General features: G+C 34.9%; 10 protein-coding genes and 1 long non-coding RNA gene across 15 annotated transcripts; 8 read left to right on the top strand and 3 right to left on the bottom strand.

The window, feature by feature from the left end:
• The first annotated feature begins 3,440 nt into the window (after nucleotides 1–3,440).
• LOC113763993 (serine carboxypeptidase-like 27) lies at nucleotides 3,441–7,810 on the top strand. Its single transcript, XM_027308009.1, has 9 exons — nucleotides 3,441–4,236; nucleotides 4,324–4,419; nucleotides 4,583–4,675; nucleotides 4,762–4,847; nucleotides 4,959–5,219; nucleotides 6,225–6,352; nucleotides 6,434–6,529; nucleotides 6,881–6,986; nucleotides 7,325–7,810. Exons 1-9 carry the CDS (start codon nucleotides 3,861–3,863, stop codon nucleotides 7,466–7,468), a joined length of 1,386 nt encoding a protein of 461 aa, XP_027163810.1. The 5' UTR covers nucleotides 3,441–3,860; the 3' UTR covers nucleotides 7,469–7,810.
• Nucleotides 7,811–9,708: 1,898 nt separating this feature from the next.
• Nucleotides 9,709–15,123, top strand: LOC113761642 (zinc finger protein 830). Of its 2 annotated transcripts, none has more exons than XM_027304715.1 (9): nucleotides 9,709–9,830; nucleotides 10,103–10,203; nucleotides 10,595–10,694; nucleotides 11,268–11,484; nucleotides 12,534–12,777; nucleotides 13,797–13,872; nucleotides 13,979–14,025; nucleotides 14,252–14,454; nucleotides 14,603–15,123. In XM_027304715.1, exons 2-8 carry the CDS (start codon nucleotides 10,115–10,117, stop codon nucleotides 14,430–14,432), a joined length of 954 nt encoding a protein of 317 aa, XP_027160516.1. In that variant the 5' UTR covers nucleotides 9,709–9,830; nucleotides 10,103–10,114; the 3' UTR covers nucleotides 14,433–14,454; nucleotides 14,603–15,123. The 2 variants fall into 2 exon arrangements, with proteins under 2 accessions (XP_027160516.1, XP_027160517.1); XM_027304716.1 differs by having other exon boundaries at nucleotides 12,543–12,777.
• A 1,754-nt stretch (nucleotides 15,124–16,877) lies between these two features.
• Nucleotides 16,878–19,665, top strand: LOC113756202 (serine carboxypeptidase-like 27). The gene is made up of 9 exons (XM_027299971.1): nucleotides 16,878–17,295; nucleotides 17,636–17,728; nucleotides 17,815–17,907; nucleotides 18,024–18,109; nucleotides 18,206–18,466; nucleotides 18,657–18,784; nucleotides 19,004–19,099; nucleotides 19,274–19,379; nucleotides 19,507–19,665. The coding sequence occupies exons 1-9, from the start codon at nucleotides 16,878–16,880 to the stop codon at nucleotides 19,663–19,665; spliced, it is 1,440 nt and encodes a 479-aa protein (XP_027155772.1).
• Nucleotides 19,666–21,464: 1,799 nt separating this feature from the next.
• LOC113761844 (tetraspanin-6) lies at nucleotides 21,465–23,570 on the top strand. The gene is made up of 3 exons (XM_027304999.1): nucleotides 21,465–22,201; nucleotides 22,829–23,142; nucleotides 23,304–23,570. Exons 1-3 carry the CDS (start codon nucleotides 21,710–21,712, stop codon nucleotides 23,341–23,343), a joined length of 846 nt encoding a protein of 281 aa, XP_027160800.1. The 5' UTR covers nucleotides 21,465–21,709; the 3' UTR covers nucleotides 23,344–23,570.
• A 3,611-nt stretch (nucleotides 23,571–27,181) lies between these two features.
• Nucleotides 27,182–31,409, top strand: LOC113753806 (MLO-like protein 12). Of its 2 annotated transcripts, XM_027298052.1 has the most exons (15): nucleotides 27,182–27,523; nucleotides 27,609–27,666; nucleotides 27,764–27,921; nucleotides 28,130–28,246; nucleotides 28,347–28,407; nucleotides 28,795–28,883; nucleotides 29,039–29,113; nucleotides 29,213–29,307; nucleotides 29,416–29,465; nucleotides 29,762–29,802; nucleotides 29,903–30,076; nucleotides 30,191–30,226; nucleotides 30,522–30,589; nucleotides 30,700–30,760; nucleotides 30,868–31,409. In XM_027298052.1, exons 1-15 carry the CDS (start codon nucleotides 27,401–27,403, stop codon nucleotides 31,294–31,296), a joined length of 1,635 nt encoding a protein of 544 aa, XP_027153853.1. In that variant the 5' UTR covers nucleotides 27,182–27,400; the 3' UTR covers nucleotides 31,297–31,409. The 2 variants fall into 2 exon arrangements, with proteins under 2 accessions (XP_027153853.1, XP_027153863.1); XM_027298062.1 differs by lacking the exons at nucleotides 30,700–30,760; nucleotides 30,868–31,409 and having other exon boundaries at nucleotides 30,522–30,593.
• A 3,019-nt stretch (nucleotides 31,410–34,428) lies between these two features.
• On the bottom strand, nucleotides 34,429–37,084 carry LOC113753819 (beta-glucosidase 47-like). Its single transcript, XM_027298073.1, has 9 exons — nucleotides 37,009–37,084; nucleotides 36,745–36,819; nucleotides 36,571–36,658; nucleotides 35,959–36,211; nucleotides 35,721–35,836; nucleotides 35,226–35,481; nucleotides 35,042–35,144; nucleotides 34,845–34,953; nucleotides 34,429–34,680 (listed from the first exon to the last, which is right to left on the bottom strand). Exons 1-9 carry the CDS (start codon nucleotides 37,067–37,069, stop codon nucleotides 34,491–34,493), a joined length of 1,251 nt encoding a protein of 416 aa, XP_027153874.1. The 5' UTR covers nucleotides 37,070–37,084; the 3' UTR covers nucleotides 34,429–34,490.
• Nucleotides 37,085–59,393: 22,309 nt separating this feature from the next.
• LOC113761249 (vacuolar protein sorting-associated protein 28 homolog 2) lies at nucleotides 59,394–62,557 on the top strand. The gene is made up of 2 exons (XM_027304144.1): nucleotides 59,394–59,689; nucleotides 61,120–62,557. The coding sequence occupies exon 2, from the start codon at nucleotides 61,212–61,214 to the stop codon at nucleotides 61,845–61,847; it is 636 nt and encodes a 211-aa protein (XP_027159945.1). The 5' UTR covers nucleotides 59,394–59,689; nucleotides 61,120–61,211; the 3' UTR covers nucleotides 61,848–62,557.
• A 1,491-nt stretch (nucleotides 62,558–64,048) lies between these two features.
• Nucleotides 64,049–72,730, top strand: LOC113762031 (polyadenylation and cleavage factor homolog 4). 2 transcript variants are annotated; one of them, XM_027305267.1, is made up of 7 exons: nucleotides 64,049–64,596; nucleotides 65,823–65,924; nucleotides 66,011–66,274; nucleotides 68,773–69,498; nucleotides 70,003–70,995; nucleotides 71,099–71,644; nucleotides 72,051–72,730. In XM_027305267.1, exons 1-7 carry the CDS (start codon nucleotides 64,237–64,239, stop codon nucleotides 72,081–72,083), a joined length of 3,024 nt encoding a protein of 1,007 aa, XP_027161068.1. In that variant the 5' UTR covers nucleotides 64,049–64,236; the 3' UTR covers nucleotides 72,084–72,730. The 2 variants fall into 2 exon arrangements, with proteins under 2 accessions (XP_027161068.1, XP_027161069.1); XM_027305268.1 differs by having other exon boundaries at nucleotides 70,006–70,995.
• A 1,984-nt stretch (nucleotides 72,731–74,714) lies between these two features.
• Nucleotides 74,715–78,175, bottom strand: LOC113760637 (tryptophan synthase beta chain 1-like). Its single transcript, XM_027303292.1, has 5 exons — nucleotides 77,395–78,175; nucleotides 76,926–77,282; nucleotides 75,659–76,092; nucleotides 75,462–75,556; nucleotides 74,715–75,143 (listed from the first exon to the last, which is right to left on the bottom strand). The coding sequence occupies exons 1-5, from the start codon at nucleotides 77,785–77,787 to the stop codon at nucleotides 74,962–74,964; spliced, it is 1,461 nt and encodes a 486-aa protein (XP_027159093.1). The 5' UTR covers nucleotides 77,788–78,175; the 3' UTR covers nucleotides 74,715–74,961.
• Nucleotides 78,176–88,441: 10,266 nt separating this feature from the next.
• LOC113763975 lies at nucleotides 88,442–89,873 on the top strand. The gene is made up of 3 exons (XR_003467430.1): nucleotides 88,442–89,074; nucleotides 89,491–89,636; nucleotides 89,725–89,873. It is a non-coding gene; the product is annotated as an uncharacterized LOC113763975 (long non-coding RNA).
• A 3,327-nt stretch (nucleotides 89,874–93,200) lies between these two features.
• Nucleotides 93,201–99,307, bottom strand: LOC113761123 (homeobox-leucine zipper protein MERISTEM L1-like). 2 transcript variants are annotated; one of them, XM_027303975.1, is made up of 13 exons: nucleotides 98,950–99,307; nucleotides 98,097–98,194; nucleotides 97,469–97,727; nucleotides 97,240–97,357; nucleotides 96,631–96,819; nucleotides 96,087–96,524; nucleotides 95,901–96,002; nucleotides 95,581–95,781; nucleotides 95,322–95,496; nucleotides 94,950–95,221; nucleotides 94,304–94,399; nucleotides 93,804–94,195; nucleotides 93,201–93,561 (listed from the first exon to the last, which is right to left on the bottom strand). In XM_027303975.1, exons 3-12 carry the CDS (start codon nucleotides 97,687–97,689, stop codon nucleotides 93,824–93,826), a joined length of 2,184 nt encoding a protein of 727 aa, XP_027159776.1. In that variant the 5' UTR covers nucleotides 97,690–97,727; nucleotides 98,097–98,194; nucleotides 98,950–99,307; the 3' UTR covers nucleotides 93,201–93,561; nucleotides 93,804–93,823. The 2 variants fall into 2 exon arrangements, with proteins under 2 accessions (XP_027159776.1, XP_027159777.1); XM_027303976.1 differs by lacking the exon at nucleotides 98,097–98,194.
• Between the last annotated feature and the right edge of the window lie 11,006 nt (nucleotides 99,308–110,313).

Raw genomic sequence — 110,313 nt, forward strand, 5'->3', positions numbered from 1 at the left:
TCAGTTATTTCAGGAATATTCAATCCAAATACGATTACTAATTATTGGTAATTATGTAATCGAAACAAAAGCCCTAGTTGATACAGGGTCAGACCAAAACTATATTCCTGAAAACCTTATTCCAATCCAATTTTTAGAATTCCTCAGAAAGATCAATAATCCTAAAACAGAATTTGTTAGTTTTTTAGAAAGAGGCAGGAGGGCATTTGAATCAAGAAGTTGGGGTATTATGCCCTCGTTTGTAGTGAGATAAGGAACAAGTTTTTGAATAAAAGGTGTTCCAAGAATAACATTATTTGATAGTTTTTTGGCTAGAAGAAATGTATTTGGAATAGATAAGGAGGAGAATTGGATTTGAACATTTGTTAACTTGAAGTTATGAAATAAGCTTTAACTGGAGAAGTCATTAAAATAAGAAAATAAATAAAATAAACAAATACTTAAATGATTTTGAAAACTTATAATCCTCTTCCCTTTGACACAGAATCCTTTGACCCTTGTTTGGATGGTGGGGTAGAGAAGGATTATTCTATTTTGGCTATCCGTTTTTCTAATTGGGTTAAGGGTTTGTTTTGGAGCTCGTTCTGAAATTTGGTTGGTATTTCATGGGGCTTGAAAATTGGGTTTGATGAAGAAGTGGTTGTAGAAGGATTTTGTGCCAAAGGGAAGAGGATAAACCATTTTTCTTAATCAGATTATAAAGGATAGTGTGAAACCTACAAGAAAAGATCTAACCTTTTGAGAAGAATTAACTATGCATGACGACCATATTTCCATCATATTAAAGATAGTAAAAATAAACCTACGAGAATAGATCTAAATCTTTTGAGAAAGATTAACTATACATGACGACCATGCCCAGGAAAAAGAAACAGCAGGAAAAATCCCCAGACAAACCCGAATCTTTTTCTCAAAAAACCAAACCAGTCTCCTTGAGTTCGTCCAGTTCATCTCAAACAGAGAAGAATTTCCAGATTAGGTCAAAGTGCTTTCCACCATGCTACAAACCATGCTGGAAAATCGTATCTGTTTGTTTTCAAAAAATAAAAAAGATAAGAATGCTGGTTCAACTCATTCTGGAAAGTAAATGTATAGAACCAGGCTGCCTTATAAAGTTGGGATATTATCCCTTTATAGATAATTTGGAAAGGAGCCAATTGATTGAGAAATAATGCCCCTACGATGATATGGTTAATCAAATATTCTTACATGTATATATTATAATTATATGCACATATAATATACATTTATAAATATACATATACATTATAAATATATTATTATATAATATTAATAAATTTATAATATATATTATATAAATATAATTATATTTAAGTAAATAATTATAATATATATTTATATAATATACTAATATTATAATAAAATATTATAATTATAATATATTATATATATGTATATATTATAATATAAATATAAATATATAATAAATATAAATATTAATTATACTAAATATTATGTAATTATAAGATTTTGGAATCACACTTGGATTTTGGACAAAACCCACCATTTTACTAAGGAACGGAGGAATGTCAAATTTTTAGAAATCATTTCAAAATTTCAATTCTCGTACCAGTGAACCAAACACCAACCATGGAGTTTATTCCATTACTTCGTTCCGATACCCTTTTACCAAAAGCCCCTCAAGTACTTAATAAACTTGGAAACATGTGAAGTGAATGTCAACTCACAAGCACCGGTGCCTAGACAAACTCCCCCATGTGCAATGCTTTTCAATTCTTACCTGTTCAGACAAATGCAGTCCTGGAAACCTGCCGATGGAATCACCCATCACCCATCAGCGGTAAAGGCCCCCAAAATATAAAAACAAACATAATTAATTAATCAATCATTTTCCCATCACTAAGAAGTCTAATATAAATATGGTAGTGTTATCTTGTTTTTTTTTCCTTTTAAATTATGCGAGTTCAGGATAATTTAGATGAATTAGGGCTGCTATGTGCTAGTATGAACACAATCACATACTAAGTTTTTTTTTCTTTAATGTTGATTGAGTTGGTATGAACAGATCACATTTTTAAAGAAATTGAGAATTACGTGCCTTATCCTCTCTGTAGTGATCGAAATCGAAATCATTTCAATATTTTTTTTATCATAAAAAAAAGAAAAGAAATACTAAGAATTCACTCAATATGCTGCAAATATCCTGTTTGGAACCTAAGTTTTTTGTCATGTTTGTCTGCTACAAGTTTTTTAAAAACTTTAGCTACAGTAACCTCGAAAAACTTTTCAAAGTTTCTAAACTATACACTTCAAAATATTAAAAAATTTACATACTTCAAAATTTTTTAAAAAACTTCTATAGTAAAGTTTTAGACAAATATCCAAAAAACTCACTTGCCAAACAGGGCTGGCATATCAATTGTTAGTTAAAGTCTTAAAGATATAAAACCTAGTCAAAGATTGACTTGATTAACGTTTTTTAGAGATTGATTTCCGAACTAATAAAGCTATGATTGAATAGGTTTGTTGTTCGTCAACTTGTAAAGCTAATTAAAACAGATCTTTGAATTAAAACAGATCTTTGAATCTCGTACGGACAAGCAATAACCATGTGTAAAAGACTATCCGGCGGAATTTAAAGTCAACTTTTGTCGGACAATAAAGTAGTCAAGACATGTTAGTCAAAATCATACAGGTTGAATGGTCACTTAAATTTTTTTTTTCTTCTGCTGAAGTAAACTTTGGCTCTCGACGCAATCCACCACTCTGTCTCACCTAAATTTTCCAACGCTGAGGCACCTTAAGCAATGAATGTCCAACTACATTCTGCAAACGATAATAATTGCATTCACTGTTTTCTTTTTTTAGGCTAAAATAGGGAAATGATATCGAGGTACTCCTTAAAAAAAAAAAAAAAAAAAAATATCAAGCACTCGGTAAACTTCATCCAATGTGAAAAAAGGGGTAGAATGTCTGAATTTTTTTTTTGAGAAGTACTAATATCAAATGTGTTTGGATAGTAAATTATTTGAAATAATTTTTTAAAAATTATTATAATTTTGAAGTGACATATATAAAATAAAAAAAGCCGGCTGAAAAATGAATTTCTGATGGAAGCAAATAAAGCTTGCAAATAATTCATTTTCCAAACAAATTAATTCTCGTCTCCCTGCAAGAATTGACTAATAGTAACTTCTTACGGCGTGAGGGGCTGTGCTGAATCATTGCCAGTGAGGCATGCCAACACTCATTAAAGAAAGTCCAGAGACAAAATATTGTCAATGGTTGGTTCAGACACGTCCAATGATAGCCTGTCCCAATTGATCATTTGGCTCGGAAGATCTGAAAAAGCGCATGTAATAATTTTGCAAAAACGTGAATGAAAGTTCAGCACTTATTAAAATCCTCCGCTTCTTGAATCTCTCTAGTTGGATCGGAATCTTTAGACGAGTCACACTCAGGGCTAGAAAATTTGTAGCGGTATTTTAGTCCGTGGTTGAGTGGTTTACTTTTGCTGACTTGGTTGGGTCATTTTCATTCTACTGAATATTCTCGTGCGCTTGTCTTACTAGTTGGGCTTGTCTTGGGGCTTATATTATGTTGCACTATCTTGAAAACCTGATGAGTAATTTACTCGGAAATTCATGTTCATCAAAATTGTCTAGTTCTGCCTTTTAATATTCTACTGCTTATTCACAGGATCTTTAATAGTTCATTATCGTCACCGTTATAAAGGGTCCCAACTACTTTCACTGGTTCAATGCAAAACACATGAATTCTACATCCCCAAGAGAATTCCTTGGAAACCCAGAATTCTTTTGGGATTTGTGTTTCTGGGTTGGAGTTATTTTTTAGTAGCTTTTTTGATAGATTGCCTCATGGGACGCCATTACCTCACATTATTCTTTGTGGTAGTTTTACCATTATTTCTTCTTTTTGGAACTTGTTATTCTCGGATTAACCAAGATCAAGAAAGAGATAGGATTAAAACTTTACCTGGGCAGCCTGCAAATGTAGATTTCGATCAGTATTCAGGTTATGTTACTGTAAATAAGAAAGCAGGGAGGGCTCTGTTTTACTGGTTCATCGAGTCGCCAGCAAGCAGAGCACCTGAGTCGAGGCCGCTACTTCTGTGGCTGAATGGAGGGCCAGGCTGTTCCTCTGTAGCTTATGGAGCTGCCGAAGAGATTGGTCCTTTTCGCGTTAAGCCTGATGGAAAGACTCTTTTTTCCAACCCTTATTCTTGGAACAAATGTAAGCTGCATTTGTTTTGGTTTCCTGCAGTTAGTTACAAACATATTGATTTCTTGTTTTCAAGATTGTGACTTTCTTTTTGGGCAGTGGCGAATTTGCTTTTTGTTGAATCACCAGCTGGTGTCGGATTTTCATATTCAAACACATCATCCGATTTGTACACCGCAGGTGACCAGAGAACAGGTGAGACCAGCCAAAGCTCGTGAATTTGATTTGGATTACTGTGTTTTACTTATTGATTAATCTTCTGCGCAGAATTTTGACAGTACAAGTTTGCATTTTGTCCCATTTGGCTTAAACTTGTACACTTTTGACTGTTTTTAATCTTGTATATTAAATTTTGTAGCCGAAGATGCATATACCTTTCTAGTTCAGTGGTTTGAAAGGTTTCCTCAATACAAGCATAGGGAATTTTACATTGCTGGAGAAAGTTATGCAGGTCTAAGATTTCCTTATGATTTGCAGACACCATTAAATTTTCAGTTTGAGAAAATTACTAAAGCAAATTTTCATTTATTTATGCAGGACATTATGTTCCACAGCTGTCTCAGATTATCTATGAAAGAAACAAAGGAATTGAGAATCCAGTTATTAATTTCAAGGGCTTCATGGTATTACTGAAAATTAAAATTATGTTCGCATGCTTTTGGTTACTGGTCTTCAATTCTGATTTCTCTTTTGACTTTCTACTCATTCGCTTTATGTTGAAACTGTTCACGTAGGTGGGCAATGCTGTTACTGATGACTACCATGATTACATTGGAACATTTGAGTACTGGTGGACGCACGGTTTAATTTCGGATTCCACATACAAGGTTCTTCGTGAAACGTGTGATACGGGATCTTCTACACATCCGTCAGATGACTGTGTTAAGTCTCTTCTTCTGGCTGAAAAGGAGCAGGGGAACATTGACCCTTATAGCATATATACTCCTCCTTGCAATGCAAGTTCATCCCTGCGACGGAGATTTAGGGTTCACTTTGTGAGTTTCTATCTTGATTCTTCTAATATTTACTTTGTTCCTGTTAAAATTTAGTCTACACTAGCTTTCCTTTGCTGTGAAATTCGTCGAAGCAAGTTGTTAAGATTTTGTGTTTGTAAACATAATGCAAATAATAATAAAAAGAGCTGTAGGAATTGAAAATATGCCAATCTGGGGATAAATTTTTCATATCCTCTTGGTTGCCTATCATCTATTTATGCTTCACATCGCTATGCAGTTTGAGGCTGAAAGTTTTTTAAATTTCAGACAAAATGTGGACTTCAGATGGTGCGATGGATAGGTATTAGATGGGAATTTAGTCATGGCTTGAATCTGCCTGTTGCATCAATATAGCATTGATTTGAATGAACATAATGGAATCCTTTGTGCCTACTTGGTGAGTAGTTGTTTTTGGACACATCTTTGGTCAGCGGTCGCATACTGGACTATTCTCTTTTGTTGGCGTCAATACTTAGCAGCAGTTTTCTAACATCATTCCAACCTGGAAACGACAATCACCTGTTTGTACTTTGTCTTGTGGCCTGTGTTAGGATATGACTGGACAAACCTTAAATAGCCAAAACATTTGCGCAGTTATTCTAGTTTCTATAAGTGGTCTCTCTTCATCTCAAACCATTGCACCGCAGATATCAAATTATCAATTTTGTCCTCTCTTATATAAGATCTTGCCATGTATCTATTAGCCAATCTTTTCAAACATCTATCATCTGCTGTACTTCCTGATAATTATCTGATATCAACCAAGTAGAAATAGGAATTCCTACCCTCACTTTTTTGGTCAAAGATGTTGGACAAATTGAATATGGAAGGGACGCAACCTTGCCTGAGATAGTAAGATAGTTGTGCCCTATTAGGATTTGTTTTGCAGTATCACATACTAGCTCTGAATATAGAATTTTAGCAGTGCAGAAGTTGCTTGCCCGCTTAAAAGTTTGTAATCTGTTGTTCTTTTAAACAACTTACTCTTCTGCTCTTTTTACCTAGCCCTGGATGCCCAGAGCATACGACCCGTGCACGGAAAGGCATTCCACAGTTTACTTCAATCTCCCAGAAGTTCAAGAGGCATTCCACGCCAACACAAGTGGGATCCCTTACCCATGGAAAACATGCAGGTGAGTGGACAAAATTAACAAATCTTCTTGATAATAGTACCATTGATGTTTGTGTTGATAGGAAGAATTATTACTTTGCAGTGATACGGTTGGTATCTACTGGGCAGATGCTCCTCTATCGGTGCTTCCAATTTATCAAGAACTAATGGCAGCTGGTCTCAAGATATGGGTATTCAGGTTTGACCTAGTTGATTCCCTTCCTTCTGTTGCATTTTTCTGCCCATCGTGTAGCTCTTTGTTACTTCAGCGAACTGAAATCTTTGATTCCAAGACAGTAGAAGGAATTTCACTTCAATTATTTGCACTCAGGAGACACAACTAGTCCTGTTTGGAAAGAATTAGTGGTAGTTAGCTGCATGTTAGGTGTAGATCTGCGTGCCTAACTGTGCATCATTGCTACTATTTCATTTTGTTTTTTGCTTATCATAATTCTTGCCATGTCATTATCAAAATTCTGATCTTTCTTATTTTTGGTGGATCATTTTATAATTTGTATCTGAGAGAGCCTTGTATTCACTATCTTTCCAGTGGGGATACTGATTCAATAGTTCCGATAACTGCAACTCGATACTCAATCGATGCTCTGAAGCTTCCAACTATTACTAATTGGTATCCGTGGTATGACAACAAAAGGGTGAGTTATACAAGTGAAAACTATCTTAGACACACTGCAACTGGTTGTGATTAGCTTTCCATCTTTCTGGCAATGCTTGACTGTAGTTTGCCTGTTGCTCTGAACAATTCCTGGAAAACTGCAGCCATATCATGAAGTTGAATTAAGTTTGCTTTACACAGTGCCCTAGTTTCCTCTCCTCCGTCCCTCCAGATGAAAGAATATATGGTACTTGACTCAGATTACAATCGTAAATGTAATGAAAGATTAACTCCCAAAGCGAGACAAACTTCTAAGTTACAAGTTTAAGAAGAATCGTCTCGAGTTATGCCCAAAATAATATCCTTTTCTCATAATAGGTTGGTGGATGGAGTCAAGTGTACAAAGGGTTGATCTTTGTCACAGTGACTGGAGCAGGACATGAGGTGCCACTTCATCGCCCTCGGCTAGCTTATATTCTTTTCAGATCATTCTTGGAAAACGAGCCGATGCCCAGCTCTTGACTGGTTGGCTACTTCGCTACACAAGGCACAGATGAGAGCTTGTTGAAATCTTGATGTATTAGGCATAGAGAAAGGCAAAGGAATGAGAGAGAATTTCTTGAAACTCTCTATTCTTGCCTTCAGTCCAGAAGAGAGTAATTCTTTTGCTCATCATATTCTGGAGGAAATTCAAAAATTCATACAAATAAACATTAATTATGTGTTCCCCATTTTTAAGTCATATGTTGTATAGATGAAATGAAAGAAATACTCTTATCATGTACTGCAAGATGAACAATTAGTGCTCTCAACTGTAAACAGTTTTCTCTTGATTTCAATATTTACTACTCTGTTTCATGTGTAGCAGTTTCCATTGTACATTCTACCTTGCTGCAACTCACAGATAGAATTGTCACCGCCAGTTTGGCTGCATTTGACAAAAATATGATTTGACTGTAGTTTGCCTGGTGGTGTACTTGGTATTGTAGTCGGTGCATTTTGAGAATAATAATTAAACTGCACTGCACCCTATTGTGATCGGAGAGGATAATCTAAGGAGAACCATCGCATTCCAAATTTAATTGTGTTGACTGATGTGCCACGCGGGGTAAATAAAGGCACTGCTCTTTGTACAGTTGCTTTGTGTACGACGTTGTACAATAAAGAAGAGCTAGAATTTTTCATGTGGATGACGCATGACATGTTAGTAATTACGAACACTTTAAACCAAAAGCTATACGTGTCGTGGTTCATGCTTATGGCAAATAAACGTGTCCCTAAGCATTCATAATCCCACTAATTTGCTTGGTTCGTTATATTTCATTGACGTTAATACTATATATTCCACTAATTTGTTAATTATAATGCATTGTTTTTACTCTTAAAATTTGTCTTTGATACTGGTTAGTTCAAGAGGAAAAAACGATTGTTGTGTTTGGACTGAAGGTCATATTGAAAAACTTTTTATGAAAATAATATATATAGCATTCTAGGGATTTACTCACTGGTAGTGGTATAAACGAACATAATTAAATCGAATACCTTAATGTTTAAACTTGTTTGTTTATTTTAACGAGTTTGAAATTTTGTTCAAATTTGACTTGTTTATTTGTTGAATTGAATTTGAACAAACTTTTTATTGAATTCGAATGTTATCAAACATTGTTCAATCTTACCTTGAATGGTTGTTGAACCAAAGTTGAACCTTGACTAGTTGCTAAACCAAAGTTGAAAAAACTCTTATTAAGCCAAAATCAAATCGAGTATCAAGTATTTTGATTCATCTTTCAATCTTATCTATTGGGGTTGGTTCAATAGTCAGGGGAGGACTTTTATAGACCTCTTCACTATTAGATTCATGGTTCAAATGGGCAAGAAGGGTGTGGGAGCGGTGGATGGGTAAAAAAAGAAAAAAAACTAATTTAGCAAAACATATTGATAGAATAATAGAAAAGAAAATCCAAAAAGAATTTATTAACCTTGTGAGTTTGTGATTAGGGATGTAATTGAACCGAACTACTCGCGAGCAACTCGTGAGTAACTCGACCAAGAACTCAACTCGCACTCAACTTTGACCAAGTGCAAGTCGAGTTCGAGTGATTCGATTGTGTACTTCGATATGAGTATTATTTTTTTAGGCTTGAAAGCTCGTTGAGCCTTATCGAGCATCAAGTAATTAATTAAAATTATATATTTAATTATTACATTTTTACTCTTTTAGTCTCGGTAGTTGCATAAATTACTAGAATATTGGTTATAACTTTAAAATATTTATAGGTCATATAATCATTTCACATGCAAAAAAATAAATTGATAGGTAAAAAAAATTGAGTATTTTTTGAATAAGATAAGGATCTCGAGCTTGAGTACTTGACTCGTGTTCGATCATACTCATGAGAAAATCGTGCATAATCGAGTCGATCTGGAATATTCAAACAATTATTCAAACTCGACTTCGAGCACCGTTTCTGTTGCTTGCTTGAATTCGAGTTTGAGATCGAGTAGTGCCTTCCTAGTGTCGAATCGAGTTTGAGTATCACGATATTCGATCTCGATTACATCCCTAGCTGTGACCAAACGCATCCATAAACCTCACCAGTTTAAAAAAAAAAAAGAAAAAAAAAAAGAAAGAAAAACCTCACCCATTAAAGGCGTGCGTACACTCAACCCATATTTCACGCTTTGAAAAGCCTCGTACTAAAGGCGGAAACCCAAAAGTAGTTCTTCAACCTTTATAAAGCTTACCCATTTGAAACAACGGCTGTAACTGTAAGGTAGCTCAATTCAATAGGAAGTGGATGAATAGGTTCTGATAATTGATCGAAGAACAAAGAAAGACAAGCCAATCAATTGAGGCACCTTGTCTTAAAACTGCCAATTTCGGGTAATTTGTTTCAACTTTGAACCAATTAATATTCCTTCATTGTTTCAAACAATTAGGGCACCAGCAATCACAAACTTTCATATATTTATCATACATAAATCTAGGGTTTAATTATAAGCTTTTTGCTCTTCTATCTGTTGGATAAACTCAATTGTTTCTTCCTTTACGTAGAAGTGATTTTGTAGTCATCTTAATTTGTTGAGCTACCTCTGCGCAATAGAGTGTCGGAAGGGTTTTGATTTTATAGGTTAATATATGCAACTTATTTGCAGATTGGTGTTGCAATGGATGCACAAGCAAAGAAGAAAGCGCTGTATAGGGCGAAATTAAATGCGCAGAAGAAAGAGAAGCGTATTGATTCTCCCCTTGTTAGGTAATTCTAATCTTTAATGCCCTTAGAACTGAGATTTTGATTAACTGACGTCAAAATCTTTGCTTTGAATGTGATAACTAACACTTAAAAGTTGCTAAATATGGTAGACTAGATGTAAAATGATGAAAGAAAAATAGCAGGGAATAATGTATGGAGTTCTTTGAAAGCCTTTTAGTTTGAGCTAATCTCATAACAATGATTGACTGAGTATAGTGAATTCGTGGTTTATTGGGCTAGGTGTGAGGAAAACGGGGAGGGTGTAATTGAGAATTTGGGATCTCTACTGATTCAAACTTGTTTTATGGCATAGTGAAGAATGAGACACTTGAAGCAAATAATGGTTAATGAACTCTCTAACTTCAATTTTGGTCTAATTGGTTCTCTTTTGCAGGTACAATGAACATGATCAACCAGTATGTAAAGTTTGTGATGTTGTCTTGAAATCTGAGTCTCTTTGGCCTGCTCATCAAGCTTCTCGTAAACATCATGAAGTAAGAGTCACTGTTAGCCATGAACTTGGATGCTAGTAAACAGTGTACAATTTGTCTTTATGTACCTGGCATGCTTTGGAAGTCCACACCATTTACTTGGTACCATCTCATAGTCACACCATTGTAAAGGAACATAGTTTTCTATTCATTCTAACATAAAATGCTTCCTCAGGAACTTAATCTGGTAGTGTGGTGTCTTTTCTTCTACTTTGAGTTGTATGCTTTAGTTACAAAATTTGACATTCAACCAAGAACCAGTCTTTTGCAGTTGTCATATATTACTGATCATTTCATCAATCCCAAATACTTGGGGATGTTAGTTTTGTGTACTTACACCATTTCCAACAGTAGGTTTTCTGATTACAAATCCCAGAATGGCTTGTTAATAATTACATTAAAGATTATAGTTATAGTAGCCTTGAGATCTGCTTTTATGGGTGCTTTGGTTTTCACACCTGTTGCTCTGTTCTTGTGAATCCGTTTACTTTTTATTTTCTCTTTGTTACGCATAATCAAGTTAATGGCGTCCGCACTTACCATAGCTTGTGTATTATATTGATGTGTCTGATTCAGGCAATTAACAATCTCAAGGCTAGTGCTGCTGCAGTAAATCGAGCTAATGGTGCAAAGCCTGATCCTTCTAAGGATATGGCGAGGCCAAAAACTGAACAGCGGGATGATTTACATAATCATAAGCCTGAACCTTCCAGTGGATTACCTAAACCTCGACCATCCTCTGTGCTTCCTTCTGATTTTTTTGACAATCATGAGGGAAAGAGGCAAAAGAAGGGTAAGGTTCTGATGTTGGAGAAAGGAGTTTAATTTTCATAAAATTCTTTCCATATCAAATCTTTATGATTTTTGTTAGATGAAGTTGCCTCCAAGTTTAGCTTTTCAATGTAGAAGTTTCAATGAAAAGGAGTGCATGAGGCAAGGTGCCATTTTTTCCCTAAAACTTCTAATAAGACATATGTGTACTCTCATGCAAGTATAATGTAATACTTTTGAATGCATTCAACTGTGCAACTGATTAACTTTAAGCTTTGGGTCGGTGCTGTCTTTTTTTGGCTTGAACTCCTGGTAAACTTTTTCAATGGGATTTCCTCATCTATTTGGATTTGTCCATTTTCTTTTAATGCTTATCATTAATGTAGATCTCTCTTTTCTCACTCAAAAGGGGAAAACTAGTTGGATTGAATTTTCTTCTTAACATTTTGTACCTCTAGATAGAGGGCATTTGTTGTTTCTTCTTCTTTGTGGTGTTATTGAGAAATTTGTTTTGGAGGACAGGTAAATTGGGTTCTACATTCATGGACATGATGATTTTGGTATCTATAACATGATTCTGAGTGCCTTAAAATGGATTGAATTTTGAAAGACGATGTGCTTTTGTGATTTTTTCTGTGCATTGGAGGTGCAAGTGCAAATTGTATGCAATAGAGTACCTCATTTGCAAGTGTAATTGAAAATTTACTTTCAAATTGATGCCATTTTGCCGCAAAAAACTTCAGTGTCTTTTCTATGCAAGGTGTGATCCGATTCTCTTGAATTCTCCTATTCATATAATCTCTCACAATAGGCACAGAAGAAGCTCAGAAAGGAACACTTTGTTATACCATGTCTCTCGGAAATCACACAGAACTAGATGAGGATGCAATTTATCTGCACGACAAACCTTTTGGATAAAATTTTATAACTTCTACTTAGTGCATATATAGTGACAATGCAGGGGGTGGTTTACTGGACATTTTCATGAGTTTTCTAATTCATATTGTTGATGCCATTAATGAGTGGTGTCTGCTAAGATGGGAGATTCTGACTTAGGTTGAAATGCTCCAGTGGTTGCAGAAACTCAAGCGGTGGATCCCTTTGCCTCAAACAGTAAATTGGATGACTCTACTAAGAATAGAATTGCTGATACAAGTGTTGACATTCAGTTTTCCAAAGAAAAAGGCCTGACATCCAAAAAGACTGCTGTCCCTGAATCTAAGCAAGTCAAAGGAGCTCTTCCTGAGGGTTTTTTTGATGACAAAGATGCAGACCTTCGTGCACGTGGCATTACACCTGTTAAACTGGACGTCAAGTAAGTATTGTTGTTTACTTATGTGTCTTGGTCCTTATATAACTTTGTTTTTAAAGTTAGTTCACGGTGAAATAGTTATCGTGTAATTCACTAGAAAAGAGAGGCATTTGAGTATTCATTTAAGTGGTGTGATGTTTTCCCTGCTCTCCTGGTATCTTATGTCATCATGAGCCCCATTTTTGGACGTTATGTTTCTTTCTAAAAGTTAGGTAGTGAAAATATTTATTAGCTGCTGAAGGAAGAATACTTTTTAGACATGCTAGGTGCCATTTTTCTGTCGCTAGTGTGAAAGGTGGTTTACTAAATTTTGCAATTTTTGATGTTTGTCATGTTAGCTTTCTTGTTTGCATTTAGATGAATTAAGTAGAATTATGAATTGAAGTTTAGGTTTTTGAGTGTCATGGCATTTAGACGTAGCTCATTGTTTGTCCTTTCATCTTGAGAAACTGTGTCCTTTTACCATTTTGCTGGTCGTATTTAATCTTGATGACTAAATATGGATTTTCTTGCCTGGTGATTATGGAAATTAGAAAACTAGTATGGTTGCTGTTTAAAGCTTTTCCTGGCCATGTTTATTGAAAACTAACTGCCACTTTCCATCTTCGAATTGTTCTGTGATGTACTGATTGGTTTGTTGGGTTTCCTGGCCATGTTTATTGGCTGATTAGTATGGGTGTAAATTATGGTTTCTTGTATGGGCAGAAATTGATCCATTTTTATTCTGCAGTAAAACTGCATAAACCCAATTACCAGATAAGCCCAGTTGGGGCTTGAAAGTCATGCAACATTTTGGAGAAACTTGAGAATTATATTTGATGTTTTATTTTTGTTCTGGTTATTGGCTAATTTACTCTAATAATGAGAACGTCCGGGTGCCTTTGGGTTTATTACAAGGTAGGTGGCTTTTGGTTTTGGTCATGCACCGACTTAATTTACCGTTGTTGCGATTCTTTTTCCTCCAAACCCTCTCTTTTATCTCTGTTTCAATGATATTGACTTGATGGACAAATTCTGGACAGGGATGAGTACAAGGAATTTGAAAAGTTGATTCAGGAAGACTTGCAAGAAATCGATAATCGTTTGGAAGAAGAAGAGGTCATCTAGCTTTCAGTTTACAATTAAATGATGAATTCTATCATTCATGTACATTTGCTGCCTTGCATGCCTGCCATAAGCTTATCATTCTCTTTTTGATCTGCAGATTGATGCCGCTGAAATGATAGAAGAGGCTGAAACTGTGGAGCAAAGGTAAGCTTTTATTAGCTAGAAAGGAATAGACCAGTTCAAAACATCTTATGCTTCATCTTGATGTAGTCTGGTGACCAGTTTAAATATATAATTCTTGAGAATTTAAATTGTTTCGAAGTGAACTTACATATACTGGACTCCAGAAAGTTTTTATGTTTTCATTCAAATTCCTACTCTATCATTGTATTTTGGAATAATCCTGGATATTGTATTTCCGTGTTTTCAGGACCTATAGAGAGAGAGTGGAGATGTTGAGGAGGAAGAAAATGGAGCTTAAAGCTGCTAGGTCTTCTGTGGATGGTAATGGTATTCAAGATTTGGGCAAGAAATCTATCAACGAGGAGTCATCAAGTGATGATGACAGTGATGAGAATTTAACAGTCGATTGGCGAGCAAAGCATTTGTAAGCTCGAAAATTTTGTTTGGAAGGTAACTCTCTCTCTCTCTCTCTCACAAAACTAGACAGACACATGCACACATATTTATCTTGTTCTTTCTTTCTTTAACATGTTTTGGATAAAATGTTCCTTCAAAAGTTGTTGGTCAAGAATGCTGAATTTGGTATCTTCACTTGCAGATCAAAGGTTCTGATCATTTCACGAGTTCATGAAGTTCGGATAAGTGAAGATGACCGAGTGAGAATCATTTCATATTAGATAAGCTCCACTATTCCCAGGCAAAAGTTTAGGTGGCTCTCTGATCAGCTGGAATCCAACCTTGAGAAAATGCTAGTAGGCTAGCATTAACAAATTTAAAGGCCGAAATTGCAGGTTTTCACCAAGTGCCACAAAGTTGAACTTATGCGAGCCTTATAGATCATTTAGATGCCATGCTGAGAGCGCAGTTGTTTTGTAACTACAGCAATTACCTATTGTGAGATGGATATAGTTTTTGGAGCTTAGAGCTGTGATTGGTTGGAAATGCAGATATTGTAATTGGAATTCTGTATGAAGCTGGAATGATGCGAAGATATCTTTGCAAAGTGCTTATTGACTATAGGTATTAAATCGCCCAGTTTACTCGTTTCATCGAAACGAGGAAAAACTAAACTGCAACTTGCATAGTGGACCTTTATCTATACCACTCATGTTCCATGAATTCTATTTCCTTGTTAATCTCGGCTTTGAGAATGTATCTGACCGTCTCAGTAGAATCACAATCTACTGAATTTGTAAGTTTGGCCGTGATTTGTTCCCCCTGATAATAGATTCAACTGGGATGTCCAACAAAATAAACGCAAATGTATTTGTTAAACGGGTTTTTGCAGACCACGTTGAAGTTTATTCTAGCGTTGGAGTACATGGTTCAAAGACTCGGTCGAGTCGTCATCGGATCGGGGAGTCGTCATCGGATCGGGGATACTGGGATGAGATGACTTTGCGATAATAGATCACCAAGAACTCGGTCGACACGTTTTCGAACTAATAGAAATGGCTAAATCGTCCCGAGTCATCTTGTGTTAATTCGATTTTTTATTATTTTTTATTATTTTTGCTAATTTTTTATTATTTTTGTTTATCATAATTTTTTATAATTTTTAGAATATTAAATGTTTCAAAAATTTGCGTCTCGTCGAGACTACAACCGATATGTCAAGACCGATGTGAAGCTATTCGGATCACGACCGCAACCGCAGCTTTGAACCATGTTGGAGTATGAAATGAGATTCATTTACCAACATAAGCATTTGCCTTTTGTTTTATTTACTTTCAAGAGGAGTTTCAATGGCTTGGACCAGATACCTATTAGGGTCTGGTCCAAGCACCACTACTCCAGAAGCAGAAAGGAGTACCCTTTAACGTTTTCACTCCTATTAGGGTCACTCGTGTCAAACGGCTAAGCAGGTGGTCCTTGAGGGAGTATTGATGGCGCCATCAATGCCATCAAAGAGTCAAAAACTGCAAAAATATATATCTCAAATGTCGAAGAAGCTTGCGGATCTTGACACAGTACAGCTCAATTTCACCTTAAAATGTGCAAATCTCCATAGAGGTCCACAATGGAAGCCGAAGTTTATGTTAGAAGCCAACTGCCAACTGAAACACGGGAAAAAGAAATCTTGACACATTTATTGGAATACAGGGCTAGTTCTGTTTCCAATGAAGGCACAATAGGTGTTAGTCTCCAAGCAACAAAAAAAAAAAAACTCCTATGAGCAAAATTATATGCGTCTATTTACAGGTGAATCGATGATGTCCAATTTAGTCGTTCAGATCATAACTTTTACAGTAAACTTGAATTTTGAACCTCGAAGCCAAATTAGCACAAGAGATGAAAAAAGAAAATAATTGTTGACAAATAAGATGCATTTCTCGTTTAGTTGCTAAGTTGTTGAGGTCAAAGGACGTAGATGAAATCCCCCATTTCATTTCATATATTTGCTGCAAGGGTATGCTAGAATGAGTTAGTATATTTCAGGCAAGCCACGAAAACAAGTGTTCTATGAAACACGGTAAAAGATTTCAAGCGGATCCGCATATTGACTTTTGATTCTTCTCTAACTTAATTTCCCATAGTAAACACGTCCATAGCTAGAACAAACGAGTGCACAAAATATGCTAAAACCTCGCACGTTTGCCGCCCAAAAGCTACAATGAAGTAATTAATGACTTGATTAGTGAAGTATTTTTGCTGAACACGCCAGGCTAACATGCAACATGATTAATCAATGCAAAACCAGTTGGTATACAGCTCAAATTCACACCAGGCAAGGCATCCTAGTCCCTTATTGACTCTTCGTTATTTGTTAATGTTTCTTAGTTTTCACTCTTCAATAGCAATGAATGATCACCATATTACCCTTCAGATATGAAACTCCAAACTCCACAAACACTCGAGAAAAGCTAAGCCTGATGGCTTGGAAGTATTCAACGAAAACGAGTAAGAGCTCATCAAATGGCTCCCTCGTTCTGTATGTTTTGTGCTTTGGTACCCTGCATTTGGCTTCATCAATGTTTGTCGCCAATGCAAAACAAGGCAGGCACCAAGAGAGTGATAGGATCATCAGGTTGCCTGGTCAACCGGCAAACATTACTTTCTCTCAATACTCAGGCTATGTAACAGTTGATAAGATTGCTGGCAGGGCTTTATTCTACTGGTTGATTGAATCTCCAGCTAGTGAGAAGCCTGAGACAAAGCCACTTGTTTTGTGGCTCAATGGTGGACCTGGCTGCTCATCCATTGCTTATGGCGCATCGGAGGAGGTTGGCCCTTTTAGGGTCAGTCCTGATGGCAAGACACTCGGTCTGAGTCCATATGCTTGGAACAAAGGTAACGGTCAATGGATATGATTACATTCATAAGTGCATCACATATTTATCATACCAAAACAAAAAGTTAAAAGTGCTTCCACAGCTGACATCATGGTATGTACATCAACTGACTGTAATAGCTAGAGCACTTGTCAGTTTGAACTCTTGCGTTATTCTAATTTAATTTTTTCTCTTGCTTTGTCCCTTGTAGTAAGGTTTAGATTAGTTGGGCAGAACTTAGTTATTTCTGGTGCGTTTGTCATGAGTCATTAATCAAACAGTAGTAGAAGGAATCAGACAAAGAATAATGGAGATATGGCAAACAAAGAAAGCATGCCTAAAATTTACATTTGATGCAGTGGCCAACTTACTATTCCTGGATTCTCCTGCTGGTGTTGGATTCTCTTATTCGAATACTTCATTTGATATGGTGACTGGAGATAAAAGAACAGGTGTGTGGGCATGGGTTGTTTGGTCAATCGTACGGCATTGGTTTCTTTTTTTTCTTGGTCACTGACATAGTGGTTTAAAATTGCAGCTAAAGATGCTTATAACTTTCTGAAAAGATGGTTTGAAAGGTTCCCTCAATATAAAAACAGGCCATTTTACATTGCTGGAGAAAGTTATGCAGGTTTGATACTCCATCACCCCTTCCCCCTTGCTGATCTAGCCTTTGACTTCCCTCTTCATAATTAAGTCGATCCACTTCTTAACGCCTTTCATCTGATCAACTGCCTGGGTTTTCAGGTCACTACATTCCTGAGCTATCTCAGGTCATAGTCCGACACAACAAGGGTCTCAAGAATCCCATCATAAACTTTAGAGGATTTCTGGTAGGATTTAACACAATTTGGGAAAAAAAAAATCCCTTATAACATTTATGTAACTGAAGTTAGTTTTAATCTTTATTCCACTCAAAAATTTTGCAGCTAGGGAATCCGCTGATTGATGATTACTATGACAACATAGGAACATTTGAGTTCTGGTGGAATCATGGATTGATCTCGGATTCAACTTATGAGGCACTAAACAAATCCTGCCCATATGACTCGTTTTTGTTCCCAAGGATCCAGTGTTACCAAGCCCTTGAAAGTGCTTATTCGGAGTTTGGAGACATCAATCCCTATGCCATTTATGATAATCCTTGCAACGACCTCGGAACCCCCATCAATAACTTAAATATGCCCCTGGTGAGTCTTTGGCATCCTCACCTAAGACCAGACCACTCATTAATTTTATCCTGGCAAAGTCTACAACATATTCTAACAATCTCTTTAGATGCCTTTGAACAATCTCTTTTGTATTCTCGTATCTATTCGCATTTTGTTGATCTTGACATTGAACATGCTCTGAAGTGGACCTCATCTGTTGAATATACAGCCCTGGAAATTCAGAGGGAATGATCAGTGCATCGTGAAGTATACGAAAGTGTACATGAATAATCCGGATGTACAAAAGGCTCTGCATGCCAACATTACTCAACTTCCTCATCCTTGGATGACTTGCAGGTTTGGACTACAATTAACCTAAAGAGAACTGAGAGGTCTAGAAATGGATAAAATATAATTGAGAAAATAAAAAATGAAACAAAAAATAAATGTTGAAAAGCTTAAGCTGTCGCATAAATAACCTGTTTTACCTCAAAACACATCAAACTTCGCAAAAATAAATAAATAAATAAAGAACTGGTAGAGACCAATGTGACGTCTCAGCCTCTTGCATTGCAGTGAAGTTATAAGGAGCAGCTGGACTGATTCCCCGAAATCTATGCTCCCCATTTTCAAAGAACTTATAGCAGCAGGCCACCGACTATGGGTCTTTAGGTAAGTAAATTAATTAGACTGCATGTTTGATCTTCTTCCTTCGATTGACTTGGTTAATCCTACCTTAAAATGGATCCAAAAGTTTTTGACTTACGATTATTTTATAGTGAACCCAAAAAAAAAAAAAACCCACAAAAATTTGATGGTTAGTGAATCTGGAAATTGATTAAACAGCGGAGACACAGATGCAGTTTTGCCGCTCACAGCTACCCGCTATTCCTTGAAAGCTCTAAACCTCAAGAACATTACTGATTGGTATGCTTGGTATGACAAGCGAAAGGTTAGTGACATTATATAAGTGCGTATAGAACCACTTAGTCTTGAAATTATGTTTCATTTTGATTGAGCTATATATTTGTCATGAATTCCTCCTTTGGATATTTTACGCAAATTATCTGCCTATATAGGTTGGTGGTTGGAGCCAAGTATATGAAGGTTTGACATATGTGACGGTGAGAGGAGCTGGGCATGAAGTTCCATTGGGCCGCCCTAGGCTTGCTTTGACTCTTTTTCACCATTTCTTGAAAAACAAAAATCTGCCTTCATCACCAAGTAAACTTTTTTGAGTACCCAAAAGGATTAGGAAGCAAGTTCCCCAGCAATTTCAGAGCTCTATACATATGGGATTGTTTCACTGTTCATACTTGGGTAATGATTTGATTGTTGGCTGCCATTCTTTATTTTTATTTTATTTCAAGAAATAAGCGCATTAGAGCTTTTTGTTTTCTGTAAGGGTAAAAAAAAAAAAAAAAAAAAAGACTTTGCAGGATTAATGAATTGGTCAAGAGTCACTCTTAAAGGTGCTTTGGCTGCTGAAATGGGGTGTCATGAGACTGGTTAATATTTGTCCCATCACATGTAATTTGTTATTTCCATCCTTTTGTGTGGGTTATTTTTAATGTCAATTAGCTGTACTCTATTTGTATTGATCCTTATTTAGTTGTAAAAATTGATTTACTCGCAAAGGTTTAACTAGTGAAAATAACTAGTGAAAAATTGTATTGCCAATCCTTTTATCCGCCATCCTTATTATAGTTTATCACGAAATTAAATGCAACTAAATGATTAAGAGAGGATTGAGTATTTCACCTGAAATTAAAGCCAATTTTGAAACTTTAGGACTTAATTAATAAACACTTTTTAGAGTGAGGGATCAATTAAGATCTTGATTAGAAGTTGAGGGACGATTGAAATAAATATTATTTATCCTTAAAGGGCTTTTCCTGTGGTTCAACCACTTCTCTATTTATATACTACTTAATTTTTCTCCCTTCTCTGGAACCATAGTGTAGTGGCTTTAAAGGATTCTCTGGGCAGCACCATGTTTTAAAAAACTTAAAAAAAATTGGTGGCTATAAAGGATTAAAGGGTCGACAACTTTGTAAGATAACGGATCACGAATTATTGATAACTTTTAGCAATAAATGTATTTGTGGAATCTAAAAGCGAATCAAACTGGGAAATCAATTATTAAAAAAAAAAAAAGGAATAGAAGAAGGAGCCCAAGATGAGAAGATAAGAAAGAAACAATCAAAATATTCCACAGTCCTAATTCCATTCTGATCATCATGCTTTAAGAACAAGCAAAAAATTGATATCCATGCCTAAAAGCTATAAAGCCACTTTACATACATTGACTATATTGTCCCTTATGCTTTGCTTGCCTTCTACCCACGAGTTATGAATAATTCAGCTGATGCCTTAACCCTCCAGCACCGCCTGAAAACAGTAACTTGAACTTTTTCATCTGTGTCTTATGTCTCAATAGCCAAGTTTGCAAGAAAAGAGATTACTATTTTCTCGGCAAATTGTTGTGCACTAAAAAACGCTTGAACAAAATTAAACAACGTTGTGTCGAGTTTGATAACTACATCTAAACATGGCTTCTAAGTCCAATCAAGATTTTTTTTTTTTTTTTTGATTGAAGTCCAACCAAGATTCAAGACAAAATGAACCAGTAACTGCCAAAACAAATCAACTCGTCATTCATCATTAGCATTAAAAAAAAATCAAGACGGAAGCTCTTTGAGTAACAGGTCTTGCATGAAAATCTTACCAGTGTAATATATACTAGCCTTTTTTTCTGGTGCAAGTATATGCTTGCCTTAGGATAGGATTTTTAAGATCTTCTTCAGTGTTCAAATTCTGTGTTTAACAGTTGGGAACGAAAAAGGTGGAGAGGGATGAGAGAATTAAAAAAGAAAAAGAAAAAGAGAGAGTATGCAGTATGCACCTGCCTTTAGTGCGTGCAGTAAAGCATATAAAATCTAAGCTTGCAGCATGTACTGGTTTTTTAGAGAAATCCAACTAGAGTTTCCTTAATAGCTAAGAAGTGCATTATAGTCATTGTCACCAGTTGCAAATAAAGCTCTCTGATTAACTTATTATTCCTCAACCCGCAGCAAAAAGCAATGAAGCAAAGCTGGCTGATACACATTTTCACAATTCTTTAGTTCCCAACCATTGTCTCCCTCTCAAAAGCAAAAGCTGAACAAGACACCCCCCCAACACAAGAACCCACAAAACACCTACAATACGCACATAACAGTTGTACACTTCACTGAGCGATCAAATACTACAACTAGTAGCAGTAGTAAAAATTAGAAAAAAATGTACAGATTTAGCAATACAGTAATAGGTTTCTTGAACCTCTTCACACTTTTAGCCTCAATCCCGATCATCGGTGCAGGTTTATGGATGGCTAAGAGCAGCACCACCTGTGAAAGCTTTCTTCAAACACCCCTTCTGGTGATCGGCTTTGTGATTCTGATAATATCTCTGGCTGGTTTTATTGGGGCTTGTTTCAACGTTGCATGGGCTCTGTGGGTGTATTTGCTGGTCATGCTGTTTCTCATAGGAGCTTTGATGGCTCTGACAGTTTTCGGGTTCGTGGTGACGAGCCAAGGTGGAGGGCATCCGGTTGAGGGGAGGGTTTATAGAGAGTATCACCTTAATGATTATTCTCCATGGTTGAGGAAGAGAGTTGAGGATCCTCACTATTGGATGGCCATCCGGAATTGTATTTTGAGTTCTAAAACTTGTGCTAGCATTGTTATGTGGACTCCTTATGATTATCTCAACAGAGACTTGACTCCAATTCAGGTATCTATTGTCTTTTCTTTTTTTGTTCCCCCAAATAAGTAGAAGATTTTGATTGTTTAGAAATCAATTGGTGGGAGGACTCAGGTACAACATAATTCTTGAAGGCACGCTAAATACTGGAGGTAAAAACTAAAAAGGGCACTTAAATTTGTCATAGTACAGAGTTGCCAAGTCTCCTTTTCATGTGCTATTTCTGTTCGCTATTTTTGGGGGCCAGCAGGTGGGGTGAGGATGGACAGGCCTTATGGTGGTCAAGAAGCAACTGTACGTGTTCATGTTGGTGGTGGTTTGGTTTGCGAATGTTAACAATTCATCACTTTTCACCACCAATTTGAAAGAGAATCCATTCAGTTTGTCCCGCCTAAATTTAGAGGAATGTTAGTAGACTTCTTGTATGAGACCACTCGAAAAATCCCAATCTATTAGGCCTTTCTATATCTCCTTCTTGTATGGACTAGTGTACAATTTGATTCCAAACGTTAAGGTTTAGTCACCAATTAAAGTTCTACAAATTATAATTGTAGGTGGGTACATAGTAGACTTAATTCTGTTAGTATATATTCCTCTTTGATGCATATTGCTAATTAAATACGTATGTATAATGGTGCTTAAAAATATACATTGCAGTCTGGTTGCTGCAAGCCTCCAACTTCATGCAATTATGCAGCAACAACGATGGCTCAGGACCCGGACTGCTACCAATGGAACAACTCCCCGACCATGCTTTGTTACCAGTGCGATTCGTGCAAGGCCGGAGTGCTTGAAGATGTGAGGAGAGACTGGCACAAGCTCTCTGTACTTAACATTGTCATGGTTGTTTTACTCATAGGCATCTATTCCATTGGCTGCTGTGCTTTCCAAAACACCAAAAGAGCTGAAACAGATTATCCTTATGGCCGTAACAGGATGTCCAAGATCCACCCCAGATGGGATTTTCATTGGTAATTAACTGATCATCAAAACCCAATAACTCAATCATCTATCCATCCATCTCAATCCATGCAAAAATCTGGTCTTTCTTTTGCTTTTTGCTTTTTATTTTCATTTTTTTCTACTTTGTTCTTCTTCCATTCTTCCTTTTGACGTTTTGTTTCTTCGACAGGTGGAGATGGTTGAATGAAAGGAGACACCAACTTTACTAAACAAAGGACATGGAGGAAAGCTTTCACTTTTTCCTATGTATTTTACAGTTAATTGCAGTCTTTCACTGTGCAAAAGTTGGATATCCTTGTGCTGTTTTCAGATTCAGCTTATATATATATATCCCATTGGCGTGGTTGGCATTTGGATGTGGATGGATGCATGAGCCTCTCCTCTACTTTAACAAACCATTCTCTTTATTCACAAACACTAGCTACGTTCTGCTCTCTTGGTCCCTCTTTAACTTTTAAGCTTTTAACTTTGGAATGCCTCCCGCTTCATTTCAGACGTTTGTGTGGTTGCCTATTCACTATTGCCTGTTGGCACGTACCTTACAAATTTGTTGTTTCGTCCTATTGCTTGTCAAAGATTTATGGGGAAAATGAAAAGAGGGGCAGGCGTGACTTTATATATTTTCGTGCCTGCTGCTGCTAATGGATTGCTTGGATAATTGTGCATTTTATTTTCCCCAACTCACAACACATAAAAAATAACGATGGTACAAATAATATTTATGTAAAATAATTAAGTTTTATTTGGCATGACAGTATGGGCCAACCAAGTCCAAATTTAAGTGAAGAACTGTAACCAATTACATTGGTCCAATTTTTTTCACTTAGCAAAAACAAAAAAGAAGTAATAAAAGTTATGAATTCCTTATCTATCATTCAAAAACTCATCACTAATGGCAAAGCCTTTAGCGTTTTAGTTTTATTTTATTCTTCAATTATTCGTTAAAGTCTTTAATTAACATAAATTGTATGAGTCAATTCATTTACTCTAAAACCCTTCTAGAAGTTGATTTTACAAATTAAGCCTTTACTTTACTGCTATTTATCAACGTTGTTTGCCAAAACATAATGATGTTGATATTTGTGTGATAGAATTTAAGTTATAAATGAACCTCATAGTTTAGAAAAGTTTGAAAAATCTTTAATCTCTGACTTTTAAATAACTTGTTCTAAAAAAAATTGTCCAAAGCAAAATGAAATAATACAAATATTATATTATGATCATTATTGATGATCAAAATTTGACAGAAAAAATTTATTTCGAGTCAATATAATCAAGTGCAAAGCATATGAAGTATTACTAGTTCAATTAAAAGTAGGCAAAGTTCGTCAGAAATATATAGAATCAAGAGAACTTCTTTTTGACAGAATCCTTAAATCAAAGAAAGAATTGTATTCAACGTTGAAGTCAACAGCCGACTGACGTGTGGCCATTTCGAAAAATCGAACTAAGAATAAAAAAAAAAAAGCTTTTTGGTGGAATACTTCCAAAATAGGTAAAGCACACCCAAAGATCGGTAATGAAACCTCGATCAGCTCTATGGCAGCCGACTCCACTTTCGTGAGCACCCACTGTGAAAGCATAGGGGAACACAAACAGTTCCGGCATATGATGTTTTTATACGTTGAAAATGTCACAAGTTGACCATTTAAAAAACAAACACACACACGGAGACATATCCCATGATTAACATTTCAGGTCAAAAAAAGAAGCTTAGGACTTGGTTTGACGAGATTGTGGTCAACGTTGAATCTTGAAATCTAAAAATTAAGTGCTAAAGTATTAAGTTGCTGAGTTGGTTAAATTATATCTGTTTGATAACTAATTGAATTAAAGTGCTGAATTGAAATATAGCAAAAATATTATATTTTTATCTTTTAAAAAATTACCTTTATTTGTATATTTAGAAAGAAAGAAAGAAGGAAAAATGTGTATGTGTGTGTTTGAGAGAGAGAGCGAGAGAAAATAATAAAACAATTTAGGTGTGGTGTATAAATGTGCATATTTGTGTGTGAGATTGAGAGTGTATATTTGCATACGTGTGTGTGTGTGTGTGTTAACAGAAAAAGAACAAACGTGTATTTTGTGCAAGAGCATCTATAAAATTGTGGTATATCTATGAAGAGTTACACTACATGTAGTCAATTCAGATTTCACTAAAAAGTTTATTTCATTCAAAAGTTTGTACACAAATTAAGCAGTGCTTAATACATTAAGTTATTTCTGTTATCAAACATGCTGAATTTTCTGAATGAATTACTAATTTTCAACATCAAATAGAGTTATCAAATAAGCGGATGAGCCGATCAATTTTGGTTTGGTTTGCAGTCAAAGTCAACCCATAGCTTAACAGACCGAACACGTACGAACATCTGATCAAGAGCATCCGTGATACTAAATGACAATAACATATCTCGCATGTTTATGAATTAATTCAAGGGATAATATCAGAAACCTCCCTTGAGGTTTTTAACAATTTTATTTAGCTCCTTTGAGGTTTTAAAAATTATACATGCCTCCATTATCATTTAAAATGACAATATTACCCTTAAATATTTTAACGAAATTTCTTTGTTTGGTATGCTTATACTTATAATAACTTTTAAAATTTTTTTTTCATTCTTTATCCTTCTTATTCCTTTTTTTTTAAAATTTTTTTGTCAATAAAACTGTAGAACTGCCACTATTACATTTAGTTTCTATTGTAACCAAATGTCGAACTAGTGATTTTTTTGATGAGTTAACTTATATGTAATCCAATATTTTTGCTGATTTTTATTTTCTATTTTTTGGTATTAAAATTAACAATAAATCAAAAAGAAATGGCCCAAAATCACTACTAAATTATGATAATTTCACTAGTTGAAAAATTCATAAATTCTGAATGCGTTATTTCAATATTTTCTTTTCTATCTTATAAATCTAAATCGAAAATAAAATACTATCAAAAGTATCCTATCATAGTGATAAATTTATTACTATATTTTTTTTATCAAATAATAGGTATGAACATGAAAAATTTGGCATCTTTTCCTTATAATTGTATAGATAATCTTATAATTGAATAGAGAAATAAATTAAAACTCATTACATAAGGGCATTTTTGGATATTCATTTAAAAATTTGACCAAGTCAATATTATTTTAAGATTTTATTACTAAATCTATCGAATCAGGGGAGGTAGGTGTAATTTTTCAAACTTTGGAGGAGCTCAGTGAAATTTTTAGAAATCTCAGGGGAGGTTTCTGAAATTATCCCTTAATTCAATGACAAATAGGTTGCATGGATAATCTTTCAGTTTGCCAAGTGGCCTTTGACAAAATTAGAGTACATCCCAGGTATGAAAGTGCCTTTTAATTTGAGGGGTTATTCAATGTGCAGAGACGTTTAAGACGTGTCCTCGGATGGCCTGCTCTTCCACGTAAATTTGATAGCATCATGACTTTTAGCAGGCAAGCATGAGGATGAGGTCCAGCATAACGATAAACAAGACAAAGACACATTAACTCGGCACGGAAACCTTCCAGTCCAACATGAAAATGGTAGCATGCATTATACGACTTTTCAAGGTTGCGGTCGTTTCAGGGATAGCAACGGATTTCAATTCCCTCCAATATTTCTGGGCATGTGGCCATTCATATGCCTTCAACGACTATAGATGAAAAGGATAAATTTTTGACAATTTCATATGGCTTCTAAACATTTCCCACAAAAAAGCATTACGCAATTGCAAGCTGCTGCATACCGTAACTAGTCTAGTTCAGACCTTTTCTTTCTTCTGATACTTTTCCAAAAATTTTAATGGACCACGCAAGAATTGTGTCATCTGCTAATTCGATGGGTAGCTTCATCATCATCTTCGTCTTCTTCATCAGTCAATCTCAAATGCGCGGGAGCTCAAATACGTGGGACGAAGTCAGCAAGGATAATTGTCTAAGTGGAACAGTCATAAAACAGTGGTCTTCCCTCCCCTTCCATTTCTCCTCTTATGATAAGTCATATATATATATTTCACATATTCTAAACATGTAAGCCAAGATGTATATTTATGTTATCCAACTTCATGCTGCCACAGCATAATTTTCCATAAATCAGCATATATTAATAGTGTATATATCTTATCATAAAAGTGTGTGGCGGTATTCATTTGTACGCAACTACTTCAGTCTTAAATCCATCCTCATCTTAGTTTTTTTTCTTACATCTTCAAACTATCAAGTTGATTATACATTGGAGATCCAGGTAGCATAGGATAATTTGGAAATCATGGCCGGAGAAAGTAAAGAACTTTCATTGCAGGAGACACCTACGTGGGCTGTGGCAGTTATCTGCTTTATTCTCGTTGCTATCTCAATCATCGTCGAATTTCTCATTCATCTTCTCGCCTCGGTATGTACTAATTACTAGCAGTTTTCTTTCCAACATTTCGGTCATTTATGTGCTTGATTTAACTGGGCTAGTTGATTATACACAGTGGTTAAAGAAAAAGCGTAAACAAGCTCTCCACGATGCACTGGAGAAGATCAAAGCAGGTAAGAAAATCTTCGACTTCCACTTAGTTACGAGCATGTGAGCTTGGTAAGTTTATATGTACAAGATCACAGGACTAATGAACATTTTTTCTTTCAGAACTTATGCTTTTGGGGTTTATCTCATTGCTCCTTACTGTAGTGCAAGAACCCATTTCCAAAATATGCATACCCAAGAGTGCTGGCCGGACCTGGCATCCTTGTCGGGAAAATGATGAATTGGATGGTGAAAAATTTATAAATCCATGCAAAGCCAAGGTATGTATAATAATTGATGATTGATCATTATGTTGTTCAATTTCAATTTTCTTCCCTTTTTCTTTTTGTTACTCCTATTATTTAACTGTTGCAAAGTATTAATAATGTTTTGAACGATGTAAAAAAATGTAAAGGGCAGAACAGCATGGAACATGTAATCTGGCGAGTCTAATTGGTACCTAGTACGTAATGGGAATTTGTTTTGCAGGGTAAATCGCAATTGGTTTCAGAAAAGGGGTTACACGAACTCCATATCTTCATTTTCATGCTTGCCGCTTTTCACGTCCTCTATTGTATCACGACTTTGGGATTGGGTAGGCTAAAGGTGAAAATAGTGCTTGAAATATTAATACCCCCTCAAAAGTTCAGTACTTTTTTCTTGTGTATATTTGATACTAATTGCCGAGGATATGAAATTACTGCAGATGAGGGTATGGAAAGCATGGGAGGATGAGACCAAGACTCTGGAGTACATATACCATAACGGTAAGAAGTTCCCACTAGCCCAACCCAAGTGCGCACAAAGTCAATTTTTCTGCAGTGATAATCATGTTTTGGCCTGTCGATTTCTTGGAATTACACTACTGTTTTAATTAAGTGTTTATGATATAATCTCGTTTCAAGGATTGAAATCATGGTATGGTCGATGATTCTTAATGTCATTTCACTTGTCCACTCAAGTCCCAATTTTACCCACACATGCTTATCAGAGTGACAAGTGGCTGTTTCGAAATCTTTTTTTGTTTTTCAAATTTATAGTAGCCTTCCAACAATAATCATGCCGAGATAATTAGACTTCCTGAATTAATGTTCCATTTTTTTTTTTAACCAAAAGTTCATTTAACCGAATCTTGACATGTTTGTACGTCACAGATCCAGACAGATTCAGGTTTGCTAGGGATACTTCCTTTGGACGTAGACATCTGCACTTCTGGAGCAAGTCTCCAATCCTCCTTTGGATTGTAAGAGCAGCGACCTAACTTTTGGTCTATAATACTTCTGAAATACAGGATTTTTCAGGATACAGATAGAATCTGTTTATTTTGTTTTTCCCTCAAACTGAGTAGTGGTGCACAATTGATGCTTCCTGATCCTTTTCTTTATTTGCCTGGATCAGGTTTGTTTTTTCAGACAATTTTTTGCATCAGTTACAAAAGTTGACTATTTGGCTCTTAGACATGGCTTTATCATTGTAAGTTGTTGAAAGTCCCTTGGATAGATTATACACTATTGTATCCATACGAGCTTTAACAGATGAAGAGGTTACTTTATCTAATTACTTGCATATCAGGCACATTTAGCACCCCAGAACCACACAACATTTGATTTTCGGTCATACATCAAGAGATCCCTCGAGGAAGATTTTAAAGTCGTGGTTGGAATAAGGTAAGTTGATTCTGTAGTTTCTGCCCTTTTCTTCATGATCTGAGTTTATTCACAATTCTGAATGGAGAATTTAACTTAGACACTAATTCCTGTTTTATCTGTCTGCAGTCCTATCATATGGCTCTTTGCTGTGCTGTTTCTTTTGTCAAATACTCATGGTAAGGATTACTAAATGCTTTTTCACATCCTTGTAAGTCAGAAAATTAATCAAGCCATGATCTACTATACGATAAAAGATTTGTTCAGAACTTCAAATTGACAACCTGACTGCTGCTATTATATCTTGGAATAACTCTTTCTGACATGTTTACAAACTTGGATTGATATGCGGACTTATCCTTTTCCTTTTTTAGCCATTTGGGTGGTTCTATTGGCAAAATTGCAATTCGATTATGTCACTCTTGGGGACCTTGTACCCTTGTTGATTGACAAAGTTGAATTTTGTATTGTGCAGGATGGCATTCATACTTGTGGCTACCGTTTATTCCTCTTGCGGTACTGTAATAGTGCATGCGAAACAGATCACGTTAATACGTTATTAATCAGTATTTGCATAACTTCTATGAGAGAGTGCTTATACTTAAAAAACTTGCAGATAATCCTCTTGGTGGGTACAAAGCTACAGGTGATTATAACAAAGATGGGATTGAGGATTCAAGAAAGAGGTGATGTTATCAAGGGAACACCAGTAGTGGAGACAGGAGACCATCTATTCTGGTTCAATCGCCCTCGTTTGCTCCTTTACTTGGTTCAATTTGTTCTCTTTCAGGTATCTGTTGATTGAAAACATACTCATATATCAGGATCCGAAAGTTTCACATCTTTATTTGCTATATAAAAGCTATCATTTGAACCTAAATCTGGCACCCTCTCTGTGTTGCAGAATGCATTTCAGATGGCTTTCTTTGCTTTTACTTGGGTAAGGAATCTTCTTCCTATTTTTTAAAAACCAAGCTAAAGAAGCTTCAGGGAGATAAAATTTTTTGTTCTCGTGACCTTGACATCATGTCTGTCTGATCGATGCAACAATAAGAATTACTGTGAAGAAGACTCGAATATAGTGTGCTCGACCTCAATACACACTACTCCTTAGTGTCCAAACATAATGTTTTCGGAAATCAGAGATTTGTTTTTGTTATAAAGCCATTATGATCTCAAGAGTCTATTCATGCTACAACCTCACATAACACTCATCTTAACTTCTCTTTCTTCAGTATAAATATGGCGTGCCGTCTTGCTTCCACAAGGGGCCTAAAGACATAGCCATCAGACTTTCAGTGGGGTGAGTTTGAGACGATCTTTGGCACGTAGAATTCTGCGTCAATTTTCAATCATGCTTGAGCTGCATAATTAGAATCATATTAATAATCTTCTCTCTCTCTTTGGTCTTAGGATCGTCACACAAGTCCTCTGCAGCTATGTTACTCTTCCTTTGTACGCTCTAGTAACACAGGTAATGTGCTTTACTCGCTACATTCCTCTCGCGAAGAAGTAGTTAAGTTCCAACAAAAAATGTAGACTGATTATGTTAATCCAATACACATTGGTTCAAATTAACAGATGGGCACAACAATGAAACCGGTAATATTCAATGAGAAAGTGTCATCAGCACTCAAAAGCTGGCACAAGACTGCCAAAAAGCACATAAAAGAAGACAGGAAATCAGGAAGTACGACACCCTTCTCGAGTAGGCCTGGAACGCCCTTGCATGGAATGTCTCCAGTTCATCTGTTGCAGGGCTTCCGTTGCAGTACTGTGGATGATGATAGCCTGCAAGCAACCCCACGGGGATCCAATTCTGACAATGAAATTTGGGATCATGAAGTGCCTTCATCTTCCCTGCATAACGCTGATGATAATGCTGCTGATTCTGCTGGAAGAGTTACAGTAATGCATCATACATCCACGTCCCGAATTTCTCCAAAACAACGTTCGGTAAAAACTCAACATGAAGTTGATATCGGCTCCACTGATTTCTCATTCAAGTAATTGGATATATACTGGGCAAAATCGTGTAGTGATTCTTTTATTCTTTTAATGCGGAATTGCTTAGGCAATTTGAGATGGTTTGGTTTGGTACCGTTGCTTCTAATTGTTGTGCTGCTTGCAATATCTAGCATACATTTACAATAAATTATTGTATTTCTTACAATATTTTTAATTTACACAAACAAAATTTAAAATTTTGACGGACAAAAAAATATAAATTCACCTGTACGATGAGAAAAAAGTTACAACCTTGTGTATACGAAAAAAACCGTAACAAACCGAACAATTGTATACAATGTGCCCCCGATTCTTACGGATTGATTCTGCTGGGCTTAAAACCAGACTACTTTGGGCCTAAAACTAGAAGAGTTCGATAATTAGTTACAACCTGCATGAAGCCAAATCCAATACCGAGGTCTGATCTTCCTTCCCTGCCTCTGCTATTGGAAGAAAGGATTGATGAGAATATGTGGAATGTCAGAATCTTAGAACAATTGCTCCATCAATTACTGTTTATTCATTCACATTTTCTTACAGAAGTAAGAATTAACGCAAATAAATCTAATCCCCACAGAAACTTCAAAAACCGGCAACTTTTGAAGTCCTGTGAGGGACTTATCTACCCAAACTCCAAGCCGGCAATTCTTACTTTTGTAAGAAAATGTCAGAAAAAAAAAATTTATTGTTTATTCATGTCTTCCTCTAAACTAACTTGATTGTCGGAGATAAATTGAGAAATCTAGCGCCGATTCTTTCCCTCATGTTTGCAAGCTAACAGATTGGATCCCGTTACCAACCTTAGCCCGTACACGTTGCATGTGATCTAACTTTTTGATGTAAAGAAAACTCTCAATTTTTGAATTTACTGCTTCATTTGGACAAGCTTATTAATGCCTAGTTATTGTATTTTTATCCAATATGAAATGATACTTTTACAACTTATAATATTTTTTTTTTTGGCATAACGGCACATCTAACCTAACCTATCTTACTCCTACTCCTAAGGGGGGAAACTATTTTATGGGGTGGCCCAACTGAGTCGAAGGAACCTGACGGAGATTAGGGTTGCAAACGAGCCGAATCGAATCGAATTTTGGCTTAATCGAGTCGAGTTTTGATTTAATTTTATTGAACTCAAACTCAAGGTCGAGCTCGACGAGTTGACAATTTTGAAGCTCAAGTTTGTGCTCGAAACAATAAAAATAATTATTTTATTTTTTAAAAAATCAATAAAATAATATTTTTTTCTTAATAAATAATAAAATATTAAGGATATTTATATAATTTTACTATTAAAATAAAAAATATATATATATTCGAGCTCGCAAGCTAACAAGCTTAATATTTTGAACTCGAGTTCGAATTTGACTTTGACTCGACCAGTTCGAGCTCGACTCGAGCTCGATATTGATCGAACTTAAATCGAGTTTGCACCCCTAACGGGGACTGAATCACCATCAGACCAAACGGGTGCACCACACACCCGTATGGATTTAGAACAAACCTTATATTGAAGCACATTGATGGGAGACAAGATTTGAACCCTTGACCTCTCATCCCGCAATTAATGTGGTGGCTCTTCAATTACAACTTGTAATTGAAGTAAAACTTGAAAAAAAAAAATTTTGAAGGACCACTAATACTGTTCATTTTATTTGGGTTGGTAAACTTTTTGTTGAGTCTTTTCTGGTAGTATTAAACATGCTCGTGCCACTAACCTCCCCAGGAACCAGGAAGTGTCGCGAATAGGGATAGCAATGGGGGCGGGTGCCCGCGGGGGGCTCTCGGGGCGGGGGGTGGGGGAATTATTTCCCCCCGCTTAGAAACGGGGCGGGGGCGGGGGAGTATACCCCCGCCCCATCCCCCCGCCCCGCCACCCGCAAAACAAAAAAAAAAAATATAAATATATATAATATGTAAGTTAATTAGTTATAAATTTATGATAATGATATTATTAGTTAGATGTATTATATAATGTATATTAGTTTATGTAATATAATTGATATTATCAATTATATGAATAATTATGCATGTCTACTAATAGAATTTATTAATTAGTTATATTAAATTTACTAATACATTTATACTAAATTTCTAATTACACTTAATAGAATAACATTTTTTTCTCAAAAAAAAGCACAAACACAATAAAGAATTAGTGATTGCATTTGTACTAAAAGTGAAAACTTGACTATTTTAGTTATATTTATTTCATCATATTGGATTGTATTCAAATAACTTCTGTTTGATTGTTTTTATGAGTTTCAATTGTAAAATTACAATGAATAATAATTTGGTGTTGTGTTGATATTTTAGTACTTGATTATTTATTAAAATTTAATTATAATAAGATTATATAATAAAATTTTATTAACCCCGCGGGGGAAGCGGGGCAAGACGGGGCCGGGGCGGGGGGAGCAGGAAACGGGGGACGGAGGGAACTAATAGGCAACGGGGTGGGGGGCGGGGGAGGGGTCCCCCGCCGCCCCAAACCCCGCCCCGTTGCCATCCCTAGTCGCGAATGCGTAACGACGCTTATCTTATTGATGTTGGACCCACATGGATTTGGGGTAAATCAGGAATGGAATTGGAAAGCTGCAAGCGCATGAAGCTCAAGGACAAAATATTACGCCGAGTTAAACGCACAAACACGCACTAAATTAGTTCCTGACAACAGGGAGAACACATCCGAAATATGAGGCCCAGATGCAATCCAAGAAACCAATACAAGCTTGTTCCAAAGGTAATTGCAATTTTTATCTTTTATCTGCATTGTCATCTCTCATTGTTCAATATAGTCAACAGATTTATATATGGTCAGCGAAACATATAATATCATTTGTGTATTGTTCTAAGATAGAAGGTCCTTCACTTTCTTTAAGAAACACAGAATCTACAGCTAGCTCAATGAAGAATAGTCCACATTTTGATGGTTGGAAGTAGATAATGTACACCCTCATGTGGGAGGGGAGAAGTGGTTTACAGCTGCTGGGCTGATGGAACATGTAATCTCCTAGTGAAGTACGTTACAATGAAAGAAAGCTGGGGTAGCATCTCAAAGCTTTTTTTTCTTTTTTGGGGATGGGGTGGGGGGGGGGGGGGGGGAAGGGAGCCGGGGCGCAAATTGCAAAAACAGGGGAGAAGGGTTGCATCATAATGCCATAAGCTTACAGTCGATCTCATTGCATTGCCTCTCAGGCATTACTTGAAAGACTCCTGTGGTATGAAATCAACTGTTTGAACCAATCTGCAGATAGCTTAGGAGTTCTTTCAAGGGTTGCAAAGTCAACATGGTGAAGTCCAAATCTTATTGTATATCCAGATGTCCACTCAAAATTGTCAAGCAAAGACCAGGCAAAGTACCCTCTCACATTGGCTCCATTCCTGATCATGTGACCAATTTTACGAATGCATCAGAAAAGCAGTTTGTTTATCATTTGCTAAGCACCTTAAAAACTCTTCTTTAGGTCCGTAAGGACACACAGGGATGAAAGAAACTACAAACATAGAGATAGTGGGAACGTGTCAAGAATAACGAAGACATATACCGTATTGCTAGAGCCAATGAAGCCAAGTAGCTATTCATGTACTCCACCCTTCTGTAATCTTTAATGAAATCTTTGACAGATGAATTCAGTTTGTTCAGCTCTCCATAACCTGGACAAGTTTGTTTAGACTACATCAGACAAATTATAGTATGCTTCTAATCTATCCTAAAGACAGATGAGGCAAAATTTTCAATTACCATTTTCAGTGATGAACATTGGTGTGTTATTGTATCTATCTTTAATATACATCACAATTTTGTACATTCCCTGAGGATGTACATATAACCAGTCCACTGCAGTCTACTTGCATCAGAAAATACTTCAATTAGGATAACAGGAACCAAATAGTAATTTGAGGTAACATTGAATTGACATACATACAGTTTCACCAATGGGAACACCATCCTTAAATGCTGTCCTTAAGTAGTAACCCTCTGACCTTGACACTCCTGGCCCTTGTTCACATGTTGAGTATATGCAATCTTTAGCATAGAAACTAGTATAGTGGTTTATGCCGATAAAGTCTAATCCAAGTTTTATCTCACTGACTTCCTGCCTTTGAAAGTTTGGCAACTGTGATCCGAGTATTTGTTGCATCTCTGCAGGATATCTTCCACATATAATTGGATCCAAGAACCTGTATTAAAACCACTGAGTTACAAGACCACATAGGTCCTTTTCTTTTTCAGGTCATAAATGTGGAATTTGTAAGGTCATTTTATGCATAGTTACCGGAGGACTGCAAGCATCATAGTCATTTATACAAAGCCACGAGACATTATAACATTGACTTTCCTGAATCAGGAGTTTTAAGGTTTATTTTAAGACGTCACAATACATCAATCTTGTGATAGTGAAGAGTCAAGACTATCTTACCAATTCAGGAAGAAAGATTGAGCTCTCTCAGCTGCTAACTTATCCTCTGAGGAGTTAGTGAAGGGCTCAAACCATATAGCATTCATCACAATCCCGATACTTCCCCCTTGTTTTTCCTGAACGCTACCATGAAACGTACAAGTTATTGTTAATCAGGTCATTGGTTGCTGTTTATCATATCGATACCGTGGTAACCTATTTGGGAAGTTGAGTAAATAATGCAGTTGAAACTGAGCACCTTATATTTAGTTCGATAAGTCCTGACAGCAGCTGCATGGGACAGTATCATATTATGGGCAGCTATAAAAGGCTCCTCCTCTGAATTTCCAGTGCTACAATTTCCAAATGAAGCAGAACACCTAGATGGAGGGTAAATCCCGGACCTATATCCACGAATGGCTACAACATTGGGCTCATTGAAGGTAACCCAGTACTTCACTCTGTCCCCAAAGTATTTGAAACAGATATCTGCATAATATCTGAAATCTTCTCTGGAAAAAATGATTACAAAATGAGTTGCATCTTAATTGAATCTTATCCAGCAGCAAGTAGACACATCAATTTTGAGTTGAATGGCCTTCTCAGCAAACAAGGGGATTATAAAATTGTGGCACTTAACTATTCCATTTTACCTAAGCAAAGCTTCATTAAGCAGCAATTTCATTAGAACTAGATTCAAGAACACAGATTTACCAACTTTCATGGTCAAAATTATTCATACACATTATTGGTATCAATATTGAAAAGATGATTAATTCCAGTGCCAACTTCTGATATTCTTCAGGCATAGTTCTATACAATCTTGAAGCTAATACAACCTACAGTAGAAATAAGAGTTGCTGCAGCTTACTGTACTTTGGGACTTAGCCAAGCTCCATATCTCTCTTCAAGTTCTTGAGGGATGTCATAATGAGTCAATGATGCAAAGGGAGAAATTCCTGGAAATTCATATACATTATTCTTTCCCCCCTGTTACTAGCACTATTATCATGGCTTCAAGTAGCTGACGTAGAGTAGAAGTAACCTTTATCTAGGAGTGCATCAATAAGCTTGTTGTAGTGCTTAATTCCAGCCATATTCACATTTCCAAATCTCCCTTCTGATCCACAATGAATAAATAGCAGTCTTGTCACAGAAAAAAAGAATAACAATAACAATAATAATAAGATGAAATTGAAGGAAAAGCAGGAGTTCCTTGAAGTGCAAATCAGTTTCTCATCCAATTGCAAAATAGAGAGAGAGAAGAGAGAGAGAGAGAGAGAGAGCTACCATTTAAACTAAGACTTACTGGGAAGTACTCTAGCCCATGATATAGAGAAGCGATAGCTATTCACACCGAGATCTTCCATCAGATCAAGATCCTCCTGTATTTGTTGTCAGGACATTGAATTATTATCTGGTTCATTTCTTCTTTTCATATTTCTCTTTTGCAATGTTCAGCCCGTTATACAGATTATGAGCCATTTAGACTACATTTAGTTTTACTACTGTAAAACATCATTCTGCTGATGTCCTACAGGGATCAAAATAGCAATCTAGTCTGGTAATATTACTGAAACAGGCAAAATAGCAATTGCCCGTTTTGCTCTTGCTTAAGAAAAAAGAAAAAAAGACTGGCAGTCTGGTGTCTTTCTTTCATGCAATCCTACACAATCCTGATGATCTAAAAACTTAGGCTGTTGTATAGAAGTTATTTCTCACTGACATAGTTACTGTTGTTAGCTTAATCATCCATGAAACAGGTAAGAAGGCGTAGTTTGGTTACTAGGAGATTTGAGAATGTTTTTGCCGCAAAAAGGTTAAAGAGTGCACAAAACACTTTTGGCGGTACCAGACTATTCTGCAATTACCATGAGCTTTAACTCTTGCTTTCAACCAATAATCTATTGATTTCTTGAGGCAACTATTCCTTCTATATTCACTTGAAAGAGATGGCTATTTTGCGACAGCATCGGCATGATGCTACTTCTGTATCCAGTGGCTGATGCTTGGACAGAGAAACAAATTTCAGCCACCAGTGAAAAGAATGTAAATTATCCAATAATCATATTATCTGGTATGGCTACTTGTTTCCCTTCTCATAAGAATTGCATTATCAAAACTCTGACAACAATAGGTGTTTTCAGCTTACACATAATACCTTGCTATTGATCAAAATTCCTTTTTTACTGTGGGTTAAAAAATAGGTCCAGGTAGCATCTACCATTTTCTTATCAGAAAGATGCAGTGAAACACCAGGACATCATGTATTTACCTGAATACTCAAAATGTGGAGTATCACTGTTAGAAACCAAAAGACCAAGCTGCTTCTTGTAACCAAATCATCCCAACCACAATGACTATTTAAGCACAGCATAACTAAGTTTAGCTTAAAGACAAACGACAATGATTATTATCAGATTTCAAAACACTCGAGAGACTACATATTCCGATACACTGCAACAGAAAAGTTGCAGTGGGATCTACTCTATATGTCAAATGGTATGAAGACATAGAGCTTATATTTGCATGGGATCTACTCTATATGTCAAATGGTAAGTTCCATTAGAAAAACAATCATGAAATTAGTCCTTTTTTTTTTATTACTTTACTTCAATTGCAAGACATCAACTGAAATTTTGGTTCTCCAACTATAAATTGTTTTAGCTGTGATATTAACACAGGCTAGAATTGCATCAAGACATAGTTTGTAGCTTACCAGAACTGATATCAGCAGGCACATCCTAAGATGATATTCCTGCACTGTTCAAGCAGGTCACTAGACAGGAACGCCCAAATCCTTGTTTTATATCTATACTATTTTTTCTCCATCTACCATGATTCCATGACAGTCTTTGGCCAATTATGCGCCACAAGCATCAACAAGAAGCTTGTATTGGCATGCTGGGTCATTTTGTACGAGGGTGGTATATGCTTTGCTGATTTTCAAGGACTCTCGACATTTTTACCCCAACTTGTCCACCCTCCACGCATTAAATCATCATGTGTCAGTAACCAATCATGTTCTTGCTTTCATTTTTCTGTTGCTGTAACTTTTAGAACAGTTACATTTAGTACTACACATAGCACAAAGTATATTCAACAGGCATTAAAAAAATATGGAACAGCTGCAAAGGAAAGGTCCCTCGTAAGTGAACTAAAATTACCAAGTAACGATGGTAATGATCAACAGCAATGTCTCCATTACTTCCATCCAAGATGTTACCTACCAGTGGAATCGCCAAATCAAGTTTAGTTATGTATTATTTTCCTCCCGTATAATTTTTCCTAACTGAATCATTTTACCTGCTTCATGGGAAAAAATGTCCCAGTTACTGAGGCCTTTCCCATCACTTAAGAAAGCTCCTTCAAACTGCAAATTAAACAAATGAAGTATGCGAAAGCATATAAAATGACAAAGCATCTGGCTCTGAGAAAAATAGTAGCACCAAATTTTAAAAAAAAATTCTGAAAACAAGAAGATGAAAGCAACTCTGATAAACCTGGTACGAAGATGATGCAGTTCCATAAAGGAAGTTGCTCGGAAAATCTGCTACATGTAGACTGCTTTTCAGACCCCTCAAATAACTTGGATTACACGACACCATGATCATACATAGGCACATTGTAATCACAAGGAGAACATCTGAAAACAATGAGAGTTTCATGGTGGCAAACGAAATAATCTACAACTTCAAAGAAATAGAACTATACTACCCTGGACAGAAGGAATCTTGTGAAGCACATTCCAGGGAACAAGAGGAGGTAAAAACTAGGGGTGCCAATTGAGCTTTTGAGCTAAGTTTGGCAGGTCCAAACTCCCCTCACAAGTTATATGGATTTTCAAGGTTCAGCTCATATTAAAAAGGCTCAAACTCAGCTTATATTATTATATGAGTTTCGGGTTTAAATCGGATTTGGTCCAAACTCATAATTAAATATAAAACTTGTAATTCAAATTTACATATAAATTATTAACATTTTATGTTGTAATATGTACTAGTATTCAAGACACACACTATGTGTGTGCAACTAATAAAAATATTTGTGAGTATATTTATTGAAATCATTTTCAAAAAAATTGGTTTTACATTTTGAAAATACATATGTAAAAAATTTACCAAAATAAAAGTTATAAAAAGTAGTTATTTGGTAGTTATTCATAATCATAATTGGTAGTTGCTAATTAAAATTAATAAGTTAAATAATAGAATATGAAAATATATATATTACTTGGTAAAAAATCATGTTAGTAGTGGGTAGTTATTACAGATAGATAGATTTTTCTTTATACCAAAAGTTCTGTCATCATCAAGAGTAGTTTAAGTATATAAAATAACATATTTTTGTTTATCCCAAACACCCTCCTCACCCTTTATATATAATATAGATAATTATAAATTATAGATATTATTATATATATATTACATATATTGTTATACTCATATATGGGCCTGACTTCAATCTGGTCTCAAACCCAGCTCACATTTAGTTTAGACCTAATCTCTAGAGTCAAATTCTGTTTGGCCCAATTAAAGTTTAGATGCAGTAAGCTTTTTTGGGCCAAATTGACCAAATTCAGGCTGACCCGGTCCAGAATCCTATACACAACAAAGCATGGCAAGACTGCGGAGGATACATACACAGAAGAGTGAGGTTCATGTAATTTTCGTTATTGAAATAAGCCTATTTCTAATGGTAACAAAAAGTTGAACAAAAATATAGGTTTATTAAACTTAGAGCCCATCTTTTGGGCAGTCACCATCATAGATGAGTAATAATAAAAAATGACCTCAATTATCCTACAGGATCAATTTCTAACGTTCCCGAAAAGAAAAGAAAATAAAGTAAAAAAAAAGATCCTACAGGATCATGAATATGGGATGTAAACTTAAAAATAAAAATTGTTCTTACTTTTCAAATTGAAGAAATATCTTCCAAGTTACAGAGAAAGTTAAAAGAACCAATGAACAATGATGTGGGCAGTGGCCATGTAAAGATTGCTCAAAGTTTTAGCTTAGGAGCTAATAAGTTGAAGAAAATTTGCGGAAGAAGTTGTACTGGTTCTTAGCCTCTTTTCCCACCATTTTTTTCCAGAACTTAATTCTTACTGTAAATGCAATCAAAAGTAAAAATTATTATAGTTTTGCCTAAATTAAATAAAGGGATAATTTCATAAACCTCCCTTGAGGTTTTCCACGACTTTCCTAAGCCCCCTAAGGTTTGAAAAATTACACTTACCTCTCTTGATTTGATAGTTTTAATAACAAAATCTTAAAATAATATTGGCTTGATCAATTTTTTAAAGGAATATCCAAAAATGCCCTTGTGTAATGAGTTTTAATTTATTTTTCTATACAATTATAAGATTATTTAGTATAATCTTAAGGAAAAGATGCCAAAATTTTCATGTCCATATATACTATTTGATAAACAACTATAATAATAATTTTATTACTATGACATGATACTTTTGATGGTATTTTATTATGGATTTAGATTTATAAGATAGAAAAGAAAATGTTGAAATAATTCATTTAGAATTTATGAATTTTTGGAGTAGTAGGATTTTCATAATTTAGTAGTTTTTTATGTCATTCGTTTTTTATTTATTGTTAATTTTAATACCAATTGACAGGGTGTCAAACCTGTGCAATAATAATTATCTACTGAAGAAAAATACAAATTTTGTATATAGCGGTGAGTAGGGTCGAATCCATAGAGATTGGGGATAATTCGTTTATGCTAGAGTTCAGTGCATGGGGGATTTTTGAAAAATATAAAATAACTAATTGACTAACTAATGAAACAACTAATAGAAATAAACAACAATTAATCAATAACCAATACGATTCTAGCCAAAGGTGCAACTTTTCAGACACGGTCCATTTAACTGATCATCGATGCAAAGATAATTCGATTACTCATTACTAGATTGGTTATAGTTGTCATACACGCAATGAACAACCAGTTTTTTCTTAATTTCTCGATAGTTAAGGTACGATCGTTAACTATTTTTCTAACCAAGAAATAACCCTAGATACGACCATATGATTTAATTACTCGATTGCATTAATAATTAGAAAAGCCCAATCCTAACCAACAAACACGTTACGAGGGTTTGTTTAAATTAGATCATAAGTTTCCCTAACATGAAACCAATCACGCTAGTCGCCACTGGTATTAATTGATTGAACAATTACGGATTCAATCAATTAATTTGGCATTAGATCATTAGGTTATTTCGAATATCAGGTTCTTGACATTCAAATAACATAACAAGTATAAGCAATTAAATCAGAAAACGTACAAATACCAATGAACAAAAGAAATAAATAAAATAAATTCGATTTCACAGATATTTGGAACCGCGCCTTCAAGTTGGCATTCGACTAGATGACAGGCTTAGCCACACCGCATAAATAAATCTCTATGCAAATCAATTGATTGCAAAGGTATCAAGTTTTCCACTAGAAAGCGAGAAATAAGAGATATTTTTCCCGTTGAAAAATATTATCGAACAGTAGGCGTACGCCTGACAAAGAAAAAGAAAGAAAAGACTAAAACTATTCTAAAGACTCAGCCCCCCAAGCCTCTGCACGAAAGTCCTCTTTTAAAGCCAAAAGAAAGATGACTAATGCTATCCCTGTGGTCCCTGCCGAGATTCCCCAATCAAAGTATAAAAAGGTAAGGCCTCTTAATATTTCCTATTTTCTCGTTTCTCATTGCTCCTAGGACTCCTAGGATTCAAGACACTCCTCCTCAGCAAAAGAAATGCAGTCCGCCTATATCACCATGTGGGCCAGGTCTGTAGCTTGTTTGAAGTCTCAATTGTCTCCAAAAAAGTCCATCCTTTTTGTAGTTTTCTACTCCACTCCCTAAAATTGACTCCAATACCAAATATAAGTAAATATTGATAATTAAAAATAATATTTGGCAAGGACAAAAAGAAAAATTAACAATAAAATTACTAACAATTAATACCCTATCAAATCCCCTCACACCTAAATCATGCTTGCCCTCAAGCATTAGAACAGCAATTAAATACCAAAATTTGACAATGGTTATTGCTCCAACTACCGTATTGTCAAGATACCCAGGAAAATATATATCAAGTATCACAAGTTAAGATCCAAGAAAAATTACCCCGGTTAGCTTCCCAACCACCAACTCCTCCAATTTAAATCAAACTAATTGAAGAAAAAGGAATGGTTGCTGATAAAAAGGAATGGTTGCTCACATTTATCAGCAAATGGTCCAACTATTAACCAAAATCTCGACATTAAAATCACAAACCGGCAAGCTGACTTATTCACATACTAACACAATCTTTACTTTACTTCTTTTTTTTTTCTTTTTTCTATTTTTTTTTTTTGAGTAACAAAAAACTTAGTCTATAACCCTTAGAGTCTTTTGACGCGAACTCCAACATTTGCCAAATTAAGAAGCCCGATTATTTAGCTCTTATCGCTATACGACCACGTACTCATAGAAATCACTACCTTTTGACGTGAGAATCGACACTTTAGGTGAAGATCCCCAGTTATTCAGTAGTAACAACTAGCGGAGTACAGTCAATACTTATTTACAACCGTATAACACAATAACTAAAAATCACACAAAAGTAACAGCAGCCAGCCTCAAATTTTCAAACATTGAGAACTAAAATTAATAATTGAACCAATTCACATGAAAAATACCAACAATCATTCCCTATGTCTAGAAAAGTTAACAAAAAATTAGAAAAGTCAAGCAATTACTAATATTCACCAGAGAGATGTTCCTGAACTCAACCACATCTACTTGATACCCTTTTATTAATAAAACTTGACAATAGCAGAATTAGAGACAACAATCCAGTATCAAAACTTGGTATTCATATAAGAATTGATCACTAGAAAAAAAAAAGAAATGAAATGAAATGAAAGATAGGCAAAAACTAACTAAAAATAAAGGAAAAGCCTCTAGAACTCTAGAAACTAAAAACAAAAATACTAGCACCACAACGATCCCTCCCACACTTAATTCACACATTGCTCTCAATGTGATAATGTAAAAGCAGAAGGAATGAGAGGGGCAACGGTACTTCCCTGAAGTCATCAAAACAGGGGTGGTTCAGGTGGAAATTATGGATTAAGACCTCCATGGTACATAAATGCCGCCAAATTCTGAGCCATGTTATGCAGGTTGACGTTAATGTGGGTCATCTAAGTCTCTAGTCTCTCAACTCGCATCTGGAGCTGGTTTCATTCGTCAGCCCCTGGGGTAGGAAGAGGCTGAGAAGTGCTAGGTGTCCTAAACTTAGAGGAGGATCGTGACTTCACCATAGTAACTAGCAGGCAACCCAACAATAAAATGCACAACACAAAATCGCAGCAGGTGCTCCAATGAACTGAGTAATTGAAATGAACAAGACAAAATACCCCCACACAAGACAATTAAAGGTAACCCACTTCACTAAGCAAATGCAAAATCACATTCATATCCCAATTTAACAAACCAATGCAGAAAAGTACCCACAATACTAGAACACAGCTCCCAACAATGCACCCAAACAACAACTCGAACAACTAAGAGCGGTGTTAGTGGCCAATCAAAATAACAAATTCAGCAATTGGACACAATTCCACCCAAAATCTCAACAACTGTCTCCAATTAGACAGTCAAATACCCAATTAAACCTACCAAAATTAGCAAATGACCCAAGAAACCGTCAAAACCAGCAATAGTAGTTCAAAATTTGGACTACAACTAAATCAAACTGTTTGGCAGTTTTCAATTAAGTAGCCCACCAACTAGAACAAAGTATCAACAAATGTATTTATAATACCCCAACCAGTACCACTGGTGCATCCCACAGATAACGAAGCAACATAAACGGCCACCCCAAATCACCGATAAATCCAACAACACCAAGCAGAGCAGAAATAGAAGAAAAAAAATGGTAAACAATTTGCCAAGAAACCCCAAATCAACCCCAAAAATGGAGATGAAGCCCCAAACAAATCACAAGTGAAAAATCAAGTAAAGCATCTCCTGCGAAGGCTCAACAAGAAACCCAAAAAGAAGACACAACTGCATCAATTTAAGATCTAGAAAGAATGCTAATCAGGGGAGGAATTCAATACCTGCACCTGTCAAAAATTGACAGGTGGCGCGTGCTGTTGGCGGCGGACGCGAGAGGAGATGGAGGAAGAGTGGTGGTGGCGTCTGTGAGTTGGTGAAGCGCATAACCGCTATCGTGGAAGAGCTGGTGCAGGGACTAGCGTGCTCTGGAGCGGAGCTCGCGGCAAAGAGAGAGTGAGAGCGAGTTGGTGGCAGGCCGTGGGTTGCTAGGGGCGCGCGAGCTCAAGCGGCGGACGGTGAGGCACGCTGGAGTGGAGCTTGAGGTGAGGTGGAGGTGGCGGCGAAGTGGGTGGCGGCGGGTTAAGGAGCGGTGCAGACCAGCGGAAAATTTGCCGAAGAAGTTGTACTGGTTCTTAACCTCTTTTCCCACCATTTTTTTCCAGAACTTAATTCTTACTGTAAATGCAATCAAAAGTAAAAATTATTATAGTTTTGCCTAAATTAAATAAAGGGATAATTTCATAAACCTCCCTTGAGGTTTTCGACGATTTTCCTAAGCCCCTCTAAGATTTGAAAAATTACACTTACCTCTCTTGATTTGATAATTTTAGTAACAAAATTTTAAAATAATATTGGTTTGATCAATTTTTTAAAGGAATACCCAAAAAATGCCCTTGTGTAATGAGTTTTAATTTATTTTTCTATACAATTATAAGATTATTGAGTATAATCTTAAGGAAAAGATGCCAAAATTTTCATGTCCATATATATTATTTGATAAACAACTATAATAATAATTTTATTACTATGACATGATACTTTTGATGGTTTTTTATTATGGATTTAGATTTATAAGATAGAAAAGAAAATGTTGAAATAATTCATTTAGAATTTATGAATTTTTTGAATAATAGGATTATCATAATTTAGTAGTTTTTTATGTCATTCATTTTTTCTTTATTGTTAATTTTAATACCAATTGACAGGGTGTCGAGCCTATGCAATAATAATTACCTATTCAAGAAAAATACAAATTTTGTATATAGCGGTGAACAGGGTCGAATCCATAGGGATTGGGAATAATTTGTTTCTTCTAGAGTTCAGTGCATGAAGGATTTTTGAAAAATATAAAATAACTAATTGACTAACTAATGAAACAACTAATAGAAATAAACAATAATTAATCAATAACCAATACGATTTTAGCCAAAGGTGCAACTTTTCAGACACGATCCATTCAACTGATCATCGATGCAAAGATAATTCAATTACTCATTACTATATTGGTTATAGTTGTCATACACGCGATGAACAACCAGTTTTTCCTTAATTTCTCGATAGTTAAGGTACGACCGTTAACTATTTCTCTAGCCAAGAAATAACCCTAAATACGACCATAAAATTTAATTACTCGATTGCATTAATAATTAGAGAAGCCCAATCCTAATCAACAAACACGCTACGAGAATTTGTTTAAATTAGATCATACGTTTCCCTAATATGAAACCAATCACGCTAGTCGCCACTGGTATTAATCGATTGAACAATTACGGATTCAATCAATTAATTTGACATTAGATCATTAGGTTAATTCGAATATCAGACACTTGACATTCAAATAACTTAACAAGTATAAGCAATTAAATTAGGAAAAGTACAAATACCAATGAACAAAAGAAATAAATAAAATTAATTCAATTTCACAGATATTTGAAACCGCGCCTTCAAGTTGGCCTCCGACTAGATGACAGACTTGGCCACACCGCATACATAAATCTCTACGCAAATCAATTGATTGCAAAGGCATCAAGTTTTCCACTAGGAATCGAAAAATAAGAGATGTTTTTCCCGTTGGAAAATATTGTCGAACAGTAAGCGTGCGCCTGACAAAGAAAAAGAAAGAAAAGACTAAAAGACTAAAACTATTCTAAAGACTCAGCCTCCCAAGCCTCTGCATGATTGTCCCCTTTTAAAGTCAAAAGAAATATGACTAATGCTATCCCTGTGGTCCCTGCCGAGATTCCCCAATCAAAGTACAAAAAGGTAAGGCCTCTTAATATTTCCTATTTTCTCGTTTCTCATTGCTCCTAGGATTCCTAAGATTCAAGACACTCCTTCTCAGCAAAAGAAATGCAGTTTGTCTATATCACCATGTGGGCCAGGTTTGTGACTTGTTTGAAGTCTCAATTGTCTCCAGAAAGTCCATCTTTTTTTGTAGTTTTCTGCTCCACTCCCTGAAATTGAGTCCAATACCAAATATAAGTAAATATTGATAATTAAAAAAATATTTGGTAAGAACAAAAAGAAAATTAATAATAAAATTACTAACAATTAACACCTATCACCAAAAAATAGAAAACAAATATCAGTAAAAATATTGAATTACATATAAAATTAATTCGTCAAAAAAATCACTAGTTCGACATTTGGTTATAATAGAAACTAGAGGCAATAGTGATAGTACTACAGTTTTATTGGCGAAAATCTTTAAAAAAAGGAATGAGAATGAAAAAATAATTTTAAAACTAATTCTAAGTATAAGCATACCAAATAAGGGAATTTTATTAAAATATTTAAGGGTAAAATTGTTATTTAAAAGAATAATGGAGGTATGTGTAATTTTTCAAATTTCAAAGGAGCTCAGTGAAACTGTCCGAAGCTTTAGGGAGGTTTCTCAAATTATCCCTTAAATAAATTCTTGCTACATAATGACTGCAACAATATATTTGTTCCTTTTTTTTTTTTTGGTCTTTTTCACCTTTTTCGATGGTCTCTAAAAGCAAGATGTCATGTTAGGCCCGTCACAGTGGGAACTTGGTTGATAGAATGGTTGTCATATTTCAGAAGATTACTGAATTGGGATGTGATGCCATTCGTTAGTGGAAGATAATCACCATTAAATTAATGCTCGTAAGACTTCTCCATCAAAATAATTAGCTATGGATATTGACGTCCAATCAAGATAAAAGCATGTAAGCTTTGCAAGTTAACAGAGGAGCACTTCCAGAAAGAAATTTAAAAATATATATATATTCATGAACAGAAACAACATAAAATAGTAAACATCTATATATATATATATGTGTGTGTGTGTGTGTTTTACTTTCCAATTGTTAACAGAAGAATATAAGTGAAGGTATTAACAGGATAGGACGTTTTACAAAAATAGCTAGCATCTATAGGTGTGTTTTACTTTCCAATTGTAGAACCAATCACATCAATTAGATGTCATAATCATCATCTATGAAGTGCAGTCTGACTACAAAATCATTCAGAAACAAGAAGGTCTCCATACAATTATACCTTATTAATAAGAAACATGAGGAGGATCTCTTTTTCTTCTCGAACAAGAAGTTTCTTTTCTTTTTAACCTGCCGTGTTAAAATTGGTTTGTTTGGATAGAATATTATTTGAAATAATTATTATAATATTTTTATGATGTAATATATATAAAATAAATAAATAATTAAAAATATAAAAAATAAATTAAAAAATACGTTTATCATATGAGCGAAATATTATTATTTAGAAAATTGCATTTCAGGCTTCACTTTATGATAAGGAAAAAAAAAACTTTTGAATCCAGCAAAAATTCAAGGAAACGTGAAATGAAAACATTTGGTAAATTATAAGATGTGGTTAATAACACGCAGAGCAACAGTTGAAAACACATTATTAAACAGAGACAAGAAAATAAAACTTTTTGACAATAGAGATGTACGATTAGAATTGCTGTTGGTCTTTTTGGAGAAGGGGATGAGGCATTGGTTACAGATTGTTCATTGACCATTTAATCTTCTTGGAACCATCAAACAACATGATAAGGGAATCAAGTCCCATCAATTTCCCAGATGTTGTCAAACGTCATTCTTCTGGCACAGTAATTCATCACGAATAATTAACCAGAGAAAGCCACTTTACAGAGATAACTTCACTTTAAAATTTAAAAAAATGAAAAATAAAATAAAATTTCAACCAGTGATCACGATTCATGATGTTATTGTCTTGTAGTCTTCAACCAAGGCGTGCAAGGCCCAAGAACCCTTTTTTCTTCTCTTCTCGAAAAAATATAACCCACGCTTAAATTACCAAAAGTCGCAAACAATAAAATGAACATTTGCCATAGATATTCATAACTTTTCAAATTTACACCTGTCGACCCTTGTTAGTTTATTATTCTGATATGAATAATTCTGAGGGAGAGAATTTAACTCCCAACAAAAAATTAAAATCTATAACCAACTACAGAGTAACTTTTTGTTGATTCTGATTATTCTTTGTAATCACCTTTCATCATCAGATTAGCAAAATCTAAAACAAATGAGAACAAGGCTTATACGTGCATATAATTTAAATCCTTTTGAACCCAAAATCGGCATTAGCTCTATTTACATCCCAAAAGGACAAACCATTCATGTGCTGTCAATGAACAACAAAATGAAGGAAAGCTTTTGTTGTTCAATATATAACCAACATATGCTGGCGAATAGTTAGACAATGATCAATCTTGTTGAATATATACATATATATATATATATATATTGCTCTGCTTGATATTAATAACATGTACTAATCAGGGAGATTCTATCCCAAAGAGTCTCTTCCTGAATAGTCAGAACAAACCAGTTTTGGGATTGAGGGAGTAAAACAAATTCTGAGGAGTTGGGCCTTTGGGCGTGCATTTCTCAATGGACCACAGATGAGCTACATATAGGGCCACTTGGAATTGTGTTTGTGGGAATGCAAACGTTGCAGCGAATTCTGTCGAGGAAGATCTGGCCCAATTATGGTCGTCTTAAAAATATCCAATCCCAACTGAACCCAGGTCATTTATTTATTTATTGTCACAAAGAGGCATTGTAAGAAACGACTTCCCGAGAAGAAATTAAAAATATATGTAATGTGCGTGTTTTGCTGTTCTTGGGTGTGACTTCATTGCTACGATTGTTACCATGCAAAGTCAACTGTAACGCCATTTTGGCTTCACCCTCCTTCAGGGTGCATGCGTCGCCTTCCCGTAGAATCCCCTAGACAGAATTCAGGCAAATAAGAAATAAAAACAAAACGGATGCGGTGGTGTTTGGATTGTGGTTTCTTATTAAAAATTTTTTATGTTTTTTATGATTATATTTTTTAATCACATTTTTACCTCACATACATCAAATCATTGTAATGCATTTTTCTATAAAAGCTTTAGAAAATACCAAACCAAACGGAATATCGAAACTAGTTTGAATGTGTTTAGTTAGACCCTCCAATTTATACATATTGAGCATTTGTCTCTCCTCTCTCATTGTTATGAGTCAAACACTATAATGTTCAAACTTGATTTAATTTCTCGAAGGAGAACAATTGTGTATAAGCTCACCTTATTTATTTTGAGTTGAATTGAAACAAGTATTATGGATATTCTAAGAGATGGTACATTTCCTTTTTTTTTCCTACCATTCCATCATTTGATAAATTTACGTACAATTACATAAAACAAGTGGAACCAACTACTCCTCAAGTAGTTGGCCACCAGAAAGGGCTTCAAATCCTCTGTCCCCAAAATAGTCTATGTCCCATCTATCCCTTATTTGTACAGCTGTCACGTGTCCCTAGTATTTTGTTAACCCAAACTCAAATAAATCGATAATAATTGGTTTACAAGTTTTGTTAACTCAAACTCAAACAAACCGATAATAGTCGATTGACAGGTTTACTCAAAGGCTGATTTTACAGATAACTCAAAACTATTGAGTAATTAATTTTAAATCATCGCATTTACATAATTACAAGATGTTAAAAAATTCGAAAGAGCTAAACTTGTTTGTTAAAAATTATGATCAACAAGACACTTTTTTGTTAAAAAGAAAATAAAAAAAAGTTTTGAGTTATCGGTTTGTTGGAGTTTGGGTTAACAAAACTTGTAAACCGATTATTATCGTTTTATTTGAGTTTGAGTTAACAAAAGGCTAGGGACACGTGGCAGCTGTACAAATAAGGGACAGAGGGGACAGAGACTATTTTGGGGACAGAGAATTTGAAGCCACCAGAAAGAGTTTTAAAAGGCTCTTCCTTAAGTATAGGTTAAGGGATTTGATCTTTTAACTTGCATTCTTGTTTAGAATTTTTTGAAAATTTTACCAACGGGTGCAAAGGTACCCGTCTGGTTCAATATGGCAATTAGTCCTCTACTCCTCTCTGAGTTTTCCATTAACCTCCTTGAGTCCACCTCTTCCCCTTAGTATTTGGTTCGGTGGCGCTTCAGTTTCCTCCGAATTCTCCACTGACCCCTTTGAGTCCACCCCTTCCCCTTAGTGTAGAGTAGGAGTAAATGTAGAATAAAATTTATCTTGCCCGAAACAAAAACATAAAACAAGTGGACTTTTAAAAAAAGAATATCAATATATCACTTTTTTTTTTATTGAGATTCACAGATCAATTGTACATCTATGTGTCTGGATATAAAATTATTTTAAATTACCTACATTATAAATGCACTTTTCAATTCATTTTTTATATTTTTAATTATATTTTTATTTCACATACATTATATTATAAAAATATTATAGTAATTATTTTCAAATAATATATTTAGACAATATCCTAGCCAAAAGAGAGCAGTGCATTTCTTATAGTTCATTTTGTTCATTAGGATTTCAGTTACACCCTTGGTGCAATATTATACCCTCCGCCTCCATCATCCATTAGACTTGCATGCCAGAATGAGGAAAGCTACTTGGAACATTTTACTAGTCCACGGGACAAGAGAAGAATACTAAGGGCAAAAGAGATGCTCAGTCTATTGGAAAATTATAAGCTTGGAAGACAATCAAAAGTATGAAGCTTTCCAACTAAATTATTTGTAGTTAACATTTTGACATATTTGTCAAACATTTTTCATAATAATTAAGTTGAACTCAAACACAGTTCTCCAATAAAAATAAAATTCTCAAACTCAACTCACGCCAACCATTTTAACAGAACTAAACTTAAACAATAATAAAGTTAAACTTAAACATAATTTTAATTCACTTAAAAAATAAATGAAAATGTAAATTATTACTGGAGTTTGGTTTGGCTCCATATCTTGGGATTTGTAAATATCTTAAAAACAAATTCGTGTTATACTATGCTCTAAACATGTTATTTAATTGCTTAAACATATTATTGAATTATCATTTTTTTCATGTATATCTTTTTTTTTCTCATACGTGACTGAAAATATCAGATCATTCAGAAAGATATTTAAAAACAATAACGTGTTTGGATAGTGGATTATTTGTTCTTTTTTTTATTTGCTTACATTATCAACACATTTTTTAATATCATATATATCACATCAAAAAAGTATTACAGTATTTTTTTTTTAAATAATCTCAAATAATTTGCTATCCAAATAATATAACACTTTTGTGATGGATGTTCGTACGATAATAAGTTAGTTTAAAAAAATAAAAAAGAAAACTAAAAACACATTTATAATGTAAAGTAATACTAACATTATGCAGAAAAATTGGGCATCCAAATTGAATGAATAGAACTATAGAAGGGAAAAGCAGTCCAAATAATTTTCAGAGCTATACAGACCATGGCCATGATTCTTGCATGTGTCCATGATTCTTGTTGTTATATAGGGCCTGTTTGGAAGTGTAGTTTTTTAGCAAGTTTGTATAATACTAGTTTTTTAACAATTTTTGCTACAGAAATTTCAAAAAATTTTGAAATTTTTTACCTACACACTTCAAAAATCTAATACACAAAAAATTTCCCTTCAACTTTTCTTCTTTTTCCTCCCTCACCCAACCCACCACGCTAGCCACCACCTCCACCACCTCTCCCGGCGTCGGTCACCTTAAAAGTTTTTTTTTTCTGTCCCTCCCCTTTCCCTCCCCCGCCACCCTCCCCCTCTATAGTGGGTGAATGCATGCCTGGACAACATTAAAGCCATGGAACAAACTCTCATGACTACTCGAACGCATCTGATACGTTCCTCTCTCCCCTGCCACCGCCTGGTTCTACTACTAGTGCTACTACTTCTGCACCCATGTCACCGGAAACTTGCGGAGGCCGCCACCACGGGAGGCCAGTGGGCTCTACTCCAATCAAGCATTGGTATCACATCCATGCACATGCAACTCCTCAACAATGACAATGTGGTCATTTATGATAGGACAGATTTTGGCCCCTCCAATATTTCACTGGCCAATGGCAAATGCAGAGATGACCCCCAAAAGCAAGCCCTGAAAGTGGACTGCACTGCACATTCTGTTGAATACGACGTTGCTACAAACGCCTTTCGCCCCCTCACAGTCCTCACTGATGTCTGGTGCTCCTCCGGCTCCCTCATGCTCGACGGCACTTTCGTCCAGACCGGCGGCTTCAATTATGGGGACCACGTGGTTCAACTTCCTCTGGCGTCGGAGTGCGAGGGGGAGGGGAGAGGGGAGGAAAGGGGGTGGCGTGGAGGAAGAGAGAGGGGTGGCGGGGAAGATGGGAGGAAAGGGACGGTGGTCAGAGGGGGGGTGTCGGGGGAGGGAGTGGGAGGGGTGGCGGGCCGAGGGGGTGGCAGGGGAGTGGGGAGGAAAGGGGTGGCGGGGGAGGGAGAGGAGAAAAGCAAAAAAAAAAAAAAAAAAAGTTTGTATGTGTTTGCAGAGTTCGGGAGAGGGAATAGGGAAGGGAGAAGAAGCGGGAAGGGAGGAAGGAAAAGAAAAAGAAAGAAAGAAAAAAAGAAAGAAGGAAAAGTCTGAAGTAACGATCGTTATGGTAACGAAACTGTTTTTATCTGATATAACAGGTAAAAATACTTTTAGCGACCATTTGATTACCTGTTGTACTGGTCATCTAAATAAAATAGTACCTAAAATTTTGGTTAGTAAGTTTTACATTAAAAATAGTAAGTTAACTCAATAAATTAGTAACTTTTATGTCTCAAAAAGTAAATTTGAATAAATATGGAACTTACTTTTTTTTGAAGTAAATTACTACTCTATATCTAAAACTTAGTTTTTGGAGAGTAAGTTTTTATAGATTAATAGTAAGTTTTTATAGATTAATAGTAAATACTGTTCATAGAATAGTAAATTTGGTTAATCATCAAAACTTACTAGTTTGTGGCATAAATTTACTATTTTACTTAAAGAAACTTATGTGAAACAAGTATTAGGAAGTTTATTTGAAATAATGCTAAGATTTTTTTATTATGAAAATTTTTTTTTTGCATATGACCTTATAACATATGTAAGAATAATTTGTCATATTATAAATTTTGAATTACTTATGAATTTGTTAAAGGTTAGAAAGTTTGGATGACAGTAACAACAAATCTTTCGAGTTATATATAGAATTGCCCTTATCTATGCATCACAATTTCGATATATTGACACCTATGAATATAATAAAATGGTACACAAATTTTCATATATTAATGCCTATGAATTTAATAAAATGGTAAAATCTTAATAAATTTATCTTTTGGGTCACAAGTATAAAAATTAAAGTTGTATTGACATAGCATAATCTTTGAAAATTATAGTAAAATTACACATATGTTAAGTTCTGTGACTTTCAAACATACTTTGTATCATTTACATTATGGATTTGTCTATCAAACTCTTTTTTTATTGGCATATGGTATATAAATTATTATAAAATGTCATTTTATAATAATCATAATTTTTTATAGATGAATTTTATGTAAACTATTAAAATTATGAATTCACAAACGACTAAATCTGACTACTTTATGACATATATTAGTCTAAATGACTAAAAAATTATTGTAATCATGTGCACGTTGATTGTTGAATTGAAATTTCCTTTATTACTAGTACAAGTTCTTCTAATCAAAACAAAATAAAATCAAATATCTTTTCCTTTTGTATGCAGTAGTTATGCTTAATAGAAAATTATTAAACCATTTTTACAATTCATAATTTCTCCTAAAATTAGTAACATTTTCCATGACCTTAACCTTGTCAATAATACTAACCACCGACATGTAGATAATCTTAAAAGCAAAAGCCATCAATATGACAAAATAAAAATGTTTTCATGCTGAACGAAAAAAATTGCGATTCTATATAGAATCGCAATTTATTCATCATGAATGAGAATGAATTGCAAAGTTATCGCATTTCTAATTTTATATGCATTCAGAATTTCACGCAACATTAGTTTAGAAGAACTTTCCTTTTTCACACTAAGGAACCAATCCCAATCTCTACGTCTCTTTTATTTTTTCTTTAACCATTAAATGGGGTCAAAGTTGTTAGCAATAAAATAATAAATAAATTTAATTCCATTTCAATTTCTTTTTTTAAGTAGCTATTATTTATTTTATTACTTAGGTTAAATATTTACATATAAAATAATAGCAATAAAATGCCAATCCTCGGATCAATGGAACTTCAATTATTGTTAATAAAACTAATTTTGCATTGATAAAAATTAGTCTACAGAATGAAAGGTCAATGGTAACAATTGCTAAAATATAGCAATTTTTAATTATGGGAAAATAAACAACTAAGTTCCCAAAATATTTCACTTTTTTTGTTTAAAAAATCTCAACTTGTTGACTAAATTCAAAATAATTCTATTGTCAAAAATATTTTTTCTCAAATTAACTTTCATGATTAGATGCGAGATATAAATATGGTAAAACATCCCTCATACATATGTCATGGATATTTCAGACTTTTAGTAAAAAAAAATTTTGTTGTTAAAATAACATTGTATCATAGTGTACTAATTATTTTAGGACCATTTTATATGTGAACTAAATTTAATTTAAATTATACAATAGATTATATATGCATGTGATTTTTATTTATAATTATTGGATCCTATTCTTATGAACAATCTCCCAAGGAAAAAAATCAAGATCATACTGATTTTCTTACATTAATTGTTATACTAATTTTTTCATTTTCATTATTATATTATTTCTCATTTTGTTTAGTCTTTTACTCTTATTATTTCTTGTGTCTCAGATGTAAATTTATTAAAACTTTATCATCTTATTATATTCATAGGTGTTAAATTATAAAAATTTTGATATATAAACAAGTAATATTCTATATATAACTAGGAAGATTTGTTGTTATTGTTATCCAAACTTTCAAATTTTTCAAAAATTGAAAATGATTAAAAACTTATAATACGACAAAATTTTATTACATATTTTACAAGATTATGTGAAAGTCAAACTATTTTTCATAGTATTTTAAAATATATAAATAAATTTTTTTAAATTATACCTATAATCATGTATTATAAAGGTATATTATGAGTACTTACTAACTAAGGTACTAAGAATTAATTATTAATAAAACATCTTATCGTTATTTCAAATAAATTTTCTAATACTAGTATGAAATATGTTTTAAAGTAAAATAGTACATGTGTCCCATAAATCAGTAAGTTTTGATTATTAATCAATTTTACCATGTTATCAGTAAGAATTACTATTTATGTATATTCTTGAATTAAACTTACTCTCTAAAAAGTAAGTTTGGGATATAAAGTAGTAATTTATTTATTTAAAAAGTAATTTTAATATTTATTCCAATTTACCTTTTGAAGTATAAAAGTTACTAATTTATTACTGTTAACTTACTATTTTAGATGGGAAACTTACTTTCTTATTTTTAAGTATTATTCTATTTAGGTGGATAGGCCTATCAAATAATCAAATGGTTGCTAACAGTAAATCAAAAATGGTCACATAAGTGTTATCCTATTTATGCCTCAAAAAGTAAATCGAAATAAAAATGAAAGTTACTTTTTAAAAAAAATAAATTAGTACTCTGTATTCGAAACTTACTTTTTGGAGAGTAAGTTTAATTCAAGTAATAGTAAGTTTTTATAGATTAATAGTAAATCTTGTTGATAGAATAGTAAATTTGGTTAATCGTCAAACTTACTAGTTTGTGGCATAAATTTACTCTTTTATTTAAAGAAACTTATATGAAACAAGTATTAGGAAGTTTATTTAAAATAATGCTAAGATTTTTTTATTAATGATTGAAACTTAATATTATAGTTAGTAATTGTTGGTAACGTAAATGTATAATATATGATTGTATGTATCATTCATAAATGTTATGTGTTTTAAGCATTTTAACAAATGTATGTATCATTTATAAATGTTATGTGTTTTAATAAATTTATTTTCTAGGTCACAAGTATAAAAATTAAAGTTGTACTAATGTAGCATAATCTTTGAAAATTATAATAAATTTACCCATATATTAGGTTTTGAGTTTCAAATATATTTTGTATCATTTACAATATGGATTTATATGCACATTTTTTTATCAAACTTTCTTTTAATTGGCAAATAGTATGTAAATTACTATAAAATGTCATTTTATAATAATCATAATTTTTATAGGTGAATGGTATATAAACTGCTAAAATTGTCAATTTATAAATGATCAAATCTTACTACTTTATGGCATATATTAGTTTGATCAACTAAAAAATTACTGTAATTAAGTGTACGTTGGTTGTTGATTTGAAATTTGCATCCCCTGTCACTATTTTGTTATTACTACCACAAGTTTTTCTAATCAAAGTAAAACAAAGTCAAATATCTTTTCCTACACATGGCAGTATTTGTATTTAGTAAAAAATTAAAAGGGTGGTTTTCACTCCACTAAAAGGGTGTTTACCTACAATTGGAATCTAAGGGCACATCAGGAGTAAAAGTAGTACTCATGTACATCTAATTGTTTGCCTATTTCTTTTTGTTTCATACGGCTAATGGCACTTTGTACTTTCAACCATACTTAGATTGCTACTCTAATTTCTAAACTTAAAATAAGACACTTTAGTCTCTACATATAAAATTTACCCCTTTCGAGACGGTAGTGAGACAAGTTTTATACTTAGGTAGAAGAAATTTTGTACTTTCTAAAGTAAGACAGATTGTATATCTTAGGAACTAAGATGGGACCAGATTTATACTTTAGGAATTAAAGGGTCCTATCTTGAAATTCAAAAATCAAAGTGGAAATTTGGTTCATAGTTGAAGGATGCATCCATAGGTTTAAATAATTTATTTAATAGTTTTATCATCTGATTTTTTCTTTTAGTCTTGAAGAAATAGAAATTACCGAACAAATTAGTGCAATCAACTTGTCCTCTTAAATTATGCATAAAATCAAACTTTTGTATGCCTAATGAAAACACTGCATGGTTCGAAGTTAAAATACTTGTTGCATTTGACAAATAAATTACTTTGTTTGGGTCGGTGGATTTGAATTCAATAAATCATTCAGTTGAATGGATTTGGAATTATGATCAATTGAAATACATTGTTTGGCTGGTTTTTCAAACCAGGGAAATTCCAAAGTTCCCAAATATAGTTCACGCTCTAATTTATTGTATACTAATTTATTCTCACACATATACCAGATATTAAATTGATCAAAGGCAAAGCTTAATTGATGAAGCCTTCATCCTGTACAACGTTGCTTCTTTATGTACAGAATGGATTCAAGCAATAAAAATATGTCAGACATGTGATTTAACTACAAGAACATAACTTTCAAAAACCATTCCATTTAGGAACAGGTACAGGCAAAGAAAAGATTGAAACCACTTCAAATCATAGAAACTGCAGTTTCAAGAAGAGCAAAATAACATTTCCAACTGGTAAATAAGCTTCATAAGTAATCACCATGTAAAGAGAACTCCATAACATTTGATTATTTGGATTTATTCTTCCTGATCTAAATCATGCAAGCAAAAAGTTGCAGAGCACAAGACTGAAACTGAGTTATTAAAAAATAAAAAAATAAAAGAATAAAAAGAAGGAGCGGCTAATACTTTTGGGGTTTAATTACATTTACCTCCTTTATAGTTTAACCAAGCTTATTGTAAAATTAAAGTATCAATTCTTACCAATAAATGATGAAGTGCATTTGACATTTTTGTTTCCTAGTACAAGTTGGCCGGCGTAACTGAAATTCGTCAACTGTGGTTTTAATCAAGTTGTTCGGTGCTTTCTAACCCCGTACAAGCATCAATCGTATCATACAAATTTCTTTTGGACATTTCACCAAACATTTTATATGCATTCCCAAATTAACCACTTTTCACATTAACGACGACATACTACTACCATCATTTTGTTTGCAACTATACCTTGCTGGAAGGGCCATCAAACGGCATCCAGTGGGAGTCATTGCCAGATGATGTATAAAACTTAAATAAGAAGGAACAGAAGATGCACAAAATACGAAAGGGTACAATTTTCAATTCACCAGCAAAAGCCTCTCCTTCATTGTCATCTAAAACTACGATAAAATCAAAACAAAAACAAAAAGGAACAACGAATATGTAGAAGAATATTCAATTTTCAATGGAATAACAAAAACACAAATTAAGTTTTTTTATAACTTTTATAGTGATCTACAGTAAAATTTTATATAAATATCCAAAAAACTCACCTTCCAAACAGTTCCGCAGGTACACTCTGGGAGAAATACAACTTGTAGTAAATGGCAAATAAGTAACCCAGTGGACTTTGGGGAGGTAATAAATGGTAAATCGTACACGCAAACTATCTTATGGCCACAAGCATACAACAGCAATCTGGCTAGGAAGTACCCTCTATCTATCTGTCCGTCTATCTATCTTCTGTTCAGCAATCAGGCCCTTTTCTCTCTCTCTCTCTCTCTTCCCAAATCAAATCCAATTGTTTTGTTGAATAGAATACATCAGTAGTTCACCTGCAACACTCTTCCCATTATTCAAAGCCGCGTTTTTCAATTATTACCACTCACATACCCACGTCCGTAAGCTGCCCTCCAACCCACCCCTCTTCCTAACGCCCCCAATAGCCCACCCCTTTCCCGTTATACAAATACCCCGTACTATTCCTTGTTACTCTGACTTTTTTTCAGCTTCCTATATGTTCTTCGTCCTCTGAGGTATGCCCTTGGATCTATATATTTTTTTCCATTAGCCATTTTGAATGAAAGATTGGGGCTTTTTTAAGTTGCCTGATTGAATTTTTTTGTTTAAAAATTCCCTTTTGCTAGTGGGTTTTAGTTTTAACTGTCTGTTCTGGGCTAATTCTTGATTAAAATGTTGAGGGTTAGTAAATACGACGAATACAAACGGATTATAAATTGAGATGGGCTTTTCTTAATTGGGTGTAATTTGTTATAAAGATTGGATTTTTATTATATGGTTCTTGTTTTTCTTTCGTTGTTCTACTTTATGCGCTTACTTCACATATCTTCTTGATTTTGCATTGCAAATTTAGGGTTAATGGTCGAGCGTGTTTGCCGCATTTTACATCAGGAAGCAGATGTTCTAACGGTTCATGTTCACTTTACATGTTCGTGAAAAGTAGTAGTTCTGATTAAGGGCTTTTCCTCTTTGCTTAATATCAGCTAGTTTTTAGGTTCTTCCAAGCTAAAGAAGTTGTTTCAGTTGCTCTTGTTGGAAATTGACTTCTGTTTTTGAACTGATATAGCTTTTGGCATTTAAAATTTTGAAACGAAAGTTTGTTTTCCAAATCTAATTTGTTAGAAAGACTGAATTTTGATTGTATGGTTCTGATTTTGGCATTTAAAATTTTGAAATCAGAAAGGTTGTTTCCAAATCTAATTTGTTAGAAAGACTGAATTTTGATTGTATGGTTCTGATATCTGCCCCCTCAGGCATTGCTTTCTTCTGCCTTTCTCCTTACTGTATGCTATTGCTGTTAAGCACGCATTGACAAGTTGGGCTTAATTTTTTTTTTCTGGGGAGCAAATAGCTTGCATTGACAAGTTGGGGTGAATGGTCATGTATATGTGTAAATCTTACATTGAGGTGCAGACGCTGCAATGAAGCATTTGTTTTGCCCTGCTTCTTCTTCTACTTCTACTATTAAGGGGACTTTCTATTTTGCAGCTGATTGTTTTTTGTAACATAGGAATGGATGCATCCTCATCTGCATCTGGCTTATGCTTTTACCTTACCTTTAAGCTCGAGAAAACTGATTTGGAGAGGCTACTGTCGAGTTTGGTTCTGGAAATAGTTTTTGGCGTTTCAGAACCTTGAAAACGAGAATACGTTTCAAAATTTCAGAGTACTTCTTTCAAAGTCACTTTTCGTAATTAGTTTTACAACTGCTTAACTGATTGATTTTAGTCCCTAAATTTTGGTAAAGGAAGGATTTTGACTTTTTTTTTTTTGTATAGGATGGAAAATAAGAATCTTAATTACAGGGAATTTTAAACTGAGATATTAATACAGTAATTGCATACTAAAGAAAGAGCAAGCTGCTTGCTTTTTTATATGTACGCTTTGCGTGTATCGAATTGCATAGCTTTTTATCTGATATATTGTGGTTCTGATGGTTTTGCAGTAGCTTTACGTGTTCCTTTGCGCGTGTCCCGTCCTCTTCTCCAACCTGCCTTGAATTTGTCTAAAGTATAAAACCCACATACATATAAAAAGATGAACATGGAGGTCAAGCTATGGAATGACAAGCGTGAAAGGGAGATGTATGACAACTTTGCTGAGCTTTTTGCAATTATAAAGGCCACCGAGAAGCTTGAAAAAGCTTATGTTCGTGACATCATATCACCAATCGAGTATGAAACTGAATGCCAAAAACTGATTGCACATTTTAAAACCCTGTCTTCAACATTGAAAGATACTGTGCCCAACATTGAGCGATTTCATGACACATATAAAATGGACTGCCCTGCTGCCCTTAATCGGCTGGTTACCTCAGGAGTTCCTGCCACCATCGAGCATCGAGCTGCTGCTGCGATGTCAGCCACTACCTCTGCTGCTATAGTGGCAGAATGCGTGCAAAACTTCATTACTGCTATGGACTCCCTGAAGCTAAATATGGTTGCTGTTGATCAGGTACATCCACTTCTTTCAGATTTGTCTGCTTCCCTGAATAAACTTTCAATCCTGCCCCATGATTTTGAGGGCAAGACAAAGATGAGAGAGTGGATAGCCAGGCTGTCAAAGATGGGAGCTGCAGATGAGTTGACAGAGCAGCAGGCTCGACAACTTCACTTTGACCTGGAATCGTCTTATAATTCATTCATGGCAGCATTGCCTGCTGCTGGAACTTAGCTTAAGATTTGTGAATATCGCAAGTAAATGGGAACAACTGGCTTTTTGCTTACAATTTCTGTTGGGATTCAGCTTTGAAATGGCCCTGTTTTTAGGTTGTAGAGTCTTGAAGCCAAGTGTCTCTCAGTTTGTATTGGTTAAGAAGTGGAAGTAGTGGCGAGTTAGTTTGGATATGGTTCTCATGGGGATTTTGTTGTCGCTGGGCAGTCTAAATGTTCAAGGAAGGTGGTAGAGAAAGAACATTCAATTTGGGACCTGTTTAACATATGGTAAAAACCACAGGTTGTGGGAGCTATTCATATAATGATATCTTGCACATTCGTTGAGACTCTTTCGCTGCTTCCTTAAACAGGTCTTCGGTGTTATTTTTGGGCGAAAGTAGATGATGGTAATATGAGCGAACGTCGTTCCTTTAGCTTGTAAACAGATTTAATGGCATTCAGCATTGAGCGAGACCTTCTGTCAACAGATTGTTGCATTTTGACAACTTAAAGTGTGGTTTTTTTTTTCCTTTCTTTCTTGAAACAAAATATAATCATGACAAAATGTTTGTGCACGTAGCTCCCTCTGTAATTTGGCAAGGGACAATTTGTTAGCTTGCAAGTAACCACGATACAATTGTTGTGCTTTGCCTTGTATGTAATACAATTATTCATGTGTTCGAATTCAGTTTTTGGTTGTCTGTGGGAATGATTGAGACTCTTGCCGCACTTGAATGTGCCCCTATAACCTTTCATTTGCTAGTTCCTTCTTTCTGGTCTCTCTTGAGAAACGCATTGAATTGCTCTCTCATTTGCCTGTTACTCTTTCAGGTAAGAAACTCATAGCTATTTGAAACTGTAAAGTTGTGTTCTATCGTCTTTACAGGCGTTTTCCAATTTCAACTAGTACTAATCTTTTGATGGCCCAGAACGGTGTCAAAATAGACAATACAACATTCAAGGTTTAGTATAATTAATGAAGGTAATCAATGGTAACTTGATAGAGAATAGGATTGGGTAAGAAGACCCTGAAAAAAAAAAAAATCCGACACCATATACAATTGTGATTACAAGAAGAAGGATATTGATTTTACTTTTCAGATAATGTTTGAATTTTGTTATGCAGCAGGTTCTACGACTCGATGTAACACTGAAAAAATGTAATGTGAACGCTTCACGAATGAAGAAACTATACAAAATATGAAGAAGTCATTATTGTTTGTCTTGCGCTATACATATATTACACAATAACGGAAAGTATGAATAAGAAACTAAAAAAATGTGAACAGCTCATCGTTTATCTCGCGCTGTACATATATTACACAATAACGGAAAGTATGGCTAAACTTATTATTCCAAAAATAAGTTCGAGAAGATATCTATGTTTGGATAGCAAATTTTTTCAAAATATTTTTTCGCTTGCATTATAAATACATTTTTCAATCCATCTTTTTATATTTTCACATACATCACATCACAAAAGTATTACATTAATTATTTTAAATAATTATTTGTAATCATATCTGTGACTTTTTATTACGTTAATTAGACAGCAACACCATAATCCTTGATTAAATCTACAATCACCCCATTTTATGAAGTTGTAATTAAAATGAAGAGAGAGCATTTTTATACTTTTAGTATTTCAAGTGAGTAAAAAAGTCAAAGACAAGTGTGATTAACATACAAGGAAGTGCCATTAATATTTTCTAACTTTTAATACAAATTTCTCCTAGACGCACAAAATTAAAGGCTCACGTAATATCTATTACTGGCATTAAGCTCTGTAAAACTTGAATAAAAAATGGCTTTTTCAAACGAAAAGAAGAATAAAAAAAATGATGAAACCAAAATTCAACACAATTTTAAGCTTATCTAAAAATTTAAAAATGAAACTTAATTAGCATGATATCCGACTTCAATGGACTCATTTGCAGTTGCACCCCTAAAACGTAAAACCCCACTTAACAAAACTAACATAAAGAAAAAAAAAAAGAAAAAGAAAACCCTCCTTTTTCTTTTCACTTTTTTTTTTTTGAAAAGCAAAGCATATAAGAGTTTTACCACGTGGAGATTGGAGAAGGACAGATTCAGACAAGCATCACATCACAGCCGTTAATCTAAAATCAAATTATCCTTCCCCCTCCAGACTCTTGACACATCTCCCCAAAAAATATAAATCACGTACCACTGTACCAGTATTAAGTTATGGATGCAGCATACACAGTAAAATCGTCCCTGCAACTCTGCAACTTTTATGCTCCTATTTTCTTTTAAAAAATTCTCCAATTTCGCAAAACCCTTCTCCAATGGGCAGTAACGGCCGTTCGATTCTTCCCGGCACCGATGGTATAAAACCCTAGCCCTATCTCTATTCCTCTTTATTTTTTTCTACAATTCATTGATCGATGAATATTTCGACCGCGAATGGTGGTGGCGGCGGCGGCGGCGGAGGAGGAGCCGGAGGTGGAAGCTTTGGGAACTCGAACAGGACAATGGCAAACGATGTCGTTTCAAAGCCGGTTGCTACTTCAATTTTGGACAGGTTTAGGGATATGTTGAAGGAGAGGGAAGATGAACTTAGGGTTTCCGAGGGCGGCGACGTCGTTTTGTTGAGTAGTGATGACGTTGTCAGGCTTTATGAAGTGGTTTTGTCCGACCTGGTTTTTAATTCCAAGCCTGTTATTACTGACCTTACGATCATCGCCGGAGAACAGAGGCGGCACGGTCAAGGCATTGCGGATGCTATTTGTGCTCGGATTATTGAGGTAGGGTTTTGTAGGAGTAGTTTTGGAATATGTTGTAAAAGTGCTCTCTCTCTATCTCTTTTTTTTTTTTTCGTTTTCTTTGATTTGTACTGGAGTGTAATTGAAGTTATAGAAGCTATAGTGTTTCAGATTAGCGCTTGTATTGTAGAAAAGTTTCAAGATTTGCATTTTTTTCCCTTCTTCCCCCCCTCCCTCTCCTCTCTTTTCTCGCATTCAAGTTTGTGGTTGTGGGGTGTTTCAGACAAATGGAGCTCTCAGTTTTTTCCATAACCAGCGCATAGATTAATTAAACTATGATGAGAGAACATACTATGCAATAACTGTTCAATAACAACGGGTAATTGAAGTTTTGATGCCTTGACGGTTTTCAAAAGTCTGATGGACATTCTTGACCACAAACTCAACTAAGAATTAGAATCTAAGACCGACAAAATGAACCTTTTAGGGGAATTACTGATTTTAAACGTCAGAATGTGGATGACCCTAATACGTATCTAGTTTAACTTGCTTCTCGAATGATGGAAAGAATCACCCTTAGATTCTACAGAAAAAAAGATGTTTCTCTTTGCAATGCTTTGAGAATTAGCAAGAAATATTTATTTGGTTGGAAAGACACTACTTTTATGAAATCTCGTCCTTGTGGTACTTTTACTATGCATTTGATGCAGGCTAATACGTATAGTTAATGATGCTGTGTGCTTTCAGTTTGTTTTTCACTTGTATATGCTAAATATACATTTGTATTAATCTGTCCCAATGCCCCTCACATTTGCCGAGAGTTGGCATTATACTTGTTGAATTGATTTAGTGATGAATCTTTAGTTGCCAGCAGTTTGTAAACTGTCAGGTGCAATCTGTAAGTCGTGGCATCATATTGGCCGCTTGCATTTTCAGATCAAGAAATAGCCTGAATAGCAATTTAAGAACTTTAAAGCAAGATAAACCATGACTGGGACATGTCACTATTTTGTAAAGCATGTAGTCTTTCTATTTCTCCTATTTTATTCTGTTGATAAGACATTCTTTTGCTGTTTGCATTTTGCAGAATTAGTTTTTTGTGCTCAAAATTGAAGAAAACTTATATTCTCCTCCTTCCCCACCAGCAACAAAAAAAAATGAGAAAAGAAAAAAGAATTAAATTTGGTTGGTAACTTTTGTGTATAACATGCAGCTTTTTCATTTCAAAATATGTTTAATCTTCATGATGTGTAACCTGCTGTTTTCAGGCCCCAGTTGAACAAAAACTCCCGTTTTTGTATCTCCTGGATAGTATTGTAAAGAATATTGGAAGAGATTATGTGAGATACTTCTCTGCTCGTTTGCCAGAGGTAGGCAAATTAATTGGGTCTTTTAAACTTCAGGAAGACCTTAATTTTTTCTACTATCTGACGGGACCCTATTTATTTCTGCTAAGGTCTTCTGTGAGGCATATAATCAAGTGCACCCCAACATGTATCCTTCGATGAGACACCTCTTCAAAACCTGGTCGTCTGTGTTTCACTCGTCTGTACTCCGGAAGATTGAGGCTCTTTTGGAGTTTTCCCCCCCAATGAATGATCAACCCTCCAGCTTAACTTCAGGAAGAGCTTCTGAATCGCCGCGGCCAACTCATGGCATACATGTAAATCCAAAATATTTGGAAGCAAGACGTCAGTTGGGGCATGCTACTGCTGATGCTGTAAGATTTTATTTTACCTCTTTTTTGTCCTTTATGTTTTCTTGTCCTTATGCCTTCTATCTATTTCTGAGTTATGCACTAGATCTTGGCGTGCAGTTTTTGCTTCAACTACAATTTTGTCCCATTACTGAGTATAACATTCCAATTGCGCTATGAGTTGTGTCTTTCCATATTTTCCTCCTACCAACTTGCCATAGTTGTAGTTTCAGTCCTGGTTTTCATTTGTTGAAGGTGATACTGTGGAATTTATTATTGAATGCACTGTGAGACCAAGTCAGGTTTTCAAAGATTACTCCGTCCATACCATATTTTTTTCTCATGTTTAGATTTGTGTTTTTTATGCATGGTTGAGAGATAGTGGGGTATGGAGCTTGAGTTTCCCATTTTACGCACACAAAAGTGGGTTGGATAGTCAATTTTCATCGTAACAATAGGCAATGTGACCATCATTAATTTATGCGTGCTTAATTTTGTTGCTGCCATCCCCGAGTTGAGCCTGCTAGCTACTGACAAAACAATTTTCTGGTGTATCCCATGCGGCTTTAGAAGCTTTGCAAATAATGAATGCAAAAGTTGATTGCCCCGCAAACTTCAGAAAAAAATAGTTAAAGTAAGGCAGGAGTTGGAAGAATATTTGCTATTCTGGGTAAGTGACAATAAATCTGGGACCTAGCGAAAAGGAAAGGCTGACAGTTTTAATTGGATGGAGGGAGTACTTATAAATGCTGAAGTTGTTGATGATTTATAGAAAAATGCTGGTGTATCTGATGCATTAGTTAGTATGCGATTCCCAGAAGCCCATGCTCTATGTGTCTGGGTAAATAAGGCGCCCCAAGATTTATCTGATATGCGTGTCTAAAAATGGAAGCCCAGTGATCTCTGTTCTCTTGGGTTGGGCCACCTTAGAAGGGTAAATGCAAAAGCTGTGAACATCATGCTGGCTTACTTTGTGGGAGGTTGTGGTCTTTAGAATGCATAGAACTATGTCATGCTTAGGTTTTGATTGCCAGGAGAAGTACCTTTTCTTGCTTGTGTGTTTGGTTTACAAGAAATTTTTAGAATTGTCACATCTTCCTGTACTTCTTGCAATTTGTGTCCTGTAAAATTTGCACAATTCTGTATGAAAAAATTGGTTAGACAAAAATCTGGTAACTACTGCTAGTTTGAAAAATTTTTCTAGTTAAACAACCATGTAAGAAGGTCTAATTTCCTTTTCCTCACTTTCCCACACTCCACTTTTTCTTCTATTCAAGTAAGTGTCATGATGCTAATATAATTGGATATGCATTCCTTGCCAAATTCTAATAATTATTCTGTGGCATCATTTGGGAAGGAAAAAGGTGCCAGCAGTTTGCGCTTCAATTTTTTAAGCTACAAGTTATCTCTTCCTCAACCAACATGAGATTTTTGTTAGAATTTGGGAGTGTGAGCAGAAAGTTTATATGCGATGCATCAATTTGAGCATGGAGATTTGAATCTGCACTTTACCACTTAGAGTAGCATTTTCTGGGTAACTATGAGGATGGCGTCTGGTAATTTCTTTGGTTTGCCATTAGTTATCAATCTGTGGAAGTAACTAATTTATATATTTAGCAAACTTTTGGTTCTCTGCATAATTCTTTAACTTTAGAATCTGGAACCCATCTAGAGCTTGTTTTCTTCTTTCCCCTCCCCTTTGTCTGGTGAACATTGTCATCATGATTCTCTCTTGAGTTGTTCCATTTCAGGTTTCTTTTCTGATGTCACATTTCAGTTGTAAATATTTACCTAGTAATTGTGAGCAAGGCAACTAGTATTTTTCTTTGGTCCGCCAATAGTTATGAACATGTGGACCTCACTCGATTTATTTATTTATTTTTTACCAAAGTCTTCTATTACAATGGTGTTTTTACTTCCCCCTAATTCTACAAGTTTATGATTTGGAGTCCGTTTAGGGCCTTACTTCCCCCTTTGTCTGCAGACAGTGTGGTCCTGATTGTACCTTGAGTTGTTTCATTAAGGTTGCATCACTGATATCACATTTGAGTTGTAAAAAAAAAGCGGTAGCTGCATAGTATCTTGTACATCAACCATTTCTTAAATTCGAAATCATTCACTTGTTGACTTGCACTGGCACTCAAGAATGCTGATATGGACTGTGAAGTTGGAATTGAACCTGGTACTGTCGTGGCACCATATGTGTGTGTGTGTGTGTTTTTATTTTTATTTTTAAATAAGTCTTATAATGCTGATTGAGAAATAATTAATTCTGAGTGTCTGCTGAACAATATTTAGTGGTGTGGGGACATTTATGGTATCATGAGAGGGCTCTTTTTTCCTGTGTGGTTTTGTTATGTTCACGTTTATAAAGCATTCTTTGAAAGTACCATGTGTATCTTTTCACTTATTAAATATTTAACTGCCAGAGGAACTACCATAAAATCTGACATTTTGGCAAAAATCCTGCTAGTGGATATGGTGAATTTACTTTTTATAATGCACAGTTAATCTCTTGACAGGCTGTAACTGAGAGGTTGAGCTTGAGGGATCATACAGACAATACAGCCTCCGGCCTTGGTGCTGTAAAGATGATCCGGCCTTCGGCTGCCAGGCTTGCTGGGTCGTCTTCTCCATATGGAGTTAAGCATGGCAGGTCATTATCTCCTTCACTAGATAATATTGCAGTAGATGGTTCTCCCAGAAGAGCAGCTGAAAAGGCTTCTCCATCTCAGTCTGGATTTGAGTATGGCTTTGCTAGAACTTCTGGCAGACATGAAGAGGCAAGTGATTGGCAAAGGAATACTTTGACCAATGGTACCAGTGTGAAATTCGAAACTCCTGCATACAGATATAACAATGGTATCGACCTCGATAGGCCAAGGGCTTTGATTGATGCATATGGAATTGATGAGAGGGAGAAGCCACCAAGTCATAAACATCTTAAGGTTGATCACTCCATTGTAAATGGTATCAATAAAAGTGCATCTTTGAAGACATGGCAAAATACCGAGGAGGAAGAATTCAATTGGGAGGATATGAGCCCAACTTTAGGGGATAGTAGTCGGAATAATGATCTATTTTCATCATCCATCCCACCGTCTGCAAATTTTAGGACAAGACCTGGCTTTAGAACGCATCCTGATCCGCATTTGGCGACTTCAGACTTCAGAAACAACTTTTCTAAGCAGGCCCAACTCCCTATATTTAGTGACTCGTCACCGTCTGAGAATGTTTCTGCAGTCAGTGTATGGCCATGCTTTGTGTTTCTAATATTCCTTTTTATGGATTTCTGTGCTATGTTCTATATTGTTGATCACAGTTTGTAAAATCAGTTGACTTGCATTATCAATTTTAGTGTTTGCCAACCACTTTATTGAGTCTACAAATGTTTATTATTCATCTGACTTGAGAGAGCATTGTCCTCTTTATTTATCCTTTACTTTGAGCTTTGTTGACTCTGTATTGCATTACACGCCTTTGGAACTTATTGAGAAGACTCTTTTGGTGATCATAATAATTTGATGTTGTGGTAGATGTAGATCAATGTAGCAGTTAAGATGAAACTTCATGATGAGGAATGCTTCCTTCAATGAGTCAGAGGTTGACCATTAATAAGGAATACTTACTATTAGGAGACACACTGATATTTAAGGGGAATTTCTCATAGATTAATTTTATAGACTGATTTCTTTTTGGTTACATAATTTGAAAATTGAGACACAACTTGAATTGTATTTGATTCTTTTTAGCAGTCCGTTCGTGGAGTGATTAAGAAGGTTGCTGGATTCCGCGATGAGAATAAGCACGTTTCTAGTTCTCATTTTCCAAAGGATGGTTTTAGTATGCCTCAGTCTCATGTTCGGTCATCTCAGCAACATTTAAGCATCAAAGGGAGTGGAAGGAATCATCAAATGTCCTTTTCAGGCATGGGAATAGCACCTTCATCTGAATATAAGCCTCCTTCAGTCAGCAATTTTCCAAATGCAGATCCTCGAATTCGAGGGCCCTCTGCTGTTGTATCAAGAATTGGTTCTTCTGGTTTTGCTTCATTAACTCCTGAAATGCAGTCAATTGCAACACCTGCTTCAATGGGAGTGCCACCTTCTGTAAATATCCGTGCTTCTTATCATCAAGCTTTGCTTGCTAGTCCTCCAATGCATGAACAAATCGGTTATCAGCCAGATGCAGTTGGCCATCAGGGTATGACTATGCCTAATTTCCCTGGTCAGCAATTAGGTTCTGTTGAAAACAATCCAGTCAGCATGCCTCAACCTTCAAGTCAACCTCGTGGGCTTATTCCTCCAAATCTGCAAGTTGGACCACATGTAAATCTATCATATTCGCAACCACAACCACTGCCATCCCAGGAAGCACGTCAGAATATGGTTCCACCTGTTCCTTATCTACCACCTTCTAATTTAGTTAGACCACCTCTGGATTATGGATATGTTCCTCAAGCACATGGTGTTCATGCTATCATGGGTGCAGGCTTGCAGAATGTAATTCCTAATGTCCAGTCGTCTATGCCTGTTCCCAGTATTGTTAATGCATCATTGAGTTTACCAGGGGTATCCATGCCTCCTTTACAAGGTTCCCGTCCTGTGTCTTCCACAATGATACATATCACTCAAAATCCTGGGCCAGTAGGACCTAATCCTCCAGCTGGTGGTCCACTTTCTGGTCTGTTTAATACACTAATGGCCCAAGGGTTGATCTCTTTAACAAAAGAAGCTCCCATGCAGGTATATCTTGCTCTGCAGTATCATCAAAGGAGTTGATTTTGTTTTCAATTTTCCAATCTTGTTGAACTGTCTGTCATTCTAAATCGTGTCATTTGATGTACAGGATTCGATGGTCCTTGACTTCAATCAAGATACTCTTAGGGTGCGTCATGAATCAGCAATAAAAGCTCTATATGCTGACCTTCCCAGACAATGCACAGCTTGTGGTGTTCGCTTCAAATGCCAAGAGGCTCATAGCAGTCACATGGATTGGCATGTTAAAAGGAACCGCAAGTCTAAAAACAAGCAGAAGCCCTCTCGTAACTGGTTTGTGAGGGTTGACATGTGGCTTAGGAATGCAGAGGCATTGGGAACCGATGCAGTTCCTAGCTTTTTACCCATTGAGGATGCTGTGGAGAAGAATGATGATGAAGAATTGGCTGTTCCTGCTGATGATGACCAGAAATTTTGTGCATTATGTGGAGAGCCCTTTGATGATTTTTATAGTGATGAGACTGAGGAATGGATGTATAGGGGCGCTGTCTACATGAATGCACCAACTGGTTCAACAGCTGGAATGAACAGGTCCCAGTTAGGTCCCATAATACATTCTAAATGCAGGTCAGAGACCAGTGGTGCTTCTGCTGAAGTTTTGTCAAAAGATAGAGGGGTATACATCTTTTACCTTCTTTTCTGAATATGAAAGACATCTGTTTGTTGCTTGGTCAATATCATTGTCTAATGGGTTCTTTGATATTGGAAATGCTTAAAATCATGCGTGGGGCTCTCTGCTGGTCGTGGGGTGAGTAATTATGAATTTAAAGCAGTAACGTCTTGACAACTATGTACTCTACATCAACTTAATTTTTTGGGGTTTGCAAGGACTCCCTAGTTTAGGAGAGATTAACTGAAGTCAATGATAGGTAGCTTGCTTCCTGTATTTTCACATTAATCAATTTAAGGCTGTTGGAACTTATAGTGAGTGCCTTGTATTCTGGGTAGATTTTTGGTGGTATGCTTGTTGCTGCAATGTGAGTTATGGTTCTTAATTATGTCTTGCCTTTTGTCTTATGCAGGGTTATACTGAAGAGGGTAGTGAAAAGAAATGAATGTGGAGTTAGCCTTATTACATCACCATCTAGGTTTGCTGTAACATCATATAGAGTTGCTTCATCTTAATAATCTTCTCTTCCGCTTTTTATGTACTGTGCCAGAATTATGTAAATGTATAGTTGGATCTGTACCATCCACATTTTTTGCAGAAAAAGGTGACATGATTTTGTGATGCATTCTTTCTGGTATTCTTCTTTTCTTGTCTAGAATTTAGACGTCTTTAGCTTTTCTTGCATTTTGTCGTCTTTGGAGAACACACGATATTAAGTGCTTTCTAACGACTCAGATGTACCGAACTTTGGGAATGTAAAATTTTCTTGGCTCAGCTGTTTAATTGGCTTGAGGGGGAGGGTGGGGGATATAATCCAGTACTTCGTGCTGTTCAATTGGAGTTTTGCAGGGGGATGAACTGGAGAATTTCCGTGTATGTCTTGGAGGTGGCTTCTCATTGTACTAAGCAAATCGATTTGCTGGAGGCAAACGAACAGTACTACCGTGGCTGCATCTTTCGTTCAAGTTATGGTGTCCTCCATTTAGCGATGTTCATTCTGATGTTAATTCAATGTAATACTTTATATCGACTCAGTGACCCCAAGTTGGGATCTTTAGTCTTATTATATGCTTAATGCAGCTAATTAGCAAAGATATCCCTTATTTTTGTTCAGGATGTGCACACACTTATGTTATGGCAAGCGGAGCTTTGACTGTGAAGTCTTTTTAAGTGTTCGATTATTTACATCTCCTGGAGACTTTCTGATTTTGGGTTTCATTCTGCTTTATGATTTATTCCTATGGGACTAAGTGGCCTGCCTCCCCGCATATTTCCATTCTGTTGTCCTCTTGTCCTGTAGCCTGCATGTGCTGCTTGCTGAGGAGGTTGGGGGAGCCCTCAAACTCCTCTAGGCTGTTGCAGTAGAAGCGGGATTGGATGGAGGATACCAAAGCCATTCTTGTGTTTGTCTTGCCAGAATGTATGATACTTGGTCTCTGCCTTGTTTCTTTTTTAATTTGGCACAATATTGGCGTAGATAGGGTTATTTGAAGGTTTAACCAAAATATAACAGGTATAAAAAGATCTGACTTAATGGCAAGAGGTAAACAAAATGTTTACAGTAATACTAGCTTGAAAAAAGAACAAAAAGACTAATGTGATAGAAAACTGATTGCCGGCCGCGTTCTCTAGGAAAGATTTATGGCACTCGTCTAATTATGTCACACTGGTAGTCTTCCATTAAATGGCTCTGGTCACCCCATTTAACCAGTTAGCATGGCTTTGCCTGTTTTGAAAAGGACATTCAAATGGATGGAAAGTTGCTTTTCATTTATATGACTCATAAACTTAAAATGATTTGTGTTTGGATAGTACATTATTTGAGATTTTTTTTTGTTGTTATAACGATCCATAATCTATCTTATTCTACAAAGAGGGGGAGTCTAAAGAAATTGTACAAGGGGCTAGTAGGTTTACGGGCCCAACTAGATCAAAGGAGTGTTCAGTCACTTTCTTTAGATTTTTTTTACTGCAGGACAGGTGGGGTTCAAACCCTCGATTTATAGTCTAAAGAGGGACTTAATCCCCTTTTTGGTGGCCACTATAACTTTCTAAAAAACTTCTATAGCACATTTTTAATGTGATGTATATGATATAAAAAGGTAGTTGAAAAATTTGTTGACGATGCAAGTAAATAAAATTTGGTAAATAATCAAAATTTAAATAAAAAGTAGGAATTTGTAAGATAGGTATGAAAGAAATAAAAGGCAATGACGTAGAAAATATGATAGAGAGCAAAAACATTATTAGGGGGGAGAGAGAGGATTGTGACAAAGCAATAAATGTTTTATCTAATCAGTGGGGGCAATCATGCATTCTGATTATCAAGAATTAAATGTAGCATGTCATTTAATGAGATTAGTTAGCAAAATTTGCAAGATTTTGTGTTGAATTAGAGTTAAATATGACCCGAACGAATCATTGCAGCTGACCCGATTGAAATTTCAATCAAAATGGAGAACTGTTCTTCTGCTTCCATTGGGTTTGAGGGCTTTGCCTGGACTAGAAATAAAACTGGTCGGTCCCAATCCGGGTTGGGTTTTAGTAAAACATTGCTTACAAGTTACAACCATGTCGATGGGTTGGATGGTTGGAGCTTTGTCCATGAAGCAGCCCATCTTCTCCACTCTCATCTAAGTAACCACCACCAACTTTTATTCGAAGCTATGACTTCAATTATTCTAATTATTTTCATCTTTGTTTGGATAGTCCTCAAATTTGTCTTTAAAGACTTAAAACTAGATTTTTGTAGGTTAGACATTTCTAGATTAAAAAAAAAAAAAAATTACCATTTACTAATTATTCCCATTCCCCCCTTTACTTTGCAATTTGCTGATTGTTTCTGTGGCCATTAGCTTTGTGAAAATGTCAAACAGTTGCTCGCTCTCATGAACCTTTGAAATTGCTATATAAAAATGGAAAAAAATGGAAAAAGAAACACTAGTATAAAGGAGGCAAGAGTGAGGAGGAAGAAGGAGGGAGGAGAGAAGAAGGAAAAGGGTGGTGGTGGGTGGCTATAAGGTTTTATAAAATTTTAAAAGTATTCATTAAAATTTTAAATCATAATATATTTCAAAAACACTCCCAAAACACAGCTAATCCAAGCGAAGCCTAAGTTATTGGGTTAATGGCATCAATAGTTCACAAAGATTTTGCTCAATGCCATTTTGTATCCGTACTTTTTTTTTTTTCTATCTATTGAACCGGTCAACTAACTTTCCACGTATGATCTGCATATATTTTGACATATTTTGTCAAGTATTTGATCACGAAGATTTCTGTTTTGGATTTAAACTAGAGAAATTGAGCCATATATTTGTGGCTCACACCCGTTCTTCGTTATGCTTATAGACTGTTGCAGCATCTTTGTCTCCACGGCCGCTGCAATTAACGACCACCTTGGCTCCGTCTTCTAAACCGGGACAAAGTTTTTCGAGATAAGCAAGTGCATGAGAAGCTTCCAAGGCGGGGAATATTCCTTCTAATTGACAAAGTCTTCGATAAGCTGCAAACCAGTCAATTCGACACGCAAGTGATTGATCAGTTCTGTAATCAAATATAAATGCATAACGAAACGTAAAAAAAAATTAATGTTCTAATCTATATACTAACTAACGGTGTATATATATATATGTGTGTGTGTATTATCATCGTTGGATGCACGATAATTTGTTTGAATTAAAATTTGAAATTGAACACTTTTTTTACCGTGTATCGTATATATTTAACCGTGATACTGTATATAATATTAACTCAAATGTAAATAGATAGATATAAAATCATAATCCGAATTATTGCTACTCTATAATAAGATCGATATTACCATCTAAAGCTTCATCATCCGTGACTGCGTAAAATTCAGCACGTCCATTGTCCTTGAGAAAGCTCAATTCTGGGCTGACTCCTGGATATTCCAAGCTGCAAATTCGAATTTTGACAATTGGATCAGCACTTGAATATGAACCGCACATAAAGTCAGCGCAACAAATATGAAATATCAAGTGTTGTGAGGAATCTTACCCTACTCCAATGGAATGTGGTCCAATAATTTGGCCTTCCTCATCTTGCAACAAGTAGCTCATGCTCCCGTGGTAAACACCTACATCTCCTCTAGCCAAGGTTGCTGAATGTGCACCTGAATCTAATCCAACCCCAGCTGCCTCAACTCCAATCAATCTCACATCTTCATCTCTAATAAATTCATGGAACATCCCCAGTGCATTTGATCCACTCCCTACACAGGCCACCAGCACATCTGGCTTGCCACCCCACTTTTCTTCTGCCTGTTTTCTGGTTTCTTTTCCAATTACAGATTGGAATTCGCGAACGATGGTTGGACAGGGGTGAGGCCCTACGGCAGTGCCCGACAAGAAATAGCTCGTCTCCAGATCTCCTACCCAATCCCGGATTGCTTCAGACATTGCTTCCTTGAAGCTTCCATCCACAACTTTAACCTGTAGGTTTATGCACATGGATATATCAGGTTTGGCTTGCTGTCCTATTATGAGAACTGGCAGTTCGTGCTAAAAATCTTTCACCCTCAAGTACAAACAAGTCAAATTAATTCTGAAAAGGTATGTGTTTATTTGTTCCATTTTTCACAAATCGATGAATAAAAAAAAAATTACTAGTAAGAACATTTGGTTTGTTTGTTTGAGGACAATTACAATGCAGTTTTTAGTTAAAAGGTCTAGGTTGCTAATTAAAAAGAGAAATTGAAGCTAAGGATGAAATCATGAAAGAGTACAGCTGATGCTTTATAATTTTTTTTTTTTTACTACTTGCATCAAAGACATGTTTTTTATTCACATTTTTATCATCTCATCTACCCTTTTGATCTCAATATGTCACATCAAAAAAAGTACTAAAATGTTATTTAAAAAAAAAATGCCAAACTAATCTTCAATCCAAACACACTTTTAATATTTGTATATCTTTGTTTTAGTATACCAAAAGGAAACTTTGACTGATTCTACGTGTCCTAAATATAGAATTGATAATGACGTCCCTGTTATCTCATCCTTTTTAGCGGTTTCCAGCCAAATATACTCATTTCCGTCGATAATACTAGTAGGTTTTATTTTATATACCCCAGAAAATGACATTTAAAACCAATATATATATATATATATGAAATGCTCTCTAGTTTAGACTACTTTTTTTTTTCCCTTTTCTTTTGTAACCTTATTAGTTTCATACAACAAACATGACTAAAAAGAATCAGTGCAAAGAAGACGTGTAATTTGTGGGGGTGGAGGCAATTCGAGTGGACATGGTATTTCCGTACCTGAGCACCAAGATTTTTTATCAGCAGCACATTCGCCCCCTGTCTTCCAACGTCTGCACTTCCCATGAATATCGTGCACTCAAGAGAAAGTTTAGCACATGCAGCAGCTGTGGCAACACCATGCTGACCGGCGCCAGTGGCTGCCACTATTCTTTTCCTGCCTATTCGCTTTGCAAGCATTGCTTGTGCTATGGCATTATTGATCTTGTGAGCTCCTGTATGCACAAGATCCTCCCTTTTCAAATAAATCTCTGGCCCTTTTCCTTCACTGTTTTTGTAATAGTCTGTCAGCCTCTTAGCAAAATACAGCGGACTTTCTCGGCCCACATAATCCCTCAATGCTGTTGCAAGCTCTTCCTGAAAGTAAAACAGAAAAAAAAAAATAAAAAAATCTAGTATTCATTATTACATTATTCTAGCTCAAACACTAAAACTTGTATACACCATTCATAGACAGTACCGGACAAACCTGAAAATTTTCGTCATGCAAAGCCAAGATGAATTCGGCTTCAAGCTTGCTCAAACAAGATATTAACGTCTCGGGCACAAACTTTCCCCCAAACCGTCCGAATTTTCCTGTACTAGAAACTGTCATCAGTTCAGCTTGGTCAATGAATGTCTGAGTCATTAACCGTCTAGTAGTTAGGGAATTGGAGTCAAGTGCACCCCCAACTGTTGCTGGCATTTTATCAGCTACTGCCGAGCAAGAAATAGGGGCACGGGGACGGTCAGCAGCCTTTATATATGGTGATCCTAATGGGGCACTAAAGGGTAGTCTTCTCAACTTCAGTACTGGTTCACTAAATTCTGTTGTATTTCCACCTTGTAGGAAAACATTCCGAGGACTGGATGCCATGATCATCTAGTTTATAAGGGGTGTATTCTTTTGCTCAAAAGAAGAGGAGAAATTCGTTCCACTGCCACTAGTTTGCATGGTTTTGGACTCCTTGGTGGAGCACTTATAAATACCGATTTCAACTGCAAACACCAGGCGGGCCTCCCTTTCTTATTAAATGAGATATTTCATGCTTCGTTTGCCTTGTTGATGTTACGTGGTACGCGAGTTCCATGTGATTATTAGCAACATCAACCGACCAGAGATCCTAATACTCTGCTTTTGTACGACTTTGACGCCTATATAATGCGATTTGTAATTGGCCACCTGTAGGACGAGGATTAGCATATTAGTTGTCACTCGTTTGAAACATGCAAAGTTGGGTTTTCCTAGATATATTATGTTGGATGTGGATATATTATATTGGCCACGAGTGCTCTTGAAAATTATGTTTGCCAAAAAAATAAAAAATAAAAAAGTGGCTAGCAGTTCCAATCAAATGAACTTTGGTCCATTATCTTTCTTTCCCAGATTTAAACTAAAAAAGCTAGCTAGCTCAATCCAATGAACTTTGTCATGACCTGTTGCTTTCTTTCCCAGAACTGAGAGCTTTTCTTGACGAGAACGAGGACCTACCAGTCCGTGTCTAGATCTAATGCATGCTGCCGACCATGAGATAAATACCAAACCTGTGCGTGGATGGATGGCTTGCCTTATCAACTAAACCTACTGCTGCTTGGGACCAATTGGACCAATTCAACAATTTCCTTGGCTTTTGATTGATATACTATTTTGATGTTATATGTGATTTGATCTTAATGATAAACAGCAAATTTTAGTATTTTTTTCTAATGTGTGGGTTGGTATTAAATTAATTAAATAATGTAGTAGATGAGGGACAATGATGAAATCATATTATTTTCTCTCTCCTAATATCATTTTTTAATTATTGATTGGGCCTAAAATAATTACAAGATAATTAACTTCAGAGGAGGTTTCTAAAATTATCCCTTTTTCTGATGCTCAGTTCAATTTCTTGGATTTTTTATTTTGATCTGATGGCTATGACTTATGTTACGATCCGAGTCCAAGAGTTAATCCAAGTAATTTTTGGACTGAAATTCATTAGTTTAAAATGGTTAATCCAAATTACAAAGTAGCCCGTGAGCCCAAATTCTTAAACCAATTCCTTTCCACTTACTCTTTCTGATGTGACATACCTCATTCTTCCCATCTTTACGACTTTATGTCCTTGCAAAATCTCTCAGAATTCAGACTGTCCACTTGGTCATATTCGAATTTTAGAGGTGGCCTATACCGGCTCTAGAGGTGACCCCCGACTCAACGTGACACTTAGTTCCGTAGGTTCTAGAGATGGTCCCCATCAAACTCCTTGTGAGATATCTCATTTTTCTCATCTTTTAAATTTTATGTCATCGCAAAACTCGTATCGCAACCAGAAGTTCTGATACCACTTATTAAGGAGAAATATCTTAAGAGCATCTATCAAAGAGTCTAATATATAAGTTAAGAACCCAATTCTGATCCAAAAGGTTAAACTTTTAGGTTTCAGACCCTTACTTACATAATAACCGCCTTTTCTTTCTTCTTCGAGCTCACTTTCAATACTCAATACAAGCCCATCTTAACACTTAAGATCACCTTTTCTTCAAATTGTGGCCCTACTCTTTTTCAACATCCAAATTGGATTTTGAATTCTTGCCAATTCTTGGCTTCTTGATCTAACATTTATTGGACTCCCTGTCAAATTCATGGCACATATGATCCAATAGGAACCAAACTCCTTGACACCTCAATCCACCACCAAGAAGAGAGGTGGCACTGCTTGGTCATACTTGGACTCTAGAGATGGCCATCGCAGTTAATTAGTTTAACATGCAAAGAGTTTGTTAGTTTCAGACAGACAACAGCTTTAGTTAATCAGTTAATTAGATAAATAGAAATTAGTTAATTAGTTAATTAATTAATTAGATAATTACATAAATAGAAATTAGTTAATTAGTTAATTAGATAATTAGTTAGTTAATTAGTTAAGCAGTTATTAGTTTATTAGTTTAACATGCAAATAGTTTGTTAGTTTCGGACATACAACAGCTTTAGTTAATTAGTTAATTAGATAAACAGAAATTAGTTAATTAGTTAATTAATTAATTAGATAATTACGTGGCACTTAGTTCCGTAAGTTTTAGAGGTGGCCCCCATCAAACGTGGCACTTAGTTCCACACAGCACTTAACTCCTTGCACTTCCTGGCGTACAGACTCTAGAAGTGGCTCATACAGACTCTAGAGTTGGCCCCCGTCTAACGTGGCACTTAGTTACATAGGTTTTAGAGGTGGTCTCCATCAAATATGGCATTTAGCCCCGCACAATACTTAACTCCTTGCACATCCTTACATAGTCGGAACCATAACTTGCTGGCTTAAACTCATCTTGTGCAGAGACCACGCGAGATTCACTCTGATACCAATTGTCACAATTTGAGTCAAAGAGTTAGCCCAAGTAATTTTTGGACCGAAATTCACTGATTCAAAATGGTTAACCCAAACTACAAAGTAGTCCATAAGCCCAAGTTCTTAAACGTTCTTAAACCAATTCCTTTCCTTTTCCTCTTTTCGATGTGGGATGCCTCAGTTTAATCAGGATTGCGATGGAAAATCTAAAATAAATTGGGTTTGCCCATTATTTCACTATTTATAGGGGAAGTAAGTGAAATTTTTAAAATTTCAGGAGAGGATAGTGAGATTGTCGAGGTTTTTGAAATTATCCCAACTTATAATGCAATAAAGTAGTTGATTTGACGTCAGGGCATGCGTGAGCATGTTCTAATTTAGGTTGACAGTGTAGTGATTGAACAAAACACAAATTTGACAAAAAAAAAAAAGAACGGATAGAGATAGGAAGTAAAATGGACAAAAGAGTTTCTATTTGTGAAATATTCCTACATTTGGATTAAATATTTTTGAAATATTTTATTATACTAATGTATATGAAAAACTTTTATTGTAGATATTTTTTGTAATGTTTTTTGGAGGAATTTTTGAAATATATTTTGGGTATCTTTTAAAATTAAAAAATTTTTAGAATATTTTTTAAAAATTAACACTATCACTTACAACCACTACTATCCCCACCCACCACATTCACCATCCCCTCCCTTCTCCTTTCTCTTCCCCCTTCTCCTCATCCCTTTTCTTTCTCCATCTCCATCCTCCTCTTGTCTTTTCATTCCCTCTTTCTCTTCCCTTCCTCTTTCTCGCCACCTTCCCCGCCCCTCCTTTCCCCGCCCCTCTTTCCTGTCACGAACTAGATGAGATTAGATTGGGGAAGGGGGAGAGGAGGGGTGGGTGGTGGTAGAAAAGGGGAAGGGAGGAGGAATGGTGCATAATTATTATTAAATTTATGAATATTTTTTCTTAATTTTGGTCAAATATTGTATTAATTGGTAGATTTTACTCATATTTGATTAATGGTCTTAATTGTAGGAAAGTGAACAAAATATGATTGATTGGGACATTTTTCAGAAATTTTTTTTACCAGTTTGACATGGGTGAGATAAAAAATTACTGTCAAGTTTCGAATGCTTGAGATTTTCCTGTGCGTGGCGATTTTCTAGTTCAAGTTGAAAACCTAAGAAGCATGCTTCCAAATTGTATTGAAAAATAATTTAGATTATCTTTTGTCAATTTGGGATGTCTTTTTCTGAGGAAAATTAGGAAGTATATTTTACTTAGAAAGCTACAAAATAGGAGGGAGACACAACTGACTATTAGGACTTCCAAAAGGCAACGACTTTGTTTTATTTTGAAGTTTTTGGCTAACTACTATTCTCGACATCAAGATCAAAGAAACGAAGAGCTCTTCTCTTCGTCTTTTCTTTGTCTTTCATTTTTCTATTATCGAATGTTCATGAAACTTTTGTCGATGAAATTTATTCTCAATGATGAGCAGCTAAATTTTCTTTTTTTAGTCAAGGAGTAACCGAGGATTTGGTTCAACTACAGCTGTGAGATCTAATTATTTTTATCCATTTCTTTTATTTCTTTAGTATTCATATGTTTTCTGATTTAAATTCTCACGGTTGTTTTATTGTTTGAATATCATGGACGCCCGATAATAAATTCAACCTAATTGGTTCAACTACAGCTGTGAGATCTAATTATTTTTATCCATTTCTTTTATTTCTTTAGTATTCATATGTTTTCTGATTTAAATTCTCACAGTTGTTTTATTGTTTGAATATCATGGACGCCCGATAATAAATTCAACCTAATTGTCTAACGCCAATTTGGATAGTTAAATCCGTAATTGTTTAGTTACCTTAAATTAATGGCGACTAGCGTGATTGGTTTCTTATTAGAAAAACATATGATTTAATTGAAATAAACACTGATAATGTGTTTATTGATTAGAACAGAGTTTTTCTAGTTTCTAATGCAATCAAGAAATTAAATTCTATGGTCGTACCTACAGTTATTTTTTGATTAAGGAAATAGTTAATGGGTGTACCTTAACTATTGAGACGATAAGAAAAAAGTTGGTTGTCATCGTGTATTTGGCAATTATAACCTATATATTAATGAATAGATGAAATAATTATTGCATCAATAATTAGTTGTATGAACCACTTCCGAAATTATTTCCTTAGCTATTATTGAATAGATGAGTTTGTTTATTATTATTTAAATTTAATTTGCTTCAATTTAATTATTTTTATTTATGGTAACTATTTATTTTAATTTCAATTTCTCAAACCCTTATTTAATTCTTATTTGGAAGGAAATAAATCATTTAGTTCCTGTGGAGATAAACGAACTCACCGCTATATTTGAATTTAAATTTTTAGAGTAAAAATTTTAATTTTGGTAATTTGACATCTATCAGAGGAGGAAGAGGAGAGAGAGGAGGAAAATGGAAGAAGAGGAAGAATGAAGAGGGAGGAGAGGAAGGGGTGAAGAAAGGAAGAGGGAGGGGACAGTGGTGGTGGTAGTAGGTGGTGCTGATAGGTAGAAGATGTTGTAGTCTTGTAGAATTTAAGTATTTTTTAATTTTTTGGGTGTATTTGTGAATTATTTTTGATATATTATGTGGATGAAATGTTTTTGAAATTATTTTTATTTATATATTACTGTAACATTGTATTTAAAAAATTAGTTTTTAAAAAATAGATTTTAAAAAATAGGTCAATTCGATTGCATTTTCATTTATACCAAAAAGAGAGGAGCTATCCATCAATCAAAGGTACAGTAAATTGTGTACATTATATATATCAATTCATACAATTAAACTTTTACGGGGTCCAAGATAATATCCCATCTAAATGAATAATACTAAAGATTCTAAAGGACAAAATGTGAAATATACGATGGAATAACTCCAGTCATGTAACTTTAAATGGAGATAAATAATGGAAACAACTCGCTCTTAATGCACTTGAAGAAGAGCTGATTAAAATCTTTTGGCATGAGAAATCGAACCGATAGAGCTGAAATGCAAGGAAAAATATAGTTTTAGTCCTTAATATTTAGTCCAGTGTAGTTTTAGTTCTTAAAAGTTTAACAAAAGTAAATTTGGTCCTCAATGTGTAGCACATGTGCAATTTTAGTCACTAAAGTTTTGGCAAGGACAAATCTGGTCTTCAGTGTATCCAATTTAAAGTAGATTTTGGACATTTGAAGAATTTATTTCAATTATTGATAGAATTTAGTCACGTCCAGTTATGACTCTAAACAACAAGGATTAATAACTCATGTGTTGACTAATTATCAAGTAAAAAGAAGAAAAAAATTAATCTAAAAAACTAAAATTAGTCAGAATATCGTTCATCAATTCGAAACTTATTTTCACTCTCTATCTCAACTACTCTCAAGAAAAAAAATCTTAATACTTAATTTTGCATGTGGATTTACAAATTTTCTTTTTTTTTTTGATTTTTTAGTTAATTAGTTAACGACGTACCATTACATGAGTTATTCTTATTGTTCAAGATTACTTGCTATTTTGCTTCTTTTTTAAGAAATTTTATTCATAACATATAACTGCATGTGAATGATTTCATCAATATTTGAAAAAATTGTTCAATTATCCTAAATTTTCTTCAAATTGGTAATATTAGGGACTGGAGTTGTTTTTAACAAAACTTGAAGGACTAACATAGTACTAGGCATCAAACAATGAGGAGTAGATTTGTTTTGTTGAAATTTTAGTGACCAAAATTACACAAGTGCCAAATACATTGAGGACCAAAACTTTATTTCTCCCAAAATGTAATTGATATTCTCTGTGAGTAGGGTTGATAGACAAATCAAATTACTTGATACTCAAATCGAACTCAACTTGCTAAGAGTTTGTTTGAGTTTAGTTTCCCAACTAATTAAACTAAAATTGAATAGAATTTTGTATTTGATAAACGTTCAAATTCAATTCGATCAGCGCTCGATTAGCATAAAAGTAAAATTTTATATGTAAAAAATTCAAATCACTCAAGTTCAAATCAAATTTGACTAGATACAAACTTGTTCAAGCTCCGCTCGAAAAGTAATAAGTCAAATTTAAACAAAATTTTAAACTCGTCAAAATAATTAAACAAGTCTAAATACCAAAGTGTTTGATTTGTTTAACATCATTAATTTGTGCATTAAAATTTATTAAATTGCTCAGGTGGCATTAAAACATTGGTCTATTTTAGTAGATTGTATGGTTCTTAATTTTTTAAAAGTCAGTGTATAGGATCAGGGCTTACTTAGTCCTTAGGATGTTTCTGTCGGTTCCTAATTAACTTGCTTTAAGTAGTTAATTTGGTAGGGTTGTTTTGTTAGTCTTTGTTAGTTTCATTAAGTCCGTTGAGTCTGGTCCCAAATTTGCCGAATGCCGACTTAGGTTCTGTTTGATAACATAAAAAAGTGCTGAATCTGAATTTTTTCAGACATACAGATGTTTTGAGTGTTTGATAAATGAAAATCCATTTGCTGAACTTGTTAAGTAGTGCTGAACTTGTGTGTATTTTTTTCAGTACAAGAATCCTAACTGAATGCTTAATTCTGATAGGAATCAATAGAATTACTTCAATTATCTTATCTTATCTACCAAATCTATCCGTGTTTGTTAATTATGTTCAAAATTCTTATCTAATTAAATAATCTAATATTCTCTATCTAATAATTTTCTATTTCTCTTTCTCCCTTTTGAATGATTTTCACATATTCTTCATACTACTCATATAATATATTTCATCTTTTATATTAATTTGATTTAAAAATAAATATTATCATTTTCATACCTGACATTTTTAGCTAATTAAATCATAGGTTCTATTTCTTTTTTGAATGAAAAGATATAAGGGCAAATTTGTCAAATTTAACTTAGCATTCAGTTATAAATGTTTATCAAACAGTATAAAGAGGTTTAACATTAAAATTCAGACATTCATATATTTCTTTTCAGTACTTAAAATTCAGCAAATTAATTATTTAAGTATTCAGATTTCAGAATTCAAACTTCAGAATTCAGATTCAGTTTTATCAAACGGAATATTAGTTTTGCTATATACGTGTCCTATACCGTCATGTTGAGGTGAGGTTTTGTGTTATACTAATTCTAGAAGTAACCAGACTATGCAAGCATAGTCTAGGCCCATCTATAAAATTATGGTTAAAATTCATTACACTATAATTTGCTTTCAAATAAAAAGAAATTATAATTGTCAAAAAATGAGTCTAAAAAAGTTTATATATAGTGGAATGTTTCAAAAGTTTGCTCCAACTTGCTTATTGTGATGCAATGGAGACATATACTATATTGTATGGACAAACAACAGCAAAGAATTCAAAAACCAAACATATGAGAAATGTAAAACCAGTTCAATACTAACATAAATGATACATACTTCATAAAACTCAAGTATCATGCCATTATAATTACAAATGCATAAAATTTCACAATTATTTCTTTTTCAAACAAGATACCACCATCATGTAAAAATTTCTATCCTACAAATTCACAATAAAACTTGCAAGAAAGTTGAATGAAAGGCTTTTCAATGCATAAAAAGGGTAAAAAAATTCAATACACCAAGAACTAGTAAAGGAAGTGCAAGATTCAATTATGCATTAAAAAGGAACTAAAACATTAGAATTGCAAAAAATAAATTTTGCATTTAGATTTAAGACAAACCGCAAAAAAGGAAAATCGATTTGCAGAATCAAAATAATGGAAAGCTCAATCAATATCAAGGAAATCAAGCCAAAATAAATAAATACACCAAGGTAACAGAATAAAGAGGCAAAAAAAGAAAAATGATAAAGGCTAAATAAAATACAGTTAATAAAAAAAGTTAAGTCCATATTTGGGAGTGTGAAACGAAGGAAGAATAGGAATAAAAAGAAAATGAAATATACCAGACAGTAGGAGTAGTGGAGGTAAATAGTCTATAGTCTATATTTCTCCTAAACAAAAAGATGATCATGATTTGATTTTTGAACAATGGAATAAAAGAAATATCCATTCCCGTGCAAGAAAAACATACATTCAATTACTTATAGAGGAAAAAGGAAAAAATGCATTGATTGAGCGGAATGAGGAAAGGCAGAGAATTAAGATGAAGGAAAAAAGAAAAAGAAAAAGCAAAATACTTAATTAAAAGGTTAAAGGATTAATCTTTTCTACACTGATAGTGCTCAGAGAATTAGGATGAAGGAAAAAAGAAAAAGAAAAAGCAAAAGACTTAATTAAAAGGTTAAAGGATTAATCTTTCCTACATTAACAGTGTACACACTGTCAGCGTTGGATGAATGACAACCATGCAAAATTTGAATTTAAAATTTAACTTTTGCACACATGTCATGAATCAAACGGTGATAGTGTATATACTGTCAGTATATATAGGATTTACTCAAAGTTAAAATTGATGGAATAGGAAGTGACACTATAAATCAGTTGATTGTTGCGACACCTCTCCAGGTCAATAATAATTATCTAAAAAAATAGTAAGAAAATAATCTTAGTATAATTAATTATAAAGAAAAAATTTGAAAGGGGAGATGAAGGTTAAAAGTAAAGACAGAAAAAGGAAAAAAAGAAGAATTGGAAGGAGAGATATTTATGACTTTTGACTAATAAAAAAAATAGTGGAGAAAAAATTCAACTACAATAAGAAACTGACACTTGTCAAAATAAGACACTATACACTTGGAAAAAAAAGAGGTTGCTACAGTAACCTCTCTTTCTTTTTATATACAAGGTAGATTTGGGTTGCCTCCAAAACAAAGGTGGTGATTCTTGTTTCCTTCCTTTTTACAGCCTTTATTTTCTTCATCTTTCCTGTGCCTTGACTAATTTGTGTTGTTCAAATCATGTGGGTTAAAATTCCAACAAATAGCCCAATTAAGATCTATTCACTAGTAATAAAATATAGATAGAGCCTTTAATCTGATAATTAAGATTTAGATCTCAGGAATTAGAAATATTAAATTCAAGTCTCAGATCATGATCATAATCTGTGAGTTTAGCTGTAATTTACTGAATTGTAATGTCTACCATTTACTTTGTTTTTTTTTTTCTTCTTTGCCTTTTTTCTTTTGTTTCCAATATGAAAGCAAGCCTAATGCCATCACATTGCAAGATTTCTATGATGAGTTACCCCACCAAGTCTATTGTCGAGAGAGGTTTCACAACATCATGCGCATCCCAGAAAAAGATAAAAACTTGGAGCTTGAATACTTGTGTATAAATACTTTTGATCTAATGATTAACGTTGAAGTTCGAGAATTTAGAGGACCAACATTCTATTCCCTCTTCACCTTCTTCTCTTTTTAAATCCCAGTGCTTCTCTATTAAAAGAGAAAAAAAATTATATAAAAATACTTTCCAAATTTAATTCTTAATCACTAGTTAACTAGTGTCTATTAGGGACATTAACATTATCTATATCAATAAAGAGTCAAATGAATAATTTATCCTTTTGCTTTCTAAGTGAATCAAAATTATGTTGAAGGAAGTAAACAAATTCTAGGTGTACCTTCCTTTCAAATATTACCAAAAACTGCAATAACGGAGAGAAAGGGTGAAGATGTTGTTGCCAGAAAATGCCACAAGGCACAGAAAAGGATACATTGTATTTGGGTTTTGCAACAATGGATTAATCTTGGAACAATACCAAAAATAAAAAGAAAAAAAATGATATATATTGTATTTCGGATTTTGATGGATCGTCTCCCGAATTCCCCATCAGAGTGGCGGGACTTCCCATTCTTGCACATGATTGCATCCCTAAGCGAGGCGAGACGGAGACTCAACAGACGCTAAGGCGCAGCCACAAATCTGTGGCCCATTATCGCTTCGATGTTATCAATCCATTTGGGCTACCAGACCACCACCTTATCCACCGAAATTAATATGCCAAAATTGCAATGATTTAGTGGGGAAAAGCAGTTGCTTGATAATTCCAAAAGGTAAACGACAGTTGATTTTTCTTAATTAATAGGGCAAATTATATTTTAGCTTCACGTGATTCTCGCAAAAACCACATTACCCCCCATAATTTAAAAAGTTATACATAAATTCCCTGTAGTTTGGGTTGAAGTGTCAAATAAACAGAAAACACTCACCGTGACGATTCGTGGATTAAACGGGCTTCAACAACTGGTAACAATAAGAAACATTCCCATATGACCCTGACCATTTTATCGCACCCAATAAAGCCTAGATCTCTGCTCCTCGTCTCTTTTCATCAACCGAAAGAGCTTTGTAGTTGACTTTCCATTGAATGTTGGTGAAGGCAATACATTTAACGGAGAAACCAAACCAGAAAGCCCAGAACATATCCATTGAGAAAAAATCAAAAGCGGTGGTGGCCGGAAAAGCTTTCGCTAGCAGTAGTAAGACGTGTAATTTGCATCAGCAGGGCCGTCATGAGTCAGCTTCAGCACCACAGGGGCGGCGGCCATGTAACCATCATAATTTCAAATAGGTTAGGCAAAGCCGCTTAGGCCACCACCCACCTCTCTCGTCTGTGCTGGATTTTAGATCTAACCAGACAATGACGCAATTCCGATTATAATTCGAACAACATTGAAGCTGGCTTCTTTTCATTTTCTTTTCCTTTTTAAAGTAACCTTTCTCAAGTAGTGTACTTCGCAAGTTTGAGATCGGCTGTAATTTGGGCAAATTGCAAATAATAAGGTAGTGATGTCATATTGCTAAGTTTCGGTAGACCAGAATTTGTGGGCAGGAAGAATTACGTGTACCACCTGCATCTGCTTGCTTTCCCACAGCCCACCATCGGTTGGATTGGTAAGGTGGTGCCAACCCTCCATTTTTCCGTCCTTTTCATCATCCTCTTCCTTCTTTACCTTCTACTGCTAGTACAGGTTGTCCCAAAGCAGCAAAATCTTAAATTAATCAACGCTTAAGCATTATAATCACTGATTTATTAAATTCCCAAAGCCCGACAGCTTCTATTCAAAATGCTCAAGTTCCATCTCATATGCTAAACTGATGTCGAAAAACTTACCGGACACAACAATAGCTTTTGTGATACTCTTTCACAGCTACTTTTTGATCTTCAATGGTAGATCTATGGTTTTAATTTTCTAGATTAAATTTTCTCTCCTTCATTCTCGGTGATGTTTTTCTCTCTCTTTCTCACTACAAAGATGCAAGGGAAAATTGGAAAAATCTGACTTCATCTGCTTCCTTTTTGTATTTATATCAGGGTAATTTGGACATTTTACCTACGAAACGTCATGGTGGGTGCTTTCCGTCTATTTGACACTTCAACCCAAACCACAGGGAGTTTATATATAGCTTTTTGAACCATGGGGTTATGTGGTTTTTGCGAAAACCACAGGAGGCTAAAATGTAATTTGTCCTAATTAATACGCAATTTCCTTGTTATAATATATTTTTCTCGTGTAATTGTTATTAACATAGTCTTGGCACATTGCAGGCATCGCGTGTTATTTGGCACAAGTGCGTTCAGCATGCATGCATATACCTTAGGTGGGGGCCTGAGGTTTCTGTAATGACTTCAAGAACTCATTGAACGGATTAACTTTGAATTGAGTTGTTGAATATATTGGCAAGGGGTAAAATTAATCTCACATGCTTGCATATATCTTATACTTTGAGGAAAATCAAACGCATTAGATTCATAAAAACATTACCTTTTTCTGTCATAGTTTCTGATATCTTTTTTGGGGGGCAAAGACTTATCCTCAACAATTGGAAATACAAATTAAGAATTATCATGAAAATGAACATGATGTCAGCCGTATTAGAGAACTGGAGCTAATAAAATTTGTTTAATTAATAATGTGATTTGCTGCGTTTGTATAGTGTCAAAAGACTAATCAGATGTGGTGCAGCAAATTAACTGAATAGAATTTGACATGTTCAACTTAATTAACGAGGACATTAGTACAACTTTGGCACCCTAACTCTTGAGGCAAAGAAGAAAACTCAAGAACTAGTAGTAGCTTCCTTTGCTGTCCCCAGTTTCTATATCGTGCTTGAATATATATAGTCTGTAATCTGACCTGCTCCTTTTAAGAGAATGTAAAGCAGAATTCAAAGAAATCTAACCAATTTTTGTACACTTGTATCTGATGCACTCTAAAGCACACCTACCTAGCTATTTCATCTGTTATTCTTATGGGTTTATTTAAAGCACAACAGCCTTCAACCACCATCTTTTTTTCATTTCTTAAACTATTTCTTCTGTGACCGCTTTATGCATGAAAGGTTCAGATTTGAGATGACTTCTCACAAGAGAGAGTGAATTTTTAAGGAGTTGTTATCGTAAAATCTGTCAAATGTTCTGGCACCAAAGACTGTTTTTAGTCCACCCTGCTGTGCTTCTGTTCCAGAATTCAGCGATAGTACATGTAGCATCTGATTCATGGTGCTTGTTTAATCAGCTTCCACAACAGTATACGTGTCATGCTTTTCCTTGATTTTTCTACAAGAAGATACAGAAATATGAGGTTATATATTCACTTCTTCTTTTGACCAAATTACCGTCTCATGTACTGCCTATTGCACATACTTTGAAAACTGTTTTAGAAAATGCAGTCACGCTAATGCTTGGTGTTATGACACCATTTGATTGCTGAATTTCTCAACTGATACACGTTCGTCCCATCCACCAAGCATGCAGTCTCAATTTAGAGGGAAGAAAATTCAGATATTCTTACAATCATTTCCTTTTTGCTTTCACTTGAATGCAAGCTCAGGCCAGTAACATCCTATTGGTCAGTGGCAATGTAAAATCTTTTCTTTGGCTTTTCCATTAGCTATTCTACACGAACTGGTTTTTAGAACAAGGAAGCCTATGGTGGTAATCAGAGCTTGATCTTGATTAATTCAATTTTGATTTCTGAATGCTTGATCATTATGTTTTTGTCAAGTTTTCTGTTCACACATGTACTCCATTTTGTCATTTTTATTTTTAAGTTGATGAATTGTGAAACCTCACCTACCTTGTTGATTACTCGAATCAGGGACCTATTAGTCACTATAAAGCGTGTTACCAATTAAGTTGGACTTCGTTGTCATTTACAAAGTTTGTGTCGTTAAAAAAACAGAGCTGTGTCATTTACAGATCACATTCTGCTTGTAGAAGCACACTGAATATTCATAGGTACACCATATTCTTATCAGTAAGACGTTTACATTAAATTACATGCATAAAGGGTCTACAACTAAGTAGTATATGGAAGGTCAGTGGGCAGAAGCTAATTGTTGTTGGCAGTAGGTTGAAACTTGAGAACATGTGTTGGTTTTCAAATTCATAAAACGTTTAATACGGTTGTGCTTCCAATTCTGATAGTCAGACGCATTTACACCCCGATGTGATATGTTGTCACAAATATTTCGTAATGTCCAAAAAATCATAATGGAGTTTTAAAAAATACTCACGTATAACTGTGCAGCTTACATTGGCTTAAAAGTAAAACTTCACTTCATTGTGTGAAGTGAGTTTATCTTATGACTATTAATTGTTAATGACACTCCATTTTCTTTGTATACTTTTCCAAAGTACTTGAAGAAAATTGAGTGTCATTAACAGAAAATAAAGTGCCATCAATATTCCACCTATCTTGTTACCTATTGCCTTTTTTTTTTTTTTTTTTTTTGAGTACAACATTTTGATAACTGATCATATATTAGGGGGAATAGGGAAGAGGGATACGGTTGGTTGGGGTTGGATCCAACTAAGCTATTGAAAACTCGGAGGGAACTGAATTATCTCAACAAATGTTTCAAGAAATTCTAAACAGCAAATGCTGGCAAGAGATTTCGAATCCCTTACCCACACCCAACACCCAAGGAGGAACAAAAGCCCCTTCCTGTGGCCAATTGAGCTAGCTCAGTTGGTTACTTATTGGCTTCAAATAGTCTACCTGTCGACACCGATGTTGATCCTGAAGCATAACTTGTTAGGAAATGATGCATTTCGCACTTGGCTAGCTAATTTTTCTCGCAGATACGTGCTGGGACATTGATAGGTGATTAGTGTGACCATAGACTTCTTTCTTTCTTCTTCTCTGTATGAACTGAGTCCTGATGTCTTTTTTCAGAATTTCTTGGACAGACCAGCAGAATAGGACAATCTACACGGTCAGGTGCTAGAATTGTCTTGTGTTGTCATTGCAATGGGGGTCAGACAAATGTTCGCATAATTTATGCTTTGACTTTTAGAAGATGCAGATAATGGATTTGCAACATGCCAAGAAACGGAGTTAAATTAGAATTATTGAACTTTAATTTGAAAAAAAAAAATAGTGAATTGTCGCTGAATTACTTATTGCATGGTTGTGGATGAAAAATGAGCATGATTTCTAACATTTTAAGGATTCTTTGAAAATTTTGTTTCATCGAATGCAATCACACAACTGGCAAGCTTTTTGTTGTGCAAAAGGCATCTTTTTGTGGAAGTTATAACCTTGCCTTGCATTTCATACTTCATTACACCTAATGACAACCGTTCCTCTTTTATTCCACAGTTGAATCTCACAATGAAAAAGACAACCATTTAATACAGAATCCCCACCTTAATATTCATGTGCTTTATGTATCGAGAGAAAAAGATGGGGGAAAAAAAGAATGAAAGTCTTATGGTGTTGGATCTCGGAAGAACCCGATACATAGATCGTAGCTCTTCGAACTCTTAACCCTTTTTCCTATCTAGATAATCCATCTCACTTCTCCTCTTTTGCTTTAGTGTTAGCCAATTTTTTTAAAGATATTTTTTTCTGGAGAAAACGAATATGAAGAAATGGTTTGAAACAGATATATCAGAGGTTAGCCCATCACTAACTAGCTTCAAGGTTTAAGTCATCATTGGTGGATTGTGAACTTGAGGCTCTCTCTCTCTCTCTCCCCCCTTGTCAGCATGATGAAAATGATAAATAGACTACAAGCTAATGATATAAAGAGCATAGTTTTGATAGACAAGCAAACCATGGTCTGTTAGCATTCAGAAAGCTACTTAAACATCTTCTTAAAACACGTACATATAAGTAGGAAGGCCTATCCCTACTAATACTAAAACAAAAACACAGGCAAAATGGGAGTATTGTTGCTCCGAAAGAAGGTTTCTGTCTACTTGAATCATTGATAGGCCAAGTCAATACCCGAACCTTTTACCCTTGCAGGGTGGTGAAATGCTTTTCTCATTTCTTGCAAACACCACACGGCAAGGATTGCAAGTGGTGCGTTCTTGACTCTTCTCCATAGCTCCCAGAATCCAAAGCTAAGCTCATCCTTCTTTCCCTCTAGTCTTCTGAAGTACAAACACAAATATAGATTCAGTTTCACCCTTCACTACAAATTTGAGGGAAAGTAGCAGTGGATAAAGTGTTGTGATTGACTGCTTTGAGTCTTTTATTAGTATACTCTAAAGTTATGTGATCAAGGCACTATTCCTACATCCTGCATTTTTTAAGACTATACAATCTGAACTAACTCATCTAGCTGCAAGAAAGTTATCAAGTGCTATGAAAGGTAAATTTCAAGAAGGCTTACCTTGCCTAAATGCTTTAGGATCATGCCTTATCACATGATAATGCTGCTTTAATCCTTTCAACTGTGCACTTGATAAGGCTATTAACAGTTGCCACTGATCCGAGAGAAAGTTTTGCTGTTGGAACTGAATCAACTAATATCTGAAATGCAACAGTTAGGAGAGTTCCACCAGAGCCAACCTCAGAAATTCCTGCTCCTCCTCCTTGATTCATAGGTCCGTCAGGAAGGATAGCAAAACCAGATGGTAGGAGAGCAACATAGTCAGGATCTCCACCACTCAAGACCACGTTCATGGCAACAATGTCAACGGGAGCATAAATAACATAGGAGCCTGTTGAATCAGTGCTACTCTCTTGCAATATAAGCATATTGCTTTGGCTTGAATTTGCACTCTGCAACATTTTTGGCCAGTCAGTAGGGGTATATCTTTAACCCTTTTCAAAAAGGATGATTTTCAATTAAAATTTCAACCAAAACATACTGCAGAATTTAGGGCTTACATTCACACGCAATAATGACACGGAGTTGCCTGGGTCCCGGCCATTTGCAATATGTGCCATTTCTTGAACTAGGCCACCATTTGAAAGGATATCCCACTGTAAGTACAGCAAAAATGTCAATCAGTTACGTACTCTATCAGGTACAAAAAATATTACCATCATCCACATGACATGCATATTACATTAGAAAGCTAATAAATTTGTCTAATAGCACACGTCTGGAGCTTAGGAATTCTTTCTAATAACTGTACTGATTTAAAAGCCATTCACTCATTTGCATTACATGTAAATCATTTGTAGTCACTACTTATAACTCCAGCCTGAAAATGAATTATACCACTGTAAGGCTGGCCATAAAATCTACTTTTATCTGATGCTACTAACATATGCAAATGCATACTGCTATACTGTTGGTGCGGATTGTGTTTCCAGAATCTAATCTAATGACAATAGGATGTTAATTATGGTGATTGAAGAGAAGGAAGACATATATCAGGAGAAACAAATGAATAAAGAATGCATTGAGGGTCCTTTTTACATTTCTGGTGTTTATCATTTACTACTCCCTTTGTCCCACTAATATTGTCAAAGATGGGATAGGAACAATTTTATGAAGTGTTTCACATTGATTAAAACAGGATGATACCTCACTTCTGGAGTTCTCATCGCGAAGAAAATCAAAAACTCTTTTAGGAAGAACAGGTAACCAAAATGAAGTTGCAGCACTTAGAACAATCCCTGGAGGTCTTCCTGGATCATCCATACTTTTTCTAGTCATGACCCTCACATCATCAGCACCGCTCCCTGACAAAGTTGTCCATGTATGTGCAGTTGAAGCACCAACACCCGCGCAGAAGCTCATAACCATTCTCTCAGCCAGTTTTAGCATACTTTTTCTGCCTTCTGGAGTTGTGATGACTGCAGAAAGTCATATCATTAGCAACTAAATACTCTAGAAAACGTAGCATAACTTAAACTTAAATCACGGAGTGGTGCACATAGTATGTCTTTCATTTACCCCCAACATCTCCCGCTGGAATGTTATTAGCCATTGCACTTGCAAGTCGTTCACATTGCCGATCTAGTGTTGCCACCCAACGTTTTGCCCCAAAAGCAAGGCCTGAATTAACTAGTGCTCTATATATGCTGTGAACGGCTCTGTCATCAATCTCAACATGTTCAACCCACATAACCTATAAAAGCTGAAAGATTAATTTTTATTGCTGTGATTAACCAATGCAGTGACTGATAGTACTAAAAAGTGATAGCAAATAAACCTTTGAGTAGCCATTAGGCAATTCTTGAATCAAACAACCAGAAGGCCTTCTTCTGCATCTTGACACTGAAGTAGGGCGCAGATTGTCCAAAGAAACGTCAACAACAGCCCAAGTTCCATCAGCATGTTGTTTACAGTATCTCACAAAGTAGTTCTCACGAGTTGGAACAAGAGGTGTAGGGACCTGAAACTCTGCGGTCATCTGAAACAAAGGGGATATTAGGCATGTCCACTACTTTTATATGCAACATATTGGCCACAAAATATTGATTCATGTAAAGATTATAGGTGGAAACTCAAGTGAAAGATTCAGGCATGTACCACTTGGAGAGCCCCATTATAATTGCCTGCTACACCAGTTGACAAGACCTCCAAGGTCAATGCTCTCGAAACAATGCTGGAGAACACATTTGACCATTGATTCTGAAAAAGGCAAATTGAATAATGAATGATATTTTATGTAAAAACCAAGAAAAGTAAATATTATCAGTTTGAAGAAAATCCTACCACATCCATCAGAATTTCAACCAGGTTAATATGGTTCATGATAACAACAGCAGACTCTCTTGAAGCTTCAGATTTCAATCCCAACGGTTTTGGTCCAATTCCTCTAGGGAAGGCCCTTACATACTCATCCTCGCTTAGAGTCTCAGTTGAGTTATCACCGCTAGGAACCCACAGAGGTTCTCCAGCCTGAGCCATTCTCACTAGTTCCTCCATTGCTGCAACAGCCAACTCGATGACCATTGGCTTGTCAGCTTCAGTAGGGCCTGATACTGACCTCAGAAGGTCACCAGCCCCATAAATCTCCCCAATCATGCCCGACTGTGCCCCGTAATTTCCCACTCCAAGATCAAGTGAACGAGATGCTCCTGGGGGAAGATGAGGATACGAGAGCATAGGTTTGCCAACATACTTAGCAGCAATTCCGGATATCCTATCAATCTGGAGACCAAGCAAATTACAGGTCAGTTGAGTGCAGTCATTATTAATTGAAACAGAAAAGTTAACTACATTCATCGCCTGTTTTTTCCCACTTATGGTCTACTACCTCTTCCCTTAGGCGAGCATTTTCAATCCTTAAATGCTGCTCATCAAATGACATTTCGCCAATGGCAGCTGGTCCACCACAGTTGGGACACGTAGCATTACTAAGAGCCTCTTTGTAGCGGATGTTCTCTGCACGAAGCTTCTCATTTTCAGTCCTCAATTGTGTGTTCTCATGGCGTTCGTGTTGAGCCTGCAAAGGATCACTAGTCATCGACAGATATAGCTGACTTTATAAACCTTAAGCCGCAGCTAAATTTCGTCAAATTTAACTAATATATGTATACATAAATACATTGGTAAAGCTGTTATAAAACCACGTACACTCCTCTTCTATACATTATTTACACCCTGAATTATTAAATGCACCCCATAAATTAAATGAGTGTACGTCTAAGGCATTTCATAATTAACAACATTCAACCATTAGAATTTTAAATGACAAGTTGTATCTGAATAAAAGATAGTCTCAAACCTTTGGGACTCCACCACAACGCAAGGGTATTACCTCCCCCCTTTCTAAGTTACTACAGTTCTTAAACGTCAAATGGAATATATGATCATATTATAACCTCAAGTGGTTATAACTGCTGGAAAATGCAGCTTATGTTACCTTCATTTGCGTGCGCTTGTTTTGAAACCAAAATTTGACTTGTAAGGGCTCTAATCCTAGTCGACGACCAAGCTCCTTCCTTTGTTTATCATCTGGATGTGGGCATTCTTTAAAGAAACTGTAACACAAACTTATGTGATCAATCGAAGTATATTCGTCCCAAAAGGGATTCTTATGAAAGAAAAAGAAAGGAACAGCTCACAACCCAAAGCAGAAGCCAAAAGCTTACGATTCCATTTCCTGGATTTGATGCTGAGTGTGGCGATGATACCGCTTCTTTTTGGGGCGTTGGTTAGGGTCTTGGTCGTCTCCAGAAGCGGCTTCCATGATATCAGTCCCAGATTTGCTCTCAAATTCATCATCTCTTATCATATCCATCTCATTTTCAGGTGTTTTATGAGTCATCTCGAGTAAGTGATGGTGACTATCAAACATGTTTGGTTGAAACATCTTGCTGACCCCTTTTCTTAGGGTTAATGGTTTCCAGTCTGCCCCAAAAAATTAGAAGTTAAATCGCTAACAAGTAACAGCATCATGTACAAGAAACCATAAACTGGAAAACCCACCTTAAAGATGCTTTTTTTCTACCCTAGATCATGATCTAATCAAATCATAAAGCCACTTAAAACTAAAAAGAAAGACTAGAAATGAAAAGGTTCACAAAAAAACATAAACAACAGAAGGGTTAAAATGTAACGCAAGGGACAGCCAAAAAAGCAGAAGGATGAAATGAAGAGACTTTAGGTGAACTGGATCGTCATCAATTCTCAGTAAAAACTGGCTAAAGAAGAAAAGGGTAGACGAAAGTTCCACTCAATAATGAAAGGTAAAACATAAATCTGATTCTAATCCCATACCTCAAAATAATTCAGCTCTGAAGAAGTCTTAAATCTACAGCCTTCTTGCTTCCTTTTTAACATGGTGGTCGTTAGGTGACTTGCTGAAAATTTCCCACCTGCGAGTTTAGAGTTTCATGGTTTTATACCCTCAACCATGAGGACCTCGGAGCAGCGTAAATCTCTAAGTAAACCGACAGACGAACCCTAAAAGCTAAAAGGTACAAATCCCATTTCTTTTTTTTTTCGACTTTTTTTCTCTCTTCTTGGACTGCGTTAGTGTGTGATGATGACGTTTACTCTACTTTTTGGCAGAAGGAAAGTGCGTTCAGTTTAATAGATTCTCTTTGGCAGTGAAGTGCATATGAGTAAGAAAGTCGACTAAGCAAATCCAAACCACTAATATGGTATTAACATAGATATAAACGACAGGAGGCCAGAAATGATTACTACTGTTTCTTAGCTAAGTAAGACTTCTGTTCTTTCTGCCTTTCTTTTGTTTTTGGATTTTTTTATCCTTTCTGTCCTTTTTACTACTCCATATACTACGTGGTGCCAAAAGACCAAAATCAGAAATTTTGGCAGCAAAGAGTTGACAAACTGTGAACTGGCCCTTGAGTTTTGACACTGGCATCAAACTATCCTGAAAAGAAATTAATGTAAGAGCAAAAAAAATAATAACGCCCCACGAATATCTCGGTGGTGGGAAATGGGAAGTCTACTCCCTTGACTTCTTTGTTCCTTCTTATCTCTCTCTCTCTCTCCCCCTCTTTCCTTGTGCCGAAACATAACGGACAAAAACAAAACTAGGCAGTAGTTTACTACTACAAGTACAACATCAACAAGAAGTCAATGGAGAATAAAGTCTACTCACCTCGGAGATGCTGTAATCCTGAACAACCGAAGCTTAGGAATAAAGGGTTTTTGCTTGTTTTCTTGTTGCATAGTTTAGTGGCGCCATACAGTTGCTTGCTGGTTTTGTCTGAAGGATTGAGCACTTTTGAGATTTTAGGGTTTTCCAAAAACGAGTAGGGTCAGATCTGGTTTTGAGGCTAAAAGGGTCGCCAGAAAACCAAAATTTGGAGGCTGGACTGGACTAGGGACTGTGGACTGGAGAGGAGTAGTTTTCAGGATTGATTGTGAGTGAATAATAATGAATGAGTTTCTTGTGAATAGAATTTAAGAAGAATACTGAGGATGATGAGAGAGAAGAAAACAAGGTCGAAATAATGAAAAAGAAAGGGAGAGAGAATCCATAGGGCTTTGGGGAGGGTAAGAAGGTGACTAGGGGAAAGAAAGAAGGAGAGGAAGGGAGAAAGGGTGATTTGTGGAGGGGCTGGGGTACAGGTGGAGAAGATGTGGCAGTAAGGAGTTATTGCAGAGCGTATAGAGAGGGTGCGTTAGCATTTAAGGCTGGGGTGGTGAGGAGTGAGTGAGGAGGTGTTAATGTTATTGCTGAGGAGAGAGAGAAAAGAGGTTTGGTTGTTGAATTGTATTGGAGAAATCAGAAATGGTTTTGTTTTTCATGTTTAAATTTTTGGTCTATAGAGAAGAGAAGGGTGTGGTGAAACAACTTATGGCAATCTTAACTACACATGCACCGCAGAAACCATACAAGCAATTTCAAGCAGCAGCAGCAGCAGCAGCAGCACAACTCAAATCTTCCAGGACTCTAATTCTGGACCCCCATATTATATATTTACCTGTTCTCAGGCTGGAGCCGCTGTTGCTGGCTGAGGCAGTTTCTGTATTTCACCGGTCCCTTGCAATTACATTTCAGCAGATTGTACCTGCATTTCATATTTACAAATCTGTGTGCACATTTTCATTGCTTCTCATCTTCATGAAACAAAACATCTTTCTGGTATTCCTAGTACTGATTATGATCAAGTTTTTACAGTTATGGTTATTGGTTAGTTCCTCACCACCTTGCAAGTAGTCTATCATCTGCAGGAGAAGAGTAACCGCGAGAGGGGAAGGTGGAAAGAGTTTTAAAAAAAAAAGAAAAAAGGGATTGGAGATTCCATGTTTGATTTTGGTTGTTTAGTTCTTTACTTGCATGCCATGTTTTCTGTTGGCTTTCATGACTTATTTTGTTACTCTTTTTTTAGTGCGTAATGACAAATTGACAGTATTACATTAACTCCAATATTGACTCGGCAAATTTGAAAGAAAGAGCGCCTATTGGGGCAAGCTGTATTTATTGCTAAAAATGCTCTATGTGTGAATGCGATGGATGAATAAAGATGTTAACAGCTTTTGCTCCAGTGTTTCCATGAATTTACAGGGTGGACCTGGGAATCATGATCTCATGGAGACAGACAAAAAAAAATGAAAAAAACCTCATTTTATGCAAAGAAAAAAAGATTTTTTTTTTAAAAAAAACATGAGGCCGGGTAAGCTCTACTTCTAGCTAGCCAGTTGCTAACACAGGTTAGATTGATGTGGAAGAAGTAAAATGGCTAAACTAAAATTTTCACTCAGAATTATCCGCAAACTATTATGGTGCAGCGTATACAGAAATTTTTCTATTTCGAATGATTGACGATCCTAAAAATACTAGCCTTGTACTGAAAAAGGGTGATTACTGAGGCTCCATTGAAGTGCAATAATCCATTATATCCTAAGAAATGTGTTTTAGTCTCAATAATTTTTAATCAAAATTGTTTCGTACATACAAATCCCATTGATTGCCATGATGTAGCAAATACACCACATTTTTTTATGGGTTGGTGTTCATCTACGTACATGCACACGCATCCGTATTAATTTTTTGTATTAGTAGTATTTTGATCGTCAATAAATAGAAACATCGAACAATATATATATATCCGAGATGATGAATCTCCGACCTCCATTACCTAATTCATGAGATTATCCATCTTTAACCTCGTAGGACGGTATTTGTGCATGACAATAGATAGATACACGAAAATGTATGTTCATCTAATCTAAAGTAAACTTTTTTCCTGATTTTTTGCTGTCGGGAAATATTATGGTTAATGCGTAAAGTATATGATGAATGTGGTGGTGCCAATTAAAACTTCTAAATTGAAAAATATACAGCAATTAAATGTGGTTAACAAATGAAGAAATTCCTTCATGATTTTTCCCTTAATTTCGTATTAAATGCAATCGCTTTGTATTGATGGCATGGAGATTCGTTATCATCCAGCATATGATAAGGATCCTTGCGCAAACAAACACGGATCCATACGCGCTTTTTGCCATTTCTCTTCCACAGAAAGAAGAATTGTTTCCCAAATAAGGAGGAGAAAAAAAAAAACTATATGCATCACGCTCTCTCTCTGGGACAAATAAATAAAACAAAGAAACCGATATATAGTTTATAAAAGGGTCTGGGTGTCTAATGGACACTTGTTAAGATGTATTTCAAGTGTCATATTTTTTAAAATATGAGATTAATTAGGAAAAGTAAATAATTGTAAGGGAAGATAGGTAAAATTAAATAGAGAAAGTATATAAATGCAAGAGATTGTAATAATTATTAGCATGTAAGTAAATTTGAGGTATATATATTAATGAGTGCCCAAAAATCCTTTATAAAAAAGGACATATGCAATATTGAAGAACATGAGAAAAATGTTCCCCAACAGTGTTAATTAGGTAATGCAATAAATTCTCAAAATTCTGAAATTGAAAAGAAATAACGAGTACATAAAGGCAAAATGGATGTAGTAGTTGTTCCTATTGTAAGAGGGGTTTGAGTGCGTATATATGTATATATATGAAAAGAAGATCTTTGAATCAATTGCAAGAAGCTTGACTATTGCTCAATAGTATGCATAGTAAGGATCCCAACACATAGCTTTCATAGTTTTTTTTTTTTTAATAAAAAGTACATTTCATTAATAGATTGTTGAAAATTGTCCAACATAATTTTATTTACATCACTGTTCTAATGGCAAGTTAAATATGCACTAAAAATTATAGATCTATAATTTAACAAATATAATAGATTTGAAAACTTATGAAAATGCAAGAATTTTTAAAAATTACTTTATAATAAATAAATCATTGCAGAGCTCCCTTCTATGTGTATGTTGCAATCACTTGATCAGCTAATCAATGGTTTTAACCTCCAATAATGATGATGAGATCTATTGAAATAGATCTAAGGTCCAAAAAGATCTAAAATAAATTTAGATATTACAATAAAATAAGAAAAAAAAACACAAAAATCTCCATAGGGATTCCTAGAAGAACAAATCTCGCTAGAAATCTTAGGAGAAATAGAAAACTCTCATTAAAAAAAACATAGGAAAGACTTTATTAAAAAAATAAAATGAAATGAAATGAAATTTATGGGAGGGAAACCCTTGAGGAAAGGCTTTTCAAAAGATGAGAAAAAATAGAGAGAAGAGAGGTAGATAGAAGAGGACTGCTCAAGGAAGAGGTACGTAGCAGCTTTCACAGTTTGAGAGCTGCAACAGTCGATCTTCAATGGCAGTTGCGATACCTGTTGAGAGAATTCAATCACAATTATTAATTTTTGGCAGGACGACGTATTAAGGTGCAGTAGGAATTAAAACTACGGTATGTGTTAAATGTGATGACTATGGAAAATTTAAAGCTCCATAACTTTATGATATATGTATGTAGTTCTGTAATTACTGTTCTCTTGCCAAGAAACATATATTGCAGGACATTCATGTCGTGCAGTCTCCAGTCCTATAAACATATTCTACCATCCACGCATCAACAATACTGGCTAGGCTGTATATGAATTTATGAATCTGTGTTCTTTATCTTTATTAAGCCAAGCATACTCTTAAAACTCAAAAAGAAAGGTATTTTTTTATATAGCAACTCCTTAATTAATTCTTCGTAAATTGTAGTTAGTCCTACAATTTGCACCAATCTATCAAATGAAAACTGGAATTTCTCGCAATTTATCATCAGTTAGGCACCCTTATAATGCTACATTTAGTGATAGGAAGAGAAATTGTTAAATAAAATGATTTAATTATGGTAATTAAAACCTTTCAATTATATTGAAGAGTTTTTCGGTGCTATTATATATTGACTTTCTTCCTTCGCAGACCCAAAAAAGTGAAAAATTTTCATAAAACGTCACTGCATATACGATGAGCTCCAAATAAGCATTATTAAAGTTAAGAAGCTTAGAAGCCAATTTTGACGTTGTAGTTATTATTACCGCTCGGTCTTCTCATGGGATATGGCTGGAGACCCTGCATAGACCCTCTTGTCAGCTTAACTATCTTTTTCTTTGTCTCCTGAGTCCTAATCATGGGAAATTTGCAAACTGGACCAATTTTTTAATTTAAGTTAATTTTATAAGTTTCCTTGATTATTAATACGCTTCCGTAGTAATTCCTGAGGCTAAATTCTGTTCGGATCGAACAACAGATTTTTTTTAGAACATCATATTATGGGAAATTATATTAGCAATTCTCAAAAAAAAAAAAAAAAATTCAGGCACTCCTTCCCTTCTTTTGCATTAGATAAAGTTTAAGGAGTGTTTAATTGGTCAACTGTACTACTGTAGTGCCGATCGAACCCACAAGTGCAAAGCCTTTTTATTGCAGCAATAAGACTTCTGAGTTTATTGCAGAACTGAGAAGTGCAAGTACTTGATTTGGCCTACACAAATTAAAGGAAATTTTATTTTTTTTTATTTTAAAAAAAAAAGAAAAAATCAAAGGAAATTTCTGAGTTTATTACTTTTTCTGGCTGAATTTTCATATAGTCAAAATATTACAGCTAAAACATATAGGACCAATTTAAGTGAAACTGGTCCACAACTTGAGGGCCTAATTTTTTTTAATCTCACGAAATGAAGTAGTGATACCAAAATAGTAAATAGTGAATTGAAGCACGAAAATTGAATATAGTTATGATTAGCCCAAAAGCTGCATTCTAATGCTTTATGAATAAACTTTTACCTTATTCCCAGCGTATTAAGCGGCAGGGAGTTAAAACGAATTTAAGAGGTACTACTTAAAATACTAAAAAGAGGAAACGAAAAAAAGGTATGCAGTTGTTTCGCACTGATATAAAATTTTCATCAATTACATATGGATTGTAATCCCCCCCCCCCAAAAAAAAAAAAACTTAATTTAGTTCCTAATTATTATTTGCAAGAAAACGGTGGATGTCAAAATAGAAAAGTTTTGAACTACAATAGCTAATTACGTGCTACCGTCAACCGGAACAACGATAGACTAGCCAAGTCAATCAAAAGGACTATAATACTCTCTATTTTTTCTTTTAGGTCCAATAGAGTTGGCTAATAAATACAATTAAATGCTTTAAAGGTATAATAATATCTTTTGTTGGTATCTTCTAACGTTTTCTTTCTAGAGTTGGCTGTATTTTTATCCTCGCCTATGATTTTTTTGTGGTCTACATTTGACGAATCTTGGTACGTTATGAGTGAATGAACAAAATATTTTTTACTACTTTCTTGCCTGCTTTGACGCTCTTCTAATCTCTTTTTCTTCCCATGATGTTTAGCAGTTAGCATCATGTCTTTTTAATCCTTTGACGTTATGGGTTATTTTTAAGTGACATATTAGATTTGCCTCCATTTAGATTTAGGCTTGTACATTCTAATCACTTGTAATTCGACTACCCACATTTGGATTGACAATTATTTGGAAAAGTTGCTACGACAAAAATATAACAATTTTTATGTTTGATGAATGTTAGATAAAAGATAATTTTAAAATTTGTTTAAAAATATATGTATGATATAACAGGAAAAATTCTAAATTGCTAACACACCCCCATGCTATAATAAACTTAAAAAAAAATTCGCGATTTAAATTGTATGCTAAGGTAAATCTTGACTAGCTTACGTACAGCTCAAGTTTGTATTAATTTGTGAACCAAAACTAACCTTAGCCAAGGCCCTGTATACTTTGGGGACAATTTCCCCTCTAGTTTTAAAAAATTATTTAGTAGACTTGAAACTTTGCCATATTTTTAGTTTTGCCTCGTATCTGCCCCTCTCCCACCCCCACCCCCACCCCCTTCCCCAATAATTTTGTAAAACCTTCTTCCCTAGCTACATTATCCCCTTGAGTTTTCAAAAGTCCATTTCTCTATCTACATATCCCTTTTAATTTTATAAAGTTCTTTCTCCATATAAAAAAATATATATATATCTTGTTTATTCTAAATTGCACATAGAAATTATTGCTTTTTGAAAAAAAAATTCAACCTTTTTGAACTTAAACAGTATGATCAGAATAGGTAATATATATACTATCACCCGTATTGTGGATGTGTCTTTAAACTTTAGTACGAATATCTATAAACTGACAACCGTCCCCTGCCCTTAAGGTTTTGACTTCTGACTTCACCACTAGCATCGTGGATAGGTCTTTTAACTCAACTACAAAGCATCTATAATTTGGCAGCCATCCCCTGCCCGCACAGTCTAACTTCACCACTAGCGTCAGCAATTGACCATATCATCAGCTTCAGTCAGTGAGGCCTGGACTCGAGCAATGATTCAAGTTCTTGCCGAAAGAGTTACCGAACTAAAAAGATGGCCTAGCATTGCTGGCATGAATCGGAAATAATTAACTTTAAGCTTTGCATGTCTTTACGATTAAGTTGATGTATAAGTTGATGGTGAAGGATTTGCGGTCATTGTCAATCATATTCTTTGGAATCTTAGGGGCGTATTAAAAGGTTAACAGATCATGCACTACTAATTAATTGCGGCAGAACTTTTCAAATTAAAGCAGAATAATTAAGGTTCAGGGTTCACAAACTAAGTGCACCGGTGTCAAATAATTGCACAATCAATAGGGTCCATAATGCTAAGCATTGCAGTTCGCAGCCTCCACCTCGCCCCGGAAAGGAGATGATCGGACTGACCACAGAAATGTGTGGAAGATAACTTGCCATGTATATATATACATACATCCACAGCTTCCCCTTCCCCTTAACTCATCTGTCTTTCCCTCTCTCTCTCTCTTGCAGACAGAGAAAGGCATTGACAACTTGCAAACAAAATTCATATTATCTTGTAAACTTTCTTCTTCTTCTTCTTTTTTTCCTCCTCTGGCCTACACCCTACTAATCCAAAATTGTCACTGTTTTCTTGCTTGCTTTAACGTGTGTACTTAAGTTAAATGATGTGGGTGTCAAATTTTCCATATTGTCAATCGATGGTTGCTTGCACCTTGAAAATTATCGGCTTAATCCATCTTCTTGGTGAAGCTCGATTGTACGTCTTAAAACCAGTGAAATCACTAGCAAAGACAGCATATAGCAGTCACACTCTGATGGCAAAACTAAGCAAACATATCTTGACTTCTTAACAATCGTGCTTCCCACCGGAGATAAATTTCATTCACGTATGATTTGATGTCAATGTAATCCTTTACATTATGTGGTAGTACACATAGAATAACAAGCCTAATGTATTGAAGATAAAAAGATGGTTAGGATTAAATATGTTGATATTATGAACTTGTACATTTAGATAATATTTTAAAACAATTTCCAAAAGGAAAAAAAATGGCTCATCCGACCTCAAAAGTCATCACTGAATAGTGTTATCATCATTGAATGCCCTATCTTTTGTAGTGTAGCAAATATAAGTCCATAAGGAAATTCTTATATGGTTTCTCTGTTTGATTACTCATCCCAGTCTCTCTTTCTTTCTCTCTTCTTTTTTTTTTTTTTTTTTTGGGCTAGCATGTTGTTCTCATAATATGAGAAAATAACTGTTAAAGAGTGTTCCAACTATTAAGCTCAAGCCTAAGGAGTAAATGGAAACGAAAGTTGGTTTATTTGAACTTTATTCAGGATGGTGTGTGCTGTGAACTAGTACTTAATTTAGCTAAACCGTTACAATGTCGTGTCCCTTGCGGATTATATATATTTGCGATTGGCTATTATTACTGATTGATCACATTGCGAAACAGATGGAAAGTTTCCTCATCCCTCAGTAAATGTGCATAAGATATCTCTCAGTTTTGAAAGAACAAGGGACACAGAGAATTGAGGATGGTTGGTGACTGGTTGATGTCAAAGTGTTGATCATGGTGGGATCGTACTATTTCCTTTCTAATGAGCTTGACAATAAGTTTAGTCAATATAAGAGGAATTGCAATTGAAGTTTTCTAAATTACGTATAAACTTGACCAACGAAGCCCAAGAAAAACAAAAAGAAGACAATTGTTGTGAATTATTATAACAATTGTAAAATGGTTTTTTTAAAAAAAAAAAAAAAATTTGGTTTGGGAAAGTCATATCAAGAAAATATGACCATCTCGGATAACCATGTTGGAAGTTTCAAATATATGTATATCTTTGGTCCGACATTCCTTTTTTTTTACAAATTTTTTTTTCACTTCTAAGTATGTTTATCCAGCTTTGAAATTAGTACCAATTTCATAGTATATGAGCGTGTGTTTTTTTCTTTAGCCGGTACCTGCATGTGTAGATCTAGTACATTTTTTTTTTTTTTGGGTCAATTTAAGATAGCTGATTTTGTACTAAAAAAGTTTTACAAGAAATTTTCCGCATGAAAAGAAGGTGAGTTCTTGTTCTATTTAGAATTATTTATCAACTGAGATGTACACTTGAACAGCAAACTTAATTGCAGGCTTTTGGCTGGCACTTGTCAAAGTCAAATGGGATCTTCAGTTGTCGATGAAAGTTGTCATGGTTCCAATTTGTGGGAGTTCTGAGAAATGCTGTGAGGAACAGTTGGCCAAATTTTTAAGAAGACTTCTTAATTACTTTCCGAAAATGGAATGATGATCGATTCTTGTAATAGGACTGGTTTAAGTTTGCAGGGATCCATATTTTTGTTATATTCGACGGATTGGTCTTTAATGTTCTTCATTATACTGGACAAAGTGTCATTTTCAATCGTTGGACGCGGAAAACATTGTTAGACCTTTTTTTTTTTTTTTTTTTAATGTTTTGCACTTCCATCGCTTGCTTTTAACAGGATGATTCTTGTCATATTGATTGCATATTGCACAACTATTATCATGGTTTTTTAATATTCAGCATGAGGGTTTCAATAGTTATTAAAAGAAAAAAGATTGCATAGAAATACTTATCTACTTATACCAACAAAATGTTGAATTTATTTCAACCAAACACGCTTACGTAATATAATATTTTTCACTAATAAATATGGCATACTCTGTATTAAAAAAATACTCTTTATTATTTGTCATAGAATTAACTCTTGTCATTATTTCTCTGAGGTGTAATACCTGTATTGTCAACGTAACAAAGGAAAAGAGGAGGATTTAAAAGTAAAGTAAACTAGACACTTCATGGTCACCTAGCTAGCTAACGTCTCTAATATTTGAACAAAAATTATGTCAAGAAGTGCCAGGTTGAAGTTTGTAATTAGGGGAGGGTTGGTTTGGAAGGTAAGGAAAGAGGAATCATAAGTGTGAGGTCTTGAATTTAAAAAAAAGGGTTATTATTATTTTACTCCCTTAATGTTTGGTGACACTACCAATTTTTCCCTTAACATTACTTTTTAATCACTTTACTTCTAAGACCAACTGTCAAATTTAACGAAATTTTTTAATTTAAGTAAAAAAATATGTTTAACTCTTAAAATTATTATTACTTTACCCCCATATCCTATTATCAATTTACTCATAGAGTTATTTTTTAGGCAATTTATCCCACCATTAAATCAACTTAACAAGTTAAAAAACTAGAAAAAAGTACCCTCCTCTTTATATAATAAAAATGATATAAAATTTAGAGTCTCTCTTCTCTTTTTTAATATCGGGAAAAAAAAGTTAGAGCATTAATCTCTTTCTTTTTTATAATCTTATTAATATTGAGAAAATAGAAAGGGAGAGAGAAAGAGAGAGCTCAATTCTTTTTTTAAAAAATACAAATAAAAAAGAATTCAATTTTATAAAATTAATTTACTTTTTTTATCACCCAATTCTAATCGTAATGCTGACGACATTAAAATAATACGATAATATTTAGATTCTTCCTTATTTTCTTTTTTTTTGTAAAATATAATTATCTGTCTCCTTCTCTCCTATTTATTTTTCTTTTCCTAGTATTAATAAGTGTAAAAAAAGAAATTTGAAAAAAACTTTTTATTTTTATTGGAACTCTTAGAGTAAAAAAAAAGGAAAAATAACCATTCCAACTTTTCTATTTTTAAATATATATATATATATATAAAAGTGTCAATACATTTAAAAATTTTTGAACATATTGGTTAGGTTAGCAATGGGGTAAAATGCCTAAAAAATAATGTTAGGAAGTAAAGTGATTGGATCACTATAATTTAAAAGAATAAAGTAATAATAACAATGTAGTAATGCTATAAAATAAAAGGATATTTTTTGTCCAAAAGTTGTTAAAATACTTAGTTGAATTACCTATGGGAGTGAAGTGATTAAAAGATAATGTTAGGGAGTAAATTGATAGTAATAATACAGTTTAACGAGGTAAAGTAATAATAATCCTTAAAAAAAAGTTTGTAGAACTACTTCCAATGTTTGTATTTTTTTTTTTTGGTCAAAAACTTCCAATGTCTGGATCAGGCTTTCTGCTATTAGCCTACAATTCCGTTTCCTGGACCTTGGGCCCTTGAACTGAACATTTTGCGATTGAACGGTTTTCTGTTGGTGTAAAGTGGGGCAACAATATGGTGATGCAAAGAATTGTCCAATTTTTAACTTTCCTGTGAAGTTCGTAAACGAACTTTTTAAGCTACAATACCCACGTTTTCATTGATCACTGGAGAAGTGCCTCGCCAAATAAAGCCTGTAATCCACTACAGACACTTTGTTTTTGCTCTTACAATGGTTAAATAATTAAGACTAGTGCTAAAAGCTGTACGCGATGCGTCTGCAATTCAAAAAATCTTTTTTACAAGTTAATTTTATATAAAATTTTAATTACTAAAACAAATGGTAATATTTGAACCTTTTTTTCTCATCAAATAATGGTTACTTTACGGTTAAAAATAGTTATAGGTAATTATTTTACTCTAAACTTCCACCTTTCCCTTTATATATAGTATAGATATTGTACATAACCAAGGATTTGTTATATGAATAATTAAATTTTTCTTCTAATTAATGGCCAACTTCCCTCTAATTAATTCTTCATGCTTGAAGTCTTCAGTCTTCTTTTGGATTGAGAGATTTAACGACAGATTTGAGATCTTCTCAAATCCCTCTAATTGTTTATAGATTTTTTAGGAGGTGTTTGACTTTGTAAATCACAA

The sequence above is a fragment of the Coffea eugenioides genome, chromosome 2 (genome assembly GCF_003713205.1).
Source record: "Coffea eugenioides isolate CCC68of chromosome 2, Ceug_1.0, whole genome shotgun sequence".
In the NCBI taxonomy this organism is placed as follows: Eukaryota; Viridiplantae; Streptophyta; class Magnoliopsida; order Gentianales; family Rubiaceae; genus Coffea; species Coffea eugenioides.

Coding starts and splice junctions, on each gene's coding strand:
- LOC113763993 (XM_027308009.1), top strand. CDS start 3,861: ATGGGACGCCATTACCTCACATTATTCTTTGTGGTAGTTTTACCATTA. Junction 4,237..4,323: donor CCCTTATTCTTGGAACAAAT/GTAAGCTGCATT, acceptor CTTTTTGGGCAG/TGGCGAATTTGCTTTTTGTT. Junction 6,353..6,433: donor TACCCATGGAAAACATGCAG/GTGAGTGGACAA, acceptor ATTACTTTGCAG/TGATACGGTTGGTATCTACT.
- LOC113761642 (XM_027304715.1), top strand. CDS start 10,115: ATGGATGCACAAGCAAAGAAGAAAGCGCTGTATAGGGCGAAATTAAAT. Junction 11,485..12,533: donor GGGAAAGAGGCAAAAGAAGG/GTAAGGTTCTGA, acceptor GAAATGCTCCAG/TGGTTGCAGAAACTCAAGCG. Junction 13,873..13,978: donor ATCGTTTGGAAGAAGAAGAG/GTCATCTAGCTT, acceptor TTTGATCTGCAG/ATTGATGCCGCTGAAATGAT.
- LOC113756202 (XM_027299971.1), top strand. CDS start 16,878: ATGGCTTGGAAGTATTCAACGAAAACGAGTAAGAGCTCATCAAATGGC. Junction 17,729..17,814: donor GACTGGAGATAAAAGAACAG/GTGTGTGGGCAT, acceptor TTAAAATTGCAG/CTAAAGATGCTTATAACTTT. Junction 19,380..19,506: donor CTTGGTATGACAAGCGAAAG/GTTAGTGACATT, acceptor CTGCCTATATAG/GTTGGTGGTTGGAGCCAAGT.
- LOC113761844 (XM_027304999.1), top strand. CDS start 21,710: ATGTACAGATTTAGCAATACAGTAATAGGTTTCTTGAACCTCTTCACA. Junction 22,202..22,828: donor GAGACTTGACTCCAATTCAG/GTATCTATTGTC, acceptor TATACATTGCAG/TCTGGTTGCTGCAAGCCTCC. Junction 23,143..23,303: donor CCCAGATGGGATTTTCATTG/GTAATTAACTGA, acceptor TTTCTTCGACAG/GTGGAGATGGTTGAATGAAA.
- LOC113753806 (XM_027298052.1), top strand. CDS start 27,401: ATGGCCGGAGAAAGTAAAGAACTTTCATTGCAGGAGACACCTACGTGG. Junction 28,884..29,038: donor CTCCAATCCTCCTTTGGATT/GTAAGAGCAGCG, acceptor TGCCTGGATCAG/GTTTGTTTTTTCAGACAATT. Junction 29,466..29,761: donor TCTTTTGTCAAATACTCATG/GTAAGGATTACT, acceptor TGTATTGTGCAG/GATGGCATTCATACTTGTGG.
- LOC113753819 (XM_027298073.1), bottom strand. CDS start 37,069: ATGGAAGATCTCGGTGTGAATAGCTATCGCTTCTCTATATCATGGGCT. Junction 36,212..36,570: donor TGGCTAAGTCCCAAAGTACA/GTAAGCTGCAGC, acceptor CATTTTTTCCAG/AGAAGATTTCAGATATTATG. Junction 34,681..34,844: donor TCATTGGCTCTAGCAATACG/GTATATGTCTTC, acceptor TCACATGATCAG/GAATGGAGCCAATGTGAGAG.
- LOC113761249 (XM_027304144.1), top strand. CDS start 61,212: ATGAACATGGAGGTCAAGCTATGGAATGACAAGCGTGAAAGGGAGATG.
- LOC113762031 (XM_027305267.1), top strand. CDS start 64,237: ATGAATATTTCGACCGCGAATGGTGGTGGCGGCGGCGGCGGCGGAGGA. Junction 70,996..71,098: donor CAAAAGAAGCTCCCATGCAG/GTATATCTTGCT, acceptor TTTGATGTACAG/GATTCGATGGTCCTTGACTT. Junction 71,645..72,050: donor TTTTGTCAAAAGATAGAGGG/GTATACATCTTT, acceptor TGTCTTATGCAG/GGTTATACTGAAGAGGGTAG.
- LOC113760637 (XM_027303292.1), bottom strand. CDS start 77,787: ATGATCATGGCATCCAGTCCTCGGAATGTTTTCCTACAAGGTGGAAAT. Junction 76,093..76,925: donor TAAAAAATCTTGGTGCTCAG/GTACGGAAATAC, acceptor ATAAACCTACAG/GTTAAAGTTGTGGATGGAAG. Junction 75,557..75,658: donor CCACATTCCATTGGAGTAGG/GTAAGATTCCTC, acceptor TCGAATTTGCAG/CTTGGAATATCCAGGAGTCA.
- LOC113761123 (XM_027303976.1), bottom strand. CDS start 97,689: ATGTTTCAACCAAACATGTTTGATAGTCACCATCACTTACTCGAGATG. Junction 96,525..96,630: donor ATGCTCGCCTAAGGGAAGAG/GTAGTAGACCAT, acceptor CTTGGTCTCCAG/ATTGATAGGATATCCGGAAT. Junction 94,196..94,303: donor TGTCATTATTGCGTGTGAAT/GTAAGCCCTAAA, acceptor AAAATGTTGCAG/AGTGCAAATTCAAGCCAAAG.